Source organism: Carica papaya, chromosome 6 (genome assembly GCF_054855325.1).
Source record: "Carica papaya isolate Zhongbai chromosome 6, ASM5485532v1, whole genome shotgun sequence".
Lineage (NCBI taxonomy): Eukaryota > Viridiplantae > Streptophyta > Magnoliopsida > Brassicales > Caricaceae > Carica > Carica papaya.
Genome location: NC_142314.1, coordinates 827,915 through 929,221, shown reverse-complemented (window position 1 = coordinate 929,221; position 101,307 = coordinate 827,915). Strand labels below are relative to the sequence as shown.

The 101,307-nt window shown below is 34.1% G+C and overlaps 12 protein-coding genes and 4 pseudogenes across 24 annotated transcripts; 3 read left to right on the top strand and 13 right to left on the bottom strand.

Annotated features, from left to right (window-relative positions):
- Positions 1-2,377: 2,377 nt before the first annotated feature.
- Positions 2,378-11,420, top strand: RAD54 (DNA repair/recombination protein). Of its 3 annotated transcripts, XM_088223090.1 has the most exons (21): positions 2,381-2,679; positions 3,312-3,692; positions 3,903-3,989; positions 4,115-4,355; positions 4,420-4,545; positions 4,636-4,692; positions 4,781-4,867; positions 5,706-5,801; positions 6,049-6,099; positions 6,378-6,452; positions 6,579-6,665; positions 7,348-7,439; positions 7,531-7,663; positions 8,208-8,327; positions 8,450-8,563; positions 8,672-8,755; positions 8,886-8,963; positions 9,044-9,102; positions 10,000-10,180; positions 10,267-10,365; positions 10,973-11,420. In XM_088223090.1, the coding sequence occupies exons 1-21, from the start codon at positions 2,468-2,470 to the stop codon at positions 11,339-11,341; spliced, it is 2,829 nt and encodes a 942-aa protein (XP_088079216.1). In that variant the 5' UTR covers positions 2,381-2,467; the 3' UTR covers positions 11,342-11,420. The 3 variants fall into 3 exon arrangements, 2 of the variants coding, with proteins under 2 accessions (XP_088079217.1, XP_088079216.1); XR_015821712.1 differs by lacking the exon at positions 10,973-11,420 and having other exon boundaries at positions 2,378-2,679; positions 10,059-10,180; XM_088223091.1 differs by lacking the exons at positions 10,267-10,365; positions 10,973-11,420 and having other exon boundaries at positions 2,378-2,679; positions 10,005-10,147.
- Positions 11,421-17,687: 6,267 nt separating this feature from the next.
- LOC110813797 (uncharacterized) lies at positions 17,688-19,691 on the top strand. The gene is made up of 2 exons (XM_022041056.2): positions 17,688-18,849; positions 19,379-19,691. Exons 1-2 carry the CDS (start codon positions 18,370-18,372, stop codon positions 19,412-19,414), a joined length of 516 nt encoding a protein of 171 aa, XP_021896748.2. The 5' UTR covers positions 17,688-18,369; the 3' UTR covers positions 19,415-19,691.
- Positions 19,692-20,735: 1,044 nt separating this feature from the next.
- On the bottom strand, positions 20,736-32,715 carry LOC110813687 (autophagy 2). 2 transcript variants are annotated; one of them, XM_088221858.1, is made up of 15 exons: positions 32,186-32,715; positions 29,682-30,748; positions 29,046-29,194; positions 28,614-28,762; positions 25,319-28,525; positions 25,113-25,225; positions 24,377-24,584; positions 23,628-23,741; positions 23,437-23,544; positions 23,205-23,337; positions 22,516-22,715; positions 21,916-22,112; positions 21,697-21,784; positions 21,475-21,602; positions 20,736-21,133 (listed from the first exon to the last, which is right to left on the bottom strand). In XM_088221858.1, exons 1-13 carry the CDS (start codon positions 32,390-32,392, stop codon positions 21,712-21,714), a joined length of 5,925 nt encoding a protein of 1,974 aa, XP_088077984.1. In that variant the 5' UTR covers positions 32,393-32,715; the 3' UTR covers positions 20,736-21,133; positions 21,475-21,602; positions 21,697-21,711. The 2 variants fall into 2 exon arrangements, with proteins under 2 accessions (XP_088077984.1, XP_088077983.1); XM_088221857.1 differs by having other exon boundaries at positions 21,475-21,605; positions 32,186-32,714.
- Positions 32,716-35,668: 2,953 nt separating this feature from the next.
- Positions 35,669-45,821, top strand: LOC110813745 (ARP protein (REF)). The gene is made up of 18 exons (XM_088222239.1): positions 35,669-35,824; positions 36,459-36,629; positions 37,141-37,322; positions 37,629-37,734; positions 37,814-37,890; positions 38,848-38,935; positions 39,370-39,559; positions 40,524-40,650; positions 41,478-41,558; positions 41,669-41,770; positions 41,910-42,005; positions 42,214-42,288; positions 42,659-42,778; positions 43,407-43,535; positions 44,280-44,357; positions 44,788-44,874; positions 45,237-45,323; positions 45,451-45,821. The coding sequence occupies exons 1-18, from the start codon at positions 35,770-35,772 to the stop codon at positions 45,499-45,501; spliced, it is 1,902 nt and encodes a 633-aa protein (XP_088078365.1). The 5' UTR covers positions 35,669-35,769; the 3' UTR covers positions 45,502-45,821.
- A 1,129-nt stretch (positions 45,822-46,950) lies between these two features.
- LOC110813747 (B3 domain-containing protein At3g19184-like) lies at positions 46,951-50,430 on the bottom strand. 2 transcript variants are annotated; one of them, XM_022040997.2, is made up of 8 exons: positions 50,304-50,430; positions 50,017-50,203; positions 49,827-49,928; positions 49,140-49,171; positions 48,888-49,050; positions 48,370-48,576; positions 47,876-47,981; positions 46,951-47,278 (listed from the first exon to the last, which is right to left on the bottom strand). In XM_022040997.2, the coding sequence occupies exons 2-8, from the start codon at positions 50,143-50,145 to the stop codon at positions 47,268-47,270; spliced, it is 750 nt and encodes a 249-aa protein (XP_021896689.1). In that variant the 5' UTR covers positions 50,146-50,203; positions 50,304-50,430; the 3' UTR covers positions 46,951-47,267. The 2 variants fall into 2 exon arrangements, with proteins under 2 accessions (XP_021896689.1, XP_021896690.1); XM_022040998.2 differs by lacking the exon at positions 50,304-50,430 and having other exon boundaries at positions 50,017-50,295.
- Positions 50,431-50,960: 530 nt separating this feature from the next.
- LOC110813688 (B3 domain-containing protein Os01g0234100-like) lies at positions 50,961-54,483 on the bottom strand. Of its 2 annotated transcripts, none has more exons than XM_022040930.2 (7): positions 54,337-54,483; positions 54,150-54,215; positions 52,894-52,922; positions 52,639-52,801; positions 52,341-52,547; positions 52,071-52,161; positions 50,961-51,963 (listed from the first exon to the last, which is right to left on the bottom strand). In XM_022040930.2, the coding sequence occupies exons 1-7, from the start codon at positions 54,370-54,372 to the stop codon at positions 51,245-51,247; spliced, it is 1,311 nt and encodes a 436-aa protein (XP_021896622.1). In that variant the 5' UTR covers positions 54,373-54,483; the 3' UTR covers positions 50,961-51,244. The 2 variants fall into 2 exon arrangements, with proteins under 2 accessions (XP_021896622.1, XP_088062418.1); XM_088206292.1 differs by having other exon boundaries at positions 54,150-54,228; positions 54,337-54,426.
- Positions 54,484-56,106: 1,623 nt separating this feature from the next.
- LOC110813808 (B3 domain-containing protein Os01g0234100-like) lies at positions 56,107-60,963 on the bottom strand. 5 transcript variants are annotated; one of them, XM_088222254.1, is made up of 8 exons: positions 60,947-60,963; positions 60,089-60,264; positions 59,907-59,993; positions 58,983-59,014; positions 58,723-58,885; positions 58,418-58,624; positions 57,384-57,468; positions 56,107-57,258 (listed from the first exon to the last, which is right to left on the bottom strand). In XM_088222254.1, the coding sequence occupies exons 2-8, from the start codon at positions 60,191-60,193 to the stop codon at positions 56,507-56,509; spliced, it is 1,431 nt and encodes a 476-aa protein (XP_088078380.1). In that variant the 5' UTR covers positions 60,194-60,264; positions 60,947-60,963; the 3' UTR covers positions 56,107-56,506. The 5 variants fall into 5 exon arrangements, with proteins under 5 accessions (XP_088078380.1, XP_021896759.2, XP_021896760.2 ...); XM_022041067.2 differs by lacking the exon at positions 60,947-60,963 and adding an exon at positions 60,538-60,685; XM_022041068.2 differs by lacking the exon at positions 60,947-60,963 and having other exon boundaries at positions 60,089-60,433.
- Positions 60,964-61,136: 173 nt separating this feature from the next.
- On the bottom strand, positions 61,137-64,247 carry LOC148253166 (B3 domain-containing protein At5g42700-like). Of its 2 annotated transcripts, XR_015821411.1 has the most exons (7): positions 63,997-64,247; positions 63,720-63,864; positions 63,528-63,608; positions 62,588-62,619; positions 62,328-62,490; positions 62,052-62,227; positions 61,137-61,298 (listed from the first exon to the last, which is right to left on the bottom strand). XR_015821411.1 is itself a non-coding variant. In XM_088222255.1 (6 exons), exons 2-6 carry the CDS (start codon positions 63,780-63,782, stop codon positions 62,144-62,146), a joined length of 423 nt encoding a protein of 140 aa, XP_088078381.1. In that variant the 5' UTR covers positions 63,783-63,864; positions 63,997-64,246; the 3' UTR covers positions 61,991-62,143. The 2 variants fall into 2 exon arrangements, 1 of the variants encoding a protein (XP_088078381.1); XM_088222255.1 differs by lacking the exon at positions 61,137-61,298 and having other exon boundaries at positions 61,991-62,227; positions 63,997-64,246.
- A 433-nt stretch (positions 64,248-64,680) lies between these two features.
- LOC110813804 (peptide methionine sulfoxide reductase (Protein of unknown function DUF829, transmembrane 53)) lies at positions 64,681-69,498 on the bottom strand. The gene is made up of 7 exons (XM_022041060.2): positions 69,045-69,498; positions 67,599-67,656; positions 67,203-67,283; positions 67,067-67,102; positions 66,703-66,942; positions 66,476-66,617; positions 64,681-65,636 (listed from the first exon to the last, which is right to left on the bottom strand). Exons 1-7 carry the CDS (start codon positions 69,236-69,238, stop codon positions 65,155-65,157), a joined length of 1,233 nt encoding a protein of 410 aa, XP_021896752.1. The 5' UTR covers positions 69,239-69,498; the 3' UTR covers positions 64,681-65,154.
- A 2,783-nt stretch (positions 69,499-72,281) lies between these two features.
- LOC110813665 (cyclin-dependent kinase inhibitor 7-like) lies at positions 72,282-74,086 on the bottom strand. Of its 2 annotated transcripts, none has more exons than XM_022040893.2 (4): positions 73,695-74,086; positions 73,255-73,304; positions 72,879-73,070; positions 72,282-72,679 (listed from the first exon to the last, which is right to left on the bottom strand). In XM_022040893.2, the coding sequence occupies exons 1-4, from the start codon at positions 73,992-73,994 to the stop codon at positions 72,610-72,612; spliced, it is 612 nt and encodes a 203-aa protein (XP_021896585.1). In that variant the 5' UTR covers positions 73,995-74,086; the 3' UTR covers positions 72,282-72,609. The 2 variants fall into 2 exon arrangements, with proteins under 2 accessions (XP_021896585.1, XP_021896586.1); XM_022040894.2 differs by having other exon boundaries at positions 72,319-72,679; positions 72,879-73,067; positions 73,695-74,083.
- Positions 74,087-75,796: 1,710 nt separating this feature from the next.
- LOC110813751 (presequence protease 1, chloroplastic/mitochondrial-like) lies at positions 75,797-85,676 on the bottom strand. The gene is made up of 19 exons (XM_022041005.2): positions 85,170-85,676; positions 84,387-84,570; positions 83,669-83,843; positions 83,453-83,585; positions 83,217-83,287; positions 82,224-82,307; positions 81,965-82,055; positions 80,648-81,168; positions 80,390-80,554; positions 80,083-80,301; positions 79,853-79,980; positions 78,938-79,127; positions 78,356-78,439; positions 78,159-78,256; positions 77,567-77,831; positions 77,317-77,479; positions 76,911-77,091; positions 76,387-76,458; positions 75,797-76,153 (listed from the first exon to the last, which is right to left on the bottom strand). The coding sequence occupies exons 1-19, from the start codon at positions 85,456-85,458 to the stop codon at positions 76,012-76,014; spliced, it is 3,255 nt and encodes a 1,084-aa protein (XP_021896697.2). The 5' UTR covers positions 85,459-85,676; the 3' UTR covers positions 75,797-76,011.
- A 513-nt stretch (positions 85,677-86,189) lies between these two features.
- Positions 86,190-87,555, bottom strand: LOC110813812 (putative carboxylesterase 12). Its single transcript, XM_022041074.2, has one exon. The coding sequence runs from the start codon at positions 87,507-87,509 to the stop codon at positions 86,403-86,405; it is 1,107 nt and encodes a 368-aa protein (XP_021896766.1). The 5' UTR covers positions 87,510-87,555; the 3' UTR covers positions 86,190-86,402.
- Positions 87,556-87,626: 71 nt separating this feature from the next.
- On the bottom strand, positions 87,627-88,796 carry LOC110813813 (putative carboxylesterase 12 pseudogene; annotated as a pseudogene).
- Positions 88,797-90,520: 1,724 nt separating this feature from the next.
- Positions 90,521-91,699, bottom strand: LOC110813689 (putative carboxylesterase 12 pseudogene; annotated as a pseudogene).
- Positions 91,700-92,580: 881 nt separating this feature from the next.
- Positions 92,581-95,456, bottom strand: LOC110825971 (putative carboxylesterase 1; annotated as a pseudogene).
- Positions 95,457-98,100: 2,644 nt separating this feature from the next.
- On the bottom strand, positions 98,101-99,306 carry LOC148253165 (putative carboxylesterase 7 pseudogene; annotated as a pseudogene). The gene has a single exon (XR_015812799.1). The product of XR_015812799.1 is annotated as a putative carboxylesterase 7 pseudogene (transcript).
- Between the last annotated feature and the right edge of the window lie 2,001 nt (positions 99,307-101,307).

Below are 101,307 nucleotides of genomic sequence, written 5' to 3'. Positions count from 1 at the left end.
GAATCAGGATCCAGATCCCAATCAATAAGAAAGTTGTGAGTAGTTTAACTTCCAGACTCCTTCAAGAGTTAGTGGAGGTTAACTTCTAGGACATTTATCTATTTATTTTAAATCATTTATTTGATTCTTTTTAAGAGCCACTGTAGTAGGGACATTCGAGTACCCCTATTGAGCATTCTAATTTACTGTATAAGGAATATGAAACATAACATTATTATTAGTTTCTGCATTTAAATTATAAATTCACTTCCTTTAAGGTTCTGGTCATTTACAATTGGTATCAGAGTCACGTTCATTGAAACAATTCCTTACACAAAAACTTAAAAATACCAAATATAAACTATCGTTCAACACTTCTTTGTGAAATACAGGTACAAAGATATTAGGAGATGAAGAACCCCCATTAAACTGAGCAACTCGATATGGTTCGCTTCGAGATGATGTTGACAAACTATTTGAGATGTTAAAGATACTCATCTCTGCTCAGCAAGCCTGGGAGAAAAACATGGGATTGCTTGATCCTCCCCCGCTGCCATAATTTGAGCCAGCCTTACAACGGAAAGATTCGGAGTCACCCCCGTACAACTCTGCTCCTCCACCGTATAATCTACCACCACTACAGTACAATTCGGTGCATCTATTGTATCATATGGCACCGCCACAAGGCCATCCAGTCCCTCCATAGCACAATCAATCCCTCTTCTCCAAGACCCAGTTCCATCCATAATGGTTCAAAACTACATTGAAATGTACAAAAGACTAAACCCATCTACCTTTGTAAGGGCATCCTCTTTCGCGAGCCATTGGTTAGCTGAGACAGATAAGGCATTTGTGACTCTTTGGGTGGTTTTTGAACAGAAGGTTGTACTTGCCACCTATATGCTCGTGGGAGAGGCAGGTCGTTGGTGGTAACTCAAGCAAGCCACCCTGTCCGTTCCAGTCATTTAGGAACAGTTTCTGATGGTTTTCAATACAGACTACCTCCCATAGCACCTTCAACATTTAAAGGAAATATAATTTACATACCTAGTCTAGAGTGATATAATTGTGTTAGAGTATACTCGAAAGTTCATAGAGTTTGGCCGGTATTCCCCTGAGAGCATGATGGATAAAGGCAGGAAGGTAAGGAAGTTCGAATGGAGCCTCTGTCCTAAGATCAAATAGCAGCTGTATGTATTTGAGTTCAACACCTACTCAGCTGTTCTGGTTAAGGCACAACTAGTAAGGAGGAATCTTCGCATATTTTCTCTAGCAGTGGGGAATCCCAGATCCCTTATTTCACACTATAGACCAGCACCCATTGCACCGGTTTAATAGAACAAGAGGTATAAGCCAGTGACTCAGACTCTTCCTCAAGGTCCGGTAACAGGACGCAGTAGGACTTGCTAGCACTGTAACAAAGATCGTGGGGACCAATCTTGCTATCATCTCGACAATGTCTACCGCATATGTGGGAGTGTCAAACACTACGTGAGAGAGTGCCCGCGAAATCAGAACCAGCTCAGACGTCCTATAAAGGGCAAAATTTACAACCTCACTCAGTATGATGCTGAAGCCAACCCGAATGTAATACAAGTTACGTACATTATCTATAATCACATTGTACATATTTTGATTGATAATGGTATTTCACATTTATTTGTCTCACACACTTTTGCACAAAACTTAAATATATTACTTGAAAGATTTGATTATGTATTATTTGTTTATACTCTTGTAAGTAGAACACTATTATGAGAGGTTATATACAAAGTTCGTATAATAAATATAGCAGATAAGAGATTTAGTGTGAACCTGATAGAGATTGACACGAAAAACTTTAATGTAATTTTAGGAATGAACTGATTAGCGGCGTATCACGTCACCGTAGATTATTTTCACAAAAAACTTATATTTAACTCTCATAACGAAAAGTTATTTATAAATTAATAAAATTTTTAAATATTATTCATTTGTAGTTAATTTTTTAGCACTTCAAATTATTTCTTTTAGAAATTTATTAATAAATTTTAACAAAAAATTAAGTTGACATAATAAAATAAAAAAGGTGAACCAATCCAATAAAATATACGCATTTTAATTTTAAAAAATAAGTATTCGATATAAAATAATAAAAAATTAACATAAAAAATAATTTAAAATAGAGTTAGTATATGATGAATAATATATTATAAATTTTATTACTTTAATTTATTATTATAATTTTTCTCAAATTAGAGTGTCATTGTTTTTTTTTTTAAATTTAAATCAAACAAATAAAAATTTCAATAAAATTTCCCATATAGAATTTACACATATTGTCGTTTCATGGTCTAAATCAAGACAATATTGTCGTTTCATGTGTTTTACAAAAAACGCTTACGCATATGAAGAAAATATAAGAGCTCTTGCCGCGAAATTTTGGTATTTTGAAAGGGGTAAGGGTGAACGAAAGACTAACACTCGCGCCTTGCAGTCACAACCATCAATGGATTTCGAAGAAGAAGAAGAGGAAGTTCTCTCATCTTCTGATCCTGGTGACTCTAGCGAGGATTTCACCGTTGACGGCGACAACGAGAAAGACGATGATTTCGAGGACAACGAGGACGATGATGACAGCGGGGACAATGAACAATGCGGAGAGAACTCTGCGTCGTCCGATGAAGAACGGAAATCGAAGAACGTTGATGCTCTGGTGAGGTATGCATTCAGTTCATCATTCTCCGAAACGCTAAGTTTAGCTCAATGGTTACAACTTTCATTCCACGTGTGTTGAAATTTGTTCGAAGCGGACCTGGTTCAGTTTGGAATTTTTAGGGTTTTGGGGTAATATTTCCTGACGCAGGGTTTTATTGGCGTTAATTTTTTCATGCTTAATGAATTTGGGGTAATTTGATATGAAATTCCGTTTGATTGTTGAGAAAATGAAGTAGAAAGGAACTTAGCTTGGTGCCTGTTAATTTATTTTTATTTTCGTTGACGCCACTGATATACATTATGTTAAAAGAAATGGGAGAATAAGGAATTCTTGTTATGATCCCGATAGTAATGTACCACATCTGGTATCCATTTCTATTTTTGCTTTGAATTTTTCTGTTAAATATATTTTACCGGAAACGAAGTTAAGCTACTAATTGTTATGGTTTTATGAGAAAAACTTTAATCATCAATTAGTGGTACGTGCAAATCTACCGAGGGTGTTTTGCAGCTCTTTTTGGATCGCTAATAATTTTAAAATTTCCAACATTTGGTTTTATTAATGTTGCCCCTACCTGCATTACATTTCCATGAATTTTTTGCGAGCATGAACTAACTGTGTTATGATTTATCAGAGGTGACCTTGTCATTAAAAGACAGTCACTACTTCCTCGAGTTCTTTCGGTGTCGGAAGGGGCAGCAGTATGTAGGAAACCCTTCAAGCCTCCTTGCTTGAATGGCTATAGCAGTTGCAATGACCAGCTTGCCCGTCGTCTCTCTGCTCGCAAAAGATTTGTCCCTTGGGGCTCTTCAAGGGCAGTGTTGGTTGAAGTAACTAGCCAATTGAACTTACCAAGTATTGTTGAGAAAAATGTGGTGGAGGAAAGGGTGACTCTGCCTGCTGGTATTGATCCTCTGGTATTGTGGCAGCCTGAAGAATCTGAGGATGGAGAGAGTGGTCTAGTGCCAATTGTGGTTGATCCATTGCTTGTTCGTTTTCTGCGCCCCCATCAAAGGTATTGCAGCTCGTGATACAAGTTTTGAGCTTTGTATGCTATTTTCCTTGTTGTACATGTGTTTATATGTGTGTATATATATGTATGTATAAATTGTTAAAAGGAATATGCAACTCATAGCTAGAATCATGTCGACGTTTATAACTGCTCTGGCATTCTATCTTGACTATGTATCAAGTAGTTGACGGGATGGAAATTTTTGAACTGCAGGGAGGGGGTTCAATTCATGTTCGAATGTGTTTCTGGTCTTTGTAGTACAGCAAATATCAATGGATGCATCCTTGCTGATGATATGGGGTAAGATCTTTTCCGTTGTTGATAAATCCTGAGAATCAGGTTCATGTTTTCTCTTACTGTTCATTTATTCAATTTCTGTCAAAGCCATGAACAGTCAGTTGCTAATTTTGATCTTACCTTTGCAGTTTGGGAAAGACATTACAGTCAATCACATTATTATATACTCTTCTACGTCAAGGATTTGACAATAAACCAATGGTCAGGAAGGCCATCATTGTCACACCAACAAGTCTTGTGAGTAATTGGGAGGCCGAAATTAAGAAGTGGCTTGGGGAGAGAGTTCAGCTTGTAGCTCTTTGTGAAAGCAGTAAAGATGATGTTATCTATGGAATTGAGAGTTTTACCCATCCACACAGCTCTTTGCAGGTATCCCTTTGCCTCTATTCTGGTAAGTCCTAGAAGTATCAACTTACTGCTTTAATTTTCTCAGGTGCTGATTGTTTCATATGAGACATTCAGGATGCATTCGTCAAAAATTAGCCAAAGTGAATCCTGTGATCTTCTTATATGCGATGAGGCTCATAGACTGAAAAACGACCAAACTCTAACAAACCGAGTAAGATGTAGAAACACAGTGTCATTACTTACTGAATATCTCTGTTTTTAGTTATGAAAATTTTCCTTACATTAGTCAATGATTGGGCAGGCATTGGCTTCTCTCTCATGCAAACGCCGGATCTTGTTGTCAGGGACTCCATTGCAGGTGACAAACAACTAAAATTGGGTGGTCAGTTTTTTTTATGATTTTAAAGTCTTCCTCCCTTATTTATGTATCCTTTTTAACCTTGCAGAATGACCTAGAAGAGTTTTTTGCCATGGTCAACTTCACAAATCCAGGAATCTTAGGTGACGCTGCATACTTTCGACGTCACTATGAGGTGAACAGGCAATTAAATTTTCTAAACCCGCTATTTGTGGTTGTTAATTTAGAATCTGAAAAAGGATTTGGCAGTTCTCTAATTTTTTGTTTTTTCTCTAACTTTATCTGGAAGGTGGGTTGCAAATTGGCTTACCATGCATTAGAGGGCTGTGTAATTTCTTTGACTATTTAGTGATCATTCTGATAAGTTGGGATCTCCTTGGCCTTTGCAAAGATAAGGATAGAAAACTGCCAGCAAACTCTGACACCTATCTTGTTGTCCAAAACATTCCTGTTACAAAACTTGCCAGTGAAAAGGAACTAGGGGGTGGAGCTCCATAAGTTCACTGCCAATATATATTTTTCTTTTGAATCACAAATATTTATATTTAACTACTACCCCTGATTGACTGTTATCAGCTGTATGTCCTTGGAGTTCTTTTTTATAGGCTAAAGATTACAAAACTGAGTCATGTACCCTTGACTTTGAAGATATCACTTGCTGGTTTGTTGCCCCAATTCTACTTATGGACAGTTGGACGCACGTGCAAACATACACATAGAGACAGACATGTAACTGCATGCATCTGCAAATATAGAACACATGCTAATTGCAATTATCAGGGCTCTTTCAGACTTAGTTTCTAATACTGTTGTCTTATGTTTTTGGACTCTAAAAGCTGCTGTTAATAAGAAAAAGAACCTAATAAGCGAGACTTGCACCCTTCGTGTGATTCATAATGTAACACGACTCAATTTTGATTTATTTTTCGATGTTATGATTGAATTCTTTTAGTGTTTCCTTATTTTTCTTTACGTCAATACATGCTTCTTTTGTGTACATGTGAATTATGAAGACACCAATTATATGTGGAAGAGAACCTGCTTCTGCTGAAGAAGAGAAAAGGTTAGGGGTTGAGCGCACTGCAGAACTTAGTGCTAAAGTGAATCAGGTGATCTGTTTCTTAATTTGTTCATTCTCATTGAGAATGCTTTTTCTGTAGGCTTTTGTGAAAGTGTTGTTCATGTTTACTTCTTGCTGGTTACAGTTCTTTTCAAAACATGGTAAATTAAAGAACAGTTGTTCTATGCTAGATTTTTTGTCTGAACTCTTGAAAACAATAGATAGCTCATATCTTTCACAAATAAGAAATTACTTCTGGTGCGTCTCACAGCTGACTTACATGCATGTGTTTGCAGTTTATTCTGAGAAGAACTAATACATTGCTCTCAAATCACTTGCCTCCAAAGGTAAACATATGCTTTTCATGTCATTGTGCTTATTTTTCCATAGCATGTTCATCGTTTTTTCAAAAAAGTAGTTTCTTGCTCACTGGGTTACATGAGTAATGGTTTTGCACCTTTGCTATCCAAGTGAATGAAAACTATTAGTTCTAGAAAAATAAATAGAAATGCACATGTCTAATAAAATATTGGTGAGAGTAGCTTTTCACTCATGCTTTCACTTTCTGGTGCTACCATGCCAATATGCCATTCGTTTTACACTCTATCTTGGGTTTTCCTTGCAGATAATTGAAGTAGTTTGCTGCAAGCTGACATCTCTCCAGTCCGATTTGTACAATCATTTTATACATTCAAAAAATGTAGGAAATGCTATAAGATTTCTAATTGAACTAGGATGTATTTTATTAAATGTTTTTAGTATTGAAAAATCTGCAAGAGGAGTGTCTGACATGACATGGCTGTTATTTGGCTGCACTTAAATGCAGGTTAAGCGGGCAATAATTGAAGAAACAAAACAGTCGAAGATTTTGGCTTATATTACAGCTCTTAAGAAGCTCTGCAATCATCCAAAGGTATATTCCATAAAAAAAAAGAAAGATATTAAAAATTTTGGAGCAATCACTTTGAGATATTTCTCTTTCTATATCTCATTGTGGAGGTATGAGGATCAAGTTGGCAAGATTTGTATTTATTTTTCAAAAGTAGCACTTCTTGTTTAAAGTGAGGCTTCATATGCTAATGGAACCACACTTAGAGAAGTTCCTTTTCTTCCCTCTCTTTTAGCCGTTTCTGATTAATTAATTGACAAAAAAAATATATGCTCAAGAAGTGTCACATCTATGTTTAAGTAAAATGATGTCAAAACACTTTCCTTCATGCAACATAGCTAAATTACTAATGATTCTCGTGGTACACAACTATGAAGTCATATTAAAGGATATTGATATCATGCAAAGCAGTGTGGCATAATATGTCTAGCATGGACAGGCTTTAGTTAAGAAACACGTATATGTTTGCTTGTGACAAAAAATGTTTAGCTGTAGGAACCACTCTAGTTAAGCAATGTTCATGTAGGAACCGCTCTAGTTAAGCAATATTCGCAAATATGTTAACTACTAATATTTGTTTGAGAAGAGTTAAACTAGTAGGTTTGCTTCATCTAGTTTGCTACCATTTCATTTCTTTTTGGTCTCTGTTCTGTGTATTTGAATCCCAAATACATTTGTTCTAATGGAAGATCTTCTACCTGTGTAGCTAATCTATGATACAATAAAAAGTGGCAGTCCAGGGACTACAGGATTTGAAGATTGCATACGGTTCTTCCCACCAAATATGCTCTCAGGAAGGTAAGCCTTTTTGCTATATCTTAATTTTTGTTTATCTGCACATGTTTTGAGTTTATATTCTTATCAGTTTCCTTTTTCCTTGTGTTGTTAGATCTGGATCATGGAGTGGGGGTGATGGTTCATGGGTGGAACTATCTGGTAAAATGCATATCTTAGCCCGGTTACTGGCTCATCTACGTCAGAGAACTGATGACCGAATTGTTCTTGTCTCAAACTATACTCAGGTATGCTTAGATGGTGATTATTATGATCGAGCTTGTTGACTAGCAAGAAATATGGTCCAATCTTAATTTGTATTTTAAACTGTGGTTGTCCGTCTAGAATGAAGTTGATAGATTCTGTCTCATACTATCCAGTAGTTTTAGAAAGTGATCAAGGCTAGATGAATGTATAGATTTGGGTATTTGTCATTAATTTTCCATTAGTATGCAAAACATTAGTTTCAGACAAACATGGTCAGCAGAATACTACTCAGGAATATGTTTAATAATCGATGGACCTGGTGAGTCAACTTGCAATTATGACTGGGAGGTGCTATGTTGAATTTCTTTGGTGGGGAAAACTGTCAACTGGTATATCTAAAGAAACAACATTCTATGTATTTTTTCTTTTCAGTATCATATTCTATTGTGTATTGATGTCAAAATTGCTTGCCGCTATGGAATTCATATTTCTTTTGTATTGACCAAATGTTTCTTCTAAAATCAAAGTTATTTATCCAGTATTTATTGAAATTGTTTCACTACATGCTGAATTTGTATGAATCAGACACTGGATCTCTTTGCTCAATTGTGCCGTGAAAGAAGATATCCGTACTTAAGGCTTGATGGAACAACTTCAATGAGAAAGCGACAGAAGTTAGTTAATCGCTTTAATGACCAATCTAAGGTATAGAAGCTTTTTGCCATTACAATCTCTCTAAATTTTTGTTTGGGCACCATCTGGATGAATTTGCATTTTTCTTAAGCAGCAAGATGCCATCTAAATTAAAGTAATGACCTCTCTTGCAGGATGAGTTTGCATTTCTCCTTAGCAGCAAGGCAGGTGGTTGTGGCCTTAACCTAATTGGTGGCAATCGGCTTGTCTTATTTGATCCTGATTGGAATCCTGCTAATGATAAGCAAGTAATTGCTTAGTTCAGCTCCTGTAGTGACTGCTAATATTAAAGCCAGCATATTTATGGCTGATGACGTAGGATCCTTACTGTTCACATCTTCTGTCTTTTGAATTAGGCTGCTGCAAGAGTTTGGAGAGATGGTCAAAAGAAGAGAGTATACATCTATAGATTTTTAAGTACAGGAACAATCGAAGAAAAGGTTTAGTTCAAGAGTTAATAGAAGTCCAGAACTCTGGTTTTTCTCTTTTGGGCATTCTCAAGGTTTCTTTGAGCTACAGATAAGCCTTTATTTCAGATTCATGTTGATGAATTAACTTAAATTTCTGTAGGTATACCAGCGTCAAATGTCAAAAGAAGGGCTTCAAAAGGTTATTCAGCAGGAGCAGACTGATAGCTTTACGACACAGGTCTGAATTTTTCTCCCTTTCAATGGTTACATTGGCATTGACTTACTGATTGACAATTGCATAACATATTTAAATTGCAGGGGAATTTTCTATCAACAGAAGATTTACGAGATCTATTCTCATTTCATGAGAATGTGAGGTAATGTGTCGTCCGTTAGTTATGTACCATTATTAGGTCACATTATGGAAGCTTCACTTATAGACTGAGCATCACAACATAGATTTTTTATGTATATTGAAACTTGAAGGCCTTGAACTTGCTGTATTTGGTTCAATGATTGATAATTTGTGGGCATCACTGATGACCCTAGAGATTTGCTGTCACAATCAAAACAAGGAAAGCAATGATGGTATAGACACATGTTATATTGAGTTACATCAGTGCATAGTCTTCCGATCACATACTTGAATTTGATCTAGTTGTTCTTTTAGGTATATGTGCCACAATCTTTTCGTAAAAAGAACACAGTAGACATTGGCTTGGCATCAGATTGTTATGAGATTGTTAACATGTGTATAAATAATAATAAAATCGAATTTTTTCTTAGCAACTTAAGTGGATAATTAATCAATAATCTATTAGTTAACATTGTATTGGAGCTAGAGGTATTGAGTTCACATTTTGGGCATCTCATCCCTCTTATTATTCATCCACCCATTTTGCCCAACACTATCGGGTTTTGAGACATGTAAACCCTGTCAATCTCCACTTAAGTTGCATTCTCTTGTTTATTTCTGGAATTTCTTGGCTTTTTTGGGCATAAGTCAACATGATAAACTTAAAAATGTTGCTTATACATAAAATTATGAATTAATATATAAATAATAGATTGGATCCTCTCTTATCAGCTTAAGTTTTTGGTATAATTGGTCACTATTTATTACTTAACAAGATAATAGTTCTGACAAAACTTGACCTTGATAAACGAGTGGACAAGAACATGATGCTTCTTTTCCAGATTATACTTACCTTTTTGTAGCAAATACATGTAATTTTGAAGTTTGCATTGGAATGTTTCTTGCACAATCTACATAGATCAGAAATTCATGAGAAGATGAATTGCACCCGTTGCCAAAATAATGATTATGGGACAGAAAACACGGACGGAGATGAAGACAAATTAAGAGATAAGAGTTGTCCGTCTGATCAAGAAGATATAGGTGGATTTGCTGGAATATCTGGATGTTTGCATAAGTTAAAGAGCTCTGAGAAACAGGTTGTTCTCTCCTTACCATTATTAAAATATGAGTCCACCTTCTTTTCACTTCTGTCTTGTTCATATTTTTGTGGTAATATTTTCAGGTGGGCACTCCTGTCGAGGAGGATTTACGTAGCTGGGGGCATCATTATCACTCAACGTCAGTGCCTGATCCTATATTTCAAGCTTCAGCTGGGAAGGAGGTGAGCTAGTGTTTGCGATGACTATACTCTTATTTGGTTTTGTTTTAGGACTTGCACCATAAATTTTGAAGGGTACTAGAATCAGCTGTGTTACTTGAAGAAAATCATTTTAAAAAAAAAATCCTTTCAAAGCTTGGACTTTGAACTGAAATGAATTTTTATCATTTAACAGTATGTAAAAAAACTTATCCTATGCTATATATACAATAGAACACATTTACGCTTGTATATTTCTCATAAACAAGTTGCTGTTATATTGACCTAACTCCTTAATGGCATGTTGAACAGCCCAAGTACATGTTAAATGACAAAAGATCACAGGTTGAGGACAATTGTAAAATATATATAGAAATTAGTTCCTGTGACTTTTTCAAAATATGAGTATTCTCTTTCTCTATGATCTATCTTCCATAGGACACCTATGCTGGAAGCTTATATTTTTTTCGTTTTTCCAAAATGCTAAATGCATTGTCAAATTTCTCATAACATGCTCAATTATGTTCTCATAAAATTTGGATGATCACAATATGGAATTGAAAATCTAATAGCAACTATTGTTTGTCATCTACCAAAGTAGAAATTTTGTCATATTGTCATGATGTTGCAGGTCACATTTGTTTTCACAAACCAAATAGATGGAAAGCTTGTACCTCTTGAATCAAAGGTAAGTCCAAAGACACAGGGAGTAGAAGCAAATGAGAGCAGAGGGAACTTCAAGCGAGACATGGACTGTAAGTTAGATTTATCATCTCAAGTTCGAAAGCCACTAGAGCCTGTTTCTTCCAATGGAAATGCCATGGATATGGCTTTCTCTACTTCTAAGCTTTTGAAAGTTAATACTAGTATTAGATCAATTAGAACTTCTACAAAAGGCGCAATACAAACAACAATAAAGCCTAGACTTTCTCTTGGAAATAATTTACCCATAAAAAGATTATCTTCTGATATTATCGGGGTAGATGATGATTTTCAATGAACCTTTTTGCAGCTCACTCATTGAATTGATATAATATTTTTTAAATGCTTACAAGTTCTCTCCCGGCATTGAATTGGTATCTTTTGTGCAATGTGGTTTGAAAATTATTAAAGTTTGTAATGATTACTTAATCTTTGATGGACTCTTTCATTGTTGCCAAATGTGTTTATATTGTTATAGACTACCCCTTGGTTGGGTGGTTACTACTACTTTTTGGCAGGACTCGTGTGGGTTTTAGCACTGAACTGTGTGCACCTTCTAATGGACTAAAAACAACAAAAAGTGTTTATATACTTACATGTGTAAATTGCATTTGTTGAATAGTTATAATAGCTTCTTGATGCAATTTACTCTAGAAAAATAACTCCAATAATATCTTAAATATTATCTAGATTTAAAAGTTATTTCTGTTGTATCTTTTTGGTTCCTTTTTTTTTAGAATGAAGTGATATCTTACTAGGAGTAGAATGATAGAGCACCTATTTCCTATTAGTCCTTTAAATGCTAGAGTTTGTTTGGGCAAAGAGGTGCAATCACAAGTTGCCACCTTGTGCTGCCATCTTTTATTGGAAATATAATGGCGCTCTTAAACCGCCTACTTGTTTAGTTGCCAAGATTGCTATTGACTCTTTTCAAATCTTCTTTTTCTACATAATGACATTTGATATAATAAAAATCATATTGTTATTGGAATAAGATTGAAGAATTTTTTCTTTAAATTATGGTTTCTTTCACTTTCTTCAACCATTTTCTTTTCCTTTCTTCCTCTTTTTCCTCTCGCTTTTCCCCTCACCTCTGTCTTTTCTCTCTTGCTCTCCTACTCTTCTCTTTTTACCTTAAACTTTGCTTTAAAAGTGTTGTCCATTACCTTATTTGTCCCCGTTTGTGAAATTGTGAAAGTGTTGTCCCTGCTTAAGTTTTATTAGAGAATGGTTGTTTTCCTCTTTGGTCTTCTTTCTATTTCTCTTCCTCTTGTTCCATTTCTCCCTTCTTTATTCCCTCTTATTGTTTCTCCCTAATCTCACATCTTCTTTATGCTATTTCCCCATTGTTTCAACCTACAACTCAAATGTCCTAGATCAAATCCCTTACACACCTCTTAAGCATCCCATAGAAAACTATATCTCGATGACTTTTTATCATGTAATATGTTAAACTATAACGGACATGCTGTCTCGAGTTTTCAATGTTCATGAGTATGTATAGAGGGCATTGAGATGCTTTGGCATCATCAAGCTTTTATTTTAAGAAGTTAAACTAAATATTCTCTATATGGTCAATGTATTTAATGGTTCTTGTTGTCAACGAGACATTGAGTATTATCCATATGTGTAGTCAACGTTTAAAGTTGCAGTAGAAGAATGGCAGATATGTCAAGATAAGCTTGTGTCTATAAAACTCATCTCTTTGTTAATAAAGTTAAATCTTGACATTTCTCTAGTCATTCATAGCCGGGAGTACCTATTGAAGAAATTGAAGTTCTTATTCCCACTTGTGATAAATTGGATTTTCATGATTCTTCAATTGTGAATGAAATTTGTTCATTCAGAACATGAAGATCAATTTGAAGAAAATCAAGTTCTTTCTACAATCATGGTCAAACTTGTCATAAAGTTTTCAGGATCTTTTAATTAGGAATAAATCTACAACTGACCAATGTATGCAAATTTATTTTGTAATTGATCTCACCTGATTCATGCTTAGGTGGGACCTATAATTTTCATGAACTTGAAATACATAATCAAGCTTTTGTTCTCCAATGGTGATCGTTAGTTTCAAAGGTCTCAATTTGTCAAATTTTGATGCTTCATTACTCCAAAACTTGAAATTGAGTTTTTATTAGGTGAGGGAGAATGATATAAAATTAGAATAAATTAATAAGATATTTTTTAGTATTAAAAAGTACTTGTATGATATTTATTTAATTTTTGCACCTTCTTATATTATATAGATTATTTGCAATATATACTGACTATTTAGGAAAAGTATCTAAATTTTATGAGTAATTTTGATTGTATCTTTTTAGTCAATCTTCTGTAGGATGTGATGACATCTTACTTGAATGATATAACGCTTTATTTTCTATTTTTGGTCCTTTTTAAGTGTAAAGTTTGGTTGGTTCAGAGTAGGTGACAACCACGAAGTTCTAAAAGTTATTCCACTTCTCATTGGGCAAAAGATGATAATCTCAAGTGGTAGTCAAGATTACTTCTGGCTCTTTTAATGTCTCCTTTTTGCCTATATAATGATGTTTTATGTAATGAATATCATATTGTTCTTGGAAATAGAACTGAGCCATTCCTTTCTGGTTTCTTTCCCTTTCTTTAACACTTCTCTTTTATTTCTTTTCTTTTCCCTTTTTCCCATTTTCCCCTTGCTTTTCTCTTTTTCTCTCCTAGTCTTTTTTCTGTCTACCTTCAGTTTTTTTGCTAAAACAGTATTGTCTGTTACCTTATTTACAAGTGATTGTCACTTCTCTTATGACATTGCTATTAGAAGGTAAAAGTTAACGGCAGGCAGCAGTGGTAAAATGATAATATTTGCATTTAGTTAAACCACAAGGTTTACAAAATATTGGAATACAAATAAGAGATGGTGTTTTTTCCTATTCATTTAAACTTTTAATTCTTTTCTATTAGTTATCTCATTATAGTATTAGAGTTAAAGAATTAGTATCTGAATTCTTGTATTATTTATGTTGAAATTTAGTTATGCATTCAGTTTGATACGATTTTGTGTTAGTTTATATATATTAAAATTCAAATATAATTTTTTTTTTTGAATTTAATAATTTCTTTTCTTATCAACTTAAATTTTTAGATGGCGTTAGAGTAAGATAGGATCAAATTCTGGAGGTCCTGTTTTGCATAAAGGTATGTCTACCTGTTTTGACCTATGCATTCAGTTTAATAAATCAATATTTGCTGAAGAGATGTATTGGACTACGAATGATATGTTAGATAATTTTTTATTAGCTTAAGTTTTTAGAAAAATTATCTTCAGTTAATATAAGAAAGATAACACGTATTAGATAATTTCTTATCAATATTTTAGGAAGATAACAAACCTAATTGCCATTTTTGTATATAAAAAACACAAGAAAATATGTGGCAAAGATTATCCTTGTTTAGAAAAGACAATTACTCTTCCCTAGAAAAAGAAATTAGCAGGGCAGAAGTGTGGGAAATATTCAGAGGATCCATATAAGAAAGTGAGGTGAGTTATTCTCACGATTTGACATTGTAAGTCGAGCCAAGGCTTTTGAAAGAAAAACTATTAAGACAGATTCTTGTTAGATTAAAGACTATAAAGAGACATTAGTAAGAAAAAACAAGATATATAAAAAGACAAGTTTTGCTTACAAAATGGGAGACCAAACGGGAGACAGTGACCCTTAGACTAGGTTTTCTTTTCTTCATTAACCCATGATAGATGGTACAGGTCCCTTAGCTTTAGGCATCGTCTTCATGAATTTCACAAATGGAGGCTGAGCATCAGCCACTTGTCCGAAACCCATTTGATTTCGGAAACTTTAATTCATATTAAATGGAAACCATGTGAAAGTTTAAGTGCCAATAAAAAATTTTTTAGCTGTGAATTATATAATGATTGATAGTCAAAACAAAAGTTAGAATAAGATTTCTTTTGGTATTTGCTACTGGCATTTAAAATTTTAATATATTATTTGAAGATCATAAATTTAAATTTTATTATTCTACTTGCTATTACGATATTATCAAAAAAAAATTATTATATGATAACTAAATTTTTTTAGTTGAAATAGCTGTAAGGGATTAATATTTGACAAACTTTTTTTTCTACCAATAACAAAAAGATTTCTTTAGCTTTTGGTTTTTTTCTTTGGCAATTTTCTGAGTATTAAAATTGTTATTTTTTTTATTGGTTACTCATAGGTCATTGAAAATAAAAAAATTAAGGAAAAAAAATTCTTGCAGATCAGTTCTAAACTGTTCAACCCTGTAATTGAGCCGCAAATTGACAGACTCACTTGCTTACCATACAACTCTTAGGCTAATTAGATTCTATATTTTGTAATGTTGGTAGGATTTAGAGATTATTTTTGATTAATATACTGCCTAGATTCACAACAAGAACAGCTCAGGGTTCACATGGGTCTTTTGGCTTTTATTAGTTTGGTCAATTTTAACTGCTCGATGGGAGTGTAATCAACTATAGATTGAGACATTAGGCATTTAATAATAAACTAGTTACTACTTAAGATGATGGAGGTAAAATGTTTGAATTTAATCCATTTATATCAAACCATGTGTGTGCGTGTGTGTGTGTATATATATGCGTGTGTATAGACACATGTATTTGCTATGATATTCGCCAAATCCATTGGATGTATTATGTACTCTGGCTGAAATCAAATATACATTTTTCAGATCAACCAAAAGAAAGTACAGGTTTAGATGGAAAGAACAGTATATTTGTTTTCGAGTGTCGTGAAAAGTGAATTAATATATGGCTATTTGTATCTCATTTTGTCTGACCGGCTACTTAGGGCAATAATCAATGCATTTATTTTCTATAATTACACTGGTCGGAAATTAAGTTTGAAAATGGAATCGAGAGATTCTATTTTTAGTAGTTAAAGATAAATAAAAATAAATTTCTTTAGTAAATTTATGACGCCCCTATAACATAGTTTCATTCTTAATTATCACTTGCAAAATCCTCCCACGCATGTATTTTTATGTGCAACCTGTGAAATGCCTGTAATTCTTAGGGTGATTCACTGGTTCAAGTTTGGGAAATATATAAGGGTTTATAGATGATTATATTAATTGAATAGTCGGATGACCTTTACTGTAGAGGGGAAGTTGGGTAATGAGATGGTGCCGGTTGGATTTGTGTTGCGCGCATGTTATAAAGCAGGTCATGTGTATTATTTAATAGTTACTGCAATGTCTTTTTCATGATAGTGAAAGGGAACACGATTTGGCCGCACTGCATTACCTACCCTGTGTGCCAATTAGACCTTTTGTCGGCTCTTTGGAGTCTCTCGAAGTGTTTTTTCTTTCTTTGTTTTTTCAAAGGAAAAGAAAAGACTGAGAGCTATTAGTATAATTTTTAATAGAAGTAAATATTAAAAAAAAAAACTCCCAAGTTTTAATTGTAATTACTGTTGTTTAAGTAAGCTTGGTATTATTATTAATACGTAGTTTAGTGATGAGCTTAAATTTTAATGAAAAGATAGAACTTATTATTTTTTATTGATAGTTTGATTTAGTGTTTTTTTTTTCTTGTTTAGAACAAGTTAATATTTAATTTGATATTTTTTTAATTTTTTTTTTTTAAAAACAAGTTTGTCGTTATAGTCCTTTTAAAATTTATATAGTGATATTTAAATAGTTAGTGCTCGTTGTTTTACTTATAAGTTAAGTGAAGAGTTTGGTTATTTTATTTACGAAACTGCAAATTTTTTTTATTTTTTTTTTCATAAACATTTTATCTTCAATACGAATAACATGTTTTTTCACAAAACCTAAAATAGATTTAGTCTTGGTTTGGTATGAAACAGTTAGCTTGATGATTTGTTAACAATTAAAAAATCAACAATACAGTTGTTTAACATTTAAGACTTTTATAATTTAATTGAAATTTATTGAGTCTAAATTCGTATCGGTAGCATTCTATTAACGTTACAGTACTGTCCGCGGTAATTTCTCTATAGTGTAGAAATTAGAAAGAAGCTTTGTGAAAGGCATCTTTTAGGTGATCACGGTCTGGGAAAACCTATATAAAAAACTTGTATTTTGCCACTGGATGTGCTTGCTTGCTTACTTCTCAATATGTATCTTTCTGTGGTATAAGATGTATCTAGTCAGTCTTGCCCGAAATGAAAGGAATGGGATAGTAAACAAATGAAGAATTGACTTGATCACAAACTATAAACTAGAAATGAAAGAATTTTCTTATTACTATAGAACTAGTAGCGCAAAATAGATTAAAGGAAAGGAGAGATTTGGTGGATGAGTTATAGGTTGGCAAGATTGGCCTATAATATTAATGCTTGAGTTATTTTATTTGTATATTAGTTAGATTATAATAACAAAATTAGATTAAAATTTAATAAATTTATTATATTTTTTTTATTGGATTGGCGAGACTCGAGTCAATAATGCTAATGTTTGATTTAGTGGAATTTAAAACTTGATTCATTAGTAAATTGGTGGAATTGTAATAAATAAGTTAGGATTAAATTTTAATAATTTTGTTACGTTTTTAACCGAAGAAATATTTTGTAGTTGCAAGATTCGTTTAATTATAATGGTTACAATAGATTAAAAATCTCGATCTAATATTTTTTTCAACAAAAAAACAGATAAACTAATAATAATAATAATAGTGTGTGATGTGATAAACTAAATGAGTGAAGAAAAATAAAGACAAAATAAAATGGTTTGGATAATGTGAGTTACTCAGGAAGTAATGAATTTAGATTTAGTAATGAATATAAACCACTATGAAAATCCTCTTAAACCTGAGTCTGAATGCACATAAATTTCGCAAAATAATTTCAAACTCTCAAAATAAAATGTATGTATGTATGTATGTGTGTATGTATATATATGTATACGACATTGTTGAGAAAAGAAAAACTCTGCAAGTTTAGTAGCACTGAGCAGGCCTTGTCTTTCCACCATTAATACTGTAGCTTCAAATACGATAAAATTTAGTTCTTCTTTGAATCAGAAGTATGAAAATATTTTATTTTAGTTATTTAATCTCTTAAAATGCTGAAGGTAGACCCAACTAAATCACCATGAGAAGCTTTGGTTAATTTAGAAAAAGCACATGCTTTGTATAAAGAGAATAATATATCGTCTCTAATCCACTAGACGACAAATCTAAGCAACATGAGATGTCTACTAAACCAGTTTATAAATACAAACATCTGCATGTGGATTCTAAACCAACCAGTAGTACTGCAAATAAGAGCAAAAGGTTCCTCTGGGTATTTGGTTAAAACCTAAAACCAGATATTTCATACATCAATCATGGCATATCTAAACGCGTCCTTCATGGACCCAAGAATCTCCTTCTCCAATGATTTTGCCGACAGTAGTCTACAATCTGCTACTGCCAAGTTTGATGAAATCAGCAAGTACAAGGAGGCTCCAGTGTCGTCTGATTTCGAGTTCTCGGTGAAGAACTATGCCATGATTCCGGCTGATGAGATTTTCTGTGATGGCATGTTGTTGCCTTTGAAGAATGATAATTGCAGCTGCAGCAACCGGGTGAGGAAGATGACTTTACATGAAGAATTACTCGTTGATGATGATGGTGATGGTGATGAGTTTGATGGCCGATCAACAAGGATGCCAAAGAGTTCCGGGTGGTGGAGGAAGAGGTTCGGGATGAAGAAGAATCAGAACTTGTCTAGAAAAGTTGATGGAAATGGAATTTTGGAGAAGGTGAAGGGAGAGAAGATTCATGTTTTTGTTCACGAGCAAGACCTTCTCAGCCAGAAAACACAGGTGAGATGAACATCAGTATATGGTTTCTATCTTTTTATTTTTTCTTTGCAGATTGAAGTTTTGTTAGTTTGGTTATTTTCAATTCGAATCATTTGTATATTTTGTCGTTTTATATAAAATTATTAAATTTTAATACCTTTTTTTAAAAAAAAATTTAATTTGTTCAATTTTTATTTTTGTGTTTTCATAGTTAGAAATACAAATACAAATACATACAAAAATAAACATTTCATATATAAAAACTCAAATCATGAGGATTAAATTGTCATTAAACCCACAAAATTTAGTTTGTAACAAAATCAAATCACAAGAGAAAAATGTAACTTTTCCATATTCCTTAATATAAAATTAACACCGACTTTTTAAAACAAATGATTTTACAATAAATGCAAAATTCATTACCAAACTCATATTTTTACTACTAAAATTTGAATTCATATACGAATTAATTTGCAAATGCATTTTATATTTCCATTTTTCAAAAAAAACAAAAACACCCTAACTCTGAATTTACTCCCTTCATTTGCAGAACTGTCTGTCACAGATACTGGAGTGTGATGACTAAAGACCAAAAGCAGAAGAGGGTTTTTAGAAGCAGCAATTGATTGATCATAGTTTTTGCTAGGGAAGCGAATTTATTTTCTGAAGCTTCTTTGGGCTGCAAAAATTTCCTTCACTTCACCAATTAACATTCTCCACCGGAGTAGAATTAGATTTGACTGTTTCCTCGTGTACAAATGTTTTCACTTCAAAGAATTTGCAGCTCATGAGTCTCTGTAATGTAATCTAGTTTCTTTCTACTAATTTCTACTTTTCATTGAAGATTGATTTTGTTAGGGCCATTGACATCTTATCTACAGTCTGTTTGACGACGTTTTTAGCTGCGGCTTTTACATTTTAAGCATATGTTCGGACTTACTGTGAGTTTTAAAAATGTTGTTAAAGATAGTCACTAACTAGAAGTGTTTTCTACTTAGAAGGAGAGTTTACAGTAGATCTAGATTCACACTCATTAAGCTTGCAAAACTTTAAGACAAAAAAGATAAATATAGTAAGATAAAGATTTAAACAGAGGAAAGAAATATATAAACTAGATGCTAAATTAGCAGCAAACTTTGAGTTCCTTGTGATTCTTTGTGACTACTGCAAAGGAAAAATGTAAGATCACTCTCAACTTACATCAACAATCAGTCCTTTATTGCCATTATCCACAGCAAAGCACACTTATAATTTCATTATTTTTTCAGAACCCCACTCTTTTGTGCTTTGATTTCCATATCTCCATTATTTAACCTAATCAAATTCTCTACAATTTTCTAATCTTGGCTATGGCTGCAACTCAACAGCAAAACTGGCAACCAAAACATTTCCATTATGATCGGAAAACTTCAACAAAAAGGAAGCAAAATTTGATCAGTTTCACAATTGACTACTTACGAGGATGATGTCGTACCACCCAAAAATAGTTAGCAATAAATATTTAGACGCATAACCAGCAGCAATAACCTACGGTATTTTGAAAGCACAATACCTCCAAAGTTAAATTTTCAGCATTTCATAATAATTCAGTTAATTATTGTAGTAATTAGTTGAATGATTATGAAATGTTAGCTTGCAGCATTGTGTCTCAGACACTGTAGTAGAATTTATAACTGCAACCCACTTGTCAACATCTCTTTTCCTCAAGGAAAAGGAAAGAAGTTATAGATGGCTTATTTGCTAGATTTCGAAGCATGAACTCCAAGTCAAAAATTTAATTGCAATGAAGTAACAAGATTGAGCGATCAAGATAAGTCCCATAATCATAATTGAGCAAGATATACTAGCCGTACAGCTTGGTGAACAATCCGTACTCAAACACAAGAATAGACAACGATAACAGTATATCTGATAAGGCACAAAGGCAATTTATTTACAAACTGAAAGTCAAAAAATAAAATTGTCAACCATTTCATCAAGTTAGAAAATAAAATTTTCACTGCATCTAACGCTTAAGTGTGCTATATGGTTTCTTTCTATAACAACCAATGAAGAATCTAGAGGATTATTGCTGACCGAGTAACAATCTAATGGACTATGTACAATAAATAGGACAAATTTACAATGTCAAAGAATCTATAAAAGAATCAAACTTTGCAGCTCACCATGCCAACAGACGACTATAATTACATGGTTTTCTATGTCTAAAAACTTCCAAGCACCATATATTTACACATGTACAAAATTACCTTCCTGCCTTGCTTTGATTTGAATGAAATGTTTGATTACTCCTCAAGCCATAAGCCTGTTACCGAAAAAAAAAAGAACTAGGGCATGTTAGAAAAACAAAGATGATGCAAATATATTTGAACATAACCGTCAATACCTCAATGGGCCTAAGTCACAAGTTCTTTTCTTTTTCTGGACAAGGGTTCTAAACCATATGGTTTAATGACAAATCCATTTTTATCATGGTTACCAGGGATTGATATATAAAATGGCTGAATAGTGCAATGTGGAAAATCACTAATGACAAATTAATAATTAAAAGTATTGCTTGCTTTTTTGCCAGAAAAGCTTATAAAGCCTGAACTTTTAAAAGGAATCTATATCAGGGAATATAAATTCTAGAGACGTGGAGCTTACCTTAATGCAGGAAATTTATTTTGGATACAAAGAGACATCTAAAAAATAATCCCTTTGTCGCAAAATCTCAGATCATTCTCTTTGTTGCTGCGGAAAGCAGTTCTTAAATAAGTCAACTGTGACGTTGTCTTCTGTGAACAAGAATAGAAAAAACTGGGAACTGTCACAATCTAACTCAGTAAAGTGGATAAGGAAAATAATGGTAATGTAAACAAATGGTACCATAAGCACTGTCGTTTAGCTCTGATTTCGTGCCTGATTGGGACCCAAATATTTTTCCATTGATTCTTTCTTACGTTCAGGATCGAGGCTGCAAGCATAAATTGTCACAGTTAACTACCTTAGTTCTATTTATCTTGCTTCTGAGATAATAATAATTTTTTTTGAGGAAGTCAAGATATTGATAAATGAGTACGATGTTGACTTAAACCATCAGATTACCTATTTCTGAAGCCAAGAAAAGCACAATGTACAGCACTAGCACAAGCAGAAGCAGGAAGAATGGCAGCTGTTGGAACTGCCTGAACAGCAGTTGCCAAAGCAGACCCAGCACTGGCTCCACGCTGGTACCTCTTCAAGGGAGTTTGGACTAAAGCGGAAGCTGATTTTCCCAGGCCATTGCTTATCCTCTCATAGGCCTGACAGATTTTAAGGACATCAACATCAATTTTGGAAAAAAATTTCCTTGAGTATATTTTCTAGCTAACAAAATTGACCATCATTGCAGACTCAGATCCCAAGCATGATAGAAAGTTTTAGACTGAAAAAGAATGCCAAGAAGAATTAAGAAGATATTCAAAGAGAAGAAGTGAGCATGAAGCCGTATGGCTAAAGAGTACAAACTTCTTATGATCATAGATAATTGAGTGTAGGGATGACTCTTGTGTAGTTTAGAACAACTGACCATTCTTAATATTCCTGGCAAAGAAATATGCAGGTATGCATGTCTTTCTCCCCAAAAATGAAGCAGTTACCAAATAATGAGAAGGGTATGTTATTCAATCACATAAACACATATGTGAGGTATGTTAGGATACTCACCTGTCGAATACCTTCTTGGGCATCTCTTGGCTGATTATATCTTACATTTGCCTTCGTTGTTGCAGAAGGCAATGATAGAGATGGTGGAATACTTGTAACAACATATTCTGCCTTGAGCAATAGGTCATGAAACCCTGCTGCCAAGTGGACCCCAAGCCCAACAGCTTCAAGAGATATACTCCTAAGAAATGCAATAGTACCTGGGAAGAAAGTAATCCACCGTTATCACAAAAATCAATATATCAAATATTAATACCAGAAACAGAGGCTAAAACTAGCCACAATAATGTGCATTAGAAACATGACTCATCAAACCAAATATGGTGAGATCCTCATATACATAATGACTTCACAAATAGCTTTATTACATTTAAGCAGCAACAAAGTAAATAGAATTGTTGACGCAAATTTGCCACTTACTGAAACAAACACCAAATATTCCCAAGCAGATACTCTAAAACCAGCCTAGTGAACATAGCTCATCAAGCTAAATGTGGTCAGATCCTTCTATTCACAATGATTTCATAAATATACTGTATTCGATTTAAGTTGTAACGAAGTAAAGAGAAAATAATGTATATAATGGCATATTCATAGGTTCACCATGTGATGCGTAGACCAAAATATCGGTCATTATGCATAAAAAGTTATGTATTCAAATAAATAAAAATTTCTGGCTCGCATTTTACCTCTTTGCAACCCCTTTAGTACCCTCTGATCCTTCCTGTAGCTTGCAACTGGCAAAGAAACCAGCTTTGCAGCACCATCACCAACAGCAAAAAGTGATCGAATGGTAGGGATTCCTCGTACAATCTTATGAATCTATATTATAATACAGGTTAAAAGACAAACTAATAATCATGAAGAATATTTGTCAGGCCAAAAGATCCTCAAGAGGTAATAATAAATGCCACCAAAAACCTGATTTTGTGAGATGTCTTCCAGCCATTCCCCTACTATTGTTTCACATACATTGCCCCAGCCATAAATGCCAGCAGCATGAACATGTTTGAGTTGGAGTTCAATCCCCTGTGCAAAGGTTTATTTTAGATAAAAAAACTTGTTTTGACAATTCACAAAATGCACACGCCGGGAACAATCTTGTATATTACCTTCCAAGGGACAAGGTTTACTAATTCTACATATTTGCCAGCACCTAATGCCGCTAGATCAACACGGTGGGGGCTGTAATCAACCCGAACAAGAAAAGGCCAAATATCAAATTTCTGAAACAAAATTTCACTTGATCAGTAATCTTATAACCAGAGTCCAATCCCAATGCAAACAAAAACTGAAATCCTAAGTCCTATTTTCTCTATCGCCATAAATGCACAGTTTAATTGAGCATACGATCCTTTATAATATGAGAAAGTTCATCCTCAAGAGGGTACCATTCTATTTTTTGTGTGATTTACTAAATCGTTTAGGGCATAATTACAAGGTATATAAAAATCTGTACTCGTTGGGTAAGTGATAAACAATCCAGGACAACTAAAATGGAAAGACAACTGACAAAAGTAGGATAGAAGAGCATCACCGAGCAAGATCACGTCATGATTTGTTGTTGAATATTAAAATGAACCATGCAAACTATTCATAAGAAAGCCATTTGACTTAAAAATAACATAACACAAAGCAAAGACGAAAAGACAATAGCAGCTTGCCATCTTTTCTATAACAGGGAATAACATAATCTTTATTCAGATAATTTTACTAAATGGTCTCCAGTTCCCAGATGCTCATCTGAGCAAACATGTACATGTGATAAAAAGACTATGCACATAAAACTCGAGATATAAGAAATCCAAAAGCACTTAGGAAAGATTTTACTCCTTAAGCAACATCAAGTTATCCTACTTGCCTGAAAATAAGGGAGCAATGCCTCCTCTATGACATGATGCCCGGCAGGATCAACTCTCTCTGTCAACACTAATTTTGAAGCACCTGAATCTTGAGCACAACCAGAAGATTGATCAACTGCTAAGCTCTTTGGCCCAAAAAAGCTTATGAGAAAATCAAGCTGGCTTTGATGAAGATGCAATAGCATAGGAAGGAATGCAATGCGTAACCTGAAGAAACAAAAGAGATTCAGCATATCCTCATATAGTAAATGATTAAAATTTTATGATATTTCTTTAAAACAGGCTAGAGTCACAAATAACCTCAATGGAAAAGAAAACAAAAGGAACAGAAAGGAAACAAAATACATGGTCAAGACAATTAAACTATGAAGGGAATAGATAAACTTTCCTAAGCTATTAAACGGGAACCATTTGCATCTGCCCCGCGAACAGATACTTTGGAACAGAATGATTCCCATTTATTGGTTCACAATGAGAAGAATTCATCTTTTCTTCGGAACAACAAGTACTGATGTTCCATCTAATTTTATTTATCAGCTACCAATCATAACCATGCAAATTAGCTTCTCCAAAGTGCAATCATCATCTTACTAGAAAACCACGTTATTAAAAATAATATCCACTCGTGAAAAAAGTTGAAACCAAATAAACTTGACTAATTAACAGCCAGAAGTATTCAAACTTCATCAGGAGGGGAAGCATTCACAAAGTGAATGCTTATTACATTATACATACCGATACTCCTCAAGCGGGATTAGTGGATCTGGTCTGACAGCATCTATATCCAGCTTGAATGCTTTTGAAAAGGATTCCCTAGGATGATCTTTCGAATTATAATAACCCAATACCTTCCAAGACAAAGAAAACAATTCTAAATCTCATGCAATACAAAAAAGGTAAATACCTAATTTCTTGATAAAAATGCCAAATTCAAACATTACCAGTTGCCAGGGTGCAGCCTTGCTCCTATCATAAAGATGAAAATCCTGGATTGAAAGAGAAAGCTTTGATGAACATATTCCACCAACAGGGAAAAGGTCATATTGGCATTGCAACCCAGACAGTTCAAGCTCAAGGCATACAGTTGTATCCCTTCCATGGATATCTGTAGAGCTTTCATTATCCTTCTGCGAGTCATGCCAATCAGAGCCAGCATACATTCTCCATATAACATTGACATTCTTAACAAGTACTCGTCCCAGAGCATTTCCAAAATCATCAGGTCTTGCACCCTCAACAGATGAAGTCATGCACTCTTTAACTTTTGTCATGCAATTTAGGTCACTTGTTTTTGAAATATGGTTTTCTACAATTCTAAAAGAGGCATCCCCATACCATCCAGTAGTTCTTCTCTCAAGGTCTCCATCCCCAAGATTCCGATGTCTTCTTGACAGTTCCCTGCCTGCAGATAATTCTGATAGAGGACGTAACTCAGATAAACAATAACTTTCTATCAGTTCAGGCGAACAATCATTTTCTAGGAATGATGTTTGACTACTTTCCACTCCTATGGCAAGTGCAGATCCATTCACTGATAGATTGTGCGAGAAAATCTCAGAAGTATCAAAACTTAGGTTACATGCCTCCCCAAGAAAGATTCCATCTTGTGATGCATGCAATTTTGAGTCTGAGGAATCAAATTGACATGTCTGAGTCCCATCTAAATTGAATGCATCTTCACTTATCTCATCCATGAGTCCAATTACTCCAGATTCCCTCTTAGCATCTATACTTGTATTCAGCATTTGAGAAGCTAAATCATCATTAAAATTCCCAGCCTTATCATTGGAATCATTCCTCTCCTTTGCCTGCTGAACATTATTCCATCGCGTCTGCAAGTGTACAATTGTTTCCTCCACATTAGGAGCATATAACTTTTGGAGTTGAGCACCCAAGCGAATCAGACCAGAGGTGGTGTCATTGCATGTTTCAACATAAATGTGAGATTTGGAACATTCAACCTTCCAAAGAATGCCATTCTCACAATTTGTTCTTAAAGTTGCTTCCACAAGGGCCTCCCTAGCAACTTTAACATAACCATACTCACAAAGATACTCTACACTGTAAGTACCACCAAGTCTCTCAGGATCTGTCACTGTACAAAGAAGAAGACCCAGATCTTGCACTTTAATTTTGTAATCACCATTTACACAATCTGCTGCAACTACATTGGAAACAGTCAAGGAAGATGCAGCCAATAGACAGCCAACATATATTTCAGCACTAATTTCTTCTTTGACATTTGCAGGACTAAAGTCTGAATCAAGAACTTCACTGTGGAGCAACAGACTTTTAAAGTGGGGCTCATAGCTCAATCCAATATCAACAAAGTTAAGAATAAAAGAAGCACCATGTGGTGCATCGGAGCACCCTTCCTGCTGGTGCTTGTCAACTGCTTGATCAGTTTCAGGAGATGGCATATTGAAAAATGACGTTATTGCTTGCAACCAATCCAAACGACCACCAACTGCTACAATTGTACTGCACCTAAGAGTTACAGATGTGTAACCACGGGAAGTTTCTGGCTCCCATAAGTGTACAATATCAGAACCAGCCAACCTAGACGATAATGCATTTGAACCTCCTCCATCGCCACGTTTAATGGTGGAGTTGCTACATGAAATCAGAAGAAACTCTTTATCCCACACTCCAGTGACGGAACCCCACAATTTTCCTTCTCCATGGGCTAACCAAAAGAAATCAGCACCACAAATACCTCCTATATTTGAGACAAGTAGCAAATCAAACTTCTGAACTATAAGTTTTAAGCAATACCACGACCCAGGAAGTTCATTCTGCAATAGATCATTTGTATTTTCCTTGTTTTCTAGTCTAACTAAAATTTCAACAGAATCACATTCCAGAAGTATTGATGTCTGATTCAGAGAATATTCCTCCCTTCCACTGCTTTCATCATAAGCAGCAGATGATAACCTACATTTCACATGATCTATAAGGGAGAGCAGTTTAGCATAATGTGAACTGCCTATATGGATTTTAACAGGAAACAGACGAATGTGCAGGAAAAAAGAAGAGCTGAAAATTATCTCTTCTCGGGTTAGCGAGTATACATCCTCTGGATCTCTGGTAGCAGTCGTAATGGCAAACTCGTAACCTTTTCCACCGACTTTATTTCTATTTTTGGAATCCCCTGAAGTAGCTAGAGACTTGGCTTTCTCTGCAACCCATGTACCAGTTACCGGACCCTCTTGCCAGAACATGTTAATGACAGACAAACAAGCACTTTCGTTGCTGACAGATAAAACTTTATGAGCAGAAAGTTTCCTCAGTGAACTGCTGGAGTTATTTTCAACATCGTCTTCACATGCGGAAGTGACCAAGTAGATGCTAAGATTACCAACATTTAAGTGTAAAGAATGCATGGCTGATGGAGAGAATGTTCTTCCTTGTGGACACCCATCTAAAACCGGACTACCCTGAATTTTTTCCTTTGAAGTTTTGGATGATGCAAAATCAAGAGCAATAAATTGATTCCAACAAAAGCTGCCTCCAATCTCTTTGCCACTCTCAAACGGGAAGCACAGAATTAAACGTGCATTGGGGATTGATATATTCCCCCTAAAACTGTCTGTTGAATGCAAGGTCCTGATTTGGAGGTGCCCATCTCCTTGAAATGGATCATGCTTCTCCCTACATCCCTGATCCAAAAACCCATTCTTCTTACTGCTTCTTTCAATAGATTTTCCAACTTCCTTGAAAAGGTTCAGCAACATATTTATCAAATGAAAGTTCAACCAGAATATGAATGGAGGCAGATTTAATGAAAACAATGTTGGTCTCCTTAAACTGCCATCTGATAATCGGGAGTCAATAGTAACCTGGCACTGGGTAACACCTGAGGATCTCAGCAACAAAGTTTTAACTGCATTGCCCTTCTTTCCAGATAAAAATGCATCAGCAACTAGCCCACTTAATCTGTCTAAATCAGGACCTTCAGCAGAAGAGGGAAATGGAGGGAGAGTATCCTCAACTTCAGCTTGAAGATTCTTAATCCAATACGTTTCACACTTAATATCACCAACACTTCCTTGAAAATCAAAGTTCATTACGTCATTTTCACTGCACAGATAGTGGGCAACCTCAACATACTTCATCGTTCCTTCCAAGCTCATTTCCCAAGGACGTACCTGTTCACCTTACCAGGTGTCTGAAGTTAATTTAGTGCGAAAAATACTAAAAAATTAGGGAGCAAAAATCTCCAAGGACAATCATTACCTGCATGGCAACAAAAAGGCCTCTGCATTCTGCAGCCACATAATTAGCATCCATAACATCATGTGCCTGATCGCCGTCATCATGAAAAGAAAGCACAATTGAAATTCCAGCAATAGTTGCCCTGAGATCGGTTTGGATATGCTGCTGTTCTGCAAGGAAGCCAAGGAAGAAAGTTATTAAGTGGGAGCTAAAAATGTTTCTCATCACACAATCATAAAATTTTATATGTATTTATACCCCCTATGCACTGCTGGAGTATTCTTGAGTTAAGTGTATATATTCAGGCTTATTGCTTCATTGCCGTACAAAGCAATTATTACATCTTAAAGCCCATAGGTATCGATATTCAAACTCTCAAAATGCTAGATAGTAACTAATAAAAAATTAATCCCTGAAGAAGAAAGTTTCTCAATAAGTTATACATGTACATACCAGAAGGAACATGCAAAGATCCAGAAGCCAGGCTAGAAGCAGCAGTAATTGCAGTGAAAACAGAAGATGTCCAGTTCCACATCCCACTGCTTCCTAAAGCTGACTGACAACTTCTTATTCCATCGAAACATTCAAAAAATTGATCCATGCTACACAAAACCCAATATGAATAAGTATGAGCTTTATTTGAAATTATAATACAGCACTCTGGTGATATTCCAAGACTTCCTTTAAGTGAAGAAAATGGAGTAGTGAGTTGTAAGGGGATCAGAATTGAATAGCATAATGCTTTAGTCAGATGCAAGGTCCAAATAAACTAGGTGGAAATTCAAGTACGATTGTTCTTCAATCCAACATTTTAGGAAAAGTAATTCAATTTTAATCTAAATATCTATAAATAGATCAAATTCAATCCAAGTTTGACTTGGAGGAAAAATGAAGCTTCAAGTAAAATATTTAACTTTTTTTCCTCATTCACATAATGTTTATCTTGCGTTTACTAGAAAGATCCATCAAATATATTTCATTCTCAGAAAATACTCAATGACCATAACAAGCATAAAAGCAAGAAACTTTCTAATCTCTGGAAGGAATTTATAAAGAATGAGAAGGTCCAAAGGACGTCGGGCTACCTACCTTGCCCCGAAATCAACATCTTCAGTGCCAACATTCTGCTTATAGCTCACAGACCGTGGTACCCAATCATGTATAAGGTGTGACCCAGGCGGTGTAGTTCCAGTTACTAATTCTTCACTATTTGGAGCATACAAGTTAGTAGAAATGGTACCGCCAATATGTACATCTTGGTTAGTAGGAATCGCAGATGAATGGAAATGAGAAGCTGAATTGAAATAAACTGATTCAGCTGTCTTGCAAGATGTGTGGGCCCTCCCATCATTAGCAAGATTCTTCAATACTTCCCATGAAAGCAAGAACCATTTAAGTATGATGGGTTGAAATCTTAGCTTTAACGGATCAACATAAACATCTGCGTTAATTCTGCGGATATCTAAGGAACCATCATTCCAAGGTATACTCAACTTTAGGCTCCCTGAAATACCGCCTTCCTTCCCCACAGCGATTGGAGTTGCTGCATTTGACGGACAATATCCGGTAAATTTTTCGTCAAGAGATGTTCTACCGTCAACATTATCCATTCGGAGAAGTTCAAGTATGGCTCCTTGAAATTTTACAAAGTTCATAAGTTTACTTATGCCAAGGAAGCTCTCAATTTTTGAACTGTTACTTGAACTAGATTCTTCTGACACACAAGTTCCGCACTCTATTTCTGTTATTCGTAGAACCAAGGTTGTGCAAGTAGCCGCTTCTGTTTCATCTTTCTCTAAATTTGGATCAAGAGCAACAATCAAATTTTTTATCTTCACGTGGAAGCTTGTAAGAAACCATTTTACCATCTTAGCAATTGTCTTGACGCCCTCATGGACATCAGAGGACGTAGATGTAGTGGCACTATCCAGTGCATCATGCCCAGGTTTTCCCACATCATGGTGTATAGTATGAGGACCATCTTGACTGGTGCTACAAGTTCCATTGCCACTTGATGAATTACTTCTGAGTCGGGGAGCAAGAACAACTTCAAGTTCATCCACCTCAACTTGACAACCTTTGCCCTTCCAAGGCATTCTAACTAATAAGGAGCCGATCGAACCCTCTTTTATAATCAAAGACGCTGCTGCACCTAGCTGGAAAACATTACCATATGAACACCATATAATTATCAAAAACATATATAGCAAACTAAGAGAGTCATAATCAGAATTAATGAACAAGAAACATAAAATCATTTTGGCATACAAAAGTTGGGCCACTAGGGGATGCACGTTTTGACTTTCTTCTAAAACCAGCCAATAAGCTTGTTTTTAGAGAAAATTAAGCCATCCAAATATCTGTAAGCTCTTTGGTTTATAAGCTCTTGCCTTTTAAGAGAAAAATAAGTATTATTAGAAAATTAAACGGAAGCACATAAAGATGACTAGATATCCTTGCACAACAACAAAAGCAAAAGGAAAGAGAGAAAAGAAAAGAAAGCCAGCAAAATACAAAAAGAATAGCCGGTCAATCCGTACATAAAATAGACAGAGAACAATCTTTAGAACGCCCATGCAGCTTAGCATGTTCAGATGCAAAAAGGGACAACAATCCCAGTCTTTGTAAGTTCTAGGCTTAAAAATCAACATAAAACTTAAGCTCTCCATATCCTTTTATTTTAAATTTTTAGTTTACTCTTAAAAGTTAGTTGATTTTAAAAAATAATAAGTAGCTGGTAACAAGCTTTTACAATAATGTTCCTTCATAATTGACCAAACTCATTGTCTATCCAAATATTGCACTGTTTAACACCTAATGGAAAAAGTTAGTATGCAAACACTATTTTCCTGCAGATCAGAAGATGACAGTTTTTTAATAACTAAATAAATAAATATAGGCAAAACATATTTGACATAAAATCATTTCTGTGTGTTGTCTCTTCCTCGTGACTTGTTCAGGCTCAAAGCTTCGTACATTCTTCTGGCAACCCCATTGCATTGGTCAGTGAAACTTCCATTGGGTGACCACAAAATTATCTATGCTTTTTCGTTCATGAACCATTAGAGGAATGAACCAACCATCGACTTATGTTCAACATAACTCTTTTTTCTATAATAGAATTCACCTCCAGATAATGTTTGCATTAAACCAATGGCTCATGTCAACTCCTCGCAGAACACACATTTAGTCTCGTTTCTGGAAAGCAGAAAACACAAAATGAAAGTGCAGGTTCTTTTGCTTATTCTTTTCTGCGGGAAATTATCTAGTAAGCATACTTCCAGGTGCAGAAAATACTCTTTCTGTGGAAATAAAACTAACAATAAGAAAGCTCAACTCAATTGAGCTCTGGGCCTAATCAACCCCCTCAAACTTATAACTCCAATCGAAAAAAGTCACATTTCCAACAGTTTCATCAAATACAATAACTCTGACCACATTTTCTCGAGTACGGTAACAAAAATAAAGAAGTTAAGGAAGTAGTTCCACCGACTGGGATCTCCCAACTAATATTCAATTCCTACTTCTTGTTCAAATTTTCCAACCAAAACTTTCAGCTCCAAGTTGCCGAAAACTACATAAACTGCACGTACCTTTTCATTCAGGTAATCCACGTTCAGCGCAAGATCACTAAGCTGGATGGTGCCATCGCTAAGCTGCACGTCGAGCTGATCAAGGTCAACTTCCCCCAATATGAATTTCCCCAGCTTCTTCTTCAGCAAAAATTTGCAAACCCTCTTCAGCGCCCACCGCGAGAAGATGGCTTCCGCCGACCTCGCGATGTTCCACGGGAACATCATCCTCCTCCCTCGCTTTCAATGAACGGAAAGGTGATAGAATTGGGAGGTTGAATTGGGAGGTTGAATTGGGGGGAATTAGGGTTTGCGATACGCAATTACGGCTCCTATATAATAGGCCTGCGGCTCGTGATGGAAGATTATCGCTTCCATCAAGAGCGGAATCAGGGACAGAGAGTTTGAATTTGAAGCAATTGAGGATTTGATGTGAATACGAAGGCGGCTGTTGTCTGTGTTGGGGTGTGTTTGGCGCTTTTCTGCAGATGTCGTCCTCCCAATAATAATATGTTTTCTAAATAACAATTACGTAAACTTCTTTAACTGTTTCGAATAATTTCTTCTTCTAAAATCTATATCTATTTCTATATGTATATATATATATGTATGTATATGTGTGTGTGTGTGTGTGTGTGAGTGGGATTTCTTATGCGTTAATTATTTTATTTTTGAAATATATATATGACTGTATATTTTTGAATGATATATAATTATAATTTTGTTAATTCATGTAGAATAATTATAATTAATTAATTTTTTAATTAATTACGTACAAACAAACATTAATCTTCTTTATTGACCATATACACGTTAATTTAAAAATTAAACAAATAAAATTATAAATCACAGTGCATTAATTTCAAACACGATAATTAATTAAAATATAATCATATAATAATATTATTACACTAACATTTTATTTTTATAATTAAAATAATTCAGTATATATTTATTATATACTATTATCTTAAATGTATCGATAAGTATAGTCTATATTATCGTATTAATTTTATTTTAATATATTTAAAAATTATTTTTATATTTTAAATTATGTTATCAAGTTCTGTCAAGGCCGTGTTTGGTGTTTCTGAAAAATCAACGAGCATATTCATGGGTTCCTTGAGTCTCAACCATAGATGCCTGTATCTATCACCTTTGATAATAGTGGAGGAAGATACGAGTAACTTTGGATTTTAGAGTTTTGTCTATAAATTCATATTCAAATATATTACATGTAAATTTATTTAAAATTGTAAAATATATAACTTTATATTAAATTTATATAAAATTATAACATATAGTTTTAATTTTCATATAAATTTTACCGTTTGTCTTACATGCGTGTTTATATATATATATATACACATATATATACACGTGTGAGTTTATAAAAAAAAAAAAAGACATATTAGAATTATATCACCCGGCAAGGGAATATTTCTTGCGTCATGTTTATTATGCACGCAAGAATCTGACGTGATCATTAAATAATATTTATAAATATTATATTATTTTATATGTTATTTTTTGTTATTTATTACTATCGATTTTATTAATAAAAAAATAAATTTTGTTGTATATTTGAGTGAGGCTTTTTTTTTTTTTTTGGAAATGTGAATTTGATTATTAGATATAGCATGCGGAGAGTAAATTTTGAAATGTAAATTTAATGTAAATATATATATATATACTTAAAAATTTTAAATGCTAACAAATAAGATATGAAAAATTTAATGTTGTGAATTAGTAGGATGAAAAACTTTATTGTATATTTTTTTATGGAAAATAAAAGATATATTTATATTATTATCGTAATATGCTCGACGTCTATACAAAATTAAAAAAAAATAAAATTAATCGACTAAAAAGAAAAAGGGCCCAAAAAAATGTACTTATTTATATAATATTCTATACACTAATGGGCCTTACTAAGTTTCTCATGCTTTTTTGGCCCATTAATTTACATTTCCAATATTGTATATATATATAAATATAGAGATTATTCAATTTTATTTTTAATGAATTAAATGTGAAAGATATTTTTGAGTATTTATGGCATTAATCATGGTTGGTTGATTAATAATGAGAAAAATAATACAACATAACACCTAACCTTTTGATTCGTTAAAATGGTGTTTATTTTTTGCCTTTTTTTTTTTACGATTTCGGTATTGATAAAATCATATATATATAAATTTATTTCGAATACTTAAACATTCTCAATTTTAAAAAAATAAAAAATATATATATACCAAAATAACAGGATGAATTTTAAAATACTATTTCTGCATCTCTCTGATTAAATTTAATCACATTAGAATTACTTGTTGATGGTTGATCGAGTTTGATAAATTCGCTATCTGAATAAGAAATTTTAATCATGATAAATAATATCAATTATTTAAGGTCTATCTAATGTATCTATTATGGTTATTTCGTACGTAAAATAAAATATATATTTATAAAATTTTTAAAAATAAATAATGAAGAATGAATATTTATAAAAAATAAATTTTATCAGCGTAATAAAATTTTAGATTTTTTTTTAAAATTTATATAATAAAAATGAAGAATGAATATTTATAAATAGAGAAGAGGCGTCATAATGGCAATTCCAATAATAGGGAAGAGCAATTAAAGGCTGCATTTGCAATAATACGCTGTGGATAATGACCAATCGGCAAATGGGTCAGAGAGAAGATAGGATACTGCGCAGGCTCACGCAATCATCGATGGACCGCTCCGTCTACGGCTCGTCACTGAAATCTGAATACAGTTGCATTAATTATGAATATACAATATTTTAAGAAAATAATTTAATAAAATTTTAAAATAAATTATTAAAATTTTATATTTATTTGATTACAATTTAATTAATCTAATTTCTTAAAAAAGAATTTAAAAAGAATTTAAAAAATACGAGTAGAACTAATTAATTGACTTAATAAATTAATAAAAAAATTTAAATACTAAATATAATTTAATTAATTTAGCTTTTTTTTGTTAGAAAATAAAAAAAATGAATGTGCATTATGAACTAAATTACAATGAAAAATATATTAGAAACTAATTTATAATAATTGTCAAATTTTGAAAATTAATTTAATAATTTACCAAAATTGATGACTTAAATTTAAATATATGAACAAAGACTGAATTGTAAATTTTTTAATTTTATTTTTAATAATTTTTCTTACTAAATACAAAAAAAAATTACAATATTTAAATTATAATAAAACTAATATTTTTTATTTTAATTTTCAGTAAGAATCGAAGTGATTCAAATAAAAAGTATATATTTTTTTAAGCTAGTAAAGCAAAATTTTTGTTTAGTTATAAAAAATTAAATTAAAATATTACAACTGTAATTTTAGCATACTATATAAATAAATGATTTATTTCAGAGATAAGGAGAAAGGGCAAATCCGTCATTTCCTTAGGATGGAGCGGTAAATTGTGTAATGAAAAGACCAGATAAATCTCCCCCCTCCAGGAAGTCGTTAAAAATAGAGCGCCTTGTCTTCTTCCCATTTTTGTTTTTGTTTGGCTATTTTCTTCTCTGCTGCTGATTCCAAAGGAGACCTAAACTCCGGCAGAGAAAAATGGAGCTTAAGCCTGGTTTATCAGCTGTCGTCACTGGTGCTGCCTCGGGGATTGGTAAAGTTCTGCTTCCTCCGCTTTCTGTAGTAACTTTTGAGCTGAAGCGCTTATTAAATTGCACGTTCTCATTGATTCTTATGGTTGCATACGTGAGTGTTTTGTTATTGACAGAGTTATTATTATAATTGAGCCGTTTATTGAATGGCATGTTTTTGTAGTTAGGCTTTGATTTCGAATTAGCAGGTGGAGTTCTTGAACTTGGATTATCACTATCATTAAGTATTTTTTGTAATGTGTTGATTTTGATATGTATGCATATATATATATATATATTACATGTAATAAATAACTCAGAAAGTGAAGTAGGTCGGGGAAGATACATGGATGCATTTTTTTTTTTGAAAGAACTAGGGATCATGACTAAGATTGCTACAAAAAGGACGGCTGCTCAGAGTTTATGATCTTTGAGATTTGATATTGATTCATTTGAGGGAGTTTTCGAGTTGACCGTTGCTGCTCTAGTTTTTCTTGATAGCCTCACTCAAACTATGGTTTTTAGCTACTGTAACCAGTCAAATCCAACGAAGCACATAAGCAAATTTTAAAACTATAACGGCTGCAATTATTGTCTAATTTCCAAATTTTAAATTTTATGGAATGATTTTTTCATGTTTTGTTGGATGATATGTAGGTAAAGCACTTGCCTTGGCTCTTGGAAAGAAAGGAGTATTTGTGACAGTTGTTGACTTTTCTGAGAGGGGAAAGGAGGTTGCAGACCTCATTGAAAAGGACAATGCCAAGTTCCACACGGGTTTAAAATTTCCATCAGCTATGTTTATAAAATGTGATGTGACTAATACAGGTAAGTATGAGATGAAGTACTTCTCAATTTCATCTTATTTTCATTTGAATTGGCAAATAACCTAGTCCAAAGTTCTGAAAGATAACCTATTGCTGATTATTCTACCGATCAATGTTTTGAGTAATAATGTCTTAATGCAGAGAAGCTTTTTGTTCAAATTTAAAATTCGGGGAAGTCCATATACTGTTTTGCAACTATTTGTTCTTCGTACATTCGTAGTGAGTGTTAAGACCACCGTGTTTTGAATAGAGTTCTTGAAAGTGATCCGCTTACCATGGGCTGGAGAAAAAGAAAATGGTGACCCATGTCAGTAGCGTGTATCTTGATTAGAATCTTGTCTCATATATATTTAAGTACTTGCACTTCACCTTTCTGTACTTTTGGTTCTTTCCTGGATTTGTAAGATGGACATCGTGTTTTTTAGGTTCTAGTCAATCAACATATGTTAGCTGTCTGATCCAGGACAAGATTGTTTACTCGGATAGCATGTTGACTTTTCTAGTATGAACAGGGGATTTAACTGCTGCTTTCGATAGGCATTTAGCAATATATGGAGGTTTGGATATCTGTATTAACTCTGCGGGTATTGGCAATCGTATACCGTTCCGTAGTGATGAAACAGATGGTACCACCTCATGGAAACACACTATAAACGTGAACCTGATGGCAATTATTGATTGCACTCGTCTTGCGGTATGCTCAAAAATTAACTTGCTTTCAATTCAAATTCTTACGATAAGTTCATTCTGAATTTCTGCCATTGGTAGTATCTTGGGCAGTCTTGAGGGGTTTAGTTATCTGGATGTGTTCTCTATGTGATAAATAGGAATTTAGGAACTGGTTAGACTCCTTGATTCGTGCGTGATTTTAAACTCATGAATATGGGTAATTTATGCTGAAAAAATAGGAAATCTTTCATAAATCGCTGATCCTTAGGGCTTAATTCTTAATTATTAACAATATTTGGTACGTGTAAGAAATAAAAACGTCTTTGAACAGATTAAGGCTATGCGAGCAAAGCAGAAGCCTGGAGTAATTATAAATATGGGTTCTGCATCAGGTCTTTATCCAATGTATAAAGATCCTATCTACTCTGCCTCCAAAGGTTTGCCGTTGTGTTGCTCATCATAGCAATTTTATTTTCTACACTGTAATATTCCATTCTCATAGATTTTCTTTCACAGGTGGTGTTGTTCTATTCACAAGGTCGTTAGCTCCTTTCAGGCGTCATGGAATTCGCATCAATGTTTTGTGTCCTGAGGTAAGTCTTTAATCTGGAACACTCTGCATATTTCCAATGATCAAATTTTTGCCGATTATTTTGAGTTTCTGTTGAGGTCATTTGGTCATGGTTGTCTCTCTGCTAAGTACGTGAACCTTGAAAATTTCCACCCGTTTGAACAGTCAAAAGCATGTGGCATGCGCATAACCATCCCATGAAATTTTCACTGGGTTGCTTCAAGGTGGACCCGCTGGAGTAAACAGGATTGTTTCTAAAGTGAGATAATTGTTTATAATTATTAGATTACTAATAACGGTGAAGGTTAGCCAATCCATAAAGTAAATGATCTCATATATAATGCAAAACAGCTGAATAATGTCTTGAAAGTAGAATGTAAATAACTCAACATTTTTCTTATTGGCACATCAGTTTTTATGTTGAGTGTCATTGACTGGAACGGATAAAAAGTAAATGGTAAGGGGCTATTCCTTATTTGTGGTGTTGCTCTTTTTCTTTTTCTTTCTAAAAATATCTATATTAATTTTCTTCTTCTGTCATTACTGTTTCTTGCTCAGCAATTCCAACTTTTATGAAAGAGAATCTTGAATAACTTAATTATGTCAGCAGAGCTTATAACTTGTGTCCAAATAATTTGTATTTTGAAATCTAAACTTCTTTGGATGGATTTCACCAGCCACCAATTGGTCCAAGCATCTATTTTCATTGTCATTGCTGTCTAAGTGTCGAATTTAATGTAGCACTTGCTCAGTTTCTAAATGCAATTTTTTCCCCTCCTGGTCGCTGTTTCTTTTAGGGGAAGGATAATTCAAATTTATTCACAAGTTTGCCTTCTATTTCTATTTATAACTGACTTAATTGTTTTTTTCTTCAAATAAACTGACTTAAATTGTTTGATTGCTTGCATGTGCTATTTATAAGCAATTCTTATGTTCCATCTTTCAGTTGAAGATGTTTAAATATGAATTTTGGATGCAGTTTGTCGAAACTGAGATGGGCGCAAAAGTAGAGTCCAAATTTGTCGATATGATTGGGGGATTTTTGCCTATGGACTTGGTGGTGAAAGGTATGTCTAACCCACAGCTGGACAACTATTCAAATAAGTTTCAAGTGTGAGCCAGACAACTAAGCAAATAAGTGGCAAGTATGCTGTCTTGCATCTTTACATGTTTAGACCGAAAATGTGCACTTAAACTTGAATTGTTTCTAGTGGTTGATTCCCGTAGAAGAGGGGGAATGGTTTTGCAATTGTTGGGAAATCTCTAGCATGCAAGTTCTTCTGGAAAGTACCAACTTTATCTGATAGAGAATTTAAACTTTTGAAGAGGTTATTTCATAAATTTTTGAACCTGCAATGCTTATTTTGTTTGTGATTATTATGCCATCACATCAATCTCTTAACATGTGCTTTTCAGCTTAATGCTGGCGTGGACAGAGCAGGTTGATTGACCTTCATCTTTTATCTTGTCATATGGGTCTTACAGTTATCTAATCTTATAGGTGCTTTTGAGCTCATTACTGATGAGACAAGAGCTGGTTCATGCCTCTGGATTACCAACCGCAGAGGCATGGAGTATTGGCCTACTCCCATAGAAGAATCAAAATATTTGATAGATCCTTCAAGCTCCAGCAAGAGGATCTCACTGAAAGCTGATCAACATCTTCAACTTCCACAGAATTTTGAGAAAATGTAAGCTTGAATGTATTAAAAATTTGTTTTTCTTTGTTTTGAAAAATAAAAGTGCAACTGCAAGCATATACCTTAGCTTATTATTATCATTATTATTTTTTCTGTTCCTTTTCATACTTTTGTTTGGATAAAAAGGAAGAAATTACGCAAGAAGAGTTGGATAATAACAATGCTGTATAATGACTGTGGTTGGGTATTGGTAATGAACTTTAATTTTGAGTTAACATGTAAGAGTTCGCTCTCCTTATTATCGGTTTATTAGTCTGTTAACTTGGATGTCTGTTCTTTCAATTAGAACATGCATTAGAGTCTTCCATTGCTTTCTTGCGTAAACACAAAGGTTTGTCATGACTCATGATGCTAATATTGTTGATATTTTCCTTGACACATAGTTGTTTCTTGGTGATATCAATTGTAGTAACCTTTCTTCAATTTTGTTTCGTGCATTTGGAGCCAAAGTCTGTCTCTGCCTTCTCATTCTCAAAAGTAATTTCTCAAGTTCAAGAACATATTTGTCATGAAATAAATTTTAAGGTTCAGGAAGGAGTAGACAGAAGACTAGGTGATACTAAATCATAAATGTAACTTATGGTTGGATGGACCGTAACAAAACCAAGAAGATGAAGTGCATGAAAATATCGGTGGCAGCAAGTGCTCCTGTGCCATAAAAAACAGTTATAACTGAATTTTCTGTACTATGTGCTTGTTCTTATGACAGCCGAACAGAGGTGTCAGCTTAGGTTTAAATATTCGTCTCATGTAACTCTCTCAGTTCATACTTCATTATGGTATTGGCTTGAAAAATTTATTAACTGTTGTTTTTCTCTACTAATATCTCAGAGAGGCAATAATACAAATTTCTTTTCCTGTTTATGTCAATCGCATTCTAATGATTATCCTGGTTATCTGTAAATAAGTTCTTTTAGTTAATACTCACTGCTACTTGTTGGTTTCTTCTGTTTAGAGTTGTGCATACCCTGACTCACAACTTCCGTAAAGCTACCAGCATAGTGCAGAGGCCATTGAGATTACCCATTGAACCACATCAAGTTCTTGTAAAAATCATCTTTGCTGGTGTGAATGCTAGTGATGTAAGTTTGTGGTTATCTAATTAAGTATTTTTCAACTTTATCAAATATCATCTCTTTATATGTTGTTCTCTTCCTTGTTAAGTTTAATGTTTCCAAATTCTAGCCTTACCAGTCTTTTACTGTTGGACCAAGTTTATTGTTCAGCTAAATGACATCATATATCCATCTTCCCCAACCCCCACAATCCATCACCAAGGAACAGAAAAAAGAACAATTAAAAGATGGCCTCAGAGACAAGCTCCATGAGGCATTAGTGGGCTGGAAAGCTACCTAAAGCGTTGGCATGTTGTACTTGCCTCTGTTGCGCAATTATTCTTCATTATTGTCTATCTTGATCCGTAGCAGTTGCAGAGTAGCTGCAGTTATCTTTTAAGCATCGACTTGGGGTTACAAACTGTTCTTACTTAGTGGCAAGCTATGCGGTAAATATCATTGGTTTCTGGAGGGTAGAAAATGACTGAGTCAGTGGACTTTTAAGATTCTTAGTAACTTGTATTAAATATTTCCCTCAATTCTTTCATTTCCGCAATCACTGACCTGAGTTAGCCCTTCATTCTTACTGCGGGTAATGGGTAAAGGGGTAGAGGAAACACTTGGAAAGAAAGGAGATCATGATTTCAAATTTTTGTATATCAATTTCTTTTTCTGTAATTATGTATAGTTACATGATATTGGGAATTTTGTTCTTTCTTTCGACTATTGGCTTACATACATCATCTCTGTCCCCTGCCCTGACACTCCAAGCATAGTTTATGCATGCCTCTTTTGTCTGCGTCATTCATGTGCATATGTGCATGTGTTGTCCAACAGAAATTTTTTATGTCCAGGTGAATTTCAGCTCAGGTCGTTATTTTAGTGGCAACAACAAAGACAGTGGTCCCAGTCTTCCATTTGATGCGGGATTTGAGGTGCAGTAAGGCTGTAGTTCAATAACCTCAATTTATTTGGTCTATCCTGTGGTTTAATATTTTGTTATATTGACGCCAAGATTGATGTTCATATCTTTTCTATGTTGCAGGGAGTGGGAATAATTGCCGCATTGGGGGAATCTGTCCCTGATTTGAAAGTTGGCAGTCCGGCTGCAGTAATGACTTTTGGAAGCTATGCTGAGTTTATTGTTGTATGTTAGACCCTGAAAACAAAATTGATTGGCTTTTGCATTATTTGGCTTTACACCGTCAAGTTTTCTAACATTCCCTCATCTGTATATTTGTATCAGTAAATAAAAGATCAATTTGGAATTTTCTACATTATTTTAGGTATCTTCCAAACATATCCTTCCTATTGCAAGACCAGATCCAGAAGTTGTTGCAATGCTTACTTCAGGACTAACGGCATCAATTGGTTTAGAAAAGGTTGCCCTCAAATTTTTAATGAATGAAGCAGTATACTTCTGCATTTTTTTGTTTTAGTTTAGGTTATTTGTCATCCTGTTCCGCAATATAAATTTGTGTGAATTTTATCTTTGTATTATTACCTTTGGTACTGATTGTGTCTTGTAACATCCTTTCTATACTGTACCTTTCTTCTTTTGAGAATGCTTTTCTCTAATGGCACTCACAGGCAGGACAGATGGAATCTGGGAAAATAGTTCTTGTCACTGCGGCAGCAGGAGGGACTGGTCAATTTGCAGTCCAGGTATAATTTACAATTTGGTTGTGGTTCTTTGGCTATCTCTTTACTCCACCATCTGCATGGCAATTATTTTTGAACATTTTGTTCAGGGTACTGACTTATCTTTTATATTGATAGAATATAAGATATATCTGTATTTTTCTTGTTCTTATCCATATACAGAGTTCTTTGTAAGTGTACTTCTCTTGTGTATATATACAGTTTACTTGATGAAAGTTCGGAGTAATTCATCGAAAAGTTTACATATATGAATTGTTGGTTTTCATCTTATAATTTTCCATTTTGTGCTATATTCTTCCTGCTAAGATGTCTTTCAGTAATATAAACGGCCACTTTGTCAACAATTCTATTCTTGAATGACCATTATGTGCAGCTTGCAAAGTTGGCAGGAAATAAAGTAGTTGCAACTTGTGGAGGTAAAGAGAAGGCTGAGCTTTTGAGGGAACTTGGAGTTGATCGAGTCATTGATTATAAAGCTGAAGATGTCAAAACTGTAGGTATCTTGAATTGTTATTTTCCCTTCCTTTTTGTTTGTCTGATACTGAGGCCTAGAATGACAATGAAAGTGGACCTTTACTTTTATCTGTTTGATGTTGATTGACTTTAGTGAGGGAGAATCACTTTCTTCAATTTGTTATTAGTTCGATTTCCTTCATTTTCTTGGCCTTCTGAAAATATTTGCGTTAAATAAGGTGCCTACGTGTCCAACATCTACCCTTGTCGTATGGTTGTCTTCCCTAGTAAAGGCATCTAACAAGCATGCTTAAGCTTAACAGGGTGTAAATAGATTTTAAATGACTAAATATTGATGGAGTACCAGTTTTAGTGTGTTTTATCTATTAAATCAGATCCCTCATGTTTCAGAAACATGTCACACTTCTTCGGTGAGGTTATTTAGATAGAAAGAGTGTGTTTTTGTTTTACTTGTTCAGTCTCTTAAGGTTGTGCATAACCTAAGATTTGATCCAATATATATTCCACGAGTCTATTCTCGCTTGGTGAAAGGAACCAAAAAAGTTTACTGCTCATTGAATAATTCAACTCATTGTAAGCTTCCATGGTTTGGCCTTTTAAGTTTGCTCGACAATGCAAAGTGTGCTCAACATTTCCAATTCTGTCAGGTTCTGAAGACGGAGTTTCCCAAAGGCATGGACATCATCTATGAATCAGTTGGTGGTGACATGTTCGATTTGTGCTTGAACGCATTGGCAGTCTATGGACGACTTATTGTGATTGGCATGATTTCCCAGGTGCTCTCCTAATCTGCTTCTGTCTAATTTTATGCTATTTGCAAATAGAATTCATAAATCAGTGGTTCTGGAGTAAGAATATAATTCAACCACATATCATAAATAATAAGCCTGGTTCTAGAGTTACTGGTAACCAAATAATAGAGCAAAGGATCAGTGGCTGTGCAGATTATAAATTTTGTAGGAGGTGCGACAATGTTTATTTTCAAATCTATTTTATGGATAAGGATTGTTTCGGAAAAGACAACACTGTTTTAAGAGTATAAAATACTGTCTACTGCTTGTGTCCAGCTCAAGAGCATCAACTTCTGTATAACTTACATCTTTGACTGAATTTGAGGCAGAAAAAAAAGTTCTGTGATCTTTAGTTTTTAAAAATACAAATTATGTTCGAAAATTTTCTAAAACACAGAATTACTGGCTAGAATGTTTATCGTAGCATCTTATCAATAAGATAAAGTTTTTACAAGATGATATGATGAGTCAATAATTTATTTCGACTCCCCATCAGGAGATATATACTTTTTCTTAGAAACCAGATTTGATCTATGTCATGACCACCCCATCATTTTGGATCTATCTGCAGTTTTGAAGAATAAAATTGCTACAATATCTTCTATGTTCACTTTATTCTAACCTCATAATATTGAGATTTTTATCATTTTCAATTTCAAATATGGATTGATGACTATATAAAAGAACATATTTGATTAATTTCTATAATATCCTACTTTTTAATCTCAGTATCAAGGAGAGCATGGATGGAAGCCATCAAATTACACTGGACTCTGTGAGAAGATTCTAGCCAAAAGTCAAACAGTGGTAAGTACATACTAAGTGACGAAAATTTTACTCTTATATCTGTAACATTATCCCCTTAGAATTTATGGTCACTTTTTGTCATGTTACTGGGATGTTTATATCAATTTTCTAGTTAGAAACTTACCACAATCTATGTTATCCTTGGACACATCTTTTTTTGGAAGTTTACAATAATTTACCATGAAGCTTTTCTACACATGATTAAATCTTAACTGTTTTGTGGATGGCTTACTGCATTCAGAAGCTGCTACAGTTTGAAGAAAACTGATCTTATAACAATACCATTTTCTGATAATCTGGAACGATTTTCCATATCCAATTACGTCAACAAAGACACATCTTATCTAGTTAGAACCTTTCTTTTTTTTAAAAAAAAAAAAAGAACCTTGTGCTTCTTTCTGGTCTTACTTTTAAATGACAATTGTTTCAGACTGGTTTCTTTCTGGTACAATATAGTCACTTGTGGAAACAACATCTGGACAAACTATTCGATCTCTACTCTGTGGGAAAGCTGAAGGTAATGCAATACTCATTATATGTTAGATATCTTTTACTTGCCTCCTTATTATATGAGTTTGTCTGCGTTTGTTTTAGATGCTTTTTCAGGAAAAACTTGTATTAGAATTAGCATTGCCACCTTGTAACGGATCAGCATTCTATTTGTCTTTCTTTCTCAATAAAATTTGAAACTTTAATGTTCTCTTCTTTTATATTTCCCTCTCCCTGACAGATTCTATTTTTTCTAGCGCATAGAAATTTCTACATTGAATTGCAATTTGGTAGTAAGAAAACCGTTATTTTCTTATGCATATATTTTTCTGTACTTCAAAAAAGTTAGGATTCAGGCTCCCTCACATTATTCATTTCCTCTTTTAATAGATTTCCGTGGATCCCAGAAAGTTTTGGGGCCTCCAAGGTGTTGCTGATGCTGTAGAGTATCTCCATTCTGGCAAAAGTTCTGGCAAGGTAATGCACAACATCCCAAAGAGAAATTACTACGACAAACCATTTACTTCATTTTGTTAGCCTGTGCTAAATTTTTCCGGTGTGGCCTGGCTCCAGTGTGTTTACTCCTACTCTACTTAATTGGCAGGTTGTTGTTTGCATTGACCCAAACTTCGAGCTTCAAAAGGCTAAGTTATAATCTCATGGAGATTTTCTGAATGTGCTTACAAGGAAAATAATAAGATAACAGGATTAAGCATATCTGAAAATGATAATAAGGAATCATGGGAACGATTATATGACTTTCCTCCAGCATAAGGTGAATTTACTCTGAAAAAAAAAAAAAGAAAAACACAGGAAAGAAATAATTTGGTTATGCCAGATTATCTTTAGCCTAAATTGAAATGTTTTTCTTTTCCCCTGAATCTGATGTGAAATAACTTGTTGTGGTAAGTTAGAGGTTACAAAATTGATTGTAAGCAATTTTTTTGAGAAAAAAATATATTTCTTCTGTGTGCATATTAATTTTGTGAATTCGTTTTCTATAACATTCTCCTAACTGTAACAACAGGTGCAGACGCTGTATATGCACACACGCATACAGGTACAAACAAACTCGTTCACATGTGAATATAGTTTGCTTATTGTTCTTGAGAATGCTGTATCATTTTATCCAATTGTTTTATTGGGATTCAATCATTCAACAAGATTTAACATTGGATTAAGCTAATGCAGCTATTTACTGGAATATAAGAGAATTTGACAACAAATGAATGTCGTTGAATCTTCCTATGTTTCCTATCTGTCAAATCACAGACTCCTAGCTTGATCTAGAAATCAATTGAACTCTTCAGTTGGATACACAACTAAAGAGGATTTCCCATGAACAAATAATCCTTTATAATTACTGGTATATATGTATAGGTTTCCATACACTAACTATGATGGTTAAGTCACTTATTTATAGTCTTAAAGTCTTGGTTAAGATCCCAAAATCCAATTTTGTTGAGTCAACAAAATTATTGGCGCTGCCATGTGATGTAAAAGTTGATGCTTTGGGTTCTATGAGCTTAACCCAATTAGTTTAACTTTCGATTTTTCTTCTCCTGCTTTTCCAGAGTTTAGCTTTTTGTTTGAGATGTTTTGTCTTTGTTGAACAATTATCTCTGTTTAAGTTCTAAGAAATAGTAAGCCAGTGATAAATAAATAACTCATAGAAAGGTTTTATAACTCAGATAACTTTATTTGTATTTTATTTTATTTTTATTTTTTTAAAAAAATTGTATAAATTTTTAATCCGTTATAATTATTTTAACTAAAAAAATTTAATTTTCATAAGATATTTTTTATTTAAAAACATAATAAATTTATTAAAATATGAACTAATTTAGCTATTGCAACCCTTTATATGTTTTTTAATATGATAAATATTTTCCTGTTTATCAATAAATTAATCTTCTCTCAAAATGAAAAAGGGTTGCTCATCTTCTCTCTTTCTCTCCTACCAACCAGATCTATAGGAGAGTTCAATAAAAACTTGCCCATCCAATTTTCATGAAATTGCCTAGAGCACGTACTTTGTTATGTTTATATGAGCAAGTGATTTCACGATTATTAGATAATATATATATATACATATGCACGTATGTAGATAGAGACACTGTGAAGTTCTTCTTTAACCATTCTTCTCAGGCAAAAACAAGCCCCGAACATATATAAGTTTTTTTCTTTTTGAGAATCACATAGATAAGCAAGTTTTTGACTGTGTTAAAACTTAAAAAGTCTAAATAAACAGCTGGGGAATGGCCAAGTGAAAAGCAAAAAGAATTAGTTCTGTGCCACTTCTTGTATACCCCAAAAGCCAGGAGCTTTCATTTTGGGAACATGAAATATCACTTTTAACAACATTAATTCTGTGCCACTTTCTTGTATAGCCCAAAAGTTCCACTTTAAGAACATGAAATATCACTTTCTGTCTGCAGAAGCCAACAAAATCGAAGTGAAAAACTTGAAAACATCATAAGCAACAAGAAATAACTTCACAAGACAAGTCTCAATAGTTTATAGCTAGGCAAGGATAGTCTTATTACTATATGATGAAATATTTAGACTAGAACCTTGGTTGTAGAATTTATTTTGGAATATATACTTATTTTAGCCGAGGGGCGAGGATCATTTACAAAATAAAACTTGCATTGTCACATTGGAGTTCATAAACTTGAAACTTTTTGTCTTAGTTTTACTTTATATTGTCTAGGAAGTTAATTTGATCATTTCAGAATATAATCCATGTTTTCATAATTAGTGTAAGTGAAAATTTCTAAATAGATTCTACAAGTAAATTTATTCCAAAATTTGGTAATGTATTTCCACAGGTTCTGCCATTGTCAGTTAAAATCTTCATTTTAAAACCACAGGGATTTCTCCCAGCTTTCACTAACTTAATAGAACTTCAAAACCAGAACCAGTCTTTTTTGCAGTAACTAAATGTTCCAAGATTCTCTTTATTCGTGCTATATTTTACCAATAAATTTATGACTTCTGCAGATTCCAAAGAAGTAAACATTAGTTACCTGTCTTAATTCTTTTTGACCTTCTATTTGAGTGTGTAGTTTCCGGATCCCTTTCATCATCTTTGTAATCTTCCGAATCTGATTCATTGGCCCTGATGATGTATACCTGAGAAATACAATTAAGGTAGTTAATCACCAAGAACCACGAAGATCAGAGCATCATTTCAACCAGAAGTGTAAGCCTGTGAGTCCAAAAGCTTAACCCCTGTCCTGTAGCATGTTAAAGTGTTTTTCCTTCGTCTATAAACCTTAACAAGCTTGAACAAGATAGAGTGCCTATAATTAATCCGGTACTCAAGTCTTTGACATCCAAACATATTTCATTCTAGTATGTATATCATGAAAAGGAAATAAGGAACGATGCATAACAGAAATGAAATACATGCCATTCACGAATGTCAATGGACTCGCACCAATTTCATTCAAACAGGCAGTACAATGTCATAATATCATTAGCGCTATATTTGAAACATTCAAGATGTTCTAAATCTAACCTTAAATTCTGTGGGTGAGACAAGCTGGAAGACCAGTGCATCTCCATCAACGAGCTGATGATCAATGGCAAATCCCCTCCACCCAGCACTAAGGCCGGTCTTATCAGCAAGATATTTTGTGGGGAACTCCTCTTGTTCCTCATTCACCAAAGTAATCGTTTCATCGTACTTGGGAAGATGTGTCTTGCAGAATTGTACAGGCAAGCCCTATCGAAATATCCCGAGAAAAATCATGATCGTTAGTGGAAAGTTACTTCTTTTGCTGCTTATTTCTCCTGTGAGAACAATCAAATTCCACGATAGCAATGAAAAATGCTAATGATATCTCTTTTCTTACCAGAGAACTAGGAAGTATGTTACGAGATATACTAGTAACTGTCAATTTTTTATCTTCAAACGATTACCTTGCCTAATTACATAAATTACAGACTATTTGAGACCAGCCTGAAGATTCACACACACAGAAAAATAATATTATATCATAAAATAATCAATTTTACAGAAACTGCATTTGTTACCAGCCAGAATCCTCCAGTCACGTGAGACTGTAACATGGGCTTAACAAAGCTTGGGAACTCAGGTTCTAGACCTGACCGAACCTGTTCTGCCCTTTCAATAGCATATAACCTTGCTTTGTCTGAAGCGTAAACACGGTTTAACAAATCCCTCCTTTGGTAGCTCCTACAAGTAAAGCAAACACAAAATTTAAGATAAAGCGATTTTTTTTCTTGGAGCACTTAAAATTCTAAAACATCTAAAGAGTGATCAACCTTCTAACACCCCTCAAAGGCTCAACTGGCTCCTGCAATGAACAAGAAATCAATATATCAATTCAGCATGAACATTATCCAAACCATACTAGTTCTTCGAGGCTTTGGGAGTTTATAGGAAAGTGCTGTAAGTAAAAGCACTGCATACTCTCATTCAAAAAACAAAGAATTACATCTAACTGAAATAGAGTGCTTAATTTTTATTTTTATTTTGGGTAATTCTTCGTATTCAATGGAGGATTTTGGGGACCCTATTGACATCTTAGTAAATATCTAACTATTTTGTATATGGGTTGGACTTCAAAAGTAGTTTCTGAAGCCCCTAACAAGCGAGCTGCTTATTTCACTAAACAAACTGATAAATTAGAACGATTAGCACCAAATAAGCAAATTCCAAACCCTGTCTTATCCTTAACGATTGGCTACTGGTACTAATGATTTCAGAAACTTTCTGAATGATAAAGCATCAAATATTCAGAACATTATCAATGCTTATGACAATAAATCTGGGTCTCCGAGCTAAACTAATTTCTGGAACTCAACTCATCCAGAAACTAAAAAGAAAAACCAGATGTGGAAAATCCTCTTCGATGGTCCAACCTCTGAAACAGAGCTATTAAGATGATTACTTCAGAGCACTACAAATACATTAACAGAGAGACGAAAAGAGAGAGAGAGAGAGCTCACATCCTTGTAATTGGGAGGCGGCTTGTCAGCCACACGGTTCGACCTTCTCAGGGGCGTCAAGTCCGCCGGTAGCCGAGCCGCCCGCGGTTTCACTTGCTTGGCCTGTTCGTAACGCAGTTCAACCTATCAAGATTCATGGCTACCTACACATATAAACACACATAGGCACGCAAATAAACGAAACACTCACAGGAGATGGCTTAGCGGATTTACGAAGGGCTTTAGAGAGCTTATTGAGATTCAGCTCTTCCATCCTTTTCTTATTCTCTTCCAATCTTTTTAGACGGATTTGCTCGTAAGAAAGTTTTGCTTCCACCATTTTTCCCCGGCTTGGTTCAAACAAGTAAGGGTTTCTCCTGTCTATTATTCACTTTTCACTGAGACCCATACGAGGAAGAAAGATTAGAAGAAGAAAGTGAAACGAAGAAATCGAAAATGGAAGATGAAGAGAACATGCACTGTCAGATGTTTCATTACCAATTTCCTTCAATTCCTCCTGCTTCGTTTCGTTATTCGTTAAGTTTTTGAATTTGAATTCTGTCCGCCGGTCTGCTCACTTGTCACGATGGTAGTGGGTGGAGTGACAGTACATTATGCTTATTATATTATTTGATTTTATTGAATTTTATATAATATTTTTACTTTTAATAATTATTATATAAATAGAAATTATTTATATTTGTCTGAATTTATGATGACGTCAAAGAGAATTTAGGAGGTTAATTATTTTGAGAGATATTTTTGTAATAAAAATAAGAAGAAAAAAAATCAACATGGGTTAGTAATAAATTAAAGAAATATTATGATATGGGTCATAATATAAATTATTAAGGTAATATTTAAAACTATAGTTACTATATTAGAATATGATATTAGTAATTATAATAACTATAAAATTTTAGAAAATAAATTATATCTTGCTAAAATTAGAGCGAAGAAAATCAAATAAAATTTTAAGATATTAAACAATCTCAAATTATAACGCAGGACAAAGAAATTGAAGTAATACCCTAAAATAATTCTAAGATTCAAGAGTATTAAGAAATTGAAATGATCTCAATACCTTAAGTTAATTTTGAGATTCAAGAATAAACATAGTCGTGAGATTTTAGTACTATTTCGTGCGTATGTATATTTGTTAAAAAATTCAATAAAAAATGTATTTCATTACTTTAGTATTGAACTATTAGAAATTTCTCGATTATATGAATAATACTTACAATCGCTGTTTTAACGTTAACATATCAATAGTACAAAATATACAAAAAGGGGGAAAAAGGAAACCTTCAAGAAGACAAGAACTTGCTTCCCTTGCATCTAAAACAACAGCGATTCCCCGAGGCCAAAAAATCCCCCACATCTCGTAGTTTCTGATTCAAAACAAAATCTAAGAATCACTTGCAAAATATATTATCTCTTCACCAGGGTGCATTTGCAACTTCCTGGAACTTAAGCTCGAGCTCGTGATCATTTCTTGCAAGGGACTTAATCTCAGTATCTAGCCTATGCATTGTCATGTTTAGTTCCACTATTTTTGCTTCTATAACTCTCTTCTCCTCCGCAGCCTGATTCCATTCAAGCCTAGCAGCTTTATACCTGTTCGACTTCAATGCAAGGCGCAAAAGTTCATATAGCCGCACGTGCAAGAAGCCAACATTCATGCCTAAGTCTCCAAAGGCTTTCAAAGTTTTTTCCCAAATAAAAAAATCTTCTTGGGAGGTAGTGAGCTTGGAAGCTCTTATTGCATCTGCAATGTTGATTGTCTCGGTGATAATTCCAGTAATTAATCCGCAGTTAAGACCCTCGAGAAGATGGTCATGAAGGAATGACTTTTGGCTGCAACAAAGCTCGTAGTATTTCACTAGAAGATGTTTGGAGAACATGGAGTTTATAATCAAACCATTTACACAGATGGAGAAATCTTTGAAGCTTTTCACTTGTTTAAACTCAATAAAAGAGTCAGATAATCTGATTCCATCCTGAACTTCAGGTTCAAGATTCTTGCTCCGAGGATGTTGTGGCTCAGGTATTGGTTTAGTATCACAGAACATTAGGCTATTGTTTCGAACATTTTCTTCGGACACATCCTCTAGCTTCAAAGGCTTAACCTCCCTTACACATATTCCAATATCCTTCACTATGTAATTCGATCATGGATGATATCAGAGGAAAATTACGAAAGATTTTTCAGCAAATTAGGCATGTTGCAGGAGGAAAACAGCAAATGTACGAGAAATAGCTTACCAAAATCGGTTTCTCTACTACAAGCATCTAGTTTAAGAAGTCCAAGGGCACCATCAACTTCATCTGTACCATTTGATCTCACAATATATACCTAAACAAAGTGCAGATAAAAAAAACAATAAGCTAATCCAAATGAAAAATAAAGGTAAGCTACTTTTACTGCTTTTTATGTGAATAAATCTGAAACTTATCCTAAAAGCACTACATCTTAAAGCATGAAAAGTAATAAGTGAATTTCGAAAACTTTCTATCGAAGTTTCAGATGAATACCTTAAATTTGCAGGATTCGACCAAATGAAAAACTAAGACATCTCCTTCCACTAGTCTGTGTGCCATGGAGAACCCTCTCCATCCACCACTCAGGCCAACTTTGTCAACAAGAAACTTCGTTTCGAACTTTTCCCCACTTTCATCTTCTAGAATGATAATCTTATCCTGCTTTGGCAAATGATTGCTGCAAAATTGCTTAGAAAGACCCTATAATCCAAAATGTTGACACATAAAAATAAGATTAGGGGGAAAAAAATCAATATGTCCTGCTCAAAACTGAATAAAATGGTTAGCTTACCAGCCAAAATCCTCCAGTAACATGTGATGGAAGCATACACTTAATCATTGAAGGGAATTCACATGATAAATTAGCTTGAACTTCCTTTGCTCGCTCCATTACGTTGTATTTAATTTCATAGCTATCGTACAAGTCATCTTCTGTGGCTCTCTTTCGCTTTGGACTGGATGAATCAATGGAGATTTTAAGATATAATGAACTTCAATTTCTAATATGTTCAAGATGAGAAGATGCCATAAAAGTAAATTCACTTACCCTGCGGCCTTCTCCGGATTATATTTTACCTGCCGGAGAATTCATAGAAAATTTTGTAAGACTTTGTAAACTACTATCTAATGGAGAATTTGTAGTTTACTAAGAATAGATTAAATTGTAGTTTTAATATAACTAAAATAGGCTTATTATATGACCTAACTTTATATGACCTCATAATATTAAGATACATACTGATAACTTGGTGTAAACTCATATATATATATATATATATATATCTCAATAGAAAACCCACAACGAGAGTTCTCTATATGAGAAATAACTTAAGATTAAGCTCAACCCTTTACTCCTATGCATATAATTTATCCTATTTACAATCTTCGTTCAGAAAAAGAGAGAAGAAGGGAAAGACCAAACTTACACAACTGCAAACTTTAACACATGTTCTTAGAATATAATACAATGTCTAAATCATATACAGAAGTTTTGTGTATGCTATGTGATTGTTTTATATTATAGATTTATATTCTAAATCCTAAAATTTGCAAATTTCCCATCAATTATTATCATCATTCTCTAACATTCAAGAGTCTGAATCAGTAAATAGTGCACAAGATTGAAAAGAAAAAGAAAATTATTTGAATCTGTCAAGACAGCTTAGAATGCAAATTTGAAAACTTCTATCAGAAGGGCAATAAGTATTATAAGAAACAAAGCCAACACTACATTTGAATAATGACCCCAAAACAGTGCTAAGGGCATGTTTGGATCTGTATCCTTGTTTCTGAAAAACTGTTTTCTTTTAGCATTTCTAAGCAAATCAGCATACACCTAACCATTATTTCATATGTGCATTCACTGTAAAAAGTAGGATTATGAACATTAAAATAAAGGCTATTCTAAAAAAAAGTCTTTTTTTGAAAACCCACTAAAAGAGCACATTTCATTTCCTTCAAAATATTTCCATTAAGCAATGGAAAAGAGAAAAAAAAAACCCTTAATTTTTTGAAAACCAAGAAAACAACTTTCAAATTCCGAATATGGCTTCTTTCCTCAAAAGTGTTCTTGGTGAAAGCAACTTTCTTTTCCCAAGTTCCAAACACCCTCCTATTTTTTGGCTTTCTCATTTTCTCTTCTCTCTAAATGCTGAAAAACCAAACAATGGGTTCTCCATAACTGCATACTCAAAACTTAAAAAAAGTTAAAAAAATTAAAAAAAAAAAAAAAAAAGAAGCCAGAATACATTAAACTGAAAAAGAAGAAGAAAACACAGCAGACAGAAAGCTAAAGATTCTTACTTTCTTGTTCATCATTTGGTTGAAACCAGATGATTCCTCCTCCCTTTTCCGCGGCCTTCCTCCCTTCTGCAATCACAATCTACGAGCGTGATTTATGTGCGTGAACATGGAAAAGTAATATATATATATATATATGTTGATGAGAGAGAGAGAAACAGAGAATGAGAGTGTTAGGAAGAGAACGAACATCTTTTCTCTCTAGCTGTTTCTGAGCAATAGCCATGGCAGACGGCTGAAGGAAGAAGAGCTTTGAGTAGTCTACTTTCTCTTCTTATAGAAATGATTCAGTTTTAAATTGTTAATTTTTACTACTCGTTCAATTGCAGAGATTTGAAAAGGTGACTGCTTTTTTTTTTTTATAAAAACAAAAAAAAAGTGAATACTTTTATATGAATTTTCTTTTCAATTTTTATTAAATTAGTTTTTGTTATAATTTAATTTTTAATATTTTTTTATTATAATTTATTTATTTATTTTAAAAAATAATTTTTTTGTCATTTTTCAGTAAAAAAAAATTAAATAATATTCGAATATTTTAAAAAATAATTTAAAAATATCACTTTAACCAATTAATAATAATAGTTGACTTATTTTTTTATTTTAATTAATTTAATTAATTAGTTAAATTTTTTAAAGTTAATTTTTAATAATTTCTCAATATAATTTAATTATTTTTTATTATAAAATAAAAGAAAATTATATGTTTAAGATACATAAAAAATATTAAAATTTATTAAAATCAAATAATAACAAATATTAAATAAAACTGATTAATTTAATAATCTATCTTAAATATGAAACAAAATCTCATCTATTTTTGTTTCATTTTCAAAATTTATGCAAGACGTATTTATTTAATATAATATTATATAATATGTAAATTACTTCGAATATAAATAAATAAAAAAACTTTTATAAATGCATAAATATGATATATGAATAAATAAATTATAACTATTTTAAAAAATAAATCGCAATAGAACGAAGGTATAAAATTAAAGTCAAAGTATTTATTAAATTTAAATATTAATTTTAATTACAGAAAATACAAATTTACCAGACATTTTATTTATGGGGGAAATGAAAAGACTAATTTTTGTAATAATAATTATTTTTGTAATTGTGAGAGGTAGTCTTAGGGTTTGTCAAGTTGGAGCCAATTTTCAATTTTCAAATTCTTTTAGATTTTCAATTAAATAATTTTTAAGGTGATGAGTTTAAAATTCGTTATATTTAATTTAATAAAATTAATAACTTAATTTAATATTATATTGATAGAATTTATTCTAATTAAGTTGAATTAAATTGATATTTAAAATAACTGTAACTTGTACCGTAAATTTTAAAAATATTATTAAAGTATTTATTAATTAAAAATATTTTATAAAAAAATTATATAGTATTTAACATAAATAGTTAAAAATAATTATATGACATCTGATATAAATAATTAAAAAAAATAATATTATTTTAAAAAATAAAAATTTTAGGTATAGTAAAATTGACTCTTACAATTATAAATATAAATTTTTAATAAAAGTCAAAATTATTTTTTAAAAATTATAATCGTAACTTATAATTTTTAAATATATCAAAATTATATTTCGATTTTTGCAGTTGCAAAAAGTATTTTGTATTTTATCCGTTTGATTAAAAAATATTTTTGAAACGCGAAAGTTAAAGTTAAAAGTTGAGTCGAACATTTTTATATTTTAATAATTAACTACATTTTTAGGTATAAAAAATATTTTATGATAATTAAATATTTATGATAACAATTGAATAAGTACAAGTTCATTTTTTTCATATACAAAAACAATCATTTTTATTATATATACATATATTATATATATATATATGTGTGTGTATGAAGCATGACTAAGATTGAAGTTAAAAATGAATTTAAACCTGAAATCTAGTTAGTTAGGGTTAGGGATAGTCCTTAAGGAGCTTGGAGGGCTCTTTGAATATTTTAATGGTTAAATTATAATATATAAACCCTATTATTTTGTAGTATGAGATCTAAGGAGTTAAATTTACTGTAATATTCTATTTACCCTGCAAAACAGAGCAAAAGACAAGAGGAAAAGAGACCAATATTACAAGAATTCAACACTATTTCCTCTGTTACTCTTAAATGGTATATACTGAAAATCCATATTAACTCACCTGCTATGTTCTTTTCTTTCTTGGGTTTGAAGTAAATCAGTACATATTGAACAACCATGGCTACTCCCGTGGAGGTTCAGGTTAATAACCATTGGATTAACTGCCTCCCTGGTCAACATTGCTGAGTCCATCAGGGCCGGTAAACTTTGGACCTTGGAAACAGACTATCATCAACCTGGTCAACCTGATCACCACGGTGCATTGACCTCCTCCTCGAATCTAAGCATAAGCCTCTTGGAACTCGCTGAAAGGACCTCTATCTCATCATTTAACTTTCTCAATGTTTCTTGCAATTTCAGAAGCCTCAATTGAGTTGATCTCATTTCCTCTTTTACACGACCTTGCTGAAGACTAATCTCTCTATAACTCTGTGAATCAGGGGTCTCTTCGGATTCAAAAGCAATTTTCATCAATCTCTTCACACGAGCACGTAAAAATCCAACATTCATCCCCAACAACTCAAAACCTTTCAACGTTTTATCCCAGAGATCATAGTCTGTTTCCGAAGTCCAAAGTTTGCTGGCCCTGATGGCCTCGGCAATATTGACAGTCTGAGTGATTATTTCTGCAGCCAGTTTATGGTTGATGCTCTTGAGAAGATCCTCGTGCAGAAGTGAGTTTTGACTGCAGCAGAGCTCGTAGTACTTGGTCTTATGGTGACTCGAGATATCAGAATCAATACTTGTACCATTCAGGAGAATGGTAAAAGAATCTATACTTCCAATGTTCTTGGTACCATCAATAGGTCCCGAAGAGCTCGTGGCTACTGGATTTTTGGAGCCAAGATTCTTGTGGTTGTTCTCAGATTTATTGGTTGCAGTAGCATGATCGGCTAATTCTTTCAGACTGTTGTTCTGAACATTGTCTGGTGGAGGAAGCAAAGGAAGAATCTTCACATGCTTAGGCCTTTTAGTGCTCTTAGAATTCGTCTCTGTATGAACTTTCATTGATTTTCGAAGTTCAGATTCCGATGTAAAATAATTAGCTCAAACCAAATCTGGTTGAACTATTTGAAAAATATTAGAAACAAACAACAAATATTAACAGAAAGAGGGAAAAAATTACCGGAATCAATCAGTCTTGTATCGAGATCTATCAAGGGCAATTCTCCATCAACTTTCTTTGCATTCTTTGCTCTTACGACATACACCTACGAGGAAAATACAATAACAAAAAGGATCAAATAACCATAGAAAACATCTAGAATTGCAGTAGAGAACTTGGAAAATATATGCATCAATTGGCAAGTAAAAGTGAAGTAAATCCATATCTGAAGAAAAAGTTTTCCTCAAAAACTCTGAGTATTGACTGATAGATCCTTTGTCGTTATCAGGTGGGTCTATCCCAATAAGATTTTTACTTTGCAACTCGAAACATCAAGCAACTACTATTCCTCAAAGAAGAAAAAAAGGAAGAAAGTTGTTTGCAATAGCAGCAATGCAGTTCTTTCATCTGCAATCCTATATATCTGAACTAAAAACTTGATAAGCTAGTCATGTTTGGAGTAATGAAGAATTAGAAAGCAACAATTAGTCTAAAACCCGGCAATTATGACATAATGGATCGTGATTTGCTGATAGAGAACAAACAGAATCTGTTCCAAAAAAGCAAAGTTGGATTCTCAAATCAGTTTTCTGAATGCTGCTAAAGTAATATTGGCTAGGAACGATTATCTATGAGATTGCTATAGCTTTGTTACTGCCTGAATATTTTTCCTTAAGACAGATTAATTTGGACTCACAATCAAGATCACCACAGCATGTTGCTGTCACGACAATGCATTTTCAAAACAATTAGAAGATTCTCTGGAGGAAATACATTGTCCTGACAGCAACATACTGTGGTGATCTCGATTGTGGGTTCAAATTAATCATTCTTAAGAAAAAATTTTCGGATATTAATTTTATAAGTATCATTGACTTCGTAATGATGTTACAAAATCCCACCAATCTAATAACCTTTTCAAAACATGAGACATCAAGTCGTACAAGGCAAGATATTCGTTGATTAAAAAAAAATGGCATGAGCGAACCAGATTAAATAATGCTCAAGGATTTAAGAGAAACAAATATATTTACAAGAAGGGAAATAAGTGGCACCTTGAACTTTGTAGAACTGATTAACTGGAAAACTAGAACATCACCCTCAAGTAATTCATGTGCATCAGAAAACTTTTTCCATCCAGCGCTCAATGCAGTCCTCTCTGCGATAAAACTTATTTTATACTCTTTGCCGTTCTCGTTTTCTAAGGTAACTGTTACGTCATGCCTTGGCAAATGCAGTTTACAGAATTGAATTGGTAGATGCTGAAATCAAAGATGTTAAAGAATAAATTATGCTGGTTAAAGGGGAGCCATTATTTGCCTTCTTGAAATATAGATAGAAATAGAAATTGCAAGCTCACCATCCAAAATACAGAATTTACATTTGACCTAACCAAAGTCTTTATGAAACTAGGGAATCTCGAAGAAAGACTCGCTTGGACCTTTTCTGCTTGTTCAACTGTAGGAGACTTTGCTTGAACAAGACCGTAAGCTTCATCAACTACGGCTCTCTTATGCTTACAGCTGCAACAATTTGAAAACAAAGTCAATCTAACACAAAAATTTAGCAATGTATTTGTTTAAACAGAGTAAAAGAAATGAATGAGTTAAGATCATTAACCTCCTTGTCTCTGTGGGTTCATCACATACTACCTGCTCAAAGAAGTCAAAAGATTTTTACCATCAATTAGTAGACTTAAATAATGTAAATTGCTTATGGAATGAATGAAAGTATATACATTTGAAGTAATTTTTGATGCCTGACCAACCAGTTCAAGTATCAAATCACTCTGAGGATTTTGGCAGTAATGTGTCAATACCCAGGTGTCATAGATCATGCATTAGAAGATGGAAGAATCCAAAAGAGAATTTGGATTCACTCCTGCCCTCCCAAGGTGACCCCTAAAGCAAATTATAGAGGCCTGACCATTCAAGTAACAAATCACTCCCAGGTTCTGGCATCAGGGTGAAGATAACTTGACGTTCTAGATAACCCATATGAACATGGAGGCATCCTAAAGAGAATTTCGATTCATTCTTGCCCTCGTCCATAACTGAGTGACCACCAATGCAGATTACGAACTATAAATTGGATTTAGAAGGCTAATTTGGTGAACTGTGAGTTCTGGGTTTTCTCCTGAACAAAATATTTAGCTGTGTAATGGATTTTCATTTCCTATTGACATAACCTATCCGTTACTACAGTCATAGTGGAGAGGACTACCCAAGGAGTGCACTAGGACAGAGACCTAGGGTTTAAGGGAAGGAGATCAAGGGTTTTAAGATTTTTGATACCCTAAAAAGAAGAGTATCCATCCAAAGAAATTTCCAGAAAATCTGTCTGCTCGTCTGGAAACTAAACTCAGTCCAAAAGCAACCAGTAAAACAGAGGAAGAAGAACGAGAGTTACAGGCATGAAAAAGACGGAAGAAAACCCTAAAATCACATTCCTCTCCCACCCATTTTTCAGTAAACCCAGAGAACAGTTTTGTTCAACTTATCGTCTGAAGTAAAGCAAAGGTTAAAACAAGAAGAATATTCTCACTTGTTTAGCATCATTTCCAGGCTTGATTGGCTTGTCAGGAATCTGGGTCTGATTCATCTTGGCTTCCAATGGCTTCCCCTGCCGAATCTATGGCAAAAAGCAAACAGACGATACTCAGCGACCAAACCCAATACACATGCAGGTGAAAATAGAGAGAAATACAGAGAGATATGTGTATATACGACATCAAGATTGACTTTCTTCGAGGAAGAAGATGATGCAAGCCGAAGTCTTAGGGCGTATTTGTCATTCATGTCGCGGACCTGTCTGGATTTTTGTTTCTTCATCACCTCCCTGAAAGTTTCAGCTTTACTCTTCTGTTTCTTCCTGTTCCTTCCCCCTTTCCCTCTTCATAGCCCTGGATTCATGACAACAGCAAGTCCAAATGTCATTTTATATAAACAAATACGTGTTGATAAACAAACAACTGGATACCCAGTCAAGGGATTTTTCCATTAATGGTGAATTTTTATTTGGCTACAAATTAAATTGGAAGAAACAAATTTGACACAATGTTTGTTGTATAGTGCTTTAATGATTAAATTAACAGGATTCAGACTAAATCTTGAAATATAAGGGACCATGATTTAAAACAGAGATAAAAACCCTTTTACAAATCATTTCTACTCACATCAATGATGCTTGTTAATCAGATAAAACCCAGAAAATTAATCTTGAATCTGATTCAAGGTAAGCTCGTAAGTGAAAGTACACCAAGGTTTATGCTTCCCCTTTTAACATTTTTCCTTACTGTTGATCATATAAATGACCCCAAGTCTCTGATAAAATTGAAATACTGAAACATTCCCCATTAAAGCTTGAACTTCTGTTTGAATTTCCAACTGCGTCTGCTCAGGGGTTACAACACTCTGGTAAATTCTTTCGGCTGAAATACGTTAAATTCATACGGACCCGCTTCGAATTCAGGCCGAAATAACAAAATTCAAGAAGTTTTTAGACAAGAACAACAAAAAATTTCTCTAAATTTTCGCCATTAAAACTTAGAAAAATCTGAAAAGCCGTAAGAAATTAACACTTACTGGGTAGATTAAGATATCTTTTGAAGTCTTTATTTCTGAACTTACATGTATTTTATGCACATTTTGATTCATAAAACAAAAAAGAAATAAGAGTTACGTATTGATTTAATAATTAAATAATTATTTAAGTTACGAAAAAAAAAATTAGAAATAACATTTAAAATTTTCTAATTTCATTTCATTTTATTTTGCTCATTTCATTAGTAGCTGTTCTATACTATTTAGTTAATAAAATACAAATAAATTTAAGAAAATGAAGAATAAAAAACCCATTAATGGGTATCAACTGAAGCCGAAATCTTGTGCTACTGTACTGCACCCGTATCGGAATTGCTTGCAAGTCCTATGCTACCTAAAAATATTGAGATTCATTCAAAAAAACATTTCAGAAGTCAAATTTCAGAACAAGATTGTATTGAAGATCGGATTTTGTGTGAGCAGAAAAACTCATATCAGTTTGTATTGATTACATAAATATATATATATATATATTATATATTTGCTGAGGTTTCAAAATTTTCAGCTGTTAGTGATGACAATTTTTTTATGTCCTCCGCGGTACCCTTTTACTTAACCCTTCAGAGTCATTTCCTTGTTCAGAGGAGTCTGAAAATCATACATGTTCGAAATGTTACAATACTCTGTCAATACTTCGTCTTAAACCTAAAACGTCGAAGAACGAGAGTATTATCCTATATCTGTTTCTTTTTTTTTTCCTTCCCTTGAGATGTTCGAGTTCAATCTCTGTAGATCAAAGATGAATATCATCCTATATTTCTTTAGAGTTCAATTTCACACATAAAAATTATTCCAGCAAGTATAATTAACAATCAAAGTCAACAAACCTATGGTAGAGAGAATAGAAACACGTGTACTAAGTTACCGTGATAAGTCGTTAAGCCTTATAAGTATTCTAAATCTTTAATTGAAGTATTTTTAGTTTTCTCAAAACAATTAGAAGATTCTCTAAAAAAATGCGTGGTCCTAACGGCAACATGCTATGGTGATCTCAATTGTGGGTTTAAATTAGTCTGTGAACAAATATTTGGGAATTACGTTTATATATATTATTGATTTTATTACGAAATCCTACCAATCCAACAACCTTTTCAAAACATCACCCCCAAGTAATTCATGTGCATCAGAAAACTTCCTCCATCAGCACTCAACGCAGTTCTCCCGGAGATTTAAGTTATTTTATACTCTGCCTTTCTCGTGTTCTATGGTAACTGTCATATCATGCCTTGGTAAATCCAGTTTATAGAATTGAATTGGGAGATGCTGAAATCAAAGATGTTAAGAGAAGAAATTAAGCTGGTTAAAAAGGGAGGCATTATTTGCCTTCTTCAAATATAAATAGAAATAGAAATTGCAGGCTCACCATCCAAAATACAGAATTTACATTTGATCTAACCAAGGTCTTTGTGAAACTAGAGAATCTCGAAGAAAGACTCGCTTGGACCTTTTCTGTTTGTTCAACTGCAGGAGCCTTTGCTTGAACGAGACCATAAGCTTCATCAGCTATGGCTCTCTTATGCTTACAGCTGCAACAATTTGAAAACAAAGTCAATCTAACACAAAAATTTAGCAATGTATTTGTTTAAACCGAGTAAAAGAAATGAATAAGTTAAGATCATTAACCTCCTTGTTTCTGTGGATTCATTACATACTACCTGCTCAAAGGTCAGAAGATTTTTCCCATCAATTAATAGATTTAGGTCACTTGTATAAAGTAAATTGCTTATGGAATGAACAGAAGTGTATACAAGAGAAGCACGAAAGCAGCTGAGTAATTTTTTAGGCCTGACCAACCAGTTCAAGTCAAATCACTCCAAGGATTTTGGCAGTAATGTGTCAATATCCAGATGTTATACATCATGCACTGAAAATGGAGGAATCCAAAAGAGAATTTGGATCCACTCCTGCCCTCCCGAGGTGACCCGTAAAGAAAATTATAGAGGACTGAGCAACCAGTTCAAGCAGCAAATCATTCCCAGGTTTTGGCATCAGGGTGAAAGTAACTAGATAAACCATTTGAACATGGAGCCATCCTGAAGAGAATTTGGATTCATTCTTGCCCTCGTTCGAATCTTAGTGACCAGTAATGCAATTTACAATCTATAAAATTACATTATTGGATTTAGAAAGATAATTTGGTGAACTACTAATCCTGGATTTTTCTCCTGAACAAAGTATTTTGCCGTGTAAAGGATTTTCATTTTCTATTGACATAACCTAGCTGTTACTACAGTGTTGGTAGAGAGGATACCCAGGGAGAGCACTAGGACAGAGACCTAGGGTTTAAGGGAAAGAGATCAAGGGTTTTAAGATTTTTGGTACCCTAGAAACAAGGGCATGTATCCATAGAAATTTTCGGGAAATCTGTGTCTGCTCATCTAAAAACAAACTCACTCCAAAAGCAACGAGTAAAACAGAGGAAGAACAATGAAAATTACAGGGACGAAAAAGATGGAAGAAAACCCTAAAATCACATGTCTCCCACACCCTATTGCTAAAGAACAGTTTGTTCAACACATCGTCCGAACGAAAACAAAGGGTAAAACAACAAGAATATTCTCACTTGTTTAGCATCATTTTCCAGCTTGGTTGGCTTATCAGGAATCTGGGTCTGCTTCATCTTGGTTTCCAATGGCTTCCCCTGCTGAATCCATCGCAAAAGGCAAACATACAATACTCAGCGACCAAAACCAATATACAAAATCAGGCATGCAGGTGAAAACAGACAGAGATACAGAGAGATATTTATGCATACAACATCAAGGTTGACATTCTTTGAGGAAGAAGAAGATGTAAAGCATAAGAGAGCCTCAGTCATGAAGCTTAAGGTCCTGCTCGAGCAAATTCTCCTACAGTTGAACAAGCAGAGAAGGTCCAAGCTAGTCTTTCTCCAAGATTCCCTAATTTCATAAAGACATTGATTAGGTCAAATATAAATCTGTAGCCTTCAATTTTTATTGCTGTAATATTTCAAGAAGACAAATAATGGCTCTCTGTAAACTGCATTTGCCAAGACATGACATAAAAGTTACCTTAGTTTTTAGAAAGGCAAAGAGTATAACATAAATTATATCACAGAGGGGACTGCATTGTGTGCTGGATGGAAGAAGTTTTCTGATGCACATGAATTACTTGAGGGGGATATTCCTCTCCTTCATATTTGTAAATATACAGTCTGGTCACGTTGTTTTTCCGCCTGATCAATGAGTATCCTGCTTTGCATGACTTGGAAAGGCTGTTAGGTTGGTGGGATTTCATAAAATAATTGTTTTCCCGCTCATCAATGAATATCTTGCCTTGCAGGACTTGGTGCCTCAGTTCGTATGGAAAGGTTGTTGATTTGGTGAAATTGCATAAAATAATTATGAAACCGATGATATATAAAATTGATACTCAAATATAATTAATTTGAACCCAGGAATTGACTGGTTCCGAGCGGACTCGTGGAGCTGCTGCTTGGATTATCGTATCATAAGAGGAGCCGTCTTAGGAATGACTTTAACTTAAAAGACAGATGACGCGCCACAATCAAGATCGCCATAGCATGTTGCTGCCAAGACCAGGCATTTCCTTCAGAGAATTTTCTAGTTATTTGGGAAAAACTAGAAATAGTTCAATTCAGATTTAAGATACTTATTCAGAAGTTTTTACAACTTAACATGTGCAAATTTTTTCTATAACTATGAAGAACATGTAACTCGAATAACATAATCATCTTATCGGAAAGACAGAAGCTCGAGCTCAGTTTCTTTATCAAACACTGAAAGCGTGTACAAAAGGATTTTCAAAATTAAAAAATGAAAATTGCACAGGCATTATTATTTACATATTTTGTTCCCCAGCTCTTAACCAATCGGCAAATTGTTTCTGATAGAAGCCTCGTCTCTCGTGCTAAATACTAATGTAACAAGACTATCCACTTCTGAATTCGCTCATCAGGCATTCCAAAGTTAGTCTTAGGTTATACACATTATATACACTGAAAACCCTTTGTTAGCCCAACCGATACGAGCTACCTAGTTTCCCTCCAAAATGTTGGAAATACCTGAGGTACCCTACCGGTTTTTCCAGCAACGAGTCCTCCATCCTTTCCATCTTGTAGGAGTAAGTTCGTTTACAATATCTGACAAAATTATGAACAGCCACTGCAAAGCTGATTGGAGAGTTTCCCATAGTCCAGGTCAATAATATTATAATCTTGAACGCTTAAGTTTTATGGCACGGAAAGGTGAAGGCCTACGAGCAGAAGTAAATCGTTGCCCATTCAGAGAACCAGGAAACCTAATATCCCAACCTTCAACATTCTTGGGAACACAGGCATCAAATAGGATTTTGCCGAGAACACTGTGTGCATTGATGCTACAGGGGGGTTGAGGCAGATAGATTGATCTTTCTTTGTGTTCATCTTGTAAAGATGTAGATTCCTTGTCGGTACGATGCTCTACTGAACTTGGCAAGAAAAAGTGATCACCAGGCCCGAGAGCAACTCTTCTTAGGCTTTGATTCGAGTTGACTGCTGCTTTCTGGAGGTCGCAGATTAATTCAGAGATCTCGTCATGCATAGCAGCTCTTTCTCCAAGTAATCGGATATTGTGGGAGAAAGCGGAAGCTGCCTTTACAAGCAAATTGGTTACAGCAGTCCTATATTCGATTGAATAATATTTGTAATGTCCTGAAACAACAGGCAACGACATTTATCAGGTTTTTATTACGTGAGAAAAATGAGACCACCAGAATGCCTAGATACCAAGGGAAACATTGTGCCATAAGCAATATTAACTAAGAAATCTGCTTGAAACAGATCATTTTCTTTATTTCTTTCAGCAATTGGCATTGGCAAGGCGTTTTACTCTTTTCCCCTGGAAGAAACATGCATGCATAAACTAGCAAAAGCAGAAACACTAAAACATATTTGATGACAAGATTGGTCAAGCATCAATTCCAGGCAAGATTATGGTACATGTATGGCCAATCAAAAGTTGTCATACCTACCAAAATCTTCACTTTGTAGCATATGCACAACATTTGAATTACCTAAACCTATGTATTTTGTCTTGCATATTGACGGATGCAGGAGAATATTCCCAAATATTTTTTCTTGTCATAAAAAATCAGCAAAAACTATGTTCTCTTCTTTCTGAGACCAATTAATGCATCAGATTATATCTCCTCCATTAGATATCACATCAGTGCCCTTGATATGGAGGAATGATGTAGAAGGAAACAATTTGCTAGATTATTGTGCCCAAGAGCCAATTTATAAGAAAATATTTATAATAATTGCTAAGAGTTGTTTACCAAAGAAATGAAGCAGCACACCAAAATTCTGAGAAGATACTATCCTGATAAATTTAATGCAATTGGTTCCTGATAAATTTGTCCCACACTTTTTAAAAGCAACCAAATAACTTCTGAAAGCCATAGGTGCCGGATAAACAATATATGACGAGGTACATGAAAAAAAATATATTATAATGCCTGGAAATAGAGCAACAAAGTTTTGAGGCAAACCTAAGTGAGGAGACCCGTTCCACTTCACAACTTTCACATCTGCGCCAATATCCTGTAAACATCGAGCGAACCTGCATATAACTTGATAAGGGGCAAGGTCATCATTCTCCGAGCATAGAATAAGAAATGGAGCCCCAAAGTCCTACAGAAAAGAGGAGAAAGCTAGTTTAACTGATGAACAACAATTAAAAACAACCTCAAGGGGCTACAAGAAAACTAACACTTACAACGGATGAATAAAGTGTCTGCCAATACTCTTCGCGCTGAGATTCAAACCTCGTAAGACATAGACCATCCAGACCAGAAGCAATGCCTTTAGCTACCCAAGAAACTAGTTTTGATGGCCCAGGCATTTTCCGAATCCTGGGATGTAGTACAAATTTGGCATTCAAATCCCTTGTAAAATCTAGTGGGCCAGAATCATAGATATGCCCAGAAACACAATTTCTGATCAATCGAATTCCATCCTTCATGAAAATGTAGAGGAAATAAATGAGAAAATCAGCATTAAGCTTTTAGTTTGGATAGATACTAAGCAGAAGTTTCAACATGGTACAACATAAATAAAGTTGTAAGAGAAAAGACCCGTACTAGATTCAGCGGGACTTCACACGTACCCTGAATAATCTGTAACATGCAGAATTACATTATTTCTAAACTCACAATTGAAAGAAAGATAATAAGACTTCCAACATCCTATATATAGAGCCTGACCTTTAAAATTTACCTGAAAAACCTTGTACATGCAGGCTTTTGGACCACCAGAGAAAGCTACAAAAACTAAAGGACATGGCCTGATTTTTAGCTCCTGCATGCCGAATAACAAAACAATCAGCGCAACATATCTGACGGACTTGATAGATTCCATATAAATGAGTTATCTGCCTCATACTGCTCGAAATATATTGAAGAAACTTTTTAGGGAACCTTAAACCACAGTGAAGTTAGAACTGGTGTGCTTTTAACCTCAAAATTCATTAATGCAGGAACACATGAGAACACGGCCCCACATGTGAACTCTTCTTTCATTTATTTTTACTTTTTTATAGAATCCTTTCAGTTTATTCGATTATTAATGAAATCCCATAGGCACTTAAGAATATAATAAATTTATGTTACTAACCTCAACAAGAACATTGAGAAGAACAAATGCCAGCGATGTAGCCTGCTCAGGATAAAATCTGCCAATTTCATGTAGAGTGACTTCAAAATCCAAAAGGTAATTAAATTTTCTTAAAAAAATTACACAATTGAGCCAGAGATTCTCAAATTGAATAAACATTACATCATCAAATTTTCAGTACAGTCAAGCATCTTATGTATCTAAAACTTGAGCAAAAAATTTTGAGGAATTGGGTATCTCTCTGCCAGAAAAAGAATATCAACGCCAGGGAAGGAGCACCTGGCTGCATTTCCGGAGATACCTTTATAAGATGAGCTGATGTCAGGAGAAAAAGATGTGAAAATTAGGACCCTCAGCAATGAAGATATTTTGTGGTGAACATATTTCTAAACAGTTCATGATAAGCCATAGGTCTCTCATGCTGGATTCTCTCTCCCAGAAAGAATGAGCACCAATGGAAGTCTCTCTCTCTCTCTCTCTCTCTCTCTCTCTCTCTCTCTCTCTCTCTCTCTCTCTTCGGGGTAAGTGTTTCTAATACATAAGAGAGCAGCAGAATACATAAGGCATTTACTTCTGTCGTGCACATGGAAAAGGGGACTTTGGTTGACAAAAAAAAAATGAGAGAGCTTTTCCACAAACCATCAAAGTACGAAAATTTTCTGTTGTCCATGTACCTACAACTAAAGAGCACCATTTACTTTGCCATAAGCACGTAGCACTTTAAGTTATAATTACCATAAAAATAAGAACATATTCTCCACGTTTAACTACTTTTTATTTTGAAAAAAAAAAAAAATTATCCACGTTTAAACTTCCAAATCCCCAAAATGCATGTTCAACCAGTCGTCACATTCAAAAGATATTATAGACCAAGAACACCACAGTTACCATCTCATAAATGTTTTTTTTTTTTTCCTGAGTGTACATCTCATAAATGTTTATTGTTCAATCACAATAGCTGCGATCTGCAGAAATTGGAAACTCATGAACCTATAATGCCCAGAGAGTTCCCAGTTCCCACTTATATACAGACTCCAAGTCCCAGAAGAAGTAAACATTCACAATAAATAAAAAAAAAAAAAAAAAAAAAACCCCAATTGAGAGAATCCTGGACCACAGAACCACCAAAAGGAAAAGAAATCACGAAGTCTCACGGGATATAAAAAATCCAGGCAGGAAAAGTTAACGACCGAGCAGAGACAGGGATATTTTAGCAATCAATTCAAATCAAGGAACACAAAGCTAGAACTAAATTGAGATAAATAAATACTGTCTTCGATTACAAAAGCAACGCAAAATTTAACCTTGCAAGTCTAAGCCAATTTGAGCTTATCATCATTCACCACAGAGAAGACGATACCGAAAACCTATTTCTCTTTCATTTTCATTCCCTTCTTCCAAGGAACCAAAGAGAGTAGAAAACATGAAAAGAAAATGGAAACTTACGCGTTGAGGAAATCGGCATGAGAAACGAGCGAATTCCAGCCGAGAGATGAATACAAATCGACAAAATCTCTCAAGTTTTCGTCCTGAATCGAACTCCACACGAACATCACCACAATCCCCTTCAACTTCCCCTTCTCCTTCTCCTCTTCCTCCTCCATCTTCCTCCCCCAATACACACTACCACCAGCCATCATTGCTAGGTTTCCCCTCCCTTCTCCTCCTCCACCTAGCTAAATCTTTTTCTTGTAAACTCAGATAGGTCGAATCTCGTATTGAGCGACTCGAACGAGTTCGGGGACTTGTGGTCACTTGAGTTTGGTGTGTGGTGGGGTTGTTGTCCGGACCTTCTGTAGTGGTGGTGGCAATGAGATCTGTGGAAGTTGCCACGTCAGATCCTACGCACCGCGCGCATCTTAGGTTCTTCAGGATAACCCTGCGCTAGCTGAACTAGGAGGAATCGGTAAACGACGTCGGATATTCGATTCTTCGCGTGAACTAAAGGCAATTGACCTTTTAAAAAAGTAAAAATTGCACTCAACCATTTGTAATTTACATTTAAAAGGAAAATTAGACCAAATCATTTAAATTTAAATGATATGGAATCATATGCTAATAATAATTTTTAATTTAAATTTTTTAAAAATTAATAATTTAAGTTTAAAAAATTATTATACTCGAAACTAAAATATTATAAAATATTCCTTATTTTAAATAAAAACATACATAGACTTTTATAAAATTTATCTAGAAATATTAAGATTATATATTATAATAAAATTAATTAAAAATAAATTTAAGTCAATGCAAATTCGCATATGTAACCTCTGGCGCTTCTCTTTCTCACCCAAGTTAAATTTGATAGGTTAGGAGAGTGTTTTACGGAGAAATGAGAGAAATTCGGTATCGTTTCGATTTTTAGCATGACGGCACAGTCGAGCTCCGCCGTTTGCTCTCTCTAAAGTTACAATTTTTTTTGAATAATTTTGCATCAAAGATAGTTTAAATGTTGTTGAAAAAAAAATAATAAGAGTGACACGTTGATTAAGTTATGTGAAAAATTATAACTATGATTTTGAACAAAAAACGTGTACAAGACTTTTATAAAAATTTATCTTAAAGTATTAAGGTTATGTATTATGACGAAATCAATTAATAATAAAATTTAAATCAAATCAAATTCGTACATGTAAAGTGGCATATCGATTAAATTGCGTAAAAAAATTATGATTTTAATTTTAAGATGGAATTTTTTTTAGGATAAATTTTTTGAAAATTTATTGGGGTCTATAAATTAAATAAAATAGTAATTATAGAAAAAATAGCTTCTTATAATTTGATAAAACTAATGGGGCAACAATTTAGTGACTCCCATGATTTAAAAACTTTAGTGAAGTATATAGAACAACCATGATATATATATATATATATATATATTTATTCTTACCATAATTTTATTAATTATGGATTAAATAGGAATTAAATTAATATATATATATATATTACATATTGTCACATCAAAATTAAAAATGTTTTTATGTTGTTTATATTATTTTATATATATATATAAATATAAACATAATTAAAAATAAAAATAAAAATAAAAATGTAATATTTTAAAATCCAAATGGTAATAATTATCCATTATTTTTGTACACGAAACATTCTAACCCCACACCCTCTCACTCTGCAATTAAAACGAGGCAGCAGCAGATCCGAAGCAGACAACCATTCTACCATTCCACGTGCACCCATCTCCATTCTCTCTACACACACTCTTTTACGTATTAAATTCAGAGCTTTGATTTCATTGGAGGCAGTCGCAAAAAAAAGCAAAAGGGTTTTGTATAATTTTTTTCCCACGTGGGGTAACCATAAACCCTAATTTACATGCACCTGTCCCCTTTATTTCCGACAATACCCTTCTGCCACATTTCCCTCCTCCTCCCACACCATACCAACCTCTGATCATACACATACAGGTTCTACAATACATTAAATACAGAGCCTTCTATAGCATGCAGAAGAAGAAAATTAAGGACAAAGTCATATGGGTTAGAGGCTAGAGTTATCTGAATTGCAGAATGTGTGTGCTGGGATTTACACCATCTACTTCCTGTTGTGGTTCTAATCATAATAAAGTTCTAGTTATCTTTGTTTGGTGTGTGTTTACTTTTGAGCAGTTGGGAGAAATGTGAAAATGGCTTCTAAGATCATGTGCAAATATGGGTGTGCTGTCACTCATTACAAGACAACACACACACAGACACACCACATTTCAACTTTTAAAATAGAATACTATCATAATTGAAATTTCAATCATCACATAGATTGTAACAGATTTTGTCATTTTATTTTCTCCATACAAACTCTTCACACTGCTGATTCATCTTCTTTTTATATATCTATACACCTGATATATCACAATAAAATTAAGAAGAAAATTAATATTCAATCCCTCTTACATTTTAAACAATTTGGTAGTACTTTTTAACTAATTTTTATATATAGAAGCTAATTTATCATCAAAAAATAGTTAAAAGAAATTCTTTATCCTATATTGAATTATAAGAAACAAAAATGATCAAAAAAAAAAAAAAACATTGAAATACAAGAAACATTTTCCTAGTTTTGCCTAAAAATTAGGAAAGAGGAAGTAACTTAATCTACAAACAATGTTTGTTTATGGAAAATTCGAACCCAGTTGACTTAAAAAAAAAAGAAAAAAAAATTCAGTCTCGCTTTGAAATAATTGAATCCGGAACTACCCTATTAGAGTTGATGCATATGTGCCACCAAACTACCCTACTGGTGTTCATCTCTATGTTTTTTAGATCATACATATGATAGGAATTGCAATAACATGAAGTCATGGGTATAAAGTAATTTACTTTGATAAATTTCTGATGAAAACAAATGGAAATTGTGATGGACCCATGATATATTCGAAAATAAAATCACACAAAATTAGAAGCTAATCATATTCTAAAGGATCAAAATTTCCAAGAGAATATTCCAAAATAAGGCCATAAAAATAGACGAGCGAACAAAAAAAAAGAGAAAAGGCGTGCAGTGATAAAGAACAGAGAACAAACAACTCAAAACCAGCCAAAATATGCTCGAACAAAAAACAACTTTCAAACATACAAGCAAAATGCCATCAATGCAACCTACATCTGCATTCTTGTTCCTTCCAAAAATAATGTATCAATGACAAATAACTGTACCCAACAAAAAAAAAACACCAAAAGGGGACATTAATTAATAATAATATGAATTATGGCCCAGAAAAATGAAAATTGGTATGCAATTTTGTTTTTTCGATTTCCGAATTGGGTAATTCGTTCCTAGAAGAGTAATAGGCTGCGAGACGAAGCTTCTTCAAATACTTTTTTTTTTTCTTTTCATGTACTTGAAAAATAACAGAGAACTTCTTACACATATTAGATAGAGAGAAAAACCTGTACAAATAACGACCACCCAAGTCACCATGATGATATGTAAAGTGCTTTCGTTACCCACTGTGACTTTAGTGTCTGTCCTTCAGTACTGTATTTGCTCTCAATCTTCATGGCTTCAAGGGAAGCCACTGGTAACGACCTTCAAGCGGAGCATCATTGACAACGTCATAATTGTACCTGCATAGAAGATAACCGAAAAGGTCTGTTAGTTAGTTAGGGTTCTATCCTCTCTCTCTCTCTCTCTCTCTCTCTCTCTTTCTCTCTCTCTGTTATCCACGAAATGCTAAAATTCAGCCTGTTGGAATCAAATCCTTATCCTACGCGTCCAGTCGCACTATAACGCACAGAAGCGACAGGAAAAGCGTATTGTACTCACTTGTCTGAGAATCGCTTCTGCTCGTACTTCTCGGCTACAGAGAAGAACTCGTCGATCTCGGCCTGAGATGGCATCTTCGCTGCCGGTAACCTTCTTCGTTGATCCTTTGCCGTAACAGGCAGATTTTTAGCTGTCGAGTCCATTTCCGCTGTATCTCCGCAAATCTCGCTGGTCGGAGTCGTCTCTCTGCTGCTGCAGAAAATGGAAGAGTCACAAACAGGACAAAAGTTCTAAAGAAAAAACAAGAGGGAGCTTGATGTGCACATAGAATTTGAGGAACGTTAAGAAGAAGACAAATCTGAATGTGGAGATAACGAAGCGTTAAGCATAAACGAATCGTTTCTGAATTCCAAAAACAGGAATGAAATTAATGAACCTGAATTTGTTGGTGATGCACGTTGGAATTTCGGTTTCGAAACTCCTGCTCTGAAATATTAAAAACATTCAAGAACTGTAAATATTTATATTAAATACTACACTGTGTGCGAATTAAACAGCAGGAAACGGAAATTGACATTCTCTCTTGTTGCTCGATGAGGACATGGAAAGGGGAAAATTAATTAAAATATAAATATGAAACCCTTTGGATTCGAAACAGAAGCAACCTGGAAAGTAATTATGTTTTCTCCCAGAGGAAAAACGGCGGGAGAAGGAACCTAGATTGCAATTTGCCGTTCATTTGATTTTTCCTTTATCGAGCAAAACCAAAACAAAGGACGGGGCATTTATCCTTTCTTCGTTTTTCTCCACAACCAAATGAGAGAAACAGAGGAAGAAATTCAAATCATAAGTTCGAATTCTAAATTTTAAATTCACCTGCAGATCTACTGATCTCAAACCATCTTTCAGGATTTCGCAGGACTCGTTGGTGGAGCAATCGGAGGAGACAATCGAACAGTGTTCTCCAGCAGTTTCTGCCGCAAAAGCACGGCGTGAACTAGGCGATATCGCTGGAGAAATCTCCTTATCCGAGGAGGTCGCAGACGAACGAGGGTTTTTGAGCTCGGTATCCGTTGAACCAACACTCTTGGTTCTCTTACAAGGTAAGCCTGACATCGAAGTTTCAATCTCTGCAAATTTCGCACTTCGTTTACTATTACTCACAGAATCACCCATCTCTCTTTCTCCGCAACCGAACCCTCTCTGTTTTTCTGGGGGTTCTGCTTAGAGAGAGAGAGAGCGAGAGAGAGAGAGAGGGGTTGTGTTTAAATGGAGATTTTGATAATGGAGATGACGGATGGAAAGCCGTAGATTTATTGGACGGTTGAGATTCATTTTTTGGGAGCGGATGTTTGTTATTGTTGCGTACAGCGTACGTGGTCCCAACTCAGTTTCCACGCGAGGGCGGACCGGAAACGCCATCGTTAACGCTATGGCTCTTGGCTGTCACGTTGAAACGCAAAACTCTTCACCGTTTTGGATGCAATGTAAGCGTATCAAACTTTGGTACATGAATGACCTTTTAACTAACTAAGAATCTCATCTTATTTTCTCCCCGCCAAAAAAAAAAATTACCACCTCCATTTTCTGTTTTTCAAAATATCGTTAATCCGTTAATTTAACGGAATTATAATTTTAATAGCGCGCACCTCTGCATCACTTTAATTATTGATCAGATTAGTTCAGATGATCAAAATCTATAGTTTAAATTTTATATCTTAAAATATTAATCTAACTAAATATATATCGATCGTATATGGATAGATGATCGTGATGTGTTTGGATTTAAAGATATTAAATTTAAATTTAATTATTATATTTTTTAAAAAAATATGAAAATATTATTATTCTTAAAAATATTAAATAATTTATATGGTCGTATAATACATTAAGGCAATTATAGATGTAATTTGTTAACGTGTGTATTTGTAAAAAATGCAATGGATATAAATATAAATATGCACACATAATTTATATATGTATATGTGATGATCTCCAATCTTGTAATGGAAGTGGAAAAAGGTACATAGTCTATGTCGGTCATTGTAGACATAAAATAATGTCACAATCTCTGTTCTTACACGGAAGAAGAGAAAGACAAAAGATGATAAAAGATTGAATAGTCATTGTACGAAAATAGGAATTGGAATATATTAAATTTTAGATATAAAGACACCCGGTGTACACATACATATATCTATTTATATATACATGTGTGTGTGTATATAAAGATGTGGGTAACTACCTATTAATAGAACAGGTGTGGTCTGGGTGTTTGCTTCCTAAACTAGTCACAATTAATTATTAAATCATTGTTTTTTTTTTTTTAACTTGTTCTAACTATTTTAATTATAAAAAAAATATTGATTAATTTAATTTAATTAGTTGGTTATTTAAGAAAATTAGAATAATGAAATTGGGGATTGGTAAAGATAAGGATATAGAGGGTAAGAAGTTCGTACAATAATACAAGTAAACATTTTACTTAAAAGCCAATGTAGCTTTTGAAATTCAAGACACGAACAATGATGGTCCACTGGAAACTGAAAAGAAAAAGGGCAACTCCTTTTCTCGAGACAGATTTGAATCTGGTCCTCTCAAATTCAATAACACAATTAGCTTGTCAAAAGTTTTGAATCAATTATTTAAATTTTAGAAAATACAAGGTGATGAAAAAGTTATAAACTTTGCGGCCGAACATCTTTTTGAAATCCTTATCAGAATTTGAGTCATGTGGGAGTAGGAAACGACAAGGACCCTTTTTTGTTTTCGTAATAATAGTATTTGGTTGATCATAAATTTGAAAGCTTGAAATTCATTTTGTTGAAAATGTGGAAGCCGGTGGTCGATGGCGGCCAATTGCCACACCATTAGGGAACATTTTGACGTCCATCGTTTCGGCTGACATATACATATACACGTGTGAGTGTCTCAAGTTTTTCATGTAAGAAATACTAACATCATTATGACACGAACCCTTTATGAAGTTCAGGAATTGGAACTAGAAAGTAAAACTCAACCATCAAAAGATGGAAGCAGGGTGACCAATGGGGCCAAGTTACATGCTAGCTTAGCCTCTAACTCTGTAGTATCATTAAATTTTTAACTTATGTGAAAAAATTGGAAGAATATAATTTCGTTATTGAAGGTAAGAAAAATCCCTTCTGGTTCTAGCAAAATGCAGATTGACCTGTTATAGAGCTTTCTTCACCTCAAAGAAGTTAGACCGCTCCTTGTTAGCCGCATCAACATCATCTGGAGATGCGACTGCAACCACAACCCCTTTATGTTTAACAGCATCTATTGCATCGGCGAATTCCTTGAAGTCCTTCAAACTGAATGGTCATAAAGAAAGAACAAAAATTCTTGGGTCAAAAGATCGAAGAATTCACCCAATATGGAAGGTTTGCTTCCCGTAAAAGGTAATTCTCAACGAAGATTTAGCAGGGTAGTGTGCATTGATTATAAATTACAATACTTCACACGTTGGCAACCTCATGCTCGTCAATACTCCAGTTGTCATCTTTTAGCACAATCAGATCATTGATTCAACAAATATTATATTTACCTTGTTGATAGGATCTCTTCACGTCTCTTTTGCCTTTCTTCTTCTGTTATTCCCAACAGATACCGTAACAAACTGGGAAAGAAAAAGAATGAAATGATAAATACGAGAATGATTATCATAATACGACGTCCAGTTTAGTTCCTTGACTTATAAAAGCATTGAGTTTCACCTATTTCTTAATTTCCATAAAATAGAAGATTTTCAAAATAATAAATGAAAAATCTACTTATTTGCGTCAGAAAGGATAAAGGACTATGGCATGTCAACCTTAGGAATGCAGTAAAGACAGTATGAGGTTATGAATTTCCTTTTTGCATTTAGAAATTATTTTGCGTTTCATGCAGTACCAACAGAAACTTTTGCTACAGCACCAAAAATAGTAAAAACCCGAGGATATGATCCAAAACATACACCTCTCATTTAGTTTGTAATGTTCTGAGGATATCATAAGAAATAGTACGTGTAGGACATGAATTGGCAAAATAACAAGGACCAGAAAGAAAGATATCAAGATACACCCATACCTACTGTAACCTTTAGCATCGGGCAGCTGGTATGAATCCACATCTCCAATGGTCCCAATAATTGCTTTAGTTAGTGTATCATCATCCATATCAAGTTCACGTAAGAAATCCCCGGCTCCATCATATACATCAAGTGTCTTCAGCAAGTTGGGATCTCGATAGGATAAGAAAGAGAATACTCCTATACAAGAAAAATTCAGAGGTGACTATCTAAAAATTGAAATTAAACTGTCATCTAATTGGTTACCTTGTTCCCATCCATTTGAGTGGGGTGAGACAGTTACAAGCCACTTATGGGTTCAACTTCAACCCCAAGACCTTGAGGTTTAATCCCATACATTACAAAAGCAGTAAAAAAAAGAACAGATTTAAACTGCTAGCAAACACAAGTGGCAAGAGATTTTACCAGAATGTGTATCAAAGTCGCAGAAACCTCCATAGGCTCCACCACTAACCCGCACACGATCCCACAACCAGGTATTACTAATATATTTTGATATAACATAAGCACTCCCCTTAAGATCATAACCTGTGTCATACAGGTTTGCTGCTTTGCCAACGTAATTTACCTATAAAAGGTCTACGCTTAGATTTAATTGTTCATAAAAATTGAAGGGAAGGAGAGAGACAGAGAAGTTCCAAATCAAATAGTTCACCTGCGTAGGTATCACAATAGCTTCATTACTCAAAGGAAGTTGAGCAGTCCAACTACTGGTTCCAACAGAAGAGTTGCTAGGAAGAAAATCCAGAAATTTGCTAATAAATTTTTCTGTGTTCGTGAGATTTCTTCCATCGGCAGTCATATTAATTAAACACCCATTTCTGGAAAGTAAAGATCTTCTGATCTCCTCGAGAGAGGATGAAATTCCAGCCCAATCTTGATCAACTTTCTCTTCAAGTTCTAGTAGGAATTCCAGGTAACTACAAGTCCACAAATACAAAATGCAGAAGTTCCATCAAATTTCTCAATTGAATCTTTCAGTACAAAAATGAAATGTCCCTATGTTAAACAAATCTGTTAACAAGAAATCTTCCAAATAATCGAATTAAACATGGACGTAAATACCATAAAAATTCGATGAAACCAATTACCAATATATAACAAGGCAATACCCAACAGGATATAGCAAATGCCATATTCAAGAAAATTACTCTAATCTTAATATGTGAAATGTACGTTTAAGATTTAATTGCGAAAAACAAAGGCTATCAAAGGAAAGTTCAAATTTGATGATAAAATATCCCAACCTGAGACCACCCATTTGCTCAGAAATCCAACCTGCAACGTTTAGTTTTGAATCCATCCTTGCTGCTGCAATTCCATGACCACTTCCTCGTAACCGGTTCTGAAATATATACAAGCTTAGAGAATCTGAAGAAGATTTACTTTCTCTTACTGCTTGTCATGAATAATATCCCTCAAAAAATAAACACAATATATATACCTCCATTCTTGCTTTGCTTTGAGAAACAAACTGCTTAAAACGCTGCTGGTCGGTAAACTGAACTTCTTGCAGGACACAATTGATCTACAATTGGAAAACATTCACAACCTCAAAGAAGACCTACTTAAAAGTTAAAATTGCAACTAATTGTTGGTTGAAAATTAAATTGCAACTTGATAACACAAAATAGCACATTAGGTGAAGGAATCGGCAATGTAATTAGTATAGGGATGCCAAGATAGTTTCAATATGGATTTTATGTCTGTGTAAAAGAGGCAACTTCCAGCCTGATATTAGTGACTGAATTAAAACTGGAAAAAAAAAAAAAAAAGTTTCATCACTAAACTTCAACACAAAACATATTTCAAAACAAATCCCATGCTACACCTGTTCTTTTTGGATAGCCTGATTAAAGGAAAAATATCAATACAAGAAGAGCAACTATGTATATACGACTCTACAACTCAACTTAGTCAAGGTCTTCAAAAAAGTTTCAGGAATTACGGATGCAATGAGTATACTGGCTATAACATGGTAACAAATAAAGAAGTCCTTCTGTAAAATCAAAGAAAATAGAAGTACCAGGTTAAAGAGGTCCTCAGCTCGTCCAGCCATGGATTTGCCTCGGACAATTAGATGGCTACATGGATCATCCCTGCCCCTGATAGATGACGTGAATGGATAAACTGAGATACCTCCTGTTTTCCGTCCAATTAACTGATTCAACTGAACAAAAGTCAAATCTTTTGTACCCATCTCCAGCAATGACTGACTGCGAAGAACATTGGGAATGAGTTAAAGGAGTAAACTAATTAACTTCTTTAAAGAAGCTTCTTGGTTGTATCAAGAAATAACAAATATCTAAAGCAAACATTACAAATCATGGGAAGCTTTTTTCTGATATGCTCCAATTTTTTTCTTGCCAAAAGGTCATTGAGATGAAGGAAAGGAATGGTAAGAGATTTATATAAAAACTAGCATGATGGTTATATGAAGTTGACCAGGTTGTTATGACTATCAACAAATATCATTAAAGATCAGCAGAGTGGTTACAGGTGTTTAGATCATAGGTATGGAGAAGGCAATATAACTGAATGCTGAATTTGTAAAATACTGTCATTTGTAAGTAGAATCCCTTTTTCATTTAAATGCATATACTTTTATTTCAGATACATTGAGATCACATAAAGAAATAAATTACCCTAAGGAAATCCCTCGGCTGAGAGATATATCACACAGATACTCAAATCAAACAAACGAAAATTGGCAGCAGTAGATAGATGAGGTAACAAATATAAAGCCCATGGCCAAAGCTTGTCCCCATTAACTCCTTATTAAACATATTGTTAAAATTCTTCATTAATCATGCATACCAAGCCCTCAAATAAACTAATCACTTTCAACAGTAAATCTTCTTTTTCATGCCCAGAATAAAACCTTCAATGGAGGGGGCATCTAACAAAAAAATGACTAGTAGATCATAAGGCAACATCGTACCAGAAAAGTGGCACCAAAGGAAGAAGCTCTTGCTTCAGAGGACTCATGTTAAAGACAATTTCAGTATAGAGAACATCATTTGTGAAAAGATCATGTCGCAAAACCTTCACACCATTGATATCCCCAACCTGCAGTTGAAATGTATAAATATACTCAGCAACCATCTCAAACCCCAAAAGAAAAGGGAAGAAATAGGAGCATCAAAGGAAAAGACATAACGCTTTGATGACCTCTATAGGAACATGTATAGGCTCTTTTGGGATGTCCTGTAACGAGAGGCTTGGAACACTTCTCAAAGCTTCTGGAGGATCAGGTGTTTCCTGTTTCAATCTTAATTCTTGAGTAGCTCGTGCTAGTTCAGCTAGATCTTCTTCTGTCATACTTGCTTTAAGTGTATCCAAAATTTCTTTCTCAGCCACTTCATCTCGAGAAGCTTTCTCTGGATCAGGCTGTAACAAAAATGGAAATCATTATCTGATTTAATGATTTAAGAAATCTCTAAGAAAGAGAAGTGAAGTTCTCGATAAGAATGAATACCTGCATTTCAATGGTAACCCGATGAGGATTATTCAGGATGAACTTCTCTATCAAAGGAGAGAAAACAGCTTTGGAGCCTTCCTCTGCAATTCTAGCTTTAAGGGCCATTAAGGGTTTCTCATACTTCAATGGCTCAAAAGGATCCATGTCATATATCCATTTACCCTAGAAGGTCAAACAACAAAACAAACAATTCATATAAGAATTAAATAAGAAGGTAAAGAACAAGTGAAAATATCATAAAAGTGGATATCTTACAACTGATCTAAGCATCAGAGATAAGCCACGAGGAAAAGAGCCAGTGTTATTTTCCCTAAGAGAAAACTCAATTGTATTCATGGATGCCTCCACAGCCTCCATTTCAAATCCTTCCTCTGCCAATTTTTTCAGTGTAGATATGATTAATTCTTCAACCTTTTGAATGTCATCATCAGAAACACCTTTCAAACCAATGCTAAATTGAGGCTGCAAAAGCTCATCTTCTATTCCACCACCAACAATGGCTTCTCCAAGACCACTTTCTAGCAAGATTTTCCTCAAGGGAGAAGCAGGTGTTCCCAACATAAGATGGTCCAAGAACCCAAGCGTGAGTTCGGTTTCCAAGTCTAACGGCTTATCAGATAAAAGCCAGTTAAGGCATACCATGTGCTTCTTCTTAAGATCACCACCTTCACCAGCAGGATATCTCTCAACTATCCTCACTGGCTCCGAGAAAAGCTTTTGTGGTTCAATCTTCGATTCATTTGGAGCAGGGCTTGCATCAAACATATCTAGGTACTCTGCATTCACCATACATGATAGAAAGAGAGAAAAAGATGGAGAAAGATCACAAACTTGAAGTTTTTAATACAATGTAGATGGTAAAACACGGATGATGATTGCTTAGTAGTAGAAATTTTTTTTAAATATGTGAACATCTAAATTATTTATTTATGCAAGAAAAAAAGTTCTCGTTAAAATGCTAATATATAACATTAAAATGAGTATACATAATTTTTTTGAAATAAAAAATGTAAAATATATTAACAGAGCACCAAGGGGGTGCAACCTATGCAAAATCAATTACATATTAGTAAGGCAATCAATTATATACCCAAAATCTTCCACCCTATACACATCATGCCCCAACAAAAGAGCTCCAAACAAATAAAAACATCTATCTCTAATCTTAGTCATGTCACTCTCAATACATAATTATGAGGTATGTTTGTATTAGTTTATTTAACATAACACCCATAAAATTGTTAAGAGTCTCCTCCAATTTCTATAGTCCATACAATATCTTTAGAATTTCAACGGTTGCTTAAAATAATATCATACAACATAGATGCCATAACATTGATGCCTCATGCCGGTTCCTTAAGAGTTTCCAAATGAAAATCACAGAAGATTGATCCATTTATGAGATAGCTTCTCCTTTTTTTAAACTAGGTTTGCATTAAAAAAAAATAGATTTCATCAAATTCCTTTCCTTCTATACATGATCATCCATATAATCTAAATAAGTCATATATTAAAGGGAACAGAAGTGCGAGACTGAATACAAAATTCATAAACTACGGTCTTATTCTTTACCACTCAAAATACGGAGACGTTCAATTGTGTCATCATCTCCATAGAACCATATTCGGGCATTGCTGGGGTGGTAATATTTACGATGAAACTCCTGCAACATTTATGAATGAGAAGAAACAAAAAAAGAAAAACATCAAACATTAAAATCCATAGCAACAAAGATTAAACTCCTAAACAGTTGTCCTTCAAAGGTCAGGTAACATTAAATTGGCATATTCAAACAGCCATATCAACAATCATCAGGATGAACACTACATACCTTAAATTCCTCAAAGGTTAACTTGGGAATAACCTTTGGATCACCTCCACTATCAACACCATAAGTATTGTCTGGAAACATAGCCTGTGAAAAAATTTCATGAAACAACTATAACTAATCTTTTTTTTTCTGAAATAAGAAACAGATATAACTATAAACAAGGTAACTCATCAGAATCATTATTGAGAAAAAATATATATTTGGTGAAAAATGATACCGAATTAGAATCACTACATGGCACAAAAATTACCAAAATTTTCACTGGTTCTTAAAATAACTATCCAGAAGAAAAGGAAAAAATAAGAATGGAAGATTAACAACTACATTTTTCTATATAGGAAAAATAGAATAAAACATTTTGGTTAAATGGATAGTTGCCACATCTCACATTAATGGCATCAAGAAAACCATCCAGAATGGTTTTTGATTTTGTTTTACAATGTTCACTAAATTTACGGCCAAATAATATCAAAGGAAATTGATACTTGTCTTGCTGGGACATTTGATGAACTACTTGGAATATGAAAGTGGGCAATCCAAGTAAGCAAGCATCATTTATGAAGATGTGCATGCATATAAGCATTTATGCGTTCAAGTGAGAGAGATACAAAGGCATACTCGAGAATCAATATTGTTCGTTCAGAATGCATGATTTAAGTTGAAAGATAAACAAAAGTCAAGCAAGGTGTGACATCAATTATATTTGATATGCTATTAATGGCAGGGGCATAGGGAGCAATAAGATCTAGGCTACTAATTATCATATATTGTAGGAAAAGAGTCATCCCACAAGGTTTGACTTCAAAGATATTGCATATACTACAAATTTCCACATCAGGAACTATAACATTTAGCCCACTAGTTATTGATATATTTTAGGAAAAGAACCATCTTGCAAAAGTAAACATATTATGAAAAGTTTTGTTTGAAAAGAAAAAAAAATTTATTATGCTCAGTTATGAGAGTAAAATCATGTAGAGTTGGAGAACTTACCTGTTGAGCAGTCCGTCCTAATATGTTATCAGGCTGCGAATAAACACCTTTCATCTCATTGAAAACAACACCTAAAGTTGAAAATAATTCTAAATGTAAGGAAAGAAAAAAACCAGAAAAATGGAACCAGGAACCTAGTGTATCTGTTTACCAGAAAACAAAAAATACTTCACAAACAAATTGTAGTTCAGAACATGAAAATTTCTATAGCTTAGTTGTCTCCAATAAACATGCACCTTTATAAGATATGTCTTCTGAAGGATCATTTAGCTCATAATGCCAACCCTCCTGTTGGAAAGTTTGGAAGTCCTCAATACACTTGGGAAAGAAGACAGCATCCAGGTATACGTCAACCAGATTGTAGAAATCCTGTTCAGAGGGTAACCGCCAAGAATCATAAATCCAAGGTCAACCTTCATTGAAGCTTCTATTCACATCTAACTAGTGTTTACCTTTGTATTTGTGGATGCAACTGGATAGCAAGTCCTATCTGGATACGTGAATGCATTCAGAAAAGTATGCAAGCTACCTTTCAATAGTTCAACAAATGGTTCTTTCAACGGATACTTTCTTGACCCACACAATACACTGTGTTCCAATATGTGTGGAATTCCTGTTGAATCCTTCCTGCATATGAATAACATTCTAGCAATCCCATCCAACTATCAACTAAGAAGACAGTTAATAATGCATGTCCAATTCATAACAACTGGCAACCTAATAAATAACCAGGTTAGCTAGAACTAGCGTGGATGCTCCCTAAATTATTATTCGTCATGCATTGAGTCCTTATACAAGCATTATTTGGTGGCATATAATATTAGATTCTGAATTTCATCCTTGAACCATGTCATTGCCATTGAATTTGCACTAAATTTTTTATGCAACCAAAGGTTAACAGCTACACAGGGACCTCCACCAGTTCATGACTTAGTCATCACATCAAACTTATACTTCAGAAGACATAAGATGTAATTTTCTCACTGTTCCACAGCCAGGACAACATGCATAGTCAATAAACCCAAAAAGAAGCTTAAAAAATGTATACACTCTATTTTCAAGTTCATCCGCATACAATTGATATGGTCACACTATACACTAAAGCTTAGCTCATATGATCATATCAAAATAATGGAAATGTTTTAGAAGGAAAAGGAAAAAGAATCATACGGAGGTGTACGAAAAACAATGCCGAAAACCTTGTTCTCATCATCATTTGACACAGACATCACCTCACAACCGGTTTTTCTGTGCTTAAAAAGCACAACCTTCGATTTACACTCTCCAATGAACTCCTCTGATACCTTTTCAAATCCATACTTCTCTGCAGCCTCATCATGCACACCAACAGCATCTGCATTCACAGACCCAATCAAAGAACCAATTATTGAACACACTCCTTAGACATTTTGGTGCTTCTTTGTTGAGAAATGAGACCAAACATTTTCTGACTTCAAGAAAAATTCAATTTAACAGAAAATGCATATGAAATTTCAGCTAACGTGTGAGTTAAGGAAATACGCTCAAACAAATTAGAGCATAATAAATGATATATAAACAAAAACATAAAACAACAATGTAATTATAGCCTAGCGAAAATGTCCCGAAATCTTGAGTTCCAAGTATCTATAAGGTAAATATTAGATAACACCACAAGAATATTGCAGTTCAAAGTCATTAACCCTAGAAACATGAACCTCAACTGAGAATCAGACCATTTATAGAAGAAAAAAGGAGGGGGCTATGTCCCACTAACATTACTGTTAAAAACACCTGACAAGCAAATCAAATAATAAACTTAATTAATAAATAAATAACATTAAAAAGCAACTAAAATTGAACGAGCCTCAGTAAGCTTAAATTCGCAAAAATTTTAAACAACTTAAGAAACTCAACTGCTTGTGTAGCGACCAGGTAAACTGACCGCACATTTACATGCATCGGTGTACGTACCTGGAGAAGGCTGAGTGGCGATAGCGCGAGTAGAGAGAGAGGAGAACTTTCGGTTGAAGCTAAGAGAAGATGACGGAGAGGCGGAGGGAAGCAATCTCGAGCTGTGGCGGAGCGTGGAGCGTCTTGTGAGCGCCGGGATTGGTCTTCGGAGATAGCGCGGAGCAGAAGATGAAGAAGAAGGCTGAAGAGAAGAGCGAGATAGCCTGTGAAAGGAACGGAAGAGGAATCTGTTGGAAGCGAGAGAAGAACAGGAGAGAGAACGCAGGATTGCAGTTCTCTCCATTATCATTTCTTCGCTGCTGTTAATTGAAATTGATTGAGTGATAAGGTTTGTAGAACCCTAGAACTGAAAAATGAGTTGCAGAGCAACCGCAGCTCTTGGGGGATATTCTGGGAGGATTGAACTGATTAATGCTTGCTTGCCGGGAAGGGAAAATGAGAAAAAATATCAGAGGGAGTTCTCAGTTCATAAGAAAACAAAGATAGCGTTGTGGCTCAAACTGTTCCAAGTTTTGCCCCTGCTAATTTTCCTGCCCAGAAAATAAAAAATTAAAAATTAAAATTTATATTAAAATGGATCATAATACAATTTTAATATATATATAATTAATTTAATAAACCGAAATTAAAATATTTATTTAAAACATAAAAATTAAATTCTATTTTTAAAAATTACTAAATTCCATCGTAATTAAAGTCAAAACTTTTAAAAAAATGTTTTATAATTTACCCACAAGTTAACAATAGTGAAAAAAATTTAAGTTAATTATTGGTATTTTACTAAGAAATTATAGTGTTATTGTTATACATAAATATTAATTAATTATTAAATTATATAAATTTATATTTTTTTATTGTTTAAATTAATTTTTAAAATTTGACATTTAGCTAATTTATTCTCCAAGATTATTTGTATTTCTTTTAAATATTTAATTTCTTTCTATTTAAAAAATAAAAAGTTAAAGTAATTAAATCGTATTTAAATTTTTAAAAAATAATTGAAAAAATAACTTGAATTAATTAAATAAATTAATAATATTATTAATTTTGATTAATTGTAAACTAAAAATGTATATATTTGAGAAAATTAGTACATATTATTTAACTAATGTTGCATGCATACTAATATAATGCAATATTTTAAGGAAAATTCAGAATAACATAAAAATGAGTGAAATTAACCCAAGAAAAAAGTGGCTAATACATATATATATATATATATATATGTGGAGCTCAAATGGTGCGATCATGGCGGATGAAAGCAGCAATTCTTTTCACAGCAGCCTTGGAGCTATCCTTCGTAGGATCCAGCAAATGAAAAACATGATTCTCTTCTTCATCCTCTGCAATCTCCACAACACCTTCCCACCCACTCGCCAGCAACTTCTCGTAGTACTCCCAACCTCTCGCTCGGAGAAAATCCTTCCCCGCAACACAAACCAGCACCCTCCGGCACCCGAGACCGGCCAGGCTCGGACCGCTCGACCCGCAGACATTCAGAAGCGGGTCATCGGACCCACTCGAGTCCGGAAAAGCAAGAAGCCACATGGCATCGACCTTGGATCTAAACGACATGTCCTTAACCTCATCGCCAACTGGCTCTTTGCCCCAAAAGTACGGATGAACCAAAACGACGCCGTTGAGATTCACCGCTGGTAATGCTTTTTCCCCGACTCGCATGGCCATATGATGAGCTATGTTGGCACCCGCACTGTCACCCGCGAAGAACACGTTTTGTATATCTGCATGTCGGTTTAGCCAATCTTCCGGGCCGGTTCCGTCGGAATGGGAGGCGACCCATTCGAGAGCGGCCCATGAGTCGTCGTGCGCCGCAGGGAGAGGGTGTTCCGGGGCTCGGCGGTAATCGACGGAGACGGCAATGATATTGGCTTCCGCGACTAACGTGTTGAGGTGGTTGTGGTAGGTGGGGGAGAAGGCGGTTTCGATGGCGAAGCCGCCGCCATGGAAGTAGACTAGAAGGGGAAGCTTTTGGTTTGGGTGGGTGGATTTGGGGAGGAAGAGTCTGGCGTGTTGATTTGTCTGTGGGGAGTAGATGACGTCTTTGGATTGAACGTTGGTGGTGGGATCGAGCGAGGGTGGGAGTGTGGCTGTGCCCATGAGTCTTTCTACGCGGCCGTTTTTGTAAACCCGGAGCATTGGGGAGAAATCTTGGGCGATTTCTTCTTGCTTTGTTGGATCCATGGGAAGTAGTTGCAGAAGAACACGAATTGGAAAGAGGTCTCTACAAACGGGAGAAGGGATAAGATTTTTCCCTATGCCCTTTACAGTTTCTTTTTCTTGTTTGTCTTTTTCTTTTTGGTTCTCGAGCCATTTATTCATTTATTCTCCGTATATACTTTTACTAAATATTCAATTACAAATAAATTTTTATAAATTAAAATGTAAATCCCAAAAAAGTTGTTAAATATTCTATCATAAATCAGAATGAATCTCTCATTCACTCAAAATGACATAAAAGTCTATTATCTTTTATTGAAAGTCAACATTCAACGCTCTTGAAATCAAGAACTGCAACTAAAAGCCATATATATAATATATATATATGTGTGTGTGTGTGTACATATTGATAAGATTATGGATCATGATCTTGGCTAATGAAATCAACAATGGTCTTAAGAAGAGGACCCACAGCTTCTCTCGTAGGATCAAGCAAATGAAAAACATGGTTCTCTCCTTCACTCTCCATCATCTCCACAACTCCTCCCCACTCACTTCTCCTCACTTTCTCACAGTACTCAACCCCGCTCTGCCTAAAACCATCCCTCTCTGCAACACAAACCAGAACCCTCCTGCACCGGAGCCTCGCCAGACACGAACTATCGCCGCACACGTTAATCAAGGGATCATCGAGCCCACTAGAGCCAGGACACGAGAACCGCCACAGAGCGTCGATCATCGACCGGAAAGCTACATAACTGGCCTCCTCGACAATCGGGTCTTTACCCCAGAAATACGGGTGAACCAGAATGATACCATCAAGAGCAACGTAAGGTTTTCCATGGTTTTCTTCTTTGCCAACTCTAACAGCCATGTGGTGAGCTATGTTGGCTCCGCAACTGTCACCTGCTAAAAACACCTTTTGCAGATCTGCGTATCGGTTCAGCCAATCTTCCGGGCCGTTTCCGTCGGAATGGGCGGCGACCCATTTGAGTGCGGCCCATGAGTCGTCGTAGGCTGCCGGGAGAGGATGCTCCGGGGCTAGGCGGTAATCAACTGAGACGGCGATGACGTTGGCTTCTGCAACTAAAGTGTTGAGGTGGGCGTGGTAAGTGGGGGAGAAGGCGGATTCGATTATGAAGCCGCCGCCATGAAAGTAGATTAACAGTGGGAGTTTCTGGGAGTGAAGTGTTGCGGATTTTGGGATGTAGAGCCTGGCGGAAAGATTTGGCTCGGTTGAAAAGACGACATCTTTGGATTCGACGCTGGTTTCGGGATCGAGAGATGGCGGGACGGTGGCTGTGCCGCGAAGTCTTTCCAGGCGGCCGTCTTTGTAGAGGCGAGCCATGGGGAAAAAGTCATGGGCGATTTCTGAGCTGCTCGAATCCATGGAGGAAGTGGAAGGAAGAGAAGACTACAAAGTTTATGTTTATGTTTTTGCTTTGCGTCTTGGTCTATAAATAATGCCGGTGAATAAGTGCATCCACGTGTATGGTAGATGAGTTAGTTGAGGATTTCATAAATATAATTAATTTCTTTTGAATTTTTATTAAAAAAAAAAAAATTATTACAAAAATTAAAATATTTAATCTAATTAAGATTTAGAAACTTCTATATATATATACATACATATATATATACACTGTGTTGTCTATATCGGCTATAATATTGGTTGATTTTTTAAAAATATATATTTTATTTACTCGGTAAATTTTTATTTTACAAAAAATGCTATTTAGTAATTAGACTAGTATATACATTTTTAAGATATTAAATAGATAACTCGATTTTTAAATAATTATACCATTTTGAGTTTATCGAGATTAAATGATTTGATAATTAAGATTTTTATATTATAATTAAAATTTACAAGATTACAATATCATCACCGGATAATGTTTTAATTTAATAAAACTAATAACTTAATTTATTAATGTATTAATAATATTGTAATACTCAAATTGAGCTAAATTTTATTATTTTTAAATTATATATAGCGACGAAAATTAAATTTAAGTAATTAAATTTTTAATAAAAATTATATTTTATTTAAATGACGCACTAATACTAAAAATTAATGAACGAGTTACTTGGAACTCTAAATCAACAAAAAATTTCGTAACTTAATCTAATTTGTTCGGATGTTTAAATTTGTATCCGTCAATTTAAAAATATAAATTTAAATATTGAATTGTACAATTCTCGTCACCTGTGTTAATAGATATACCAAAATTTGCATTATTACATCCTTAGCTTCTCGCACGAGCCGAACCTAATGCCTTTCAGGATTAGGATGCTTCCCTTTAGATTTGGAAATGGGGGATAATTTGGCAAAGTTCCGATCCCTCCACCAAAATTATGTTAATACTAAATAAGTGTAGAATAAGGGTAATTTTTGTATGAAAATTTTAATTTGAACGTATCATAAATATATATACATTTTTTTCTAAATGTAAAATATATTTAGCATATTATACAAATTGCTTATGTATATCGTTAACATTTAACACATTATAAGGGAAAGTGGGTTATAGACAAAAATAGGAGTATACCATTATTTCGATTACTAATTGAATCGAAATAATTTCTAAATTGATCAAAAGATATTTTATATTGATTAAGTCATTGATATATATATATATATATTCGAACTAAATATTTTTCGTGAGTTGAAGGGAATCATTCAAATATATATAGATAAATTAATAAGTTCATATATTATATATATTTATAAAAAAGTTAATCGTAATAAATTGATAGACTTGAATAACCGACTAATTAGATAAGTTATACCTATCAAAGTATACATAAATGTAAACTAATTTTTGAGTATATATTTAGTAAAAGTATTATTATATTCATTTTCATCCACCAAAACATATTTTATATGTAGCAAAAAAAATATGGAGATTATGAAGATATCAAAAGCTTTAATGACTATATATATATATATATAACTTTTTTATGCAATATTAATTGCATTATATAGATCATTTAACTCATTGGGCTTGTAAGTTATTAATATATACCTACTTAATGTACAATACAAGTAATATATTGAGTTATATCTATTTTATTATGTAGTTTAATTTTTAAATTTGTAAGTATTTATATACGTATGGTTCATACGAAGGTTCTATAAGATATTTAAAATAAAATAAAATTTAAAAATATTAAAATTAATATTGTTCTTTATTATTTATATACGAGATAATTAAAATAGAATTATAACTAGCAAGTTGACACTTGTGACATAAGATAAGCACATGCACCTAGATATACGTACGTGTAATCTATACGTACACGCACGCGTAAAGACTAATCCTGCTTGATTAATGAAACAAATTTCTGGACCAAAACGACAGCGTCTTCGTGCAATTTGGTTTCCTCCTTGAGATGAAAAACGTGGCTTTGACCGACATGTTCCACAATCTCCACACTTCCATTCCACCCACTCTTCTTCAGCTTCTCACAGTAATCGATTCCAACTTCTCTCAGTTCATATTCGTCTTTCTCTGCAACAAAAACCAGAACCCTCTCACATCCCAGTCGCCGGAGATCCTCCATCGTCGGCTTAATCCTCGGATCCTCCATTCCACCATTGCTCGCGCCCATGAAAACGCACATTCGATCAATATGATCAACACCTGCAAAATACGGATGCACCATAATCACACCCACCACTTTTACACCCGCCGGCAACCCGATTGATCCGACCCGAACCGCCAGCGTATGCGATATGTTGGCTCCGGCGCTGTCTCCGCCGATGAACACTCTTTGGAAATCCGCGTGATGGTTTAGCCAAGGCTCGGGTCCGTCGCCGGCGACGTGGGAAGCTACCCACTGGAGGGCAGTCCAGGAATCCTCGTAGCAAGCGGGTATGGGTCGGGTCGGGAAGAGTCCGTATTCGACGGAGACAACGACGGCGTTAGCGTCAGCGGCGACTTTGTTGCAGAAATCGTGGTACTGCGGGGAGAATGCGGAGAGCATGCAGAAGCCGCCGCCGTGGATGTAAAAGAGGAGAGGGAGCCTGTTTTGGGTTTTTGCGGATGGCGGGAGGAAGATTCGGGCGGTGACGTGGGGGTCTGACGAGATGATGACGTCCTTTGATCGGACGCCGGTGATGGGATCGTCGGTCGGAGGGATTTTTTCGCAGTCGGGGGATAACATCTCGACTCGGCCGTCCTTGTAGACGCGGAAGAAGGGAAAGTCATGGAGGATTTCTGCATTAACTGGTGAAGCTGCCATCGAAATGGAAGAGAGAAATGAGCAAGGTCTCCAAAACGGAGAACGAGGCTTTGAAAAACGACGAGAGCTTTTTGTTTTTGGGCACAGAGAGACGTCGAGCTGGGGAGGCTTATAAGCAGTTCAATTCTAAAATTAAATTAAATTATAATTATGTAATCAAATATTATATTTTATTTATTTAATAAAAAATAAATTTATTATTATCAAATTTCTTAAATTGTTTTTACGATAGTAGAAAAGTCAAACAAAAATGGGGGTGACCAATTTTGACCCTATTCTTATTTCAATTGGTTTTCAAATATGCATTAATTAATTTATCAAAAAACAAAAAATAATAATAAATATTTTGAGGAGAAAATAAGTATAGAAATGGGACATCTTACTTTTAGATAATTATATAAAAAATATTAATAAATTAATAATTTATATAGTATAATAATTAATAATTTATTTTTATAAAAAATTTTAATAAAATAATATAAGATATTACGTGTGAAGTACATATATTGAATTATAAATTAATTATTTTAATTATTTTTTTATCTATTATGATATGTTATACAAGTAACTTCTTTAATTGCGTGTAATATACGACATTTTATTTATAAAAATTTGATAGTTACATATTGGACGGAGACCATATATTAAAATACACAAAAAGCAAACGAATACGACAAAATAAAAAGGAAATGTAAACTAATTTGCCGAATTTTATAGTTCTTGATGTACCCTTCTAGCCAAAAATATATAAATAAAGAAAAAAGCATTTTATATAAATAATATAATTATATATATGCACATTTATATATATACTAATAAATTATTAATACATATATCTAAAATTATATATTTGGGTTGGGTTTTTATTTTTTAGACAAAACAAAATTATTGGGCCGTGTTTTGGGGTAAAATAAAATAAGACGATTTGGGGGTTTAATTTAAAATTGGGATGCAAAACGGTGTCGTTTTGTAGAGAACAAAAAAAAGATAAAAACGGTGTCGTATTAACGTTGTAACATTGGATACCCACGAAAGGTCATATAACATTAAACTATTAACTTCCAATTTACAAGCTCTCATCATCATATCATTGTCATTTTCCTAATCCTGCTTGATAAAGGAAACAAAAGTCTGGACCAAAACGACGGCGTCTTTTCCTTCTGGTTCATCCGCTAAATGAAAGCAATGAATGGTCTTGGCCTACATTTTCAACCAGCTCCACACTTCCTCTCCACCCACTTTTCTTCAACTCCACGTAATAATCAACGCCGACATCTCTCACATCCCAGTCGCCGGAGATCCTCCTTCGCCGGCTTCAATCTCGGGTCCTCCCTCCCGCCATTTCTCGGACACATGTAGAGCCACATCTCACCATTTCTCGTACCCACGAAAAACGGATGCACCACGATCGTCCCCACCAGTGTTACACCTTTCCGTAACCCGATTGACCCGACCCGAACAGCTAGCGAATGCGAAATATTCCCGCCGGCGCTGTCTCCGGCTACGAACAATCTGTCGAAGTCCGCGTGATTGTTTAACCATGGGTCGGGTCCATCGCGGTTAACGTGGGACGCCACCCACTGGAGAGCAGTCCAGGAGTCATCGTAGCAAGCGGGAAGGTGTCGGGTAGGGAAGAGTCCATAGGCGACGGAGACGACGACGGCGTCGGCTTCGGCGGCGATAGTGTTGCAGAAATTGTGGTATTGGATGGAGGAAGGTGAATCCATGCAAAAGCCGCTGCCGTGGACGTAGACGAGGATAGGAAACCTGAAATTTGATTAGTGAATAACTTGGTTTTAGTATAGTATAACATAGTACTCTTAACTATAGTCTTCCTCTTTCAAACTATATTATATATATATATATATATATAAAATTGAAACTAACCATCAACGGTAAAACCATGAAATTTCGTATTACTACAAAATACAAAGATAGTCGATTGATTAATGTATAATTTAATATGTTATTTCACACATTATAAAGATACATTTAATACATACAAAATTATGTGCATACTAAAAAAACTTGTAATTCTTTAATTATTTTTAAAATAAATATTCTCGAGTAAACATAAACTCGAGCAACCACCGTAGTAAAAAAAAACTACCTATTTTTACAAAATACTTATTTTTTATTAAAAAATTTATAAAATAAATTATATATAAAATGAACCAATAATTTAATTTATAGAGAAACCATAAGAATATATAAGAGATATAAAATTTAAAATGAGAAAAAATAGTTAATAAAATAAAAAACTTTTGCTGATTTTTTCTTATATTTTTATTATAATTTTAAATTTATAAGCTTTATAATTTTTTTTTTTCAAAATTCATTTATTATCACACTACCGACGGGGCTCCGTTACCAGCCGCTCGGATCCCAATTCCGTCCTTACTCCACCTGTGAATGATGAGAAGTGAGTTCACATAACTCAATACGATAAAAATCAAGTTGTAAGTGTAATATGCAGTGACAAGAATTTCCAGAAATGTCTATATGCATTTATCCTACCCAACCCCAACAACTCATAACCCTCTCCCTACACTAATTATCAAGGTCCTATTCCAAGGAAATAGCACGGCCAAACAACCCCACCCACCCAACAATCATCCATTAACTCCCGTCACCAACATCGGCGACTCATACACTCTTCCCCCATCTCCCGACCTCACGAGACCACACACACACACACCCAACCACCTTCATTCCACGTCACCAATATCGGCGACTCATACCCATATCTCCACCTCTCGAGCTAATAGGCCACGCACACACCCACACACCATTATTCCGCATCACCAACATCGGCGACTCACACTCACTCCTCCACCTCTCGACCTAAAGAGGCCACACACACACACAAATACTATCGTCTCGCGTCACCAACATCGGCGACTCATACTCACTCCTCCACCTCTCGACCTAAAGAGGCCACACACACACACAAATACCATCGTCTCGCGTCACCAACATCGGCGACTCATACTCAATCCTCCACCTCTCGACCTAAAGAGGCCACACACACACACAAATAACATCGTCTCGCGTCACCAACATCGGCGACTCATACTCACTCCTCCATCTCTCGACCTCGTTGGGCCACGCACACACACAAACATTTCCACCTCCCGTCACCACCATTCGTGACTCATGCACCCTTCTACCCCTCTCGGCCTTGCTAGGCCACACTCACATACATATCCCCTCCCTGCTCCACCAACATCGGCAACTCAACCTGCCCCTACCAACGGCCTCCAAATCTCCCCTCCCAAACCGCATGCTCCCATCTCCCCTTATACCATGCTAGTCCCAAGCGTTCTAACTTGCTAACTCCTACTGACCACATTACTCCCCTTCTCCCATCCAATCCCCCTCAAATCCTGTTTCCTAGTCCCCACTGCCGTAGCTTCCAGCTCCCTTCCCTCTCCCACTGCCCCCTACCCGCTACCTCCCCCATCCTCCTGCCTCCTCCCGGTTCCTATACACTTTTGCCTACCTAGGGCGATTAACCTCTCCGCTTGCACCGTTTCACGCCACATACACGCCCTCACCACCGTGCATTTCGGGGAAACACATCACCGCCTATTAGCGGCTCCCTCCACATCCCCACCCACGCACACACCACGCACACAACTCTTCTGTCCTCTCGAGTTTTTATCCCACCCGCGCCCCCTAGATTGTTCTCTCACATCCTCCTCACTCTGTTCTACCCGCACCACCCCCATCCTTCCCCACGGCTCCCCACACGCCTCCAACACCGCCATACTTTTCATTCCTTCCCCGATCACCTCCGTGAGCGCGCGGGACAACCCCACGCTTACGGCCTACCTTCACTGCTCCACTCCGTCGCGCCATTGCCGACGCCGCAACCTACAACAAAATTCTCTACACACACACACCACACCAAACAGCTCAAATTTTCACCGTACCTCCCGTTTCCATCTTCCTTCTTCCTGCCGGTCGCGTCGTCCGTCCACGGCCTCCTTCCCTCTCCCTTCTCGCTCCCCTCCGCCCCGACTCTCTCCTCTCTCCTTCTGGAACTTTCCTCTTCTTCTTCGTCTCCGCTGTCCTCCTTCCCTCATTTTCTCTTTTTCTCTTTTTCCTTTTCTTTCTCTTTTTTTTTCTTTTCTCCTTTTTTCCTTCTCCCTTTCCCGACCTCCTTTTATACTCTGCCAGCCTACCCCAAAACGACGTCGTTTTCCTACATCCCAAAACGACGTCGTTTTCCTTTCTTTCAAAACGACGTCATTTTTCTCCTCTCTAAAACGACGTCGTTTTTATTATTATTATTATTTTTTTTTCTATTCTTTCTACTTTCTAGTCCTTACAAATATAGAGCACTTGCCCTGATTAATTTGATTAAATACTGTTTTGCCACTGCATATATATATATATATATTAAGATAATAATTAAGAGAACATGGTTGAAACTCGGGTTAAACCAACTTGAGAGGAAAGGCTCGTTAAGAAACATGTGGATCTTTTTGAAAAAGAGATATCGAGATGTTGTATGCGTAGAATTTATTAATGATGTGTGATGCATGTTTATGTATGTTCACTTGCTTATACATATATAAACACGGCTTTATCAATGCAACAAAAGAAGAAGAACACGGAGAGAATTCTTTTTCAAACCCTTTTAGGATTTCTATATAGCTCGCCATTCCTCTAGAAGAAATTAGATTAAACCATATCTAATAGTTAGAAGTAAATTCGTACTGAATAAAAGAGAATGAACACGAAAGTGTACTTGAATTCATGATGAAATAGATATTCATGTCTTGTGATAGATCTTCCAAATCAACACGTGGTTGTAAAATAATGATTTTCATTACTGATGGGATAATAGGAAATAAACAAAATACAGACGTATGATTTGAGAAGTATAATCGTTTTTTATATTGTCAAGTTTTTTCATTTTCTATTTTGTCCATCATAAAATAAAAAATTATAAATATAATATATGTATATATTATAAACTCATATTTAAATCCGATGCATTAAGATTCATGACTGTTTAACCGTAATTGATCACTTTTAAATGAATTTAATAAATCGATAGTCTATTACGCACATCGAGACCTGCAGTAAATCTACTTGTTGATAAAAAACCTAACATATTTTGCCTCTTTCTGTGTGTTCTTGTAATTTTTGTTGTTCTCCATTTAACGAGTTTGTTATAGGATCTTGCTGTGATAATATTAACGTAATTTGAAATGTTAGGTGTACATATGTTCATCTTCGTGGAAAATATTTTTATAAATACATAAATACACATGAATTCAAAAATTAAAAATTATAAAATATTTTTATTTACTAAACAAAGTCCAAAGTCCCATAAATAAAAATGTTTTATATTTTTTATTTTAAAAATTAATGAAAGTAAATATTCATAAAAATATCCATTTATGACGTACAAATTAAAATCAAAATACTTTTTGAAAAAAAAAAAGTACAAAAAATATAATTAAGATAATGAAAGGAAGTGGATCTGTTAAACAATAATTAAGATAATACACTTTCTTTTTTTGTGTATACTTGATTTGACATTTCTCTAATTGTCCAAATAATTAAGTTAATTAATGTCCTAATTACACTAATTTAATTATTATAAAATATTCATTAACTTTATTAAAATTTAACTCGACTTAATTATTAAAATATTAATAAATTAAATTAAATATTATAAACTAATTACTATTAATTTATAATATATATATTTTAAATAAAATATAAAATTTTTAACTATTAAAAACCGTGTTATTAATAATATTTTATTAAAATTATACAAATTAATTTCAGACCCATTAATTTCCAATTTTCTATTAAAAAAAAAACTTCAAATAAAGGTTATAAGTATATATATATATACATTCAATTTCTATACAAATTTTCATTTTCCTAAATATAAAACCTTACTATTTTTCCAAAATTTCCCAACAAAATGTTGAAATTTGATGAGATAGATTCTATATAGCTGTGTTGATATGTAAGTTTCTAAAACCAATTTGTCTCCTATCAATAATTTGTCTCATTGATTACTTAGTTTCCATCTCCAACTTCCTTGTCAAATTCCCACAAATGCCTGCTGCCACATCTATTTTTGCTCCCCTCTCTGCCAAAATTATTGTCGTTTTTCTTCGTCACAATTCGCTGTCATTGCCCGAAAAAATTTCGTCGTAGATTGGTCCCCAATACAACTTGCGTAATACAAACTCTCGATTCGACAATAGTAATCGTAACTAGTAGGTTTTCTATTTATAGCATTATAATATTAATATTTCGTATGAGATACATGTTTGGAAGATAAATTTAGTTTTGACAAAGTAAATTGTATAAGATTTAAACATGAACCGCAAATTCTCATTCGAAAATAACTCTTTCTATGTTATTATTAACGCGAGGATTCAATTCGAGAAGTAAATAAAGAGATTAACGGATTTTGAAAGAAGAAAAAAAAGAAAAGTTCCAAAATAAATAGTACATAGAGAAGAGGAAATAAGATATAAATACACTTTTTTTTTTTTTTTTGCAAGTTTAGTTGTTTTATTAATGCTTGAATTTAAAATTTTGATTCTTACATTATGAGAAAATTATTCTATAAATTTTTTCATCTTACATAGATTAAAACTAAATAATTAAATAGATCAAACCTTTGATCAATTTACTTAACAAAATATTAAACTTTAGGTATTAGTTTTGTTGGTTGATTACCAATGAAAGAAACCAGTGTCTTCATCAAATCTAGAGCTTGATCAGAATTAGGATTCTTCAGATGAAAGGTGTGGCCTAACCCTTTGCTCTCAAATATCTCTACACTTCCTCTCCAACCACTTTTCTTTAAGTTCTCGTAGTAAAACATACCACCATTTTTAAAAATGTCTTTCTCACATAAGAACACCAGCACCTTATCACACCCAGTCTTTTTCAAATCTTCTATGTTCGGTCTTTTTCTACGATCTTGTAATTCAGTGTTAGCTTGACATAGGTACATCCATAATCTATTATGAAACACACCCGTACCACCAAAATATGGGTGAATCAATGCTGCACCAACCACCTTCACTCCCGCCAACCCATTTGATCCGAGTTGGACTAACATGTTATGAACTATATTTGCCCCAGCACTATCACCTAGCAGAAAGGTCTGCTTAAAATCAACATAGTTGTTCAGCCACAGATTTTGATCAACCCCATTAGCATGTGCTGAAATCCACTTTAGAGCAGCCCAAGAATCATTATAACAAATAGGTATCGGGTGCTCTGGTGCCAGTCGGTAGTCAATAGAGATAGCAACTATATTGGCCTCAGCAGTTATGGAAGATACATGTTGATCGTAAATCGGGTCAAATGCAGACCTTAAAGAAAACCCTCCACCATGGAAGTAAACAAGGAGAGGAAGTTTCTTAACTGGATCAACTACTCGGGGCATAAAAAGGCGGCCAGAGATGAATGGATCATTCGAGATGATGACGTCCTTGGAAACAACTCCGACCCGACGGGAGTAATCTGAATTAGGTGAAATTTTCTTAATGGGTTTGTATCTATGAATCCGACCATCTTTATAGACTCGAAAGTAGGGAAAGAACTCTTTGGCTACCTGATTGTTAACTGCGTTAATTGAGTTGATGACCTCCATATTTGTTTGGTAGAGTTTCAGTAAGGTTTTAAGGGCGTAATATGCTAATATTAATGGTGAATGTTCTTACAAGATTTTTGAGGTTTATATACTTGATTTAAGAGCAAAGGAGATGGAGAAATCTTTCATAGATTGATTCTTATTTAGTATTTAAGTTTCTTTTCTTGGAGAGTAGTGTAGTATATTAAGTTATATAGTTGTGTGTGCATTTATAGTATATATACATATATCTTAAATTGAACTCTTATTATTTTAATTTAAATTGAACTCTTCTTCCTATTGAGAACAAAAGAAATTAATATTTATTTTCTGCACAAATAATTTTTTGGCTAAATAATTAACTTTAGACATTAATATTTGTTTCTATTCATTTCTAGGAGGATTTAAAATTGACTTATGTTTTGCATGTAATATTTAATTTAATAAAATATATAAATTTATATTAGAAAATGGTTATATTATGTAAAATTTTTAATAGAATATGTGAATATAGTATATTAATGAGATATAGAACCTAGTTAATTAGATATAATATATTGGATATTGTTTTTTTTTAAATTTTTTTTCAAATATATGTATGCCGAAAGATGCTAGTTTCTATTAACTAATGTTAAATTATCTCGTGTTACACAGGAGTTATAATTTTTAAAATTAATTATTTAACAAATAAATTAAAGCTAAATAAAAATTAAATTCTTTTTTTATATTTAAAATAAATAACATATTATCAAAATTATTTTTATACTTCAAATAGATAATTATTATATATATTATCATATTAATTTTATTTTTATGATTCAAATTTTGAGTAAATAATATTTAAAATTTTTATCTTTATATAATATATATGATCATAATCATCAAATGATTTTATTTTTATATTTCAAAATTTAAATAGATAGTATCTAAACTTTCATTTCCACATAATAAATATATATATTTGTAATTAATATTAGTAAATTATTTTTATTTTTTATTTCAAAACATTAAGAAAATATTCTATGAAATTTTCTGGTATTAATTATATATATATATATTGATATGGGTTCATGAACTTAATTAACGTCTAACTTGCTCTTAATAAATAATTCTATAATAAGCTAAATCGTAAGAAGATCAATTAATGGACCCTGACTTTGGAACAAAATCATATCAACATTAAATGTACATACATATCTATTTATATATATATATATATGTATCATCAATGTAAAAGCTCAAATCCCCTATATAAGGGTTTTAGTCTAAGCATACTAATAATAATACTAAAATTTTTATTTAACGTAAAAATTAAGGACTCGAATATTACATTCATTGTAAGTTCACTTAAAATGCTTACATAGGAGTTATGAGAATGTTTCAAATTTTAAAACGAGAAAATCACTAACAAATAAATATAATTAACATCTATTCAAAATTTACGAATAGAAAATAGATGGTTGCTTAGCTGGTCTCTTAGTTTTTAGGATTCAAATATTAGTCGTCCTGATATGAAATGATTAATAAGAAGGGGGTGAGCTGCACTAGTTCAGTAAGAATATTAACACCTTACAACTAATATGAAAAATAAAAAAACTGTAGAAAAATATAAAATGACCGATGGAGCATAACTTTAATGAAATCTGAATGCTAGTGCATTTATTGTTCGATTTACTGAAAATGTTAATATTCTATTTCGTAACTAATAGTCTATCAAATACAAAACATTAAATAAAAGCAGAATGACGATTTAATCGTAATAAGCATATATTCTAATAAACATACAACGTTAAGTTCTTAACTGTTTTACCCGAAATCAGGTATTCATATTATACTCGTTCCTATCTTACCACATTTATCTTTCCCTAACAGTATCACTGGAGGCCCATAGGGATCCCCGCTACATGTGGGTACATAACATTTCTTTGTAAATCATCAACTATCCCAATACTCCGTCCAATAATGGATGCCACATAGTAAAGACCATATCAATACCCTGTTTGGTATGAACCAAATCAATTTACTCCCAACTCTGTCTGATATGGGACTTCCCAACTCCGTACGGCTGAAGATAACATCCACAGTAGG

Bases quoted from the DNA above. Each gene is read 5' to 3' on its own strand.
- RAD54 (XM_088223090.1), top strand. From the start codon at position 2,468: ATGGATTTCGAAGAAGAAGAAGAGGAAGTTCTCTCATCTTCTGATCCT. The intron at 4,546-4,635 runs GTAAGATGTAGA...ATGATTGGGCAG, and splicing joins ACCAAACTCTAACAAACCGA to GCATTGGCTTCTCTCTCATG. The intron at 7,440-7,530 runs GTAAGCCTTTTT...TTGTGTTGTTAG, and splicing joins CCAAATATGCTCTCAGGAAG to ATCTGGATCATGGAGTGGGG.
- LOC110813797 (XM_022041056.2), top strand. From the start codon at position 18,370: ATGGCATATCTAAACGCGTCCTTCATGGACCCAAGAATCTCCTTCTCC. The intron at 18,850-19,378 runs GTGAGATGAACA...CTTCATTTGCAG, and splicing joins TTCTCAGCCAGAAAACACAG to AACTGTCTGTCACAGATACT.
- LOC110813687 (XM_088221858.1), bottom strand. From the start codon at position 32,392: ATGATGTTCCCGTGGAACATCGCGAGGTCGGCGGAAGCCATCTTCTCG. The intron at 24,585-25,112 runs GTATGTATAATG...TTGTTTCTTCAG, and splicing joins ATCCCGCTTGAGGAGTATCG to GTTACGCATTGCATTCCTTC. The intron at 23,338-23,436 runs GTTTTTGGTGGC...ATTATAATATAG, and splicing joins AAGACATCTCACAAAATCAG to ATTCATAAGATTGTACGAGG.
- LOC110813745 (XM_088222239.1), top strand. From the start codon at position 35,770: ATGGAGCTTAAGCCTGGTTTATCAGCTGTCGTCACTGGTGCTGCCTCG. The intron at 41,771-41,909 runs GTATGTTAGACC...ACATTATTTTAG, and splicing joins GCTATGCTGAGTTTATTGTT to GTATCTTCCAAACATATCCT. The intron at 42,289-42,658 runs GTATAATTTACA...CATTATGTGCAG, and splicing joins CTGGTCAATTTGCAGTCCAG to CTTGCAAAGTTGGCAGGAAA.
- LOC110813747 (XM_022040997.2), bottom strand. From the start codon at position 50,145: ATGGTGGAAGCAAAACTTTCTTACGAGCAAATCCGTCTAAAAAGATTG. The intron at 48,577-48,887 runs GTAACAAATGCA...ATATTTCGATAG, and splicing joins TGACTGGAGGATTCTGGCTG to GGCTTGCCTGTACAATTCTG. The intron at 47,982-48,369 runs GTTAGATTTAGA...TGTATTTCTCAG, and splicing joins TCTCACCCACAGAATTTAAG to GTATACATCATCAGGGCCAA.
- LOC110813688 (XM_022040930.2), bottom strand. From the start codon at position 54,372: ATGGCTATTGCTCAGAAACAGCTAGAGAGAAAAGAT. The intron at 52,802-52,893 runs GTAAGTGAATTT...TGATTCATCCAG, and splicing joins AATCCGGAGAAGGCCGCAGG to TCCAAAGCGAAAGAGAGCCA. The intron at 52,548-52,638 runs GTAAGCTAACCA...TTTGGATTATAG, and splicing joins TTACTGGAGGATTTTGGCTG to GGTCTTTCTAAGCAATTTTG.
- LOC110813808 (XM_088222254.1), bottom strand. From the start codon at position 60,193: ATGAAGAAACAAAAATCCAGACAGGTCCGCGACATGAATGACAAATAC. The intron at 59,015-59,906 runs GTGAGAATATTC...TTCTTTGAGCAG, and splicing joins CTGGAAATGATGCTAAACAA to GTAGTATGTGATGAACCCAC. The intron at 58,625-58,722 runs GTGAGCTTGCAA...CTTTGATTTCAG, and splicing joins TAAATTCTGTATTTTGGATG to CATCTACCAATTCAATTCTG.
- LOC148253166 (XM_088222255.1), bottom strand. From the start codon at position 63,782: ATGACTGAGGCTCTCTTATGCTTTACATCTTCTTCTTCCTCAAAGAAT. The intron at 63,609-63,719 runs GTATGCATAAAT...CGATGGATTCAG, and splicing joins AGAATGTCAACCTTGATGTT to CAGGGGAAGCCATTGGAAAC. The intron at 62,228-62,327 runs GTGAGCCTGCAA...CTTTGATTTCAG, and splicing joins TAAATTCTGTATTTTGGATG to CATCTCCCAATTCAATTCTA.
- LOC110813804 (XM_022041060.2), bottom strand. From the start codon at position 69,238: ATGATGGCTGGTGGTAGTGTGTATTGGGGGAGGAAGATGGAGGAGGAA. The intron at 67,284-67,598 runs GTTAGTAACATA...TTCGGCATGCAG, and splicing joins TTCTCAATGTTCTTGTTGAG to GAGCTAAAAATCAGGCCATG. The intron at 66,618-66,702 runs GTAAGTGTTAGT...TCTTTTCTGTAG, and splicing joins AGACACTTTATTCATCCGTT to GACTTTGGGGCTCCATTTCT.
- LOC110813665 (XM_022040893.2), bottom strand. From the start codon at position 73,994: ATGGGTGATTCTGTGAGTAATAGTAAACGAAGTGCGAAATTTGCAGAG. The intron at 73,071-73,254 runs GTTCATTAATTT...CATTTTCTGCAG, and splicing joins TGCATCACCAACAAATTCAG to CAGCAGAGAGACGACTCCGA. The intron at 72,680-72,878 runs GTGAGTACAATA...TCTTCTATGCAG, and splicing joins CAGAAGCGATTCTCAGACAA to GTACAATTATGACGTTGTCA.
- LOC110813751 (XM_022041005.2), bottom strand. From the start codon at position 85,458: ATGATAATGGAGAGAACTGCAATCCTGCGTTCTCTCTCCTGTTCTTCT. The intron at 83,844-84,386 runs GTATGATTCTTT...ATTCATATGCAG, and splicing joins ATTGTTTTTCGTACACCTCC to GAAGGATTCAACAGGAATTC. The intron at 78,440-78,937 runs GTACTTCTATTT...TTCCAATTGTAG, and splicing joins CTGAGGACCTCTTTAACCTG to ATCAATTGTGTCCTGCAAGA.
- LOC110813812 (XM_022041074.2), bottom strand. From the start codon at position 87,509: ATGAATAAATGGCTCGAGAACCAAAAAGAAAAAGACAAACAAGAAAAA.